The 129,286-nt window shown below is 37.3% G+C and overlaps 4 protein-coding genes across 5 annotated transcripts; 1 reads left to right on the forward strand and 3 right to left on the reverse strand.

Moving 5' to 3' along the window:
- Positions 1–18,931: 18,931 nt before the first annotated feature.
- macroh2a1 (macroH2A.1 histone) lies at positions 18,932–38,234 on the reverse strand. Of its 2 annotated transcripts, none has more exons than XM_065287673.1 (9): positions 38,101–38,234; positions 37,150–37,347; positions 34,648–34,754; positions 34,189–34,377; positions 24,157–24,255; positions 23,536–23,626; positions 19,811–19,900; positions 19,300–19,474; positions 18,932–19,113 (listed from the first exon to the last, which is right to left on the reverse strand). In XM_065287673.1, the coding sequence occupies exons 2-9, from the start codon at positions 37,319–37,321 to the stop codon at positions 18,948–18,950; spliced, it is 1,089 nt and encodes a 362-aa protein (XP_065143745.1). In that variant the 5' UTR covers positions 37,322–37,347; positions 38,101–38,234; the 3' UTR covers positions 18,932–18,947. The 2 variants fall into 2 exon arrangements, with proteins under 2 accessions (XP_065143745.1, XP_065143746.1); XM_065287674.1 differs by having other exon boundaries at positions 37,150–37,343; positions 38,101–38,229.
- A 3,154-nt stretch (positions 38,235–41,388) lies between these two features.
- On the forward strand, positions 41,389–52,263 carry faxdc2 (fatty acid hydroxylase domain containing 2). The gene is made up of 8 exons (XM_065287676.2): positions 41,389–41,544; positions 46,685–46,782; positions 47,433–47,536; positions 47,744–47,865; positions 48,205–48,410; positions 50,484–50,589; positions 50,688–50,854; positions 51,571–52,263. The coding sequence occupies exons 1-8, from the start codon at positions 41,536–41,538 to the stop codon at positions 51,728–51,730; spliced, it is 972 nt and encodes a 323-aa protein (XP_065143748.1). The 5' UTR covers positions 41,389–41,535; the 3' UTR covers positions 51,731–52,263.
- Positions 52,264–53,800: 1,537 nt separating this feature from the next.
- On the reverse strand, positions 53,801–99,652 carry larp1 (La ribonucleoprotein 1, translational regulator). The gene is made up of 19 exons (XM_065287675.1): positions 99,093–99,652; positions 78,620–78,681; positions 78,445–78,510; positions 75,298–75,451; positions 75,027–75,161; positions 74,625–74,777; positions 70,084–70,243; positions 69,670–69,814; positions 69,390–69,564; positions 69,142–69,299; positions 66,271–66,639; positions 62,160–62,283; positions 61,638–61,843; positions 61,293–61,399; positions 60,886–61,043; positions 60,642–60,786; positions 59,953–60,062; positions 58,841–58,968; positions 53,801–55,948 (listed from the first exon to the last, which is right to left on the reverse strand). Exons 1-19 carry the CDS (start codon positions 99,400–99,402, stop codon positions 55,748–55,750), a joined length of 3,066 nt encoding a protein of 1,021 aa, XP_065143747.1. The 5' UTR covers positions 99,403–99,652; the 3' UTR covers positions 53,801–55,747.
- A 3,747-nt stretch (positions 99,653–103,399) lies between these two features.
- On the reverse strand, positions 103,400–114,665 carry sap30l (sap30-like). Its single transcript, XM_065287677.1, has 4 exons — positions 114,107–114,665; positions 113,200–113,322; positions 112,680–112,778; positions 103,400–104,634 (listed from the first exon to the last, which is right to left on the reverse strand). The coding sequence occupies exons 1-4, from the start codon at positions 114,290–114,292 to the stop codon at positions 104,506–104,508; spliced, it is 537 nt and encodes a 178-aa protein (XP_065143749.1). The 5' UTR covers positions 114,293–114,665; the 3' UTR covers positions 103,400–104,505.
- Between the last annotated feature and the right edge of the window lie 14,621 nt (positions 114,666–129,286).

Raw genomic sequence — 129,286 nt, forward strand, 5'->3', positions numbered from 1 at the left:
AGAGGAGTGAGAGTTAGATGAGTAAAGAGTGAGAGTTAGATGAGTAAATGTTATAGAAGTGAGAGTTAGAGGAGTGAGAGATAGAGGAGTGAGAGTTAGATGAGTAAATGTTATAGAAGTGAAAGTTAGAGGAGTGAGAGTTAGAGGAGTGAGAGTTAGATGACTAAATGTTATAGAAGTGAGAGTTAGCGGAGTGAGAGTTAGATGAGTAAATGTTATAGAAGTGAGAGTTAGATGAGTAAATGTTATAGAAGTGAGAGTTAGAGGAGTGAGAGTTAGAGGAGTGAGAGTTAGATGAGTAAATGTTATAGAAGTGAGAGTTAGAGGAGTGAGAGTTAGATGAGTAAATGTTATAGAAGTGAGAGTTAGAGGAGTGAGAGTTAGATGAGTAAATGTTAGAGGAGTGAGAGTTAGAGGAGTGAGATTTAGATGAGTAAATGTTAGAGGAGTGAGAGTTAGAGGAGTAAATGTTAGAGGAGTGAGAGTTAGATGAGTAAATGTTATAGAAGTGAGAGTTAGAGGAGTGAGAGTTAGATGAGTAAATGTTATAGAAGTGAGAGTTAGATGAGTGAGAGTTAGATGAGTAAATGTTATAGAAGTGAGAGTTAGAGGAGTGAGAGTTAGAGGAGTAAGAGTTAGATGAGTAAATGTTAGAGGAGTGAGAGTTAGATGAGTGAGAGTTAGATGAGTAAATGTTATAGAAGTGAGAGTTAGCGGAGTGAGAGTTAGATGAGTAAATGTTAGAGGAGTGAGAGTTAGATGAGTAAATGTTATAGAAGTGAGACTAGAGGAGTGAGAGTTAGAGGAGTGAGAGTTAGATGAGTAAATGTTATAGAAGTGAGAGTTAGAGGAGTGAGAGTTAGAGGAGTGAGAGTTAGATGAGTAAATGTTATAGAAGTGAGAGTTAGAGGAGTGAGAGTTAGAGGAGTAAATGTTAGAGGAGTGAGAGTTAGATGAGTAAATGTTATAGAAGTGAGAGTTAGAGGAGTGAGAGTTAGAGGAGTGAGAGTTAGATGAGTAAATGTTATAGAAGTGAGAGTTAGAGGAGTGAGAGTTAGATGAGTAAATGTTAGAGGAGTGAGAGTTAGATGAGTAAATGTTAGAGGAGTGAGAGTTAGATGAGTAAAGAGTGAGAGTTAGATGAGTAAATGTTATAGAAGTGAGAGTTAGAGGAGTGAGAGATAGAGGAGTGAGAGTTAGATGAGTAAATGTTATAGAAGTGAAAGTTAGAGGAGTGAGAGTTAGAGGAGTGAGAGTTAGATGACTAAATGTTATAGAAGTTAGAGTTATAGAAGTGAGAGTTAGCGGAGTGAGAGTTAGATGAGTAAATGTTAGAGGAGTGAGAGTTAGAGGAGTGAGAGTTAGATGAGTAAATGTTATAGAAGTGAGAGTTAGAGGAGTGAGAGTTAGATGAGTAAATGTTAGAGGAGTGAGAGTTAGAGGAGTGAGAGTTAGATGAGTAAATGTTATAGAAGTGAGAGTTAGAGGAGTGAGAGTTAGATGAGTAAATGTTATAGAAGTGAGAGTTAGAGGAGTGAGAGTTATATGAGGAACAGTATGAGGGGTGAGAGTTAGAGGAGTGAGAGTTAGATGAGTAAATGTTAGAGGAGTGAGAGTTAGAGGAGTGAGAGTTAGATGAGTAAATGTTAGAGGAGTGAGAGTTAGAGGAGTGAGAGTTATATGAGGAACAGTATGAGGGGTGGGTGTTAGAAACACAAGAGTTAGGGGTGTTTCAAACCTTTCTTGAAACACAATCAAAAAATTTTTTACATTTTTGAGAATTTCTAGTAGAACGTCATTTTTTATGATATTTAAATTTTACTATCATGTTTAAATTACAACATGTATTGCACTCAGACATATCGGGACACGTAACGGTAACAGATTTTAGAGCAGAAAAAGCAACAAAATACACAAATAATTCATTCCTATGTTAAAATTGTTTTTTGTGCAAGGTAGAGAACACAATTATGTTTGCTATGATATTTGTTGTGTTACCAGTTTTAAAATGAAAATCTTTACTGCCATGATGTTTCGGTGCTTTTATAAGAATGACCTGAGTTAGATTTAGTGGAGTGACAGCTAGAGGAAGAGGGGAAAAAAGACAAAGGGGCAGAGGCAACATTGTACACTATTTATAAGCATATTTGATTACTTCAAATGTAAACAAAATGTATTTGTCTTATCTGTTATCCCAAAGTCAAATACAATGAAAATACTATGTTTGGAGAATTAAATATTCCCAAACACTTTAAGAATCAAGATAATTCTTACTCATATAACTCTTCAAGATAATCTATAATAGAAGGTTAGCTGTTGATGGACTTGGACTAATTTTCTGTGGGTAAAATATGTGCAGTTCTGTGGTATACAGCATATTTAAACAGTTAAATGCTGGGAGTACAGAAAGCATTGGAAAATTATCCAAAATATGTCATAAACTGTTCCGTTTTCCACCCTTTTCATGCTTATTTATGGTAGTGTTCAAGTTTTTCAAAAATTTGTAAAACTTTGTGTCACTAGTATATTAGAGAGGTTAAGTTTATCAGAGGTGGATCAAGAGTCATAATCCCTCTGTGTACCTTCAACCTGAACCTATTTGTCAGCCTCATACATGTGTTGTTAATATAAACTTAATAAAATCCAATCTCCAAAGAATCCATCTGCAAATGGATCAAATTCTGTTCTTGAGTTTGTAATGGCAGCAGTGTAATCAAACAGTAATGTTACCATATTTTTGCTTTAGAGCACTCTTCTCACTGGGTCTGGCTGAGCAGAAGTGCACAGATCTTTTAAATACTGTCATTGCAAAGGATCTACCTTAACAAGGTAACTCAAGACGCTACAATTCAGAGCAGCTGTTCTAACTAATCCATTAACTATTGTAAATTACAGCAGGACATACACTTCACTACACTTGTATCAAGTGAAAATGAGCATTAATCATACACAATGTCATTTCCAGCTATGCATGCTTCTCTGTAATTGCAGTCTGATTTGGTTGACTCTTAAGTTTTAGTTTTACTTCTTGATTAGTAAGCAAACATTTCTGTCTGATCGTTGTTATTACAGTTAAGCCATGAGATGAACATTTATACTGTGTAGTTTTTTACAGCCTTAAAGAGCTGTAAAACACTCGCTCTTCACAGAACCTCATTCTCAGTGGAATAAGTTTACCTCAAAATGTGTTTCTTCAGTGAAAACGACAAATTTTAACCCACTTGGAAATATTTTGCACAATCATTTCCAAATACATTCATGGCAAATGAAAACACAACCTTTTTGGATTCATGGTTTTCGTATCAGGCCGGACTACAAATATTATCTGGTCCATAACGGGTCTGATAATAAGGTAAACACAACCTTAAATGTATGATGTTATCAGTCTCTCACATTGTTGTTGAGGAGTTTTGTCCCACTTTTCTTAACTATGTTGCTTTAGTTTATTGAGGTTTGTGGCATTTGTTTAACCACAGATCTCTTAAGATTCCTGATTCCTTTCTTTTTTAGCAATTCTGTTGTAGATTTGCTGGATCACTGTTGTGTTGAATGTCCCAATTTCAGAAAACCTTGGTGTCGGACAGATGGACTAACATTTGACTCTAGAATACTCTGAATATACTCAATGTCTGTAAGGTGCTCAGGCTGCGAAACAAGCCCAAATCATTAGACCTTCACCATTTGACATATGAGGTGTTTGTGCTGTCTTTGTGAACAATCTTCCTCACTGGAGAATGATGGACTTCAGATAAGATCTGTTTAGAAATGGTCCTATAACTCTCCCAGAATTATAACAGTTTCTTTCTTTTATATCATTGCTGATGTCTCTGCAACTTAATTTCTTAAATCCTATAAAAGCAGTAAAGGTGTGTTTAGTTTTCATACAGTACATGGCTAGATTAAATAATGCCAATATGTAATATGTCGGACCCCCTGAGATGGGACAACAGCACAGCCATATTGTGGAAGGCAAGACAGCTCTAACGCATACAACTGCTAGGATTTTCCTTGATAGAAAGCACAATAACAAATTTCAATAGTTTATCATCTCAGTAGTTCAATTTAGTAATAAATTGTCATAAGGAATTGTGTAAACTCTTTTATTTGCAGTGTTATATTGAGCATTACAACCAATCACAGTTACTGTATGTCTGTTAAGGATATGTAATTTCAGTCAGAAGAAATTCATGCACCCTCGGCAGCTGTGTCCGAAATCACCTCACAAAAATTAACCATGGTTTTGTTATAAGTAAAGTGTAACAACCATGTTTTTAGTACTATTCTAGTGGGGGCTTTATTACCAGTTCACTTCTGCTTAGTCAGCATATATTGACAAGCAGCCCTTGATTTTCCAAAAAACATTTCTACTCCAGACTAAATTAATTACCAAAATCATTTAGGAATTCTGTTTGTTTGCATCTTCTCATATATATCCAGAGGTGCTAGTGTTGCACACTTCATGGTTTTGCTGGAGTGCATAAAATGTATGTGGTCATACAGGTGTAGACAGCTAGAAGAGGTAGGCAGAGTTTTAAAGATAATGATTGTAATGCTTTAAAGTCTGGCAAATATGTTAGTATATATTTGTATGTGTTTGACTTTATATGTACATTAAAGTACATCTAATTGATTTGAGTTGGTGCAAATTTATATTTGTTTTTACAAATAAAAACTTGACTGGAACTTATCTCCGATCTGCAGTGTAGTAGCTTCACTACAAGTAGCGAAGCTAGTAGTTTAACTACATTTTTCAGTAGCTTGGCGGTAGCTTAGCTGCTTTCTAAATCAAATAGCTTTTCATTTGTTAAGCTCTTTTTTTGACCAAGTAGGGAGGTAGATTCCACACAAGCTACAATTTTCCAAACATTTCTGAAGTCGTCTTGAATTTGAGAATAAGCACGTCATTTTGAATCGTCGTTGTTTGTCCCATATTTTCGAGTTGTGCAGCCTTCCTTCATTCATACAAAACACTCGCTATCTGTGAAGTGCTCTACCTCTGACTGGGTTATGTCATCAAGCCAAGCTAATATAAAAACATGTAATAAATATTACAATTGAAACTATTAATAGAATGTGCTTTGGCGGGCACCTCACAGACTCTGTGCAGGCTACCTGCTGCCCGCGGGCACCACGTTTGGAGACCCCTGTGTTAAGATATGTCAGGGCCAGGTGTTTTTAAATTAAGGCAACTCAAACATGCATTTTATTCTGGGAGTAGGATAAGACCTGTCCAGCAAACTGCCCCATAATGTGAAATACCTAGGCCTACATTATGCTTGTATGGTCTATAATTACCAAAATGCTAAATTGAAACATAAATAATTACATAATAAAAATGGTTAAAAATAAAAAAGTAGCTTGGATGTAGCAAGCTACTATTGATGTAACTGGAAGTAACTGGTAGCTTAGCTCACTACATTTTCCAAGTAGCTTGCCCAACACTGCCAATCTGTGATCTGTTCGATTGTTTAGCTTAAACATCGGACAGCTAGAGAGGTTCTGGCTGCTGCAGTTGCACTTGCACTCTTAATCATCAGCGCTCCCTGGCAGTGGCACAACGTGCAGTCGCTACCTGCGTTCTTTGCTGCCTATGACATCACTTACAGCCCACCAAAACCAGAAAGGTTTGTTCGCTTTACCAATTGCAGCAAGAATTGTTAAATTTACTTAAAGGCTCTCTAAGCGAATTCACGCGTTTTAGACCATAAAACATTTTTTGTTACATACAGCAAACATCTCCTCACTATCTGCTTGCTGCCTGTCCGCTGATCAAACTGTAAAAAAAACGCGATCTCTGTAGACAGCCCAGGCTCTACAAACTTCAATATAAACACAGTGGCCAAAACTGCACCACAAAACAAAACAAAGTGTTCCAGCCAATAAACGCCAAGAAGGATTTGGGGGTTGGGTTTGGGCGCGTTCATGAAAGCACGGAAGGGAGGGGGAGGGGGAGGAGTTAACTACACTCAGTTTGTTTGAAAACACATTTCAAAAATCAACACACCGATTCGCTTAGAACGCCTTTAACGTAGCAAAAATCAGTTTACCGAAAAAAGGTCCTTGTGTTCAGCGCAGGATTAAATACCTTTTATATTTTAGTATTTAAGTGAAATACCACGGTTTAAATATTTGTATCAATAATTATAAAACTCATAATTATCAAATATACAAAGAAGTTATTATATCTAAATACAATACAATATGTGGCGTACAGTACAATAAATGCAATACAAACAGTGGCGGCTGGTGACTTCTTGTCATGTGTGTTGCTTGTCATGTGAAAATATGTTGCATCAAGCTGCACAAGCCTAGAAGGGATTTATGAAAAAAGGGACGCTTACACTCACAAAATACTTGCAAGACACTCACTTAATACTAAACTCTGATTACACATGAGCTTAAGCAAGTATCTGGCAGAAGTGAACGTCTCTTTTATCAAAAACCCCTTCGACGCGTCTGCAGCAGGCTTGTATTTTGAAATGGTGAGCCACACATTTGACGGGCTGAAAACAGGTTGTGACGAGCTTCACATTGTAGTTTAACCTAATGCACATTTTTATTATGGTTTAATTTTATACATATTTCACAAAATGTTCAAGGCTTCAAAGCAGGGAATAAACTACAGTGTTGTACCACAAAGGTCTCAGAAAGTAATACAATTGATTTGTGCATCTGTAAGAACAGAACAGAAGAATGATGTGTATTTTGCTGATATGGACACTACATTTAATTATAGTTTCCCTTAGGTTAGAACATAATCACCAGCACCTCCACGGTTTTATTGCAAAAAAAACAAAAAAAGGACAAGCAACATAATCCATACGATTGATTTATATATGTCATCCTGTTAAATAGTTTAGTTAATGTATACAAGACAATACAAATTGTTTCATGTTGGCAAAGTTATAATACCACAATCATTATAAATAACCTAATGTTTCCTAGAATAGTATATTTAACATTTTTGAATATCAGTAATTAAAATTCTTAACAAGACATAAAGGCATAGATTGACAACAATGTATACACATTCTGCAGTAATTACTGAACTAGTTTTACGACACTCGACATTATGAGTCGACTGCATGTGTATTGGCGATGTCACAAGAATCGGATAAGGCAGGTCACGACTGCAAGTGACGTTACTGTCTGAAAGCACATGTGTCTGAGAATGCAAGCCAGCTAGACCTTCTTGGTCACATAGGAAAAAACAAAAACAAAAATGAAGAACAAAACTTGTGGATGGACAGTCCACAACCAATGTCACATGTGACCACAGAGCTACAGCATCATAAAAATGAATAATGCATTGAAAAGCATGAGTTGCTTGCAGGCAATACAGCTTTAAAATAAGTTGTTATTGACATTTGTTTAAAATGTATCAGTGTTTAAGAGGAGCTGCAGTATTTGCAGGGCTCAGAGGCCATTGTCACAATAATCCATTGAAGCTGAAGAAATGAGATCTGTAGAGTCCTCTCAGGTTTCAGATTGATTCAGCTCGATATTGTTGGGATTATAGGTGGTAGCCACTAAGTCTAGACATTGACACAAGCAATGATTAGACACAAAGACAGTTTGGGGGTTGGGAAAAACACATGACAGGTTTTTCAAATATATTTTTAAGGAAACTACTTAAATATTTTTTACAAAAATTATATACTTAGCATTCGACTGCTAGTGCATTTATAAAGTGGCACAAAATCAATTTGTCTCCTGAGCTGCAGATCATTTCATCTCTATATTGTGTGGCTGTTTTGACTCCCTCAAAGCTCAAATTCTCATATAAGCTTTAAATTACCCTCTATTCTTCCTGTGCACTTTGAACTCTGTCAGCGGATGACATCCAAGTCAAGGTTTGTTTATGCATACCCTATTGGTTATATTGCTTGAAGACAAGGTAAAATCCCCATGTCTTTGTCAGTTTCTGTCAGATCTCCTTCTGCAGTATATTTACTGTTGAAGTATTTGCAATTTTTTAATAATTCATCTTAACATGGCCAGTGCAGAACTGAAGATCAGATGCACCTGCTTATATTTCCCGATTAACTAGAGACACCAAAGAGAAATTAAACTCTTTGGATTGTGAGGTCATCGGGGTTAGAAATGGGGAATTTCTAATGAATTTCAAGGGGGGCAAAACATCATGCAAAATCTTTTATTTAATTATTGCGGGGATTTTGCATCTATGATTTTTAAATATTAAACACGTCCTTAAACTTGAAGTGAATCTCAGGCATTTCCATGGTTGGTGATCATCATTATAACGCCATATGTCCATTTCATGTTAATCAAATGCATAATTGGGGCGCAGACAGCACTGTTTTTTTTAAGAAAGACCAATATATTGATTCAAAATTTCAATGTATTTCTATGCCGAATAGAAAAAAAGTGGACTTTTATGTCACATTTCTTTATTGAGTTACAAACAATATTTGTCACGCGACACACACCATCATGCATGACGTTCACATTTTCATATCAGGTGAAGTCAGTGATTGGTTTGATTTCCAGCACCAAAAACATGCAGGGGTAGAGGAAGCAAACAGAAACATTACTGCCAAAGGCACAGACGGGCTTATAAACCCATGGGTGGAGTCTCAGAGATGGATGGATGAGTGTGTTGTTGGAGAGCTTTTGTGTGTTAAATCCAGAATAGCCCTTAGGCAAATGCACACACAGCTCTTTTGTTTAGCTAGCTGTGTGTATGTGTGTGTGGGTGTGTCTGTTTGTGTTGAATGCTTGTATATCTGACAGGAGTGACAGGATAATGATAACGGGGTTTCGTCCCATGAGGCTGATCTGGAGGTGTTAGGCTTTTTAATGAAGGACACCCACAGACAGACTGTTACAGACGACACAATGCTGTAGACTGTCAGGATTAACAGAGGTCATCTTGATCTGTGAAATCCCTCAGCAGACAGACTCATTTCTGTGTGGCAAACACACCTGAGCTACTGTTGCCCTGTCAAAGCACTGAGAAAAGTATTCATGATGTCACACTTGCCGCATGAGTATTTTGTTATCTGTTGCACTTGCAATGAGATTCAGGGTTTTTGTTTAAGTCTGAATTAAGTGTTCAAATACGTGTTCTGTGTTCAAAAAAGTGTTATTTACTAAGACTATGGGCCCTATCTTGCAGCCAGCGCAATTGACTTTGTCAGTGACGCATGTATCATTCGTATTTTGCACCGACGCACAGCGGGTTTTTCCCTCTACAGATGCACGTCGGCAAACTAGGGTTGCGCATGGTTCAATATTTAAAATTATGCTATTTTAAGGGCGCATGCTTGACCATAATGTATAGCGTGCACAACGCGCATACACTTTGCTTATCTAATCTATACAGATGCAACAGTTATTTTTGCAAATCATAAATTGTTACAATAAAAAATATTAATACACGAGATAAGGGAAATCATAGTGGTGAGCATTGTGGTGATAGTTTTTATTTATTGTGTGGCTGCGTTAACAAATTCTCATGCAAATAACGATTAAAATATTTTCATAATTTGTTGTGTGGCTGTATTACGTTTATTTTATGTAAATAATAATTAAAATGTTTTCATAAGAAACCTTAATGTATATGAACTTGATTTGTAAGAGTACTTTTGGGTTGGACCTTGGTTGCGTTTCTTGGGTCCAATTTCAAAGCCCCCAAACCCTTTCAGCGGTGAGGGTGGACGCAGCGATGTCCTCTGCTGGCGTCAGGTCCTGAGGCAGATCCACCTCCCGTTACACGGCGTGCCCGATTTATGCTGGCAAGGTTGGAATTTACAAGAACGTCGGTCTCCTCGGCTGTGAACCGCTCCTGGCGTACGCCTGGTAAATCCGTCATAATAATAGCAACCCGCCATGGAACTTGCGCCCTTGCGTTTAAAGGGAATGTTGGATAGCGTTCTGATTGGTTTATTTGACGTTACGCCCAAAACCACACCTATGAATAATGAACCTACTTCAGACCAACCCCTTATTGATTTGCGCCCGGCGCAAGAGTTATTTCTCACGCCGGGAAAATAGCAACTGCGCCCAAGATCCGCCCACAAACTCACTTGCGCGTTGCGCTTCGCACTTGCGTTTCAGATCGTTAAAATAGGGCCCTATATGTAAAACAATGTTGATTATTTTTGGGTTCTTGCATTACAATGTTGTGATACAGTGGAACTGCGAGTCCTCTAAATAAGTTTGCCAGATTTTAATGATCTGTCCAAGGTAAAAAAAAAACATGAAAATGGTGTTATGTTATATACATGCAAAACACATACGCACACACATGTTGGCATATGTTGTTTACAGGGACAGTTCCATAGACACAATGCATTTATATACTGGACTGTACATTCTGTTCCCCTAACCTACAGTGCCTAACCCAAACCGTTACAAAAACCTGTTGGCAGTCTTTAATCAATGAAAAAGGACTATTTTGTATGTTTTTAAGCCATTTAGTTTACGGGGACACTTCCTGTGTTAACAGAATAATAAACATGTCATTATACAGTATTCATGTTCCTGTAAACCACATATACCACAACACACACACACACACACACACACACATTCTGGTTTCCATGTTTTGTGGGGACATTCCATAGACGTAATGCATTTTATACTGTACAAACTGTATATTCTATTCCCCTTACCCACCCCTTTCCCTAACCCCAACCTTCACAGAAACCATTCTCCTACTTCACATTTTCAAGAAACATCATTCTGTTTGATTTATAAGCTTGTTTCCTCATGGGGACATCAAAATGTCCCCACAAGGTCACAAAAACACTGGTATTCCTAACTTGATAATTACCAGGGACACACACACACACACACTTCAAATTTGTATGGAGATATTCCATTGATGTATTATTTTTATACTCTACAAACTGTATATTTGACCATTTTCTCCTAATCTTAACCCCTACAGAATTCTTTTTAAACATTTACATATTAAAATAAACAAAATGTCCCTACAAGGTCAAAAAAATTACTGGTATTACTTTATTTGTTGGGACATCTTTCTATAGGGACATATTTTTGTGGTCAACACAGTGTAAGGATTACTAGGTAGACACAAACACACAAAAGAACCAACAAGACAATATGTGGCCTATGTCTTTTGCAAAGGTTTTCACTTAATAAGTTTTGTTTCAAAAGACTTTTTTTGATCCAGTCAATTACTTTTATAATGGTCTGACACTTTGAATATTTTCTCCTGCACTGATGAGATATTTTCCAAAAATCTTTCCTTGTCTTAAGTAGAAAAAGGAAGGAAGGATTACTTTAGTATTTACGCATACCAATCATTTATCATCAGTTTAAACTTGAAAAACATAGCATGTTGAGGAGATAACAAGAAGTCACATGGCGTAGATAGTGGCAGCAAGATAAAAAGACATTATTTATTGCAATCTGCCCCAATGACAGTGGGTTTCTTGCATTTTCAGTCCTGTGGTGTGTAAAAGAACCTATGCTAGGTTGTTTTAACACTGTTAAGTTGTTTTAACCCACATTTTCTGGATTAATTTTACCCAACAATTGGGTTTCTCCAACCTGATCTCATGGAAATTTGTATGTGTTGGCTAATTCAAATAAATTTATACAAAGTGAATTATACAAAAAAACCTATGATAAGTAGACAGCAAAAAAATTATGATACCACAAAAACCCAACAAATCTTTAAAAAGCTAATCTTACAAAAGTACAAATTTAGTAATGTGACTTTATAGAAATGAGCTACTTCATTAAATACAAACAAATTGCCATGAGATTGTGTTGGTTTGTCCCCTTTTTGACTCATCACTAAGAGGTTGAAAATGACCCCCAATCGTATAATATTATTATTTTGCTATCTATGTTTATTGTCTGTTTATTCCACAAAGTTGCAACAATGTCAAATTCGAATAAGACTGTAAAAAGTACTAAATACCTTGACCTCTTAAAAGCTTGTGGCTTAACAGATCTTACACCCAGCCAATACAAAATTGTTTGTGAGCTTCTGCGGATTTAAAGTCACACAGAGTTGCACTCACTCCCAAAACGGAGATTCACCATGTCCAGGTATGTCAGCGCAGGTAGTGCTTCGGGGTCTGTAATCCAAGCTGTCAGCAAATATGGATCTTTGTCATTAATAGTCTTTAATTTGTCTAAATGCTGTGCTTGGGTTGGCATTTGGTTTGTTCCAACAGGGCCGACTTTCTTTTTGTTTTCCATGTAATTCCTTTCCCATCAAGATTTCAACACATTATACAACCAAAACAATAAGGCAGTTTTAAACACTAAGATGGTGGCCTCACCCCAGCATGCATCGCAGCGTTACGTAGCTTCACGTTCTCCGTTATAGATTCTATTTCATCCACTGCTTCATTGAGTTTCATTATCAATGGTTCACACTGAATGCAGACACACAACTTTTGGCTTCATCAAATTTTTACTTGCCTAAATGCTCTGTATTTTTCCCACTATAAGAGAAGAACCCTTTACACACACAGACACTGGATGCAGTTAATCATGTAGCATTTAACCATTTGCAGATAGCAAGGAAAAGCTAAAGGCTTTGTCTGTGAAACAGACCCTTTGATCCGGCCTAGAGATTAACCCTGAATTTACAGACAGGTTGGAGGGGGGAGAGACTTCAGTCCAGTTCGACCTATTAAAACAGCACAAGATAAACTCTTAACTCCACAAATGAGTTTATGATGATTATATTATGATGATATAATTGATATGATGAATATTATGATATTGTTGTACAAATGTTTGAAAGAGTCCACATTTGCAGTTCATGGCCAAAAAAGTACAGTCAAAAAAACAACAACACAAAAATCCTGAGAAAAGTTTATATTTTTGAATATTCATTGAATCGCTTTTTAAGTGGAATAGTCGGTACAATCATTCAAGCATCAAGGGTGCAGGCGTTTCAATAATGAAGGCATACAAAAGTGGATGTGAACCAGTTGTTTCGAAAACATTTCTGGATTGCATGCAATGTGCAACCAAAAAAACCTGCAGCAAACATTGAAACAGCACCTGTAGTGCAACAAAATAAAACTCAATTCATTAGAATGAAGAGGGATACAGAAGGAGCACTGCATAGACCAACCGTCAGCGGGATAAACTCCGGAATATACAAAATATGTGGCAACAATCCCAGCTATAATTAGAAGACAACACAGAAAATCACATCCAGAACTCTGGCAACACAACAATTACTGAATCAAGGACAAATATGTCACTAAAAGACAAAACAGAAACAGAACACAAACTCCAGAATGTGACCGGCTCTCAATCAAGACAACAAAAGACCTGAAATGAGCTATAAACAAGTACAATCCTGATATAACCTGTGTAACATCAAAATCAACTCCTGGTTTTATGCTAACGTAAAGCTGCTTGCTGACCGGGCTATAGACATTTCCATTTAAACATTGAGCAGACACTTTTGTCCAAAGTGACATGAGATGAAATAAGATGAAAATGTAACTTTAATGTGGTTTAAAATCTTTTCTCTATTCAATTTAAATGTATTTATATAACGCTTTATACAATGCTGGATTGGTCCAAGGCAGCTTTACAAGAAAATATTATACAAATATTTTATATTTTATTCTCATATCCTCTAAATGGTTTATCCTAGTCTCAGACTAAAATGCACACACATTTGCCTTAATTTAAAATCAACATATGTCATATATCAGTGACATTGTTTTGTCTTAAGATGCACACCTGTATTGTTTTTTGTATCTTTTTAAAAACGACTTAAATGTCCTAACACAACTAAGGTCTAGTCCTGGATTCTTCTAAACCCTGTCTGGGAAATCACCCATAAGTCAAATAACATTTCAAATGAATATTTATGTAATAATGTTAATTTGATGTAATTATGTAATATGATAGATGACAAGTATCAACAAGTACCTTCCCAACATACATAATGGCCTTACAAGAAGAAAATATTAGAATGCAATTGACATACAACCAGTTCTCCTATGACAGATTACAGCACATACATACGCTCATACATCTTATACACAGGTTATTCTACAGGTATTCATTTAGCTTGAGATTCAACAACAGTTCATTGTCATACATACAGGAAACATCCTGTTGCACTATACAAAAACATTTTCATATTTTAGGCTTCACAAACCACAAAAGTGCACAGTACTAAAATGACTCAATTGCAAATGAGCAAGTGTGTGCATATGTAAGTTTAAATATAGAGTGAAGATGTGTAAGTGTACAGTATGCACAATGTTATATAGTGTATGTAATTTAAACATGGTTAGAGTGTGCTGGCAGTATATACATACATATACATATATAAGATACAAACATGTAAGATATATCCAATGTAATTTATTACACACTGTGATCCTTCAGTATAATCTTACAGAAATTGTACAGAATCTTACAGAACTGTACTTCTGTAAGTAAAAAATAGATAGGGAACCTAGTTCATACAGTAGAAAATGGCCAAAGAGTAGAAAGAAATAGAACAGATACATCCTGTAAATATAACAGAAATCATGCCACTTGCATTGCAGAGATTTCGTTTTATCTTCTCTATATTCATGCCATCGCACATTAATGAGAGGAAAATGTTATTATTCGCCATCATGTGCTGACATCATGTACAGTACAAAACCTTTTTATGATAAATAGATGCACATAGCAAAATGTTACAAATGAACCAGTGAGTAAATGACATCCACCACGACAGATGCTTTAATCTACAGCGATTTGCAGTGCAAGAAATTCATTTAAATTTTTCAGATATATAAAATGATCCAATATCATGACTACAGTTCTGCTACAACTTCATACCAGACCTACTGTATGTATGTATGTGTTAGATAGGGTCATGATCAGAAAGTGTACAGACAATGTTTGTATAAAATCTACATCTGTTTGACACTGGTATAATGGTTTTGTGATGGATGTGTCATGTGTTCTTTGCTTCCATGTGAGCTATATTTATGAACATTTACCATGCGCTGGTCAAACAAAGTTGTAAAACAGCTTGTGGGCTTTCATGAGTAGACTCAAATCTATGGTCAGTCTTAACAAAGATTTTACACTAAAAGTGCAGTACATCACTGTTAGGAGTGAAATCAAACCAGATTCATAACTAACATATTAGGTTTAATGTTTGATTGTAGTTGTTTACTTCTTCAGATTTGATGAACTCTGTGTAGAGTGTCAAGATTCTGAATAACTAAACAAATGAGCTAATAAGAATGAGGATAAAACTCAAGTAGCCAAGCTTTCATCTGCTCATAACATACAGTATTAATAATGATCCTTTTATGTACACAAGCATGATCTTTGATGACTGGCTATATAACCTCCCTGACCTAACCAATGTTTGTTTTAATTTCGTTGTAGCCCCCTTCCCCTATAAGGCGTACTTTTCATGTACAAAGAAGGAAAATTCATCTGCCAGAGCTCTGGGAAAGCAGGAAGGACGGCCCATACCTACAGATGCTTTGAATTTGCAGAGATTTTCCTGCTAGGAGAAGTGGCGAGAGCTGCCCGTATTTCCTGTGGATTAGCTGTCAGATGGATGCCCTTAGTGGAGGTCTGTAGAGCTACGCTGCATGGGAAACTGAACCGGCTCTGACTCCGGTGCAGGGAAAGCGGCTCTGCCAAAATAACCCCGGGATAAGAGCTTTGTCCGAGTCCACCAAATTAACACTAGCTGTCCAATCCTGACACAAAGAGAAAACCTTGCTCTCAGGATCAGATACTAAAGATTAAAGTGCATCAACTCTATACTACATAATGTACATTTACATGAGAGTCATTTCATTTTATTTATCCATTTGGCAGATGCTTTTATCCAAAGCGGTATACATTTGATCAGTGTGTCTTCCCTGGGTTCGAACCCATGACCTTTATGCGCAACTAATGCAATGATCTGAGCTATACAGGGGCAGAGATCAGATGTCCCAAGGAACATCTTGGAAAACAATAAGAATGAACATTGTTTTAAAAACCTATTTCTGGTCCAGAAATGGAAATAAATAGCAGGCTGTCACACACATTACTAGTTGACACTTCTCAGAACTTCACTATGGTATTATCAGTTGTTTCCAGGGATGGAAATGGCAGAAATTCACTGGCGGGACTCTAGTTTGGACTTAAAATAACTAAGAACATTACATTTATGTTTCCTCCTAAATATGTTTTCTTGAGTATTTAAGTCACACAAACTTTTAACAATAAATTTGTCCTGAGGTTAAAGAAAAAATGGTAGTGTGTGAAATTAGGATATTTAGTTAATGGATAATTTAAATAAGAGGAAAATCTGAAATAAAACCGATAAATTAGTCATACGTGTGACATGTGACCAAGCTTGATGATTCATTATAAAATAATAGTTGCAATAAAAACACTCATAATGGGGAGTAATTTTAAATGCTACTAAGTTGTTTAAATATAATTCCTTTTCAATTCCATCAGTTCACAAATGCTAACCAGTGTGAGGTGGAACTCCATCCCCTGTCTTAAAATTCACTCCCTGCACTTTCTCGCCCCACGACCCCATTTCCATACCCTGGTTGTATCACATACTTTATTAACACTATGGCCGCTTGGTAAAAATTCTCAAAGAATAAAAGTTAAAATAACTCAGACCAAATACTGGGTTACCAATATGACCATTCAATAGAAAAGAACCAACTCAAAAGAGTTTTTTGTTTTGTTGCGAAATTGTTTTCAAGATGAATTAATTTCTTTATTGTGGCATAGAGAGAACAGCCCAGTTAAACAACAGCAAGAGTTTAAACATATCACTGGTGTAGCTGGCAGCATTAAGAGTATGCATGCACCAAACAAGAGGTTTTATTTTGCAAAAGAGTAGAATGCTATGAATAGAAAAGATTATAGATAAATAAGTGAAATTAACATGACATTAAGTGTTATAAAAATCACTTGCACTGAATATAATAATCTTGCTACTATACTAGGAATGCAACATTTAAGTCACTTGTAAATTTCTGATCAACTTAATTAAGTCTGGTGGTGAAGAATTCTTTTTGCAAAACATATTTCCAAAATGCAAGTCCAAACTTTAGTGTCCACATACATTAGTGTGCATGAGTACATTGAAACACACCATATGTACAGAACTGAACGCTTCTAAATTAGACATAGAGGGCCATCTACTGGCAGAAGTGACAAGTAACATAACTAAACTAAACAGATATTTACCATTCATCTTCCAATAACTAAAAAAAAATAAAAAACAATATTTTTAAAAGAACATATTCCGAAAACAGTTCAGCAGGTACATCACATCATTCTTTCCCTTGTGTATCATTTTCACTCATAATTCATTACTAGTTTTCTGTGAAATATTTTGAATCAACTACATTGTTGTCCGTCCTAATCAGTATAGCCCCCAATAACATGATTTACTAACTCATTAATTTTTCCATTGATTTATGTATTTAAAGCCTTACAGCATGAGCTGCAGATATTGTGACTACGGTGAGAATCATAGCAGTGATGACACTAAACAACCAAACTCAACACTTCTGATTAAATAACAAATTTATAAACAATTGGAATGCCACAAGCCCTCATTTAGTGCATAATACAATCATATCAATATAAAGTACCAATATTTTATTTTACCCAAAACCCCAATCCTCACTGAAAGCCCTAATGCTGTTTGTACTCAAAAAGTCAAGTAAACATGACTTAACTTTTGCATAACTTAATTATCTTTGTTCATTTAACTTATTAACCCCAAAAATCCATAAACATAAAAATTTAAGTGCAATTAACTTAAAATTATCAGTTCAAAATGCTGGAATACCCATAAGCTCTTGCGCCAGAAAATTTCTTAGGGTCGGTTTTCCAGAAAGGGCTTTTCCTAGTCCCAGACAAAAATGCATGCTTGAGCTGCCTATATTAAAAAAAACTTGTACTAACACATCTTAACATATATCAGTGCCATTGTTTTTACCTCAAGATGCACACAGTATTGTTTTTTGTACGTTTGTAAAATGTACTTAAATGTCGGTCTAGTCGTGGATTAATCTAAACTCTGTCCAGGAAGAGTTTTACACTCTTTGTGCCATTATTGATGATTTTTGTAAATTATGTTTTTTGTGAAGTCACCATTCAGGTAATCAATGTTTTCTGCATGGACCATATTCAACTTATTGTATTTCTCTCCACTATAATAAATACATGTGAACAGTGAAGTTTGTTGTATGCTTCTGTGAAGAATTAAGTTCATTCATTGATTGAAATAGAGTCAGAAATACATTTTTTAATTTCAGTCTTTATGAAGACTGAGTGAACTGTGCACGGTACAAACAAAGTTTGGTGAACTTAATAATTGAAGTTCAGTCTATGTGGCCACCAAATTAAGTCAACCTAAGTTTTTCGGAGACCCATTACTTAATTGTATAAAAGGGACACTTTTTACTTTCAAAAACAGGGGACTATTTTCAGGCGCTGCATAATATCACTACGCCTTCTGCAGCCATGTTAAATCAGCAAAGTCCTTCATTATTACACCAGAATGAGAGTATAGTTCATAGACATATCTGCCTAGAAAATCACAACTTTTAATTTTCCGTCGGTCTTAGTATACGATGTAACTACAGAAGAGTCAAGTTTTAAATAGGAAAAATATTGAAACTCTTTGGTTATGTTTTAGTGCAGTGCTAATGGTCTAATCAGATTCAATGGATTGTGCTAAGCTATGCTAAAAGTGGAATAGCCAGACCCAGAGATCAGCTTATTGGATTCCAAAACGGTAAAAAACAAATGTTTAACTCTAGGAAGCTGGAAAATGAGCATATTAAAAAAAGGGAGTGTGCCTTTAAGGGAGCCAGTTTACTCAATTATATGAGTTCAGTCAACTTATTAGGGCTTTCAGTGCAAAACAAACAAATTTTCATCTCTTAAATCTACATTTAGTTTATATATATATAGTAACATTAATTGACATCAAGTTTTGCCATTTCCTGCACATAGATCCCTATGCTCTCACTGTCAAACAATACAAAATATACAATTTTGATTGAGGAGGACATTGTTGTCACAAAGTAGCTGGAGATAGCCTTCAGTATGAGCTGGGCGGCAGTCTGTTTAGGAAAACCATTTCTGTAGGACAGAAGTTCAAGAAAAAATATATTTAATGTCATAAAACTTTGGAAAACTTTTTCTTTAATGTAATATTTAAGGTATGTGTACTTCTAAATATTAAACAATACAGGACAAAATTAACCTTATCTAAAATAAGTGATTAAGAGAAATCTTGTCAGTGTTTGACAAAATTGTTAGGGATACCTGCCGCTGCCGATAGATGGAAAGGCCACAGATTTAAGTTTCTTCTCATCAGCTAAAGCAAGACAGTTCTTCACAGTTTTATCCAGCATCTCTTCACATTTATCTGATCCCCATCCTGGACTGTTACAGTGGATGACAAACTTTGCAGGAAGTCCATATCCTGAGGTCAGGGCAGCTGAGATAACAGACATTTAACATACAAAGGGTTCCAATAGAAAAAAACAAAATGACTGATTTAGACATTTGTTGCATTTTATAAAAATAAAATATGATTTTATTTAGCAGAGATCTGATCCCTTTGTCTTGGCACTTGTGTATGTCACTTTGTTGAAGTTGATCTCAAACTTGAACAGTATTTTTTTTTCATAGAAATACTATAGATAAAATATATAAACATGACACTTGCAGTAAAAGGTTTTACCTTCTCATTATCTTGGCCAGTCTTGCTTGTTATAAACAGAATTGTGTTTCTAATAGTGTTGCATTACTATGATGTGATTGAAGAGTTTACCTCCTGCCACCTCCAGAGGGCCGTTTTTCTTGCGTAGTTCAACTACTGCATCTCCAAACTCCTTTCCCCCTTTCTTTTCCAAAGCATTGCCTAAAGCAAAAACATGACTGATGAGCCACTGGTCTCTGAGTAACAAAGTTTTTAAAGCTGGCATTACATTAGCTAATTTTGACTTTACAACTTTTACAATGTTGGTGAATGTCAGAGTCAGTGCTCATGCTGGGTCCTGACAGGTTCTGTATTGGCGCCCAGTGTGTGGTATGACATGGCTGGGTAGCACGCAGCTCGCCTCGCTTTACTTTGGCTCGGTTTGCTTTTCCAATGCAGTTTAGTGGGACATCAGAGTGGGAAGTTCAAATAGATTTGATTGGCTTTCAATTGTTTATTGTTCATCACGTGGGAAAAACATCGCTCAGAAAGTGATCCCAAATGATATAGTTCATTCATTGTATATTTATCGTTATAGTTGTGGTGTGAACTCTGCTATTCTCTTTAATATAAAATTATTTTTAAAACTGTATTTTTATAGTTATATTTATAGGGCCCTATCTTGCACCCAGCGCAATTGACTTTGTCAGTGACGCATGTATCATTCGTATTTTGCACCGGCGCACAGCGGGTTTTTCCCTCCACAGACGCATGTCGGCAAACTAGGGAATGAACTTGCGCTCCCTGGGCGGTTCAGCGCAAAAAAGGAGGCGTGTTCTGGCGCAAACCATCCCTGATGCTATTTTGCAGTTTCAAAAAACAATTGCGCCACTGACCAGAAAATTTTTTTATAAAGTGAGTGGCGCGTTGTTCATTATGCTATTTTAATGGCGCATGCTTAGCCATAATGTATAGCGTGCACAACGCGCACACACTTTGCGGTGCACGCCAGGAGCGGTTCACAGCCGAGGAGACCGACGTTCTTGTAAGAGCAGTCAAAGGCAGAGAAGTTGTTTTGTATGGGGATGGGAGAAACCCACCCAAATCAGCGTAGGTTAAACGGGCGTGAGAGGAAATAGCCACAGTCTCATCAGCTGGCATCCCCAGGACATTGCGCTACAATGATGTCAGGAGACGGGGGAATTCCAAGCTTGCCAGCAAAATCGGGCACGCCGTGTAACGGGAGGTGGATCTGCCTACACACATGACCTGACGCCAGCAGAGGACATCGCTGCGTCCACCCTCACCGCTGAAAGCCAAGAAACGCAAGCAGTCCAACCCCAAAGTACACTTACACATCAAATTCATAAACAATAAGGTTTCTTATGAAAACATTTTAATTATTATTTACATAAAATAAACGTAATACAGCCACACAACAAACTTATGAAAATATTTTAATCGTTAATTGCATTAGAATTTTTTAACGCAGCCACACAAAATAAATAAAAACTATCACCACAATGCTCACCACAATGATTCCCCTTATCTCATGTGTTAATATTTTTTATTGTAACAATTTATGATTTGCAAAAATAACTGTTGCATCTGTGTAGATTAGAAAAGCAAAGTGTATGCGCGTTGTGCACGCTATACATTATGGTCAAGCATGCGCCCTTAAAATAGCATAATGAACAACGCGCCACTGACTTTAGACAAGTTTTTTTGGTCAGTGGTGCAATTGTTTTTTGAAACTGCAAAATAGCATCTAGTTTGCCGACGTGCGTCTGTGGAGGGAAAAACTCGCTGTGCGATGGTGCAAAATACGAATGATACATGCGTCACTGACAAAGTCAATTGCGCTGGGTGCAAGATAGGGCCCATTGTGCATTTATCATACACATACATGACTAATAAAACAAGAATGAAAGCTTAAAAACAAACACATGATCACAGACTGACGATCACACACATTAACATCAAGTCAGCCGGTGTGACAGAAGGATATCCTTATCACACAGAGCATGCAGGATTACTCTCATACATTAAAGTGTACACTTACTCAAAAACTAAAATTCTGTCATTTTGTTCGTACTTTTTGTTCGGGTGTTTTTTTCAGACAGGGTTTGGATTAATACAGGATTAGGACTTAGTTATATTAGTGCATTTAAGTAGTTTTTACAAACATACATTACACAAAAAATACTAATGTGCAACTTGAGACAAAACAATTGCACTGATATATTTTGAGATATGTTAGTGCAAGATTTTTTTAAATTATGGCATCTCAAACATGCATTTTAGTCTGGGACTAGGATAAGCCCTGTCCAGGAAAACATTGTTTTAAATTTGTATGACTTTCTTCCACGGAACTAATATGAAGTATTTGCAAAATGTTTTTATATAACTGATGATAGAATGATTTCATTTTGGATTGAACCATTTAGAGAAATTAAATATGCTTTATTTGATGCCACACACATTATCTTTTCAATCTGATCCAATCACTAATATTACATATTAAATAAACTGGATTGTGTTTCATTAAGTACTGGAATCAGTGAAGACTGATGTACTGTAGGTTTGGAAAAACATATTTGTGATGCAATCTGGAAAATTTTACCAATTTTAGGTTTTGATACGATATGAAAGCAGGGTTCAAGCCGTTCCCAAATCTGTTTCTTTCATAGCTTGTCAAAAACAAAAGTTATGGCTATGTTAAGGCGGCTGATCGCTGTGATTAACAGGAGTGCAATTTTGAGAAAAACTGGTTTCAAAAGGGGCAATGAATGAATGAAAATAAAAGCACAACAGTCAAGTATTACACGTAAAATTTCACTTCATTTATTTGACAACACGTCATTTGAACATTATTATATATTATCTGAACCGCATCTATTCACGGTTACTTTTAGCGAAGTTTTACGTTGTTTATCATGGGCATCGTTTCTGAACTTTTGATCACCCCATGAATATTTTAGTATGTAGCTTACATTTACAATAGCAAGCACAGCGCGGGTTGCCCCAATATCAGCGTGCTGCGTGATAATAGCATAATCCTCTTCAGTAACATCTCTATCATCTGATCCTTAATCTCTGGATGTGAAATAGTCCATTATAACATTGTTTAGTTCACTGACATCACCAGGATTGATCAGACTTAGGCGATCATGTTTATCAATTAAGTAAGCAGCTATTCTTACTGTCCTCTGCAATCTTATGATAATTAAAAAGATCTTTAAAAAAACAACTTTGCATGCCATAATCTATACAGGACTGGTGCCAGGTGTGCATTTATACACATGTTATGTGGTTTATTTTAATAGGTCTTTGTAGTGTTAAGAGAGAAAAAGCTATCTGGGCGACTGTGTTGCACCTCCGCCTGCCGGTCTTTTCAGCTTGCCACTATAGATCACTTTTTTCTGCACTAAACAAGTGAATTTTCCCTAAATATTTTCAGAGATGATAGACAAGAGATGTTATAGAAAAATTATTGAATGAAAATCCAATTTTGACCAAAAAAATTACATTTAACCATTTTTTATAAAAATGTTCTGATGGGTTTTCCCAGAAAGCATCACATTTATAAAAGATAAAAAAAATTGCCAGATAATATATATTCTAGTCCTTATAGAAAAGCAAAGCAGTTACCAATATTTTGAAAACCACATAAAGTGTGTGCAACCATGTGTGTGTTTTCAAAATAGTTAAAAAGTTATATATAAATAAATATATATATATATATATATGTTTTTTTTTTCGGTAGTCTGTGTTTGTGGTATTGCAATGTATTGTCAGACATGGTTGCTTGCAGATATTATTTTGGCACAGTATCAATTATAATTTAGGTCCTTTACCTACTTCACCACCCAAGTAGAAGGTGGAGTTGGTTGGGTGAACAATGGCTTCACTTTCAATGGTGGCAATATCAGCTTGCACAACTTGCAACTACAACAACAGGCAAATGAACATTGTGAGAAACAAACACTGTGAAGAATGCAATGAAACCATGATGAGGAGAAAAAAGCTAAATAAAGAGGGGAAATATCTTATCTTACCCCCAGAGATAGGGGAGGGAAGCACATGCACACGTGAAGGCAAACTGTCCGTTTTCCAAAGCAGTATTAGCCATTGGTTTAAAACCAATACAAAATATAAATAATCGCTATTATAAGCTTCCACTTTACCAAAAGTTACGGGGTGCAGCTGTAGTGTGCCATAGGAGAACTGCCCCTCACGGCTATGACTGGTTTCTCAGACCGCTGACATTAGCTTAGCTTTTTGTACATTTTGTTAAAGGGGACATTTCATAAGACTTTTTTAAGATGTAAAATAAATCTTTGGTGTCCCCAGAGTACATATGTTTTAGCTAATTTTTTTTTTAACCCTTTTGACATAAAAAAATTGCTTGTGAGGGTAAATGGTGAGAGGCTCAAGCTCCAGAGCCATCCCCCAGTGCAAAAATGAAAAGAGTATACCTTCTGGCCAAGAAACAGAGTTTTAGAGGAGAGCACAGTAAAGCCATCAGTCACTGTGGTGCTGTCTGCACTTGCTGCTTTAGCCGCCTCACCTCGTTTCTGTCACACGAAAACAAAACAGCAAAGCCATTAAAATCCTCATAAATCACTCATAACATACAAGTACTCTGTATTTTACATTTTAACTGAATAAATATGTTTTCACAGAAACCAATTCAATCTGATGCAACATTTGTTTACACTTGTAAGAGATCTCTTGTAAGGAGAAAAAAACTGAAATCGTTCCTAAGTTTCGGACTTAGAATGCTTAGAATGAAGCCTCAAAATGCGTCTTATTTCTCAGCGCTGTTAAGGATATAACTAATGGATCCTTAACAGCCGAGGCTATCCCAAGATTCATTGCATGCCTGCAACGGCTGCAAATAAAGGCTGAATATTCTAAAATAAACAATTAAAACCTTTATTAATAGTCAGCTGCAAATATGGTTTGACCCCAAAAAATTCTAACAAAAGGTTTCTCAGTGGTTTACAGTAGTATCAGATGTACTTAAAAACATACTAAAAGTTTACCAAAGTTTGACTCCAAGAAAGGCCCCATTTCAAAATGGCAGCCATCATGTCCTTAAAATGACCATTACTCCCTTGTATTCCTCCTAAACCAGGAATACTGGTGCTGGAAACATGTTTTGACCATGTCATATTCTAATAAGCATATTTGCATAATAGATGAGTGATTACAAGTACAATTATATATATATAAGAAATTGGTTCCAAGCATTTTTATGTGAAAAACAAGTAAAATTTCCCCTAGTTAATTGCATATTTCTCCTTTCTCATATTGTTTTGCCTAGTGTTGGTGGTTTCTGTAGTTTAATATCATTCTTTTGATTCCAATAAAAAAATCAATTCATTAGAACTGCGTGTGAAGGCTCCCCTTTTATAAGTTTTTTTAAAGAGGCCCTTCCACATAAAACCATTTTTACTTGTATTTTTTTATATGTGTTAGTTCCATATGTGTTTGTGTTGTGTCGTAAATTTGAAAATGTACTTCTGCCTCCTTTGTCAGCTCTAGCCACTGAAAAGAAATAAGCAGAGAAATCAGGGCTGGGTTTCCCGATAACGATTGAACTTAGCACTTAAGAGCGCTTTCTACAAGCTACTTAATGAACATTCGTTGTTCATTTACGTGCAGTTCCCAAAGATGCACGTGAAACGATTGCTCGCAGCTGGGTTTTAAGTGCTACTTACGAGTCGCTATCCGTTTGTCAAGTGCTGAAATGTCACCAATAGAATGACTCAAATTTGTAGCAGAAGCTTGTTTAGGCTAATGATCTTTAGCCGATGTGCACTAATATTTTTTATAATATTTTTATTATTGTTCAATTACTTTTTAAATGTTTTAAAATTGTGAATAATGAAATATTATTTTCCGTATTAAGTTAGGACTCGTCCCACTGCAAAATGCATTCTGCATTTTATATTATAGTTTAGATTATTATTTGTTGTTTTTTATTATCTATGTTTATTTATTATTATGGATTATTGCATTGTACCGTAAATATTTATTTGGTTTCTTTAATCAGATGCCATACCCTTCAAAACATTTTTTTACTGTAGCCTAGATGAATTATAGCAGCAATTGGTAGGAACCATTTATCAATTTGCTAGTACCAACTTTTACCAAAATTTTACCAAATACGTTTTCCTTCTTTATTAATTTATGTTCAGTCATTTAAATTTGATTTCTCATTTGAATTTTAAATATATTATATTAAAGTAATTTAAACAAATAAACAGAGAAAACCCCAATAAATAAATATACATTTAAAACATTACATTATCGTTATTGCAGGAGTGCAATTTGCTGGTTGTCCTACAGGTGACCTTGTAACACTGCTGTCTTACGATGCACTTATGAATTAACGATTACTCCAGAGCACTCGTAGATCTACGATGATTTTCAAGTGCTACTTAAGCTACGAAGCTTTTGGGAAACGGCCCGTAATTCTAAGATGATTCGTACGATCGTTTTTACAATCTACTTAGCCTTACGATGCTTTTGGGAAACCCGGCCCAGGTCAGTTAGAAAAGCTGATCAGTGTGATGTGGAACTGATCGAGGTCATTACTATTCATGAGCTCTCCAACTTGAGACCGCGGCCAAATAATACATGTAGTTCAGTGAGTTTTCATAACTTCAGCAAGGATGGCTAAACGTCAACCGTACCGTATTCGAGCCATTGTTTTTCGTCGAGAGACATCATTCCTATTAAACAAGGGAATCAAAACAGTTGCTACATGTTTGGATGCTCAGAAGAACGCTGGATTTGAAGAGAGACTAAAAAAAGCAATGCTCCTCCATCAATATTGGATCCGGACAGAATGGCGCAGCTTATGTGAGTAAAACACTTTAGTACCTTGTGTCACTATCATTGGCGGCCGGGACTTCTCTTCAGAGGGACGCGATTCACGTGAATTCATGCTACACGTGCGTCAAAAGGGTTTATGATAAAAGACACATGTGTGTGTTTGTGTGTGTGTGTGTGTGTGTGTGTGTGTGTGTGTGTGTGTGTGTGTGTGTGTGTGTGTGTGTGTACCTGGTAATTATCACGTTGTGGGGACCAATTGTCCCCACAAAGATAGGAATACCAGTGTTTTTGTGACCTTGTGGGGACATTTTGATGTCCCCATGAGGAAACAGGCTTATAAATCAAACAAGATGATGTTTATTGAAAATCTAAGGTACAAGAAAGGTTCTTGTGATGGTTGGGGTTAGGGAATGGGGCAGGTAAGGGGAATAGAATATACAGTTTGTATGGTATAAAATGCATTACGTCTATGGAATGTCCCCACAAAACATGGAAACCAGAATGTGTGTGTGTGTGTGTGTGTGTGTGTGTGTGTGTGTGTGTGTGTGTGTGTGTGTGTGTGTGTGTGTGTGTGTGTGTGTGTGATTAAAGACACACGTGTGTGTGGCAAAAGGGTTTATGATAAAATATGTGTGTGTAAGAAAGACACTGTGTCTTAAGACACTCACTTAACATTAAACTGATTACACATGAGATTAAATAAGAATTGAAAGTTAGTTTGACTACAAAAAACTGTTATCCAATCATAGCAGTGGGTGTTTACTTCCAAGTCATCAATGCGGCCCGCCCATTAAAACAAATAATTTCTCTAACCAGCCTTAAAACCAGGGTACAAAATGGCCTATTACTTATTGCTTTTGATGTTTTTGGATGTAAAAACCATGCAAACGTCATTTTAGACCTCAGACAACAGTATAAAACAATAAAAACTACAGAGGAAGGGCACCTTTAAGTTTTATAATTTTGCCTTTTTAATACTTTTCTTATTTATACATATCTTTTTAGGTGGGGAGGGGGGGCGGATAAAGGTTCAAGTTATATTTAAAAATATAACTTTTTAATGTTATATTTTTTGGCCTTTAGTAAAACAGTGATAGAGGAGAGGACAGGAAAGTGCAGGGAGGAGAGAGGGTATGGGACCGGCAAATGACCACAAGCCGGGAATCGAACTTGGGTCGCAGAAAGTGCGAAAGCACCACATGTCGAAGCACCGCCCACTACACCATCGGCTCCTACGATAAAACAAATCTTGCATTTAGCGATGATGCTGGTAATGATGATTCTCCCAGACCAGGTTTAGTATTAGGTTTAGTATAATGCCACTTTTATACTCAAAAACATCTATAGATGATGCATTACATATGTAATACCTTATTCAAATTGAAATAAATAACCATTTTAGAGGGCTCACACACAGGCCTCTGTTCGGGCTAATTCAGAGTTACACAACTCAAATTTAAGTTATTTTTTGGGGCAATACATTTTACATTGAATGTCAAGTCTGTGTTTTAGCAAGAAAAGGGGTTGTGTCTAAAAACTCATATTGAGTAGGAGTTACATGGCATAGGCTACATCGTTTACATCTCTGGTTCACCCCAAACTAAGATAAAACCTTACAGTAATTTAAATCATGTATTCCATAAGTATTACCAAGATTACACCAAGATTACTTGGCTAGGTCAAATAATGAAAGAGTTAGGACATTTTAAGGGCTTCCTGCCTGTCTTGGACACCATCTTGAAAATTACACCTTTCTAGTGGTCAAACTTTGGTAAACTTTTAGTATGTTATTAAAGACACCGAATACTACAAAAAACAGCTGAGAAACCTTTTGTTAGAATTTTTTTAGGGTTATGTGTATTTTTTTCATATATGCCGCCTATAAATAAAAGTGTATATTTGCAGAAAACATCTACATCAACGTGTCATATTTTAAAAAATAAATTAATATTTTTCTGATTCCATATTTATTTAAATAAGTCAGAAACATCTCCACTGTGTCCTGCTTGAAAGGGTTACACTATAAATGCATGAAATGGTTAGAAATACACGTAACTGTTTACAATGTATGTGAGATATAACCTGATAGTATCGAGAACAGAGAAAGAAAGTTTTGAAGAAAGAGAGGAATCAATGGGAACTGGAGTCTTTGCCTAATGGCCTGAAACTTCCTTAAAGAGCCATTAAGATGTCAATTATACGCATCCCATCACTGTTTATAAGTCCCGGACAACAGGTTTAAATGCATGCAAGGTCAAAAACACTGTAATTTTCTCAAAATATAAATTTAAAATGACCCCATTTCTCAGAGATCCCTCAAACGATTCGTGTGAAGCTGTTCAACAACTCAGTCTGCCTAAACCCCACCTTTCAGTAGCCTACTCTGCTCTGAGTCTCTGCACAGACCACAGATCAGTGGCACGGCACAGACCAACAATAGTGCAACATGTATTGACCTAGTGCTAACATGTTTACTGAGAAGACATTATAGACATCAATACACATCATTCATCATTAATCCAAGCAATAAAAACGACGACAGAAACTAACAATTGTACACTCATTTAAGCATTTATCTAAACTAACCGGTCATAGTAAAACCGTAAGTGAGCATGCGTTAACCGCTTGCTATCGTGACTCTGTCAGTATATAAAGTTTAAACAAGATTCAGTCCATATAACGACTTGTTTCAACGATTCAGGGTCGACTCCCTACTTAAGAAACCAATAACTTTATTAATCGTGCACTTTTTGGTTCAACTACTTTGCACATTGTTTACATTGATGGACAGCTACATGACACACTGCAATACAGGTCAGTTTCGATTTTGGATCTGTGTGGCTTTTTAAGTGAGGGTTTTTCTTAAATGTACAAAAAAACAAACATTGCGTGTGATGTTAAGGGACCTGTTATAGTGCCTTAAAGGAATAGTCTACCCTTTTGCCATATTAAACTATGTTATTACCTCAACTTAGACGAAAAAATACATATCTATTTTTTTTAATGCGTGCACTGTACAGCGCATTGTGAATGTGTTAGCATTTAGCCTAGCCCCATTCATTCCTATGGTACCAAACAGGGAAGCCACCAAACACTTCCGTGTTTTCCCTATTTAAAGACTGTTACATGAGGAGTTATACCAGTAAGTGTGGTGCCACAAAATAAAACTTTCATAGGAATGAATGGGGCTAGGCTAAATGCTAACACATTCACAACGCGCTGTACAGTGCACGTATTGAAAAAAGATAGGTATGTATTACTTCGTCTAGGTTGAGGTAATAACATAGTTTAATATGGCAAAAGGGTAGACTATTCCTTTAAGTTTTTAAGGGAAAATGGGACTTAAGGACTTTGTAGCAACGCATATCAGAACTTAAGGTAATACTTTAGCATTTAAGGGTAAATACTTATTGACAGCGTTATGGTTCCTTAAATGAACACTTAAGGGTTTTTCTTGCAACCCATTTTTTATTAAGGGTACCCTTATATTTAAGGTATTTCTTAGCTTAAAGACTTTCATGCAACTGGGCACTGAACCCCAGAGCTCAGGTAAACAAGGAAAGCAACGAGAATGAGCCGAGTCTAAGAGCAGAGCTCATGAAGACCAGCCCAAAGAAGAAGAAGAGGTAAAGAAAAGCAAAAGGCCAAAAGCAAAAGGTCCAGACTCCAAAGCTCATAAAAAGCTTTTTATTCCTATCCCTTGACCATGTGACTTAACCTAACATGATACATTCAAACTGACCAATCAGAAGACCACCTTTAACCCCCACTGTACAGGATAATCGACTCTGCCCATAGTCAATGAGTACAGGAACGCAGATGATACAGGATGAAAAGGGGGGTTATGACTGAGTAATAAATTCCTATATTTTCAATCTTACACACTGAATCCCATAGAGATACATTGGATATCATAACATCTTTAAAAGAGGACAAATTTAAAACTGAATTTTTTACACAGAATTGGGCCACATGTCACCATAAAGTAAAACTGCATCGTAAAACTATTGCTGAAAAAACATCTTAGGTTACATCTGTAACCCTGGTTACCTGAGAAGGAAACAAGACACTGCATTGTCATTGTGATACTTATAGGAGCGCCTCAATGTACCGATGGGAGAATTCGAAGCACTGCTTCATGAAGCTTCGAAACATTTACGAATCTTTTGTTTCGAATCAATGGTTCGGAGCGTGTTTCAAACTTGCCAAGTCACATGATTTTAGCAAACGAGGCTTCATTACGTCACAACTGTTCCGAAACGTTTTGAAAATCTGATGATTCAATACTAAGAGTTGATCACAAATGACCAGTGTCTAATATCGTTAGGTGAAGTTAGGTTAGTTTTATTATGCAGGTTCATAAAACATTAATCCTGATAACACTAACATTTTTCCTACTCTTTGTTTATAGACAGATTTAATTACATACATGTGCATAATTAAAAGTGTTAATGATCTGTTTGCCTTAAAGGAGCGGTGAATCAAAAACTCAATTTTAACTTGATAATTTGTTATATAAGAGGTCATCATACTTAAATGAACATCCTGCAAGTTTCAGAACTGAAAACGTCCGTGCTACTGAAATATAACCGTCTTTGGCACCAAGCCAGCTAAACACTCCAGTCTAAAATTCGGAAATCTATGACGTCAAAGTAGAATTGAAACACCTCCCCATAACCAAAAGGACAAGTCTACTTTTGTAGCCCCGCCCACAGCTTCGCGTGACACGTGTGTCTCAGAAAGTAAACATGTCTTTAAAGATTGACAAATTTAACCAAAATGACTTTTTAAATACATTTTTTCTGAGAGACTTTTATTTTGACGCGGTGATCTGTTATGATACCATGGAAACGCATTATCGGTTGTGAAAGAACCGCGTGGGAACAACCATGGGAACAACACAGAAGCTAAATACTTCAATTCGGAGGCTTGGAACTTAACATTAGCAATATGCTTGGATAAAGTTTGCTTTTGAAGAAGTTCCAGCTCGTGTGGGGAGCGTTTGTTAACGTTGTGGACATGGATTCATTTGTAAAGAAGTCGATGCTGGATTTGCAGAGAGACTCAGTCAGAAGCACCACTTATATTGGATCTGACAACAATGACACAGCAGTATAATTCACAGTAAGACATTTTACTTTATTTAAGTTACTGCGTTTCACTATTGCTTTGTTAAAAGAGATTGCTTGCTATGTCCTGTTGTAACATCCGTGTCTAAATACGTTTGTTGACTGTTTTAATTTACTAAAAACATTAAACGATTAATAAAAGGTACAACACTTAACAATACGACTGTAATTTAAAGGTAGAAATATACAAAGTTAGTTATAAGGAAGGATTTATCAGCCGCAGTTTAGATTCTGATGCCCGTTTACTGTGTTGTATACGGTAATTTAGGCAAGTTGCGTTTGAAAGGTCAAACACCCAACAAAGCTTATTTTTTATCATATAACTGTGGTATTTAACATTACGTGAATGTAAAAGCAACCTCACAAGCACAATAGAAATATACAAAGTTATTGATAAGGATTTATTAGACGCAGTTTAGATTCGGATGCACGCTTACTGTGTTGTATACGGTAATTTAGTCACGTCGAGTTTTGTTTCTACTTTAATATACGTATTGTCATTTATGTGTATCATGTTTAGCACCCAGAATCTTTTGTGTCTCAAACATATTTGTGTTCGGCTGCTATTTTTATCACATTAATGTTTTTAAAACATTTCCCTACATGTAATGATGGGGAACGAAGCTGTCCAATCATAGCAGTGGGTGTTTACGTTCAGGTCTTCAATGCGGCCCGCCCCTTCAAACGAACCATTTCTCAAGACAGCCACTAATCCATGTTACAAAATAGCGTATTACTTATTGCTTTTGATGTTTTTGAATGTAAAAACAACGCGAAATGCATAAGTAGACATCAATCAACGTCATAAAGCAATAAAATCGACCAATTCACGGCCCCTTTAAATAAAACAAAAAATACAGATTACACTTTTTATGTAATGGCTTTAAGTTAAGTCGAATAATAATTAATTTTTCTAGAAAAATCTTGGAATTATTGTGTAAAAAAGTGTCAAATGTTTGCACTGAGATCTTGTTGCTTTTACAACGTTTTCACCAGCATCTGTTTGAGCGCTTCGATCGAGCGAATCATTTATCTGATCAATTGCCAATTGCTTTGAAGCTTCGTAAAGCTTTGTTTCTCCCATCCCTACCTCAGCGTGACCATCAAAACAGTCCAATAGAATATGTGGGATGACGTATAGACCAGGAAGCATAAAAGCACACCTGGACTCAACATATTTGTCATAAGGGTGACAAAGCTGGATGCATGTGAAAGTGCGCCAGAAGCCTGATAAGCACCTTAGATCAACCATCCACCTACTTAGGGTCTGCTTGTTTGCTTGAAGATACCTTTTGGTTCACAGCTCGCACTGGACAAACCAAGTTAAGTTTCTTCTGGTCAGTATCCTAAACAGAGGACAGAAAGCCTAAAGAATAATGGTTCTCAACACATAATGGGCTTTGGTACCTTAGGCACATAACCTGGCCTAGGGTACAAGAAAGCTTTGACTATCCCCGGAGCAAACACCTATGCACGTATAGGGGATAGTTATCATTATCAGCTAACATTGGATTCTCAAAATATGCACGTTCACGGCATAGACTCTCTAAAACACAGAGTTTTGCTTGAGGTAATTAGTAGAGTCAAAACAATCGCAGCCGTGGTTCGGTTCTCCTGAATTGCTTGTAGGTGTTAAAAAGTAGAGATATGCTTCAAACAGATATTTACTGGGAGCGTCTCATTGATGTGGCTGTTGATGAAGTGCACACCGTTGTTCTATGGCGAGTAATGTTGTTTATTTAGACGCTGTTCGGTTTTGGCTGGTTATTTCAAAGACTTGTTACCTGCCAGTCTGTTGTTGTGGGGTCATTTCTACATTCTGAAACGTGATGCTAGACAAAACAAACTGTGATTGGTTGTTTGACATATCGGTCAAACAACCTTGTGAGCAGGCATTGGCCAAAAAAGCATGAATTCCAGACCATCATTCCTGAAATAGGTCTAGATCCCTAACTCCCTTAAACTAAGTTATAGTTAGAAGGAATACCTTCTTTATAGCCAACAGCTTACCCGGCACAATATCGAAAAGCTCAAATAAAGGCGGATGTGAATGGGAGAACCACAGTGGGCAGTGCGTCATTTTCTGAGACACAAACTTGACCTACTGGTGTATTTCTGCATGGCTTGGTAGGCAGTCTAGGAGCCACAGGACCGGTTAAATACATGAGACATGATAGCTGCTAAAACAAACGCGCACACACAGAGTGGCATCTGAAGCACAAAAAACTAAATATGGGTGTGTTTATATATGCTTCCTGGTCCATACATCATAAAACCTATTGACTTCCGTTAGACGCGGTCAATGTAGAGGCATTCCCCATCGATACAGTGCAAGCACAAAATGCACTGACAATTGTCGGACTGCCACAGAAAGTTCTGGCAGTGAAAAATGACACTTGGTTTTCTGTTATTTAGAAAATAAAAAATAGAACAAAACTCCTTTTATTGTGCGGTAAACACATTGCCAAGATGTACCATAATACAACACATACAATGAAGCAAGACTTAAAAAATAAGTTAGGAAATCAACACTACCTTAACTCTTGATGATGTTTTGGTTCCAAGTATCTTGACAACTGCTTTTTTGGTGGCCCTAGAACTTTTTGTTAGTGCAGGGATGACAAAAGCTTCAGGCTTTCCTTTTGACCCTGTCTTTTTGGAAAGCAGTTCTTTGTGAATATTGGGCAATACTCCACCAGCAGCAATAGTAACACCCTTCAGCAACTGTAGAGATAAAGTTTTTTATTACTTTTACATGACTTAAAGAAAACTACAATGATAAAAAAAATTATTCAACACACCAAGGTGGCCAGTGGGAGTGGCTGTCTTAAGTCCCATGCACACTTTGAGATTTTAGCCACAATTTAGCTGTCTGAGACAAATTATAAAATCCTAAAAGATTCCTGGAATCCTTCCTGGAGTTTTATGTATAATTTGAGCACTGTCCTAGGAAATGTCATTTCAGAAATCTGGTAACCTTTTTTTAAGCCTTACATGGTTGAGTTCCTCGTCATTGGCGATTGCTAGTAAAACGTGTCTGGGTGTAACACGGCCCTTCTTGTTGTCTCGGGCTGCATTTCCTGCCAGCTCCAGAATTTCAGCTGAAAGAATTTTGCATAAAGTTTGATTAGGAAACACTGCAGTGAACATAATGAATAATGGCTCTTGTTATCCTCAACACTTTGTATAGTAATACATTTCTAAACATTCTAGTCATGCAATATTTGCCCAATACATACATTTTAAAGGCTACATAGTATAAATTAACTGTGGGTTGTTTAAATTTACAAAAATAACCTGGTTTAATAATGCATACACTTGATTCTTCATATTGTACAATGTTGCCTGGATGAACAATGACTCTTTTATGAGGTTGTTATCATATTTTTCCTGAATCATTAAACTGCCCAATGGTCTTTAGGTGTATGTTTGGGTAGTCAGGTTGTGGCTTAGGCTAGGGCCACCCTAAAACATTTTTAAAGAGCACCTGTTGTCCGATTCACGTTTTACATTTCATTTGGTGTGTAAAGCACTATTCGGACGGGATTTTATGTACCGATTCGGACGGGATTAAAATGATGCAGGCTATTCCAGAGATTGGAGTGTCTGTTTCATGCATTTGGGTGTTTCAGAAGAGCACATGCTCTGGATACGCGTGTTTGTAATGTTTAATATTTTGCTTTAAATGTAAAATTATGACAGAACATGTAATTTATTTATTTAATTTTATCAAATCAAAATAAAATATACAAATCCTACTAAAGTAGCGTTAGCCTACGTGTTTTATATAACTGTCTGCTAATAATAAACCCAAAAAAATTAAGAAATAATGATTAATAACAATTTATTATCTTTATTAATTAACATTACCATTCCGGAGTTGAACAACTTTGAACGGAGTTTCTTATAACGTTACTGATATTACAGTGGCCAGTCTTAACAGTGTTTGATATTCAGCTCGTCTTGATTTAATTATTTTATTTTGCCGAATGCGATAAAACATCCATATCTGAATGAATAGGACTCAGGAAATACAATATACGTGCATTAGTAAGACCTTACGGCAGATCACGTTGGCCAAAACACGAAATGAACCGCGTTTTCAAAAGATATTGCGGGCAAACACAGACATTTGCATCCGAACGGGATTAAATTTCTCAGAGGACCTCTGAGTTTGGCGAAAAACAGTAGGTAAATTGCTCTGGAATTCTTACGGAGGTCGTCAGAGAAAAACACAGACATGACAGATTCGGACGGGATTAAAAACAGAGGATTCGTTTTACAGGGGGACCTCTGAGAAAATCGTGCTTCTCAGAGGTCCCCCTGTAAAACGAATCCCGTCCGAATAGGGCTTAAGTGTGTATTAGTACATGTTAACGATATGCAAGTTTACTTCCTGGGATTAGGGAGGAGTAGACAAGACCAACATTATCATAATTCCTACCACTTCGGACTTACAGCCTATAAGTTAATTCCTATTAGCAACCAAATCTTCCAATTATGCTATATGGGTAAGACAAATAGTTAAATTTTCGCTACTTGTTTATTGACTTATTAATATCATATAGCTGAAGAATATTTGCAGATCTGGTCCAATCGGGTCTGTATCTGCCTGGATGGGTTCGGGTCCAACTTTCAAAATGATAGACAGGTCCGGGTCGGTTCAGTGTAGAACATTTACGGGTCTCTTCAGGTTCAGGTACAAATTTTTTGACCCATCTAGTGTGTGGCAGCCTTTAGATCATGGGTTGGGAACACTGGTCCTGGAGGGCCACTGTCCAGCAGAGTTTAGTTCCAACCCTAATTAAACACACCTGAAAAATCTAATTCAAGTCTTCAGGATTACTTGAAAATGAAATTCAGGTGTGTTTGGTTAGGGTTGGAACTAAACTCTGCAGGACAGTGGCCCTCCAGGACCCAGGGTTCCCCACTCCTGCTTTAGATGCTACCAACTCGGACCTTGGAGATTTCTGTCATGTTTTTTTTTTATGTAGATTGTCAAATATCTTTTTCTACCCCATATTCAACTTTTTTATCACTGAATCCTCCTGCTGAACCCGTTTACCAACGTATTGTACTTTCCTTATGCTAATATTTATTCAACGTGTGTAAAACCCTGACTTTCTCATCTTCTTTGATATTGCTGACTATTAGAGCTCTGCTCAAAACAATCCTGTGTCTGTCTGTGTACAACTGGCAAATAAAACTTTAATCAATCAGCACAACTAAATTGTGTAGGGTTACAACTGTCACAAATTAGTAGGTGAATGACTGAATGCCTTTAACACATCTAAAGCCACAGGACATCACTGGATGTTTGCCGAAAGTGGTCATTGACATAGTCAAGGTTGCACAAAAATGTGTGGTATTTGTGATCATATGTAGTGGGCCGGTTTGGCCAAAATGCCAGGGCTGTTTTTTGGCCCAGTCTAGCACTGGACAGACCTTATCGCCTATGCAAGAGGGTCTACAAAAGGTAAGAATAAGATGTCTTACCAGTCAGGTATTCTAAAACCGCAGCCATGTATACTGGAGCCCCGACACCAATCCGATATTTGGGAAGTCCTTTTTTCAAGTAACGCTGCATCCTGCCAACAGGGAAAATAACTCCAGCCTTAGTAGACCGGGATGTCTTGGTAATCTTTTTCTTTCCAACACGGCTAGACATGTTGACATGTATGTTGCCACTCCTGCCTTGAGGAATTAAAAACAATTTGTGATTTGTTTATTTTACATTATGAATTCAGAGATTGAAGCTGCTACTATAGTTTGAAACAAAGTACAATTGTAAAAAAACCTATAGAAATAAAAAAAAATGATAGGTAACGTTAAGCAACTTGCGATTAAATCAACAACAGTAAAACAAAAGTGGGTTAACAAAATATTTGTTTTAAGGATAACGATGTGCGAACATTATTTTTTACGTTATTTATTTAAAAGGTTATAAATTATATTTGTAAACGAGTACTGTCAAGCTGACTCCCCGCACCTATCGAGTATAATGTGGACATATTTAAAATTCAATATCAGTACAGACGTTTAAATTTAGGCAATGACCAACGATAAAATTGACATTTTGACAGCGACAGTAACACAGCATTGTCATAGTTTGTCAAATTGGTTTGATGTGTAGATACCACTTTCTATAAGCGTCTTTTGTTTATGTTATAACAGTAAATTAGAAATAACACTTCAATTTGATTAAGTAACGTCTGTCTTATTCAACCAGACATAAATGTAGAAAAAGAAGAATTGGTGAGTGTTGTTTATTTCTACGGTCACGTCATCATAAGAGCAGCGCGATGACAGCAGGAACTTCCTAATGAGCCGAAAGTACATTCACGGCCCTTACACACGGACACTCTTCACTAATATCACCTGCCACTCAAAAATAATTACTCAAAAAGTGTCGAAAAGCAAACCCATTGATCTCGACTGGTATCTTACAGCAAAGAGCACGGCGATATGGTTGAGTTGAGTCCACTACTGCTCGTCAAGCTCAAACGAAACGACGTCCCTGCCACCCACAATCCACAGCGCGATACTGCAGAGCTCGACACCTGTCGCTAGAGGCCGCTGTAAAGTAAACATTCGTGCTAGTAGCGCCTTCTGCTCACTCCCCAACAGCAAGAGGGCGCCAAACCATTATCAATAGACAACCAATGGCGTGTTTAACTTGTTCTCTGAAACTATGGCTTCAAGCACATCTAAAGCTTTTAACTGAGATGTTTTCCCCTTTTCTGCTATTTGTGTTTGGACAACTCTTTTTTGTGTGTGTGTGTAGGAAAGCTCTCAATGTGGCTTTTTCGTTCAAGGCAACTCTTTCTGTATATCTCTAGAATCAGATAAATAAAATAAATAAATAAAAATACTCTGTCGTGCCAGGACCAAACTCCATCCAAAAGAAGACAAAGGGACAACTAGGCAGGGGTAGATGCAGTTATTTCACAATGCAACCAGGAGGTTGCAGACAAAGGGTTAATCAGGCAGGCAGAGGTTGACCTCAATAAGACCAACAGTGTTTGGTAAATTGCTTCAAAAAAGTAGTAATTACTAATTACATGAATTACAACCTATTAATTAATTACTCCTTATTTATTACTTTTAAAAATCTGCCTCAGCTACAAGCACATGGAAAATATATAAAACTCTATAAATGTATTTGAATGATCTTATTTGTGTTTCGCGCTTTGCCAAAGCTCATATCGCTGAAATAAAATTACGAGATTAATGTAGGCTAACTGGACAAACTTAAAATACATTTAAAAACAATGTTTTTGCACAACATATTAAAGAGCACGATTATTATTTGGTTTTACATTTCCTTTACATGTTAATCACATGTAAAAGGTACAAATCCCAAAGTAAACGATTACTTTTCCAAAGTAAATCTCTTTTCTTTGACTACAATAAACACACGGATTGTAGGCAAAAGTTTACTTCCTGGGCCTGTTGACGTGGACACTGGACACTGAGACACAAACAGACCATCCATAATTAAATCGCTGCTAAATGGACTGAAATGACTGGGATGTTGCATTTAAAATTAAGTCAAGTACTGTAACGTGATTTTATGGAATTAAGGTGGAGGGAGATGGATTAATTTTTTGAAGCAGGATCTGTGGAAAATAAATATGTTAAAATAAACGTAAGCTTGTTATAAAATGGCACAATTAAGGGCACGTCTAGAAAGTGAAGACAAAAAAAAGCTCATACATGAAAAATACTATAGTACTGTATTACTGTAGTATTTACCGTAGTAAACTGTAGTAAATGGACTACTATGGTGTTTTTAATGCATTACTATAGTAAACACTATAGAAAACTGTAGTAAATACTTTAGTGTACTTTAGTATACTATAGTAATTATAGTGATGTAAAGCATAATTACAATAATGTACTACTGCAGTGTACTAATATAGTATTTTTCATGTATTCTCTAACCTCATAGCACTTGTCACTGAATATCCATATGTCATACAGACATATACAATTTCTTTATACATATGTGTATATCCTTAATCTTTAGTTTATCATTGCAGTCTTTTTACAAATGTTTATTCATTTAAAGAGGACCCTATAATTTCAGACTCTGTTTACAATGCACTCCTTTAAGTGTGCACTGTTACTGGAGAATAACATGTTATTTATCTTGAAAACAGCTGGTAAATTAAAAAGCTGAAAAAGTTTTATGAGGTTGTATTATTAATTACAGTGGGGTGAAAGTGTTGGCCCCCTTCCTGAGTTTCTTCAAACATAGCTGTGGTTTATCACACCTAAGTACGGTTTCTTCAGCCACACCCAGGCCTGATTAATGCCACACCTGTTTGCAATCAAGAAATCACTTAAATAGGACCTGCCTGACAAAGTGAAGCAGACCAAAAGATCCTCAAAAGCTACACATCATGTTGAGGTTCAAAGAAATTCAGGAAAGAAATGAGTAATGAGAAAGAAATTAAGTAATTGAGATCTATCAGTCTGGAAAATATTATAAAACCATTTTTAAAGCTTTGGGACTCATCCAAGACGTTACAAAAGACCTCAAAACAACATCCAAAGAACTGCAGGCCTCACTTGCCTCAGTTATGGTCAATATTCATGACTCCACCATAAGAAAACCGCTGCTGAGCAAAAAGAACATAAAGGCTTGTCTCAGTTTTGCCAGAAAACATCCATAAGACTTTTGGGAAAATACTCTGTGGACTGATGAGAAAAAAGTTTAACTTTTTGGAAGGTGTGTGTCCAATTATGTCTGGCTTAAAAGTAACACAGCATTTTCAAAAAAAGAACATCATACCAACAGTAAAATATGGTGGTAGTGTGATGGTCTGGGGCTGTTTTGCTGCTCCTGGACCTGAAAGACTTGCAGCGATAAATGTAACCATGAATCCTGCTTTCTACAATGTCCGGTCATCTGTTCGTGACCTTTAGCTGAAGCGAATTTGGGTTCTACAGCAAGAGCATGATTGTTGCACAGATGTGTGCCTTAGGCTGGCTACAATAAAATGCCACTCTAAAATATGCAATTTTACTCTATAATGATGTATTAAGTCTTGGATCTTTGAGGTCAGCTAATGAAAAATGGGGGCAAAAATAAGCGTGTTGCGTTTATAATTTTGTTCAGTGTACAGTAGCCTATATATACTGTAAAGTTGCTTTTTAACAAAGACAAATTGTGCACTGCAGAAATAAACTTGCAGAATGTTTTACGCTCCAACAGCAACATTATAAACTAAAGCCATAACAGGACCTCTTAATATATATAACCATGTTAAAAAATGTATTGACGGTTTCAGTTTATTAAGCCATTGACATGAACTAGAGCCATAAAAAGTGCTTCCAGACAATATAAGATAAGATTATTACCTTCTAAGAAACCTATCAAAAACTTAAGGAAAATAGAGAAGGATCAAAACAGACATACTTGATACGAATAAAAACAACATATTATCCAGCTGACCTCTTTTTTATGTTCACATCCAAATATGAATTTTGTTCTGCATACCTGATGGGTCAATTTAGTAATAAGAAATGATGGTTATATTAAGTAACTTCATCAATAATTTACAGATCAGTCACTATAGTGCATTAGCAGTAGCCTAGTACCACATTTGTGTTCAGTTTTTCGTTTATTTATTTGTTTGTTTGTTTATTTAGTCCATTCACCGAACTGTATATGCAAGAATAGCACATTTTCAAATTTATTTAAAAATCGTTGGTTTATTTGTAAATATTTGTCTTTATTGTAGAGAGCTTGTCATCTGATTAGTTACTGACCAATCAGTGATCAGTTTATGGCGCAGATAATGTTGTTGTAAACCGTTTATATGCGGAGCTGCTGCCTTCCAGTCGCTTAAAAACATTACAAAGGGTTCCAGCAATATGGCCACGGTAAGTTATTGGCTTTATTCAATGCTTTTCTTTAGTGTTTGTGTTTGTTGTGTTGCAAGGATAAGAATACGTACGTTTAAGAGGGATAAAATAGGTAAGGTTTAGTGTAATGCTTTTATGTAACAGCATTTGCCTGCCGTAAGCCATTCAGTGTATTACAAAATGCCTAATAGAGGATGTATGCTGGGTGTTTTCTCTGAAGCAGAGTTTGGCTCTACATCTTTAGAATTTACATTAACGCGTTTGACAGACGCTTGTTTCTGAGGAGACTTAAAGTGCATTTACAAGCTTTACATTTGATAACTTACGTGTTTCCTGAGAAACAAGCCCACGCGACTGCGCTACAAGAACGCAAATATGTACATATTTACAACACAATATATAGAGCGATAATCGCAGTAGATGACATTTTTTGATTTAGCAGATTGTCAATTATTTAATGTTTACTAAGTTCAGGAGGCACAACTCCACGTGTCTTCGCATTGTTTCCGTTGGTCTTTATGTAGACACGCGTCTGACAGGTCTTTTGGCGGTGGGTCTAAAGCTAAATCAGGTATAAACTGTGAAACGTTCAAAACCAAGTCACGATCTCTTGATTTCGTTACGCTTCGTCTAGAGTAAAGAGCCTGTGAAGTATACATTTATTTATACTCTATCTGTATGTAATTCCTTTCCTTTTTTTGAGGTCTTATAATTCTATTTATTATTATTTATGAATAACACACTTAACCTATACCTCCCCCTGGTTGTTCTATATTGTTTTTTGTTTTTTGTTTTTTATACTCTTGTTGTTATTGTTATAATTTGTCATTTTTGTTATCTGTACATTGTTTTTGAATAGAATAAAAAAAGAATAAGACTAATAAGAATAAATAATTAGACATAATTGCAAAAAAAAAGTATACATTTATTTTCTACTGAGTGCAGGTTTATTTTTTTTAAATACCAGGCGGTAAGTTGTCACAGTGGAGTCTCCCATCAAAGGGCTTAGACTACTCGACTTAGTTAAAACAGTACATAATTCATTAAAAAGCAGAAATATGAAATGTAAATAATAATTATTAATGTAAATAAATTGAAAATGTGCTTTATCCTGACATAAATACTTCATGTAAGGAATTGACGACAGCCGTTGAATTATTAAAAAATAAATCACACCAAAGTCGTGCCATTACCGTCGCCGTGCATTATTTTCAAATAGGTTAATTCAAAAGACCGAAGTAAATTATTATGCTTATACAACAGTTACCACAAAAATTGCTCTCTCAACCAAACATAATAAAGCATTTAACAGACCCGTGGTATAAATTATAGTAATGTATGTGTCTTTGAAGTAAGTTCATTTATAGTATTGTCAAGTGGGAAAGTAAATAAACTTCAAATTCATGCATTTTAACAGCAAGGGCTGGCCCAAATGCGGCATTGTGAAAGAGTACCCTTTATTAAATCTGCCATGATTATTTAACCTTTTTCTACATTGAAGCAGTTTGGTTTTATTGTGTCCACAATATATAAGAACTTTAAATTACAGAAATAAAGCGGGATATAGCCTTTTTAGTGAAAGGTGCAAAACTCAGTTTGGCCACATTGGTCAGGGAAGTTTTACCTTACAAACCTAAAATTTGAATTAAACAAAACACATTATATACACAACGTATTGCGTAGTAGCCTTATTTTTCCGATGTTTAGTATACAGAATTTATGATATATTAATGTATTTCATATGGCACAATCTCATGGCCCACACAGTTTGAGAACCACTGCATAAAGGGATAGTTAGTTTTAGAACAACATGATGGTGAGTTAAATGAGTATGTATGTATGTATGTATGTATAAGCTGTGTCCCAAGTCATAGGCATTCCAACACAGTGGCAGAACAAAGGCCATCCTGTTTCAAAGGCTCCTTGAAATGTGTGCTTATTTCCGAAAGCCACAAAGGATAGACAGGAAGATCCTTCACATCCTTTCACAAAATGTATTGTGCACCATTAACAGCTGATTTGTTTTGAATAAACACTTTACTACATTAGCTAAAAGGATGTATTGTACAGAAAAGAGTCCTTGTAACTGTTTAATATTAAATATGATGTTCTGTGTATGACCCAGTATTCTGTTACAAATGAAATAAAATAAATAAAATGACAATTTCTATCAGAAATCTCTGTTCTGGCTGCTGTCATTAGGCCACGGGAGCAGTGTTTGGGAAAAGCATGTGACGCACATTAGGAAACCCTTTGTAGACTAGACTAGTTAAGAGATAACCCTGGGTATTTATAATGTAACGTTTCACACTGTGCATTCCTAAACCCTATGTCAGGTGTTTTCAACTCTGCTCCTACACACCTATCTGTGATTATCAAGCAACCCTGAACACCTTGATTAGCTGCTTCAGCTGTGTTTAATTGGGTCATAACATTCTTACCCCTGCTTTGTTTCACACTGCATGCGTTTGGCACCGCAATGCAGGGTTAAGCCCACAGTAGCAGGGCTAACCCTGATTCCAAGCAGGGTTTCATTACCCTGGGTTAATTTCAGGAATAACTCGCTTCTAAATTAAAAGTGTGAAACGATCCTTAACCTAGGGTTAAAAGCGGGTTGTAGAACGAAGTTACCTAGGGTTAAGCGCAGTGTGAAAAGCCCTTTTCTGTCTCTTCCAAAGGTTAGTGACTGTGTAGTGGATTTCTTAGCCATAACTTTGGCCTTACCAAGGATTTTCCAGGGATAAGATCAGCACATTTAATTATTTCAATATTTTCAGCTTCAAGGAGCTGTGTGACAGGGGGCACTGTCTTCCATTAAAATTGCTCTCTGATTTGGCAATGAATGCAGGGAAGGAACCGCATGTTACGGCAAGAGGTTCTGATAAACACTTGTAGTCACTCTTCCATATAGCTGTATAAGAAGCCCAACTCCTGTTGCAGAAAACATCCTCCAGACCATGGAACTTCCTCCTCCACCTTTTACTGACAACTTTACACACATTGGGTTCAGACTTCCCCAGTTAGACAAAAAACATATTGTTTCCCATCAGACCGATATAAATTATACTTCCTTTCATCCCTGAAGTGAACTTTGGACCAGTTCTCCTCTGTCCACACATCATGATCCCCAGCAATGTTTAGTTTAGCCCAGTGGTTCTTAAACTGGGGGGCGTGAGATGGTGCAGAGGGGGGCACATTAATATGACATTTTATAACATTAATTTTTCATAAATTCTGTGTAATTAAACCTCAGAAAAATAATGTTACTAACCAACAGCATTATGCTGTATGATTTAATGTTTTGTTTAATTAAAATTGTAAGTTTTAGAATCTTTTATGTAGAGATCGACTAATACTGATATTTTTTAAACCGATACCAAATATTTGGATGCTTACGTGCCTGATAACCTGATAACCAGATCCTTACCCTGTTCAGCATTGAACTGATGAGCATTTCCAGCTGCAGTGTTGATTCGACTGCCCATTGAGATTCTCTGTATTATCCTCTCCTCTCGTGCATTTGTCTTTTATGGGTGACCAGCCATTTTCGGGGACTTTAATAAGTTAGTGGCATTGTAAAAATGCAATATTCTAGAAATCACATATTTGGAATAACCAACTTTTGGTACATCTCTTGCTATGGCTGAAAGGTTCATCCGTTTGCCCTTTATCAGGACAACCTGCGGTCTGAGGATTTCTGAGACTTTAGACTGGCTCACCATCTGGCAAATTAGTAAAAAGTAGAAATTTAGGCTGCCAGTTAAGTAGTGTTTGTCTGATAATTAAGGAAATTAGCACTAGGTGCAAGATTAACATCAACAACTGGGAGGTATCTGAAAGTGTTCTCTAATTTCAATTAGCATTCTTTTTTTAATATCTCATTTAATAAAGTTTTTTTATACTGTGCCTCAGAATAAATTTAACTCATGAAATATGCTTAAAAACCCTGAAATGTAGTACATTTTGGATTGTTCTCTAATTTTATAAGGGTCTTATCTAGCGAAAGATTGTCATTTTTGGCAAGAAAAAAAATGCACTTTTAAACCACAACTTCTCGTCTTCTCCGGTCCTGTGACACGCCAGGGCGACCACATGTAATTGCGTAATGACGTCGAAAGGTCACGTGTTACGTATATGAAACGCACATTTGCGGACCATTTTAAACAATAAACTGACACAAAGACATTAATTAACGTCGGAACGGTCCTCTTTCTCCACACTTGTAAAGACTGGGGCGGAGTTTTGCATACGTCATCCGTGACCTCTTGACGTGATGACGTATTACGCGAGGTCGCACTGGTGCATCACAGGACCGGAGCAAGCGTGCCGCACAAGCCCTGAAAAGTGAAACCAAAAGTCTCGATCGCATCCCAGTGACTGGTCCCAGTATAGGTCATAAACCCCACCTCCCCATGTTAATCAATGGGACTTGAGACCAACTAAACAATTTAATTATACTTCAATTATCTTTTTTCTGAAGCTGGTTTCTGTCATTAACTGTAGTTTTTATCACGCTGATGTAAATTCAAATGTTTGTTTTTCAAATAAGTTTGTTTTTAATTAGTTATTTAATGCTATAAAAACGGCGGTGTCATGTAATGATTGACAGCTGTGATATGCGCATTTTGTGAGGGCGGGGTCTTGCTTCCACTGCTTTACTTCCTGCTCACTAAAGTCAAAAAAGTACTTCTTCTCTCTTGTCTCTTTAATGTTTGACAGTATCGCCACTTTCATAGTTGGAAGCAATTATATGAATGTTTCTTTTCAATACATAAATATTAAAATGAATAGAACTGACTTAGCTCACTATGTATACCAGTGTTTATGTGTTCGTGTTGATAAAATGTGTATTATCAGAAATAACTGCACACCTTACAACATATGACATTCAGAATCAAGCATTCATTAGTGTTAATAACCACATGGCCCATGGTAAAACCAGTAATAATATGCTGCTACAAAACTCTACTGAAATGTGATACATGAAATCTGAGACAACCGAGCATGTAAATAATGTTTCTAAATGTTGTTATTATTTTTATTAAATATACAACTATTAACATGATAGCACACTTGTCTAGGCCTTGACCAGGTTAGATCTTGAAATCATATCAACAGAAGTTTAGGAGAAATGCAATTGTCTTTGAATTCTATTAAGGTAAATACTGGCGGACTTTGGGACTCGGTGAAGAAAGCAGCTTTTGTCATTGGATCTGGGCTTTTCTTCCTGGTCGCGTTTAGGAACTCAGTAATGTGGTAAGCAAGCTTTGTTTTCATTTAACACAAAATGACCCCCAAGCCACTTTTCTTAGTTAAAAAATGCTTCCATTAATTCAGTGGAATAAGATTTTGTTGCTTTTCTACCTTATTTGTCAGTATTTATAAAAATGGGCTTGATTCGGTCATTCTGAAGATCTGTAATAATTTTTATTCCTTGGGAGTCAAAAGGAGCCCAATTATTTCATAAACTGTAATTCTTTTATTTATTTCTAACCAGCAGATGGCCAAATTCAACACATAAAATCTTGATCAATATCTAAAAACAATTTAAATCAAATTTAGATCATAATTTAGTTGAGGAATTTAGTGGTAAACGGGTACAAAAGAACTTTATATCTCCCAAAACACACCATTAATGTATAGATGGGAAGTAAACAAATAAAGATATATTATTTGTATCATTAAAAATGTATATATTTTTTGTAATCACTATCAATTTCTGAGGTCATTTTGACCTCCACGGACCCTTAGTGTAAACAGAAAAATTGGGCTTATGAGGATTAAAACAAAGTGTAAGGTTAACTAATGGATATTGTTTATGTGGTCCTTTTTTTTCTGATCAGATTGCTTAAAATATATTTGTTATACTTGCCTCGTAAATTCATAATTGTTTTATGTTTGTTTAGGCATTTGCAGAAGTTTTGGGGAGCATCTGGAGATTTCTGGCAGACACAATGGACTAAACTTTACATAGCCTTTGATGGAAATGAGACGGCATTGTTTTTTATTGGTTAGAATAAAAGTAGCTTTTTGTTTAGTTTAGTTCCCTTTATGCAGCTTTGCTTTACAGGTCATAAAAAGTCAAAGCTGGCACCTATATATAGATGAAGGAAGACTTTGCATTCAGATTTTGAAGTTTTATTTAATTACATTTTGATGAAGTTATTTGAATTGAAAGTTACTTAAAGCAAGTGATGTTTTTACATTGGTTTAACAGGGACCATGTTGGTACCCACTCTCTCTTTTTGGTTGTTTAATGCCTTCTTGATGGTGGTTGACACAACTGGGAAACCCAGCTTTATCACTCGCTATAGGATCCAGGCGGACAAAAACAATCCGGTATTTCTTTTCTACTTTGTCTAAACACCCTTCATGTAATAATTGACTGTATGTCAATATAACAGTAGCATTTAACAATATTACTGATGGACTACTATAAAAAAAGGATTCCAAATTGATCACATCATCTCTGGGACAGAGTTTAAGTGTGATATCAAGTCTGATAAAGTCAATCTAAACAGCTGTCATGTAATTCAGTCTGCTAGTTGTGTTACATTTTCCCTCACCATTGTAATACTTTTGTTTTGAGAGTTGTTATACATGCACAGAATTTAAATGTACCGCACTGCTTCAAATACAACATAATATTTCTGAATAACATGTAAATATTGTTAATAGGTGGATTCGACCCGGTTGCGACATGCAGTGAAGACGGTGCTTTTCAACCAGATCTTTTTGTCAGCGCCTCTGGTAGTACTGACTTACATGGTGATGAAATGGCGTGGTGACCCGTGTGGTCCTGAGCTGCCCACTTTTCACTGGGTTCTGATCGAGCTGGCACTCTGTGGGCTCATGGAAGAGATTCTGTTTTACTACACTCACAGGTCAGCATGTTTGTGTTGACTTTCAGCTTCTTCAGTGTTTGTGATTATTTCATTTATAATGTAAGAATACCTCACTTTCACTCTCTTATGTAAATCTTTCTTTTACATCATAATGTGTTGCTTTTGGTCATTTAAATGCTTCACAGGATTTTCTTTGTTTCAGTTCACTTGTATTTTTCCTGCTCTTTTTAAATTTGGAGTTAAATCTATAATTTGTAACATTTTATTGGGTTAAAGTTCGAGAACAGCAAAAATAATTTTGATTCTTTTCTTTTTCAATATTATTAAAACAATTGCAGTTTAACATTGCAAGAGCCAAATGTTAATAGGCAACTTTTTAATAATCAACACATGTATTTTTGTATAGCACTAATGCAGAGCTCTTAAACTTATTTTCTATAATACTGTTTAACAAGTATTCACAACATATAGGCAGTCTTCTACTAATGACTTAAACTGCACTTCATATTTTCTTTTTTTATTATTTTAAAGCAGTGTTTCTCAAACTTTTTCAGCCCAAGGACCACTTTATCTTCCAATTTTTTTCTGAGGACCACCTAACAGAATCCCACTCTAACACGCCCCCAACAAACAAAAAAAACTAAATTTAAGTTTAATATGCAACTGTTTCAAGTCAAAAACAAATTTTTTTAACACAAATGCTATGTTATGAAATTATTATATGAATTTAATTTCATTTGAACAAGTAAATGTGAAATGAGTTATAGCTTAATATGAACAACAAACTGCACATATGAAAAAAACTGCAATTAAACATACTGTAACAGCCTAGGTCCCACTTAATGTCATTCCAAAGAGCCATTAGTTTAAAACTGAGGTGGTGGGTATATGAAGTCTATGGTTGTAACTATGGTAACAATAAAATGCTGAAAAAATGTTCCCCTTAATGTCCAAAATCAGTGAAATTACAGGGATTTTACACATGTAACAAAATCTAGTACATTACAAAACTAATAGATCTGTGGATTTTGGCTGCTCTCAGTTGAGGCTTGATCCTTCTTTTGACTCCTCTTTGGTTTAGCCACCGATCCATTTTTACGTTATTAAAACAGAATGGCAAGAACTGATATCACAGTTTTGCAAGTGCATTAAAAATCTACTTAAATAAGTGACGACTGTATAAACACTTGCCTAGTTTAGGTCATCTTTTGGCGGACCACTGTAGACCACAGTTTGAGAATTACTGTTTTAAAGATGTATAGGCTAAACCGCCTTTCCGTTGTACACTACATTCGGATACGACTGTTGGAGTTCGCCCCCTAGTGGCAGTCGTAATGAAATTTCAGTTTAATCATAAATCTGTGCATTCCAGGGCAAGAGCCTTTAATCTACCACAATATATTTATATGTAATAATTTACTTTCCAGTAATAAATAATTTTAAAGGATTTAAGTTTTACTGATAAATTTAAACAAAAAAGGATTAATATTTTTTCACCTTGCACACAGATTTTTGATTAGATCACACTGAAATACATCACTTCTGTTCGGTGTGTCACACACGGTGTAGTCACACAAGGGTTTTTGTTGTATCAAAAGCTCAGATTAGATTGAGAATTACACACTCACAGATGGTTAACACCTACACAGCCCATTTCCGACTCTTCTTCCGGTTTATCGGCCGTCATTTGTCATGTACAGTGGAAAGGCGGCTTTAAAGTAACCACGCTAATTTTAAATCAGACAAAAATGACCAGCGGGCCAGATAAAGATGATTGGAGGGTCGCAATTGGCCCTAGGGCAGCTAGTTGACTAGCCCTAAAGTATGCAACCAACACTAAAGATATTGGCTGCTGCACTGGCCACTCTAAATTATCATCATTAAGAAACATTAACAGTAGAAAATATAATTGATTTGTCTTTCTGTGTTGTTACTGAATTCCCCGAAATAACCATTCTAGATATAAACTTTTTTTTTCATGTAGTTATGTCTCAACTGTGATATTTTCTCCTGCCATTTAAATACAGAAAGATTTTTGTCTTTAATTATATTTGCATAAAATTTGTCATCCACAAATGATTCATCCTCATTCTGATCTGCTCCTCTCATCAGACTCGTTCACCACCCTTCACTCTATAAGAGAATCCACAAGATACATCACGAGTGGACGGCACCTGTTGGAGTTGTGGCGCTCTATGCACACCCAGTGGAGCATGTGGTAAAATGAATCTGTGGTTTTCCACCTACAATGAAAATAAGACTTCACAATCAGTTTGGAAGTTATTACTGGTTAATATATTTCTTTTGTTTATATAGTTGTCTAACATGCTGCCTGCTCTGATTGGTCCAGTCCTGCTAGCCTCACATCTGGCCACCACAAGCCTCTGGTTCACCATCGCTCTACTGGTAACTACAGTCTCACACTGCGGTTACCATCTGCCCCTACTGCCCTCGCCAGAGTTTCATGACTTTCACCACCTCAAGTGAGTCCGCCAATGAAAGTTTGGTAGAGGTGCAGTGCACATTATCACATTCTCTCGAAGCATAAAAAACTGTAAAAATCACTGGAGCACTGAAAAAAGGAATATGCTGGTGTAGTTTTTAATTCATTTGCACCTTTTCACTGTGCAGTTTATAAAAGAAGATATTTTTGCTAGACATTTTTGAGCAAATTTTCAAACAGTCACCATCCTCACCAGTCAACCATAGATTTATATTAATGGCATGACACAGTAACAGTAGTGTTTTGAACATTATGCGGTTTGTCTAATCCATTTTGTCATCAGTTTGCACCTCCTGATGAATCCTCAATAAGAATCCTTGATAAAAAATGGGCGGGAGCAGAACCCATCCTGGGATTTTATTAGTACTTGGTTGAATGTGAACTTTGAATTGAAACCGTACTCAGACAGTGACCGATGACATTTCACAAGAACACAAGTATAGACAAGAAGGCATATTGAGAAACAGCTCTGGTTTATGGCCAGTGCAGCCAAAGATAACAAAGATATGTTTTGATATCCTTTCAACTTAAAATTAGTCTCATATGATAACCTTTATTCCAATGAGATAGCAGCCCAACAGCTTGTTGTTAAGTGCTGCAACCGATTTGAATAATGATTCAATACTAGCTTAATAATGTGTTATTCATTATGAGCACAGCATAGAAATATTGTTTTGCTTCTATCTTTATCTCCAGATTCAATCAATGCTACGGAGTGCTTGGTGTACTGGACAGACTTCACGGGACAGATGACAAGTTTCGTAATTCAAAGGCGTACGAGCGACACACTGTACTACTGAGTCTAACCCCACTGAACGAGAGCATCCCTGAGGATACCAAGAAATCGCAAGATTGACCTGTGAATTCAACAATCTTTAAAAGTGTGTTTGTGCTTTCACCTTTGGACGTGTATAGATGTAGTCTCAAACTCTTCTGCCAACATCAGCATGTATAATTGTAATAAATTTTAATTTTTAATGTCATTACGGGCACACAGTACAGAATTTTTATTGCTGTATTAAAGTTCAAATGTTGGTTTTCAATATTGTCAGGACTAAGTAAATTTTAGTCCAAAACAGCTCTGTTGATTTTGCACTGTCATTGTATGAGTTTAGAGTTCACTTTTTGCACTCGGATGACCTGTTGTCACGAATACCATCAGTTCCTTCTGTTTTTAACTTGTGCACAAAGGGTGAATCGGCTGTTTAATTCGTTGTCATTTACTGTAACTTTTCTTTCAGATTGAAACGGTTTGTGAAAATCGTTTTTTTAACACTAATACTAATGCTATATGTGTTCACCTAAAAATTTGCAATGAAACTTAACCTGTGTATGTAAATATAATAAATAAATTGCACCTGTCTAAATAAAATATAAATATCAAAATGATGCCCTTACTGACTTGCAACGACAATTTCTAAATGATGTGAAGGTATACTTTCTCACTTTATAGCAACCCAGCTGGACTTAAAACATGTTTGCATTGATCATTCTGATAAACAGAATCGTTTCTAAAAGCAGAGGACATGGTTCAGATTATTTTGACCTTTATACTACATGTAATGCTGTAATACACCCTGGTACATGGGCAATGTACAACATTATGCATTGTACACATTACATGACAAAATACTAAATGTATTGCATTAAAGTTTGATCCATTACCACTGCTACACTATTTATCAAAAACCTTTCACAGTGTCACATCAGCCAGTCTTTTAAATTAACCAATATTAAAGTGACTCGAGTAAATATTTTAGTGTAAGTGATACATCCTGCTATGACCCATAATAGCCATATGACCCTGCAAACATACAGCTCAGGTTTGATCAATCAGAAAATATCATTTGCCTCATCATGGCAATGCTTTTCTTAATATATAAAAAATCTGATCCCAGTTTAGCATCTTCAATGTCTTGGGAAGAGCTTGTATTAGAAGTGAAACTTGTATTAGATTGATAAGAACAACACATGTACTGAGTTACTGTAGATTAACTGAGAACAACAGTTCACTGAGCTACAATGTTTTATGTGGTGGATAAAACATGAATGATCACATGTGAGATAAAATATGTTAACAAAGCACATATCTCAGGTAAAAATTTTATTGAAATAACTTAATGTGAGCAAAATTCATGATACGGCTGAGATTCATGTCTATGTGCATCAGGAGTTGGATTTAGGGGGAAGATCATCAGATACGTTCACAGATGCCATTAGATTAATTCACAGTCACAGCTGAAGTCTGAAGGCAAACATTAACTAATAAATAATGAAAAACAACACTGCAAGTAACTTGAGGTATAACACCACCAGAGTTCTCTAGGGCAGTCAGTGGTTCTCAAACATTTTTGGCGTGCGGACCCCCTTGTGTACGGTGGCCACCACTTATGTCCTTCACAGCAAAGGCACCCAAAAAAATGACAAAACATTCTAAAACATGACATTTGAATTAAACAAAACTTACAAATACATAATACAATGTAGTCCTGTTGGATAGTAGCCTAAAATGCCTCCTGGCACAATCTCAGGCCCCCAGTTTGAGAACCAATGCACTCATGCAACTTTGATTGTAATCAACAAATTATTTTTAAGGTGACTTGGTGCAGTGTGTTTGTAGAATAAAACTTTAGTTCTGTAACCACATTTTGTAGGATGAAATCATGTCTTGCCTTCTCACTAGTAACAAGCAGTTATATCCAGTACATATTGAATCAATTTGTTATCAGAGATATAAGGGTGAAATGAGGTATCTTGGGCTCCACAACAAAAAGCTTATAGATTATACTTAAATTAGGTCTCAAGAGGTTTGGTGTTTGTCAACAAAAGCCTGAATAAACAATAGCACCAAAACATTTGTACTTTAATGCTGCTAATAAAAGAACTAGGGGTATCTTGACCGGTTACACAAAGATCAAAAGCAGAGTTAATTTTTTACTTGTTTTTTGTTTTTGTTTATTAGGAAAAAACCATTAACTACAAATTACAATTCACACTAAGAGCAAATCACATTAGTCTATAATTCAGATGAGTATTTATAATACAATTTCAAGTATTTTACATTTTCCCCCCAATATGCCATGGACTAGTCATAAAAATTTTTAATAAACCATGTACAGCTAATTATATCTCTTTATGGGTTTTTATCCATCTCCCAGTTATCCTAACCGGAGAACTCTTAAGATAAACTACAGGATGCACCAAGACACTCATCAGTGCACAATTACACATGACGCCAAACAGTTCATCCTCTCAGAGGACGCTCAAGCTTGCAAAATGAAGAATTTATTTTTTTTATAACTATTTTTAGTTGGATATAATATTTTTTTATATCACTGATGACAAGATTTTTCTCTTTAGGATTTAAGCACAGCTATTTTGAATGAAGCACAAAAAAGGAAAACACATTAAGGCATTTGCCAAGTTTCTAATAACAACAACAACAACAACAACGAGGTATTAAAAGAGCATGAGAGCACGTTTGAAAGCAAAGCAATAAATGCAGACATTTCAGCTAACAAAATGGTACAGGTTTTTATGCAAACTAAATTTAATGTGAAATTCCATAAATTAGATCAGTGATCAGAATATTGCTTATGATCCAAATCCTGTTGGCTACACAAAAGCATCACTTTTGTCATGTATGATCAACAAAGTTTGTCTTTCTTAATTCCAGTCGATACCCCGAGGGCATTTTTACTTTATTCAGACCATTATACTATTTTTGATGTCCATAGCGCTGTAAAGAAAAGATACTAAAAGATATTCATAACAACAACCAAGCTAGAACACAGTCAAAATGAAATGCATTAAAAGACTAAAAGATTTCATTGGTGAGCATCAAAAGGTGAACATGTAAGGCATATATCATCTGCACTATAAACAATAAATGACACATACAACAAAGCGGTGCCAATGTCTCTTAATTTCATGTATTCATATTTACACTAGGATTAAACACTTAACCTGCTTGTGAAAATGATATAAAGTTGACCGTGGACACAAAACTCGGACAAGCCACCGACTAAAAGCAGCTTTCCTTCGTTCATGAAGAGCAATGCTTTATTTCAGTTTTTCAGAAAGTTCACAGGATCTTCCAAAACAGCCTCTCCAACTTACATCAGCACAAGCACATGCTGACGTGAACTCTCAAAATCATGATATTGAGAGTGAAGAAAAGCTTTTTCCACAAGGTTGCTGGAAGCTGAACATCTTCTGTAACAGACGGTGAAATGTAAAATAATCTTTGTCCAAACAAGGCTATTGGGAGAGTCAGCATACGGTCAGATGTTGGTGTCATAGCGATGTCACAGTTACATCATGACCTCTGAGGGTGTATCTGTAATAAAATGTAGCGACGACCCCAAAAATCATCTTGCGCATACGACTTCAGATCAACTTAAGAAGTATTTGCATCACTTTGTTTTTTTATCATCTGTTTTTTTTTCATGTAGTACCTATTCTTGTCAAGAGAAACCACTTCAATATAACACAATCTTTATGATCCAGGGGAAAAAATAAAATGGAGTTCAGCGTGGAATCACGCATGGTTTTAACAAATAAAATGGTGATTCTACTGAATATATAAAGGACCACTACAGTGTAGTTGCCATAAATATGAAACAAAGGCCTTATTATACCCTAGTTTGACACAACTGGAATAAAACTATCCCAAGAAGTCTTTAATAAAAGAATGGTAGAATTTCTCATGCCCTCGGATGACTTTCTCTGATTCAGAAAATGTTTTCATGAGATGATGGTGGAAGAGCCTTGATTTGACAATCATCAGCCATTCATTGTTGCATGCTTACGCAGTCAAGTTTTAACTGCAAATAAGCTCAAGGACAAGCGGCCGATAAACTGGGCCTGGCAATTATTTTGGAGGCTTTGCGTCGTGCGCAGCTGCTCTGTGACCGGTGTTTTTGGCATCATCTCTGATAGAAGCAGCTCCGATAGGCTGGGCTGGACATAAAGCAGCCTGTGTTTGGGATCGACTGGATTGCTGGGAAGGATGACGGCGGCGTCCATCGCCACTGGAAGCGTGTCTCTTTCGCCCACCTTCCTCCATGGGGGGCTAAAAAGCACAATGAAATATTATTAAGCAATGTTTGGCAAATCAGATTAAACAAAGGATTATATTTTATGTTCAATAATCGACTTCATTGAAGAAAAGAAAAACTAAAAAGTGGTCATGCACAACCAAAGTAGATTTGTCACATCATAATAACGACAAGGAGTTTTTTCCAGAAACGTTATTGGACGGTTTTATCAGGTTATTAGATTGTTTGCAAATAAGCTGTTTTTATTACTAGGGATGCACGATCTTGATTTTTCATGGCCGATTTTTACACCGATTTTCTTAACAAGCAAATTGGCCGTTTCCGATCCGATTTTTTTTCTTATCAAGCAACAAACAAGAAAGAAAGAATGAAAGTATACATAAACAATATGTTTATTTGGTATTTAACAGGCTAAACTTGGTTTGGCTATTGAAAACAATAACTGTAACCATCTAAAATTAAGAGCAGTAACTGTGCAGTAGGCTACGTTCAATACAAACATAAGTGGTTAAATGAGACCATGACATGGATGGTTGAGTGAGGGTTGAAGGTCTTGCCTGTTTTGCATTATCAACAGACTTTTGATACTTATTGTGTTCTATCAGATGATGAACTTAAATGTCTGACCAAGTTTGTTGTGGCGAATGCAGGGCTCTCAGGTTTTATTTAAAACTTTGGATTGAGATAACATCTGTTAGGGGAGAGGCCCCTAGGCCCCACCAAATTCTCAAGTTTTTGCTAGCAGTTCAATGTTACCCATTACTCATAACTGACCAGCACAAATATAAATGATAACAACTGGTAAGTCTGATAAAAGACAGAAAAATTTATCCAAATGAAATAAATTGCTCTACATATTAAATAATACAAATGTATCAAAATTAAAATGAAATCTGTATTATATACAGTAGGATTGCAGCACTTGCCATCAGCGTGTATGTTAAGTAGGGGTGGCACGGTCCATGAAAAAAATCCGAACCGTTCGGTTCGCTTGTCTCGGTTCGGAGCGCGTGTGTACCGCACGGTTCAACGGTTCATGGCATGCGCAATGTAGTCTCATGCCCTGTATGTGACCTCAGATAGCGTGTTTCCCTTTCGCGCGAAAGAATAGGTGACTGGTTTGGAGTATAAGTACTGCAGGTTATGTTACGTGTAGAAATGGCAAGTGGGAGAGAAAAGGAAGTCTGCCCGCAGTTGGAGGATGCGCCAGCGTCGTATAAGTTTGGTGTGTGGAAACATATTTTTATTTCATGTTACTTATGATGACAGCGGAAATAAAACAATAGATAGAACTGCAGTCTATGGGTTGAATGTGCTCAAACAGCCACAGGAGATCGCCTTCTCTCCGACCATTTATATAATCTGAGGTACTGACAACAATGTTTTACGTCTTTTCGTATTCAGCGCTATTTTTAGTCTTTCATTGATAAAATTAAAGCGGCTGATTTCCGCGTAGTTTCATTTTGCTAGCGTGTGAAAGTTGCGCGATCTTATTTCAGAAATTGCCCCTCAAAGTAATCAGGACAGAAGTGGTCAAAAGTGGACAAAAGAGACTTAAAGAGATTTAAATATTACAGGTGTAAAGGTTATGTTTCTCTCTCGTCCACATAAATTCTCAGTATTAAAGCAGCCTCCGGGTGATAAATCTAAGAGCTACACTGAAGTTGGCATTTTAATAAATGCAAGTTATCTTTGTGTGCTAAAAATGCACATAAAGTTTATGTAGATGTCAATACACATTCTCTTGTTTGCCAAATAAATGAAAAGCATGTTGAAATCATCAATGTCTTCCCTCTTGCTCTATCAAAATCTCATCTGGCTTTCCTCAGAGATGGTCCAATGTGCTTAAAGTCAAATTCAGTTTGTGCATGATTACATGATATAACTTTTTTTAATACTGTATCCTACATTATGGATAATTAATACATTAATAAGATAATACATTTCTGGAGTGTTAAAAATTTAAAGAAAAAATAACAACAAGAACCGTACTGAACCGTGAACCGTGACCATAGAACCGTGATACGAACCGAACCGAGGGTTTTGTGAACCGTGCCACCCCTAATGTTAAGCTGTGTTTAAGAGAGAGATAAGCTTACAGTACTACATGGCAATAATAATGAAATACATCTCTGGTCCTTTCATTCATTTCAGGAAGCCTCTACGTTAGTTTCAGGTAAGCTAAAGCTTCTGATTGCAAAGCAGTTGGAGAGTTTGTAATCAATTTAACACGTATTTGGCTATATTCAAGCAACCTGCGTTATTTACCACATTTATCGGATCTCGCTCTTCTAACTTTCACTCTGTGCGTGCACGCGCCACGCATCCAAATGATTGACATCAGAGGAGTGCGAGAAAAACTCGAGACAGCTAAACTCGACAGAGAACTTCCCTGCGCCTCGTCCTTTAATTTTATATAGCAGGAAAAGTTATCAGTCTCTTAGAAATACAAGGTGTGAGTGTGTAAACTGACTGAAATGCGTGTTTCTCACAGTGAATGCGTTAGACTTGAGAGCCCTGCGAATATACTGTTGTTTCTTCGCGTTTAACTTGTCCTCCCTACAGACATTGCAGCTAGCAATCTTAATGTCCTACGCACAGATTTCGAAATGCTTTTACACAAAAGACATGTTTGCGATTGATAAAAATGTAGTCTGTGCACGCGGGTGCACTTCCAGAAAAATCGGCCGAAAAAATAAAAAAAACGGCCGTTTGCCGATCGTGCATCCCTATTAATTTTCTATTATTTGCGTTTTACTAGTAGTCGTGTTTTTATGTTTTCCTGCTCTTTTTTTTATTTCTTAATTTTTTACTCATTATTGTACAGCACTTTGGTCAATCTGTGCGCTGTTTTAAATATGTGTGCTTTAAAAATAAATAAACTTGAAACTTTTCAGTCTACTTACGTCCACTCTGAAGTCCTCCAAGCGTTTAAACTTGCGTAAATGCTCCTGAAGCTTGGGGTCAATTTCCATGTTCTTTATCTTTGAGTATTTAAGAAACGCCCAAAACTTTTCAAGTCCATACAGCTGGCCTGTCAGGATAGAGTAAAGAAAATCAAGTTACTTTTCAAACCTAAAATGGATAATCCAGGTTTTAACCCAGGGATGGTCCATCATATGTAATGCATCTTGGAAACCCATCAGATTTTGCATTCAGAACCTTAAAAAAAAAAAAATCCTTCTTCCCAAAAATAAGTAAGATGTCATTTTTGGTCAAAATTGGGTTTTTCAATAAATTATTATTTTAAAACATCTTGTCTATAATTTCTGAAAATATCAAGGCAAAATTAACTTGTTAAGTGCAGAAAAACAGCACTGATTTATAGTGTCAAGTGATTTATAGTGTCAAGCCTCAAAGCACTGCTCACAGTTACATTAAATAACATATTTGTCCCAAATCTTTAACGATTATCATGGGCTGTTAATGCATAATTTGCATTGGTCTGATTAAGATTGCGCCATTAAATCTGCTTAAGTTCAGAAACATGGAAGGATACAATGTGACACTGAGCTTGCTTTGCATCACACCCAATTCATTTTAGAAACAGAGAGCACACGAACACCAGCTTTTAAAAGGCCAAAACATTAATTTTACTGGTTTCATTTAAAATTATAAAAAAAACTAGTGATCAAAAGAATCTAAGACCTCACTAGCGCCCCTGTTTGTCTAAAATGTGGGGTTTCTTTTACCTACAGTCCCCAAATGGGTTAATAACAACATAAAATAATCCACTGATATTAACCCACTTGATGCATGTGCCCACCGTACATGGTCACCATATAGCGCTAAAAACCATGCAAGGGCCTGCTTGCAGCTATATTTTTCATTGCCTTTCTTTAAACCTGTTTTTCCTCAAAAACGGTTACTGAATATCACAGCATTCAGCCAACTTCCCTTAAACCCAGCTTTCGTTTGGTATTAAAATCCACATTTGGGTTTTCCCAGATCGCATTACATATCTATTAAATGTGTACCAAATACGAGTTTAAGTAAGTATCTGTTTTAAGAGACATACCTGCTTCATAGTCTTTAAGGGTCTCCTCTTGAAAGTCTTTGAATATGTCTGGTCTGAACTTCCTTTCAAGCCCATAGCTATAAAATCGGAAGAGGCACTCCAGACCATACCTGAAAATCACAAACGTTCTACTGTCAATCAATAGTATTATTATGAATCACTGATAAATAAATTACAACAATTGTTTTGTAAGTTAAATTAAAACTACATTTCAGAAAGAGAAATGTTGAAATTGAGATACATCATCTGAAAGCTAAATCAAAATATTGAGAAACAAAATCTAAACAGAAAATTGCCTTTAAAGTTGTCCAAATGAAGTCCTTAGCAGCACAGATTACTTACGATAAATACATTTTTGATTTAAAAACACACGGTAGGAAATTTCTCTTTAACTGATCTTTATCTAATTTATCTTTAATGATTTTTGGCATAAAAAAATCTTTATTTTGACCCACACAGAGTATTTTGGGCTATTCCTACAAATATTCCCGTGCTACTTATGACATATGACTTATGATTTAAATAATATGGTCAATTTTATTTGCATTAACTCATTCATCTGTCACCCAACCTCAATCACATTACAACAGACTAAACAAAATCTTCATTATGCCAGTGTCAAACAAAACCAACCATGAAGAGTTTCTCAAATAAAGCAAATACTGAACAAGGGATAAATTAACTCGTACCTGTATCCCTCCTTTCCATCCTCCACCACAAGCTGTCTGAATTCTTCATACATCTTTCTGTTGAAGTGATCTCTTAAGAAGAACGACCAGAAGCGAAACAGCGTGTTCATTTCCTGAGACTGGCCAATCCCCAGCCGTTTTCGTTCTGCAGGAAATAGCGCAAAAAGTTCTCAGTAGCAATCAAACCATCGTGGATTATGACGTCTAAGACATCAGACAGAATCAAAGTCTTTCTGGTACTAACCATTGAGGCAGCGTCTCCGGTACTTATGGTAAACGTGTTGCGTGAATCCATTCTCCTTGAGTAACTCGTGTGAGGGGTGCTGAAATTTGGGCAGAGACTGAGGAGTGCAGCCATAAGCACCCACTGCTGGGGTGCCTTCAGATGGACTAGCATTTGAACTAAAAGAAAAACAAAATGGCAAAAATCCCCCTCGAGTCAAATTAAAAAGTCAAATTGTAATAGGTAAGTAATGGATATGGAATTCATTCTACTTTGCATTTGCAAAGAGATTACTGCTATTGGCTGATACCAGAATAAGCTATACTATGATTGTAATGAGAACATTAAACAGTGGATGCATGACTTAAACCACAATTGAAACTGGATGGACTAATGATGATGTTTTTATATACTTTAATTCTTCACACCTGACAGAGGCCGTTCGCGACCGATGCTCTCTGGAGTCCATTACCCAGCCAACATGGCACTCCATAGGTGGATTGGAGCTGTGTCGTGTCTTTCGTTTGCGGGGTGTCTGAGAAAGGACAAAAAAAGTATCATTTAAACTTGCATGGTCCAAATCACAGCCCAGTTTACATCCCGTTTAATGAAATATTATGTAATCTAAATTTTCCTAAATAAACATAAAAATTCTGCAGAAAAGTGTGAAATAGGTCCAAAAAACCTTGTGTTGTTCTCGCAAACATTTTGATTAAACCATGATGGCATTTTTTATCAAAATGTCTGACTAGCAAATTCGTTTTCACACATACTTTGGCATCTAGTGGTCGCCCTTCTTTAACCACAGGGTAGAAACGGGGTGTCTGTGTGGGGTCCTTTAGCCGTGGGGTACGAGGCGTTCGAGGTGTGCGGGCACTGCGGTAGTTAGGAGAGTCAGGCACTGTAGTTGGAAGAGAGCGGGCAATTGTAGATGGTTCTGGAGCACCAAACAGTTTGTTGGCCAGGGCATCTGTGGGGACTATATGAGAAAAAGCATTTATTAAATTCGAAAGTTTTCTTAGGAGCCACCAACAGTCATAAAGATGAGTAGCAGAAGTTAAATTAGAAAAGATTTTTTGTTTTTAGAGATGAAGAAAGGAGCACACATTATCCCACTCAAAAAAATACCCACATGGTTTTTCACAAGTTAATAAGAAATTACATTTTGCATAAATGATACGTACTTTTAGGACCATTGTAATGATTAAAAGCTCTATAACCGAGAATGTTTTTGTTTAAAAAAAAAAAAACGACTATTCCTCAGAAAATTAACCGTTTAAAAAAAGAAATCTCACTCTGCTGAGGCCTTGGTGGTCCTGGAGGAACTTCCTGGTTGGGGTCAACAGGCGGTTCAGGGGTTAAGCAGTCAAACTGCTCTCTGCTGATCAAATGCACTTTCTTAAAGTTCTCCACTTCTTGCTGTTTTGACAAACCAGTTACAATAAACAAGTTGAAAGCATGTCAAGTATTGCACCTTATCATAGCAAGACAAAAATGTTAACCAACAAGTGTTCATATTCAGCAACAAGAGTCCAGGCAACAAACACACAATGATACAAAGTAAATGTAATAAACATCTTAGCTATATCTTGGATAACGTACCTCTGTGCCAAAAAGAGCCATGATGCCCAAACCAGTCTATCGATTGAACATGGTGAGCCTAAGGTAGTCAGGGTTTATTTAATGACATAGCACTAACACTGCTGGACTTACTGGCTGGGGCACGTGAACGCCACAAAAATGACAATACAAAAGCAACAATACCCACTGTGGTACAAGACCATTATGTCCTGCCATATCCAGAAGCACTACGCTAAAAACACTGGCTGTGCGAAGAAAAAGCAACACACAGAAATGGACACGAACCTAGAACCTGTCAGAAAAGCTCAGGTATTGCTTTCTCTGGCTCATTGACAGTGCCAACTAAGACTTGAATAATCCAGTATGATTTTTATGAAAAGTCAAATAGAAAGCCAAATCATGAGACTGTCTGAATGTAATAGTGTTTGTGATTAAATCGAGATAAATGGTAAATAGGGTTGCAAAGTGGAACATTTCCAGAAACTTTCCATGGGAAGTTAATCTTAATCATAAACGTCTACCCTGCAAGAATGTGTAGGGTAGAAAATAAACTGTCTAGTTGTTTTAAACAAAATTATGCTCAAGATTTTTTATAGGCTACTCTGCAATTTTTTTAATTTCCAGTTTATTCCCATTAATTACCATATAATACTGATTATTTTCATATATTCCAGTTAATTCCCAATTAAAAATTTCAGCCTTGAAAATTCACAGAATTTTGCAACCCTACTGGTAAACTCAAAATATATAAAGATAAAAATCTTATCTAATCACAAAGTGAACATATGGCTGACATTAGGGCCGTACGGTATGACCAAAAATGCATTTCACGGAATGAGTCACGGCCACGGTAGCAGTATATTTCACGATATACTTGTTTTTCAGTTTTAAATTGTTTTTTGATTAAAAATGTGCAGATATTTGGCACTCACTATAGCTTTTAAATGAATGCTCACCACAGTTTTAAAATATGGGAGAGTTAAAGCTAGCATTGAAGTAAAAATGCCAAGAAGATAACAACAGATTATGTCTTGATAGACAGAATCTTGTTTTTAATTGAGTTATTATTTTAATAGACCATTGACGCTTGGTATGCTTTCATTGTATTTTGTACTTATGTATACAGTGCATAAACAATAGGCAATATGTAAAATGAACCGGTATGAATGTATGTACAAACCTACAGGCAGGATAAATACCTGTATATGAGACACAGAGCTCTAGATATAGATATGATGTGATGACCATGAAGTCTGTTTTGAAATGACCTCCTAATAACATCCGATCGTGGTGAAATCTCAATCCTTATATTACTAGACCTTAGTGCAGCCTTTGACACAATAGATCACAGAATCCTACTCAATAGACTAGAAAACTATGTTGGCATCAGTGGTCAGGCGTTAGCCTGGTTTAGATCGTATCTAACCAATCGATATCACTTTGTTTATGTAAATGAGGAAGAGTCACATCACTCCCCCGTTAAATACGGCGTACCTCAGGGATCAGTTCTAGGCCCTATCCTATTCTCGTTATATATGTTACCTCTAGGAGACATTATCAGGAAACATAACATAAGTTTTCACTGCTATGCGGATGATACCCAGCTTTACATCTCGTCACATCCTAGCGAAACCCACCAGTTCTCTAAGCTAACAGACTGCATTAGTGATATTAGGGACTGGATGGCACATAACTTTCTTATGCTAAACTCCAATAAGACAGAGATACTTATTATTGAACCAAATCGCTCCAAACATAATATGTCAGATTACAAGCTGCCCATAGATGGCTGCACGGTGGTGCCATCTTCCACGGTTAAGAATTTAGGCGTAATGTTTGACAGCAATCTATCTTTCGATAGTCATATCTCCAACGTCTGCCGCACAGCATTTTTCCATCTTAGAAATATCTCAAAAATACGCCATATGCTGTCTGCATCAGATGCAGAAAAGCTTATCCATGCTTTTATGACCTCTAGAATAGACTATTGTAACTCGTTACTCGGGGGATGCCATGCAAATCAGGTAAACAAGCTACAGCTGGTTCAAAACGCCGCCGCAAGAGTGCTTACTCGATCTAAAAAGTATGACCACATTAGTCCAATTCTGGCATCTTTACACTGGCTACCAGTTAAATATCGCATACAATTTAAAATATTACTAATCACCTACAAAGCCTTAAATGGCCTAGCGCCCTCGTATATAAAAGAACTACTATCAGAATACAATCCACCACGTAAACTGCGATCACAAAATTCGGGTTACTTAATTATCCCTAGAATATCAAAAGTGTCTAAAGGTGGTAGATCCTTTTCCTATTTAGCCCCTAAGCTCTGGAATGATTTACCAAATAATGTTCGAGTATCAGACACAGTCGAACAATTTAAATCTAAACTTAAGGCATTCTTCTTTAACAAAGCATTCACATAGAATGTCCAGTAAATGTACTTTTCCCGCAGTAGTTATTTTGTCTAGAACAAAGCACTCACATACCTCATACGGGTAATTTACTCTTGCCGCAATAGTTAGCCTGTCTGGAACCGAGCTGAATTAAACCACTATAATGTATGACACTTGCATTACATGCGAACGGCCCCTACGCTAATAGAATTCTGTTTTTGTCTCCCTGTCTCGTCCTCGACTCTGAGGACAATGAGACAAACAGATCCAGTTCCTGTTGCTGTGAAGGTCATCGCACCACTAATCAACTGGCTGTCCTTCAACGTGACGCCCAACCGATGCGCGACCAACGGCCACCGGCTGAACCAGTTTAATCCGCTTACACGCTTCCTATCCCTACCGTGTCTATATATTATAAATATAAATATTAATCTCTCCCTAGGGTTTTTTGTCCTTCTAGGATTTTTTCCCATTGGGTTTTCTCCTAGGGGGTTTTTTAGTCCCAGGGAGAGTCAGCCAACTTTGGCTTAACTTAGCACTTTACTGTATACGTTACATTATTAATATGCTCGCTTACACGGTTTTTTATCCTTAGCCGCTATATTCTACTTCTTATACTATGTATTGATTTTCAATGTTCTCCTCTACATCTACTCATGTAAAGCTGCTTTGCAACAATTAACAATTGTGAAAAGCGCTATATAAATAAAATTGAATTGAATTGAATTGTTTTAAGGTCTTGACACGCTTTCCTTTCTATTACACCTTAATTGCTGCGTCTCTCGTCTTTCTGATCAAAGATGTTTGCACTATAAGCAAATGGCGCATCAAACTACATCGCTCCAGCAGCACATGTATCAATGATACAAATTCAAGATTTGTCTTTGCTTGCTTAAAGTAAAAAAAAAAAAAAAAAAAACTTACTAACAACTATTAGCAGTGTTTGCGAGAAGAGCTTTCTTAATTTGGCGATACAGCCGCTTGCGCAGACCTCACGCGAGAGATTGCTGCTGCATGAGCACAAAGAGACAGTGAGCGAGCTTAACGGTGTATTCACTGGTGCTTATTATGAAATTACACAAATAATAGGGGTGGGAGAAAAATATCGGGACTATCATCAAACTATCAAGATTCGTTATAAAACGATTTTGGAATCTATATATATTTAAATATTTTACTTTTCCAAAGAGGTACAACGAATTTGTTGTTGTCTGTAATAGATGATGTAAATAATGTCGTATCAGTTTCAAGATGGAGTCAGAAAGCAAAATCATGGCAAAGAAGCAAACCTCTATGAGAATTATTGCTTGAAAAACGTCAAGCATGATTCAAAGTTTACTTAAGGTTTCATGTGCCAGAAAACAATTAAAATGCATTAATAACATGTTGAAAAACCAGACAGCAGGATCAGAATAATATTACGCACCTTAATTGTGGCATATTCAGGTTCATATGTGTCATCCCACAGGTCTTGTTCGTAGTAGCAAAGTCCATCATTAATGATTTTGGCCAGTTCGTTGGTTAGTTTAGAGCGTGAGGTGTGCTGTCCTGTGCGGTCTCCTCCTGGATGTTTACGCAGGTAAGGTGGCGTCTGAGTAACTATTAAAATCTTGTTGACATCTCGATCATCGATTTCGCAGTCCGAATCCTCATCTGACCAGTCAGTAAAAGTGTTGCGTCGCCCGTCTATCTGCTCCATTTCTTCATCAAACATGAAGTCCAGCTCTTCTGGTTCATCCTGGTCTTCACCAACAACTGGACCAGACTGTACTGGTGTACGCACTTCCTCTGCTTTCTGCAACGGTTCATCAATTTATCGTCACTCTGATCATTGACACATTTCTCAAACAACAAAGCAGGACTTTAATAATCAATGATAATTAGATATTTTTTACTAGCATTATGTATTATTTAAAGCAAAACTGTGTAGTTTTTTTACCTTTAAATAATGTCTCTAAAATAATTTCAGTGATAGAACAACTTTTAACTGGACAAATTGTACTGTTGCTGCAACTTGAGCAGCCTCCTAGCTGCTACAAGAACACTCTGAAAGTGGCGGTGGAGGGTAGGAAACACAGCCCCGCACCTCCCCCTGCCTGCAGAAGAGTGTTTCTGATACCAGGCACTGTTGCGCTTTTCAACCACATGGGGGAGCTGTAAGTCATTTTTACATGGAAACTACATAGTGTTGCTTTAAAGTAGTGATAGACCAAATTATATGCTAAAATCTGTATAGTTATTAGGAATGCACCGATACCGATACTGGTATCGGTCTCGATACCACATTTTCTAAAGTACTCGTTAAAAGTCCCCCGATACCGGGGATCGATACCACGGTTTGAGAAATGTCTATGTTTGAGCGGCGTATACGGGGTTAATCCTCGTGTTGTCCAAAGAGACAGAGTTTACAACAAACTGGAAAACAGGTCCCTTGTTTTTTGTTAAATTATATGACTAAAGCTGTTACCTGTAAAAATCTGTTAAATCATGTATTTTTTTATTAAGTACTCCGTATCAGCAAGTACTGAAATGCAAGTACTCGTACTTATACTCGTATTCCAAAAAAGTGGTATCGGTGCATCCCTAATAGTTATTACTTTCCAAGAAAATAATAATATACTTTTTTATAAATATTAAAATATTTCAAGTGAAACACTTTATGTATGCATTATTTTAGTATGTTCTCATATGTACACAACACAATTTAATGAATATTACATTGACACGCACACACGCTTTTAAAAAAACATTACACTAGTGATGCACCGATGTATCGGCCCCCGTTATTTATCGACCAAATTTTGATGAATTTGAAACCATCGCCATATCGGCAATAGCACGAGAAAGGCCGATACTGATTGTTTATTAATTAAATGTATAGAGAAATCCATTATGTGTAAAAAAGGAGTTAATGTTGTTAATAAAATAAATGCTGAATAGCAAAAACCACTTTTGAAGGTTGTCATGCAGTCTTATTATATTTGTTTTAGCTTAATTTGTGCCTCTCTTATTATGTTGGTCAGTTGAATGTTAATTAGATCCAATCCATGTTCAGTAAAAATAATTTGATGCAGAAAAAAACTAGCTAATAGACCAACTGTATAGTGTTGTATACAAGTGTTTAATATCGGTATCGGCATCTGTATCGGCCAGAAGTTGTCTTTTTAAATCGGTATCAGCCCAAAAAATCCTATCGGTGCATCCCTACATTACACTGATCAATTCAAATTAACATTTTATCTAGCCTATAAAAATAATGAAGCCAATTTTTGTACCATTGGGATAGAGGTAGTTTGTCAAAATGAAACTTTGCTGTTAAAGTAACTTTACACTCTGGTCATCCGAGATGAAATTGAGATTGTTTCTTCACCAGAATGTTGTTAGGGTTAGGGTTAGGCGCTCTTGTGCAGAAACTCTATTTGTGCCAATAGAAATCATTACAAACACTATTCCAGGAAATATCTAAAGGCGTATTTATATGGCGGTTCTTCAGATTGTTTCAGGTATTTTCATGACAATAGAGAATATTTTGAATGATTGTGTTTGACGAGTGTTGCTTTTTTAAATGCGCGTTATAAACGAGTCAAACTCGTAGTGATTTTAGATTGATAAGGACTTCCTACTGATCATGGAGCCGTAGTACACGCACAAGCTGTGCATGAAACACTTTATTGGAGACTTACGATTCAGAATCTATTTTAGACAGGTCTTTTTAATGGGAACGCGATCCATCGATGCACATCCCTAGTGCAAAAGTACAGAGTAAAGATCTATCACACGTCTTAAAGGTACAGTAACCAGGGCCTAGATGTGTTTAGGCTGTTTTGCAGTGGATTATTGCTAAATAGTGTGAAGCAATGGTCTTATTTAATAAGACCTTAATATTTTGTCAGGAGGCGCTTCCTCAGGATTATATTCATGTTGCCTGTATCTGCTTTTTTGACTCTCAAAGTGATTGCGGCCATGGACTTGCATTTTATGAATCATCAAGGACCCGGTTTATAGCATTAAATCTTTTTTTACTGTTTTACTAAAGAAATAGCATCACCTACGTCTTGGATGGCCTGGTGATGAGCAAAATTAACAGCAAACTTTTATTACTCCATTATTTCACTTTAAGACACTTTTCCACCAAATTCTTCAGGACCATAAAAAACAAACCTTACTGCAAAAAAACATTTTACTTCAAATATGAAGACTATTTAAGTATTTTTTGGGGTAATATTAATTAAAGGATATTTTGAAAGAGTTTGCTTCTGTGAAGATATTGTACATGAAGTTAATCGGCCATTTTTACCTTGGGTCGAGCTGGTGAAGGTCGTGGCCTTTTCTTTACTTCAATCCATGACTCTGAGTCTAGATCGGGTAGACTAGCCGACAGGCCCTTAGGCATGGTCTTCAGATTGCTGACGTCCTCTGACTTGGAGTGCACGGGTGTGGATGCTCTCGGAGAACCTGTACAGTTCATGCATTTAATTAGATATGTTGCACATCATGACAAAACATTGACACATTTGTCCTGAATAATTTCATGCAAAATCAGACCTGTGTGGTCATCCACAACATTCCTGGGAATAAACTCTGGGCAGTTGATGAACTGAGAAAAATCTGTCTGAGAATAATCTGGCAAAGCAAGCCCAGGTAGGGGCCATTTTTCAGGGGTTTCTATGCGACGAATTTTCATATCTATGATCTCCACTTCCTTACTGTCCTTCAGGGCCTGAACAGAAGTCAAATATCAAGAAAGTTTCAATAACAAGTTATCATATAATACAACCGTAAAATGAAAAAGTTTTAAGAACAACAAAACTGGTGAGAAGCCGACCTCCAAAATAAGGCTGACATCTGTTGTAAGAGCTTGGACACGGTGAAAACTTGCGATCAGAGCAACAGGCAAGAAGCCCTCTTGATCCATCTTTCTGCGCAGGAAGAAATCCCTCTCCAGGTTGTCAATACTGAAGTAATATTCTCTGCAGAAATAAACTTTCATCTTAGCATTGTAGGTATTTCTGTTATACATTTTTTAATGCACTACATATAATAATGGCCTACTAAAGATTATAAAAATAACAGTACACCCAGAAAGAATAACACCAAGACCATATTTAACATGCATAACATCATATTTGGTTTAAAAATAAAAAAACTTTTGTATATTACATGTCAATATTTTGGTTTTGGAAATGTATCGACCTCACTTGAGTCATTTGGATTACTTTCAGGATGGATGTTTACTTACATCTGTCTCTTGATGTAGTCCTTTAGCAGGTCTTGGTCCACAGTATAAAGATCAGTACTGCTCATGTTGTCATAATAGTAAGTAACCGTGCTGTTGAACTTCTGACCATAGGCACTGTCTTTACCACCATATCCCTTATAGCCATAGTAGTCAAAATGACCTGATGAAATGTACATGACATTAACATTTGGTGTAACATACCTGGAGTCAATCAAAGACTCAAACACAGCGAATCAGATGTGAGGACTACATTATTCCAGTAGCAGCTGAGATTATAAACAGGGTTCAACAAAAAGGATGACGTGCTGGTGAGATGGACCAAATGCAAAGGTTGCCAGCATCCCACTGCATTTGTTTGATTTTAACCTCACTCTAACCCCCAGTGCATTTGTTGCCCATCTTATGTCATCATAACACACATGGTGAACACAGTGCAACCACATATTTTTGGTAAATGTACAGATACAGCATGCTCCTCTAATATGGGAAGGGTAACATAGATATTAACATAATTTACAGGCGATGGCACTGCCCCGTGTCACTGTTTAGGGCAGCAATTTTCTCATAATTTACAAGTAGTTGAAAACATTATAGATATTGTTAATGGTCAAGCTGGACAAAATATATAACACCGGACTAGTGGTTTTTGGATATTTTACTGCAAATATCTTACAAATTGTACCTTTAAAAAAAAAAAAAAATTGGGTGTCACACTTTGTGGTTGTACCAACGAAGGCCACTAGGTGTCAACGGTTAGCTGCATTATCTTGCCACAAATTAATAAATTATGGTCTCTGCGTTGTTTTTAATGCAAAATGGAAAACTACATTCCTAGAGCTTTCCAACAATATATAGTTTGTAAAGATTATTTCAAGTTTATAGGGTATTAGTGTTATAAATATATAATTATTCATATGTATTCCTATGGGGTGAGTGACATTTAACAAAATGACTGTCACTATACAATTTCAATCATCAAATAGCCTTGAAATATGAAATCTACATTCCCAGACCTTTCCAACAATATATAGTTTGTCAAGGTTATTTCAGGTTTATAGGATATTTACAAATAAATATGTTTTTACACCGTGGGCCCACCTGTTGGCCTGCAACATTTTAGGAAATGACTCTTACTACATACTTTTTGTCGCAAAATAGTGTTGAAATATAAAAACTACATTCCTAGAGCTTTCCAACGGTATATAGTTTGTCAAGATTGGCGTAGGTTTAGACTATGGAATTATTGTTTTAAATATGTAATGCCAAACGTGCCAGCTCTATTTTAAAGGTCCAGTTTTTCCTGTGTTTTGCAGTTTCACTGTCCTAAAAACTGATGGCTGAAGGCTGATGATTTCCTTGTTCTATGAAGTCCCTCCTTCAGAAATACATAAAGAGTTCTGATTGTGTGGCTTGTTTAGTGTGTTGTGATTCGACGGTAGCTTAGCTTAGCCAGAACTGTTTGAGCCAAGCTTGCGAGTGACGTATTGGGCGGTGTTAAGTCGGAAGCTCCTATTTTAACGTCATTCAACCAGGAAGTATAGGGCTATAGTCCAAACCGGCCGTTCGCTGTAGGATTTGAAAGGGGAATTCTATTAATACATTTCTGAGCTTTATAATTTTGCAGGTATTACTTATGCTCCTACAGCAACATTACACACCAAATAAAGTTTGAAAAATGAGATCAGGAAATGTGATGTATGGGGCGGTTTCTCCAACAGGGCTTATCCTAGTCCTAAACTAAAATGCATTTTTGAGCTGCCTTAATTTAAAAACATCTAGCACTGATATATCTTAACATATATAAGTGCCATTGTTTTGTCTTAAGATACACGCCAGTATCGGGGCTCGAGACTAACTTTTTTTACTGGTTGCACTGGTGCGCCTAACTTTCTTCTTAGGTGCACCAGAACAAAAGTTAAGTGCACCCAAATTTTTGACAACATCGCATTTAACGCCGCAGTTTTACAACCACCCAACCCTGTTAACCCGCACGAGGATGCTGGAAACACGGAGTTATTTATTTACATGAATTCAAAGTCACTGTTAGTATAAATGTACTTGCTTCAAAAAACTATAAGGAATTAAAAAGCGTTAAGAATTAAGATTCAGTTTTTGACCTTTATTTTAATCAGAAAATCATATAGGTGACAGTAATGTCTTCACTTTTGTCAAGAGTTGCAAATTTTTATTTAATTGTAAGTATGACCCTCAGTCGCTGTCATTAAGAAAAATCCTCCTGCATGGTTGTCATAAAAGCACTCAACAACTCAATGTTCATTTGGGGCTTTTTTTATTCAAAGTGTGCATATTTGGAGAAATATTTATTCCATTCCACTTTAAATTTCTGCAGGGATGGGTAAAATTTAATCCATATTTATTCCATACACGGCAATGGCTACAGCCATTTACACTCTGTTTGTCTGTTTTATTCATACGTGAAGCTAGAGGGCGCTCGTGACAGACAGTCTCATTATGACAACTTGTTGAAAAAGACGTAGTGTCACGTGGAGATCGCCATTTTATTCAGCAAATGAAGAAGCTGTTATTTTTTAAAGCATGGAGACAATAAACACGATTGAGATGAAATATGATTTATCTGTTCTTCATGCTATGGCGGGTATTTTATAACAATACTGTATATTTATACTGCTACGCTAATCAAGCATTAATAGCAAAAATTGTTCTGTAAAATAGTTTTCTATCTCATTTTGTGATCAGAAGACACATCAGGTCATGCACGGTTGTTTAAAGCACTCGACTTTTGATGTCTTAAAGCAAGTCATGTTTTAAAGGGACACAAGGCAGCATTCTAATGTTAATAAATCATCATCGTAAGTCGGTATATGGTTAAATGACTCATTACCGGACGAATGAAGACTCTCTCTCCCACCCCTACCGTCTGTAGAGAATACCCCACTTGCAAGTTCGCTGTATGGGTTAGGTTAGGGTTCATGTCTTACTCCAGACATGAAGGTATTTCACTAGTTTTTGGATGAGAGATCATGCCAGTGTTTCCCATACATAGGCTCTACTTGGGCGCTGCGCCCAGGTAAATTGCGACCTGCCCAAGTAAAAAAAATCACTTTACGAATTTCCGTATTTCTGAACTCGACTGGATGACCCGTGTTTTGGAGAGAGAGAGAGAGAGAGAGAGAGAGAGAGAGAGAGAGAGAGAGAGAGAGAGAGAGAGAGAGAGAGAGAGAGAGAGAGAGAGAGAGAGAGCGAGAGAGAGAGAGAGAGAGAGAGAGAGAGAGAGAGAGGTGGGGGTCGGGTGACCGTGAAGATGATGCACGTGTCATAAACTCATCATCCAGCGCGGCAAACTGGATCAACTGCAGCAGCACATACGGAGCAGCCAGGGAACACACTGCGACCAAAATGGTCGCATATGCTTATGTGCATATGTGTTTATAGCATCTAAGTTGGCTTCATTTTGCGTGCAAGCACGTTGTGTCTCTCCGGTTGAGTGTCCGTTCACGTGCTCTCTGTTTCTCAATGAATTGGGCGCGACGCGAAGCAACCTCAGTGTCACATTGTATCCTTTCATGTTTCTGAACTTGAGCAGAGTTTTACCATTAGAGGTCTTTCTTCACTGAGGACGCGGGACCCGTACGGTTCCGGGTTTATATTTTAAATGGTCAGATGGGTCCGGGTCGGTCCTAGTTCATTACTTCGGGTCCCAAGTCTGATTAATATTGTGTGTAAAACCCGAGTCGATCGGAGAACGGCCGTGAGCGCTACCGCGCTAAAGCTCGAGTGCTGTTTTAGCGTGCCTCCGGTTTCTATGGCGATAGCAACTGGCTCGATAAAGATCTTGTCACGACCACGCGCAGCTTCTTTTTCTTTATCCCATTTTTTAATAGTCTTACTAATAATAGACAATATCTTTACTAAAATCTAAACAGTTTGCACAGAGATTGTAGCAAAAAGCAGTGCTAATACTGAATGAGCAAAGCTAAAGCTGACTCAGGATATAAAAAACGCAAAGCTGTAATGTAAAGTCTGTCATCGGGACAGCACAGCAAGTAGACTTTTAAATCTGAAATAATTAGTGGATTAAGCTTTTTTTAATCGGCAAAAGAGAAATAGAAAGCAGTAAAAGTGCCTATCTTATAGAAGTTATTACCATTATAACATCAGTCACATTTATAATCTATAGACCTGCACTGTCTATATAGGCTATAGTATACATAGTATTGTATATAATTGAGTTTGATAAAAGGGGTCATCAAATTGCTTCATATATCAGTGCAAAAACATCAAGTTTTTTCGTGGTGCTTTGACAAACAGTGTCAGCTTTGTTTATGGCAAAAAAAGTTTGGGGTGGTTAGATTAATGAACTATAATGTGAAATTAATATGAATGTTTTATAAATCAAAGTATTGTGTTGTGTCACACATTATTAGTTCTTTGTTACATGTATAGTAGACCATTTTTGTCGGTGGATAATAATGATTGCCCTTTTCACCAGCTACCACCACAAGTAAATTTCAGATCTGTGGGAAACACTGGATCATGCGTTCCTGAACGTTGTTTTTTACCTCTGCTAGCACCTCTGCCTCGCCCTCTTCCTCGCCCTCTACCACGACCGCGACCTCTGACACCTGTTCTGTATGGTGCACCCTCACTCTTCACACTGGACACCTCGTCATGGTCATCCTTAAACTCCTGATCATACTTCCCGCTGTGCCAGTCTAAAAACACAAGCAAGAGGATGTTAGAGCAAAAAAAAAGTGTTAAAACGGGTATGAAGCTTCTAAGAAAAATTATCTTTACATTTTCATACATACAATCTTAATGTTTCGCAATATGACACAGATGAGGAGATAAACTACTTATTCTATTTCTGACAAAGTGAAGAACATAGTTGTTATTACTTTATTAAGCTTTTATTATCTCATTGACTGCATTAAAGAAAAGCAAACTTGAAAAGAGTGAGATACCTCTCAAGTCGTTCCTGCTGTTGGGGGAAATCCTATGGCCATCATATTGCCGTGTGTTATTTCTGGAGGCCGAGCGCTCACGCGGACCCTCAGACTTGACTTCAATCATTAGAGGCACCCACTTGTGTTTGTTTCCTAAGTAATAAAGTTACTGGTTGAGATATAACATTTCTAAAATATACAATCATTATGTCATTTATATTTCAAATCAAGTTCCTATAAAAGAAACCCAATAAACTAATGAATGTGTACTTGAGGAAAGTTATTACACCTCTCTTTTTTTGTCCATTTTTTGGAGAATCATCATCATCATCAGCATTTTTTTCCTCTCCAGAGTCGTCTGATTTAGCTTTCAGGTTTTCCTTACTTTCTTCATTTTCTCTTTTTCCTTTGGATTCTCTTTTGAACAATGACTTCTTCACAACCTGACAGGTGTTTAAAAATATACAAGTTTAAATCCCTCAAACCATATCCCTCATATACTTGGATGCTTTAGCTAACCACACTACTATATAGATGGTTTCATCGGCCGCACATGCGTTGTCACAGATACACGTTAGTAAAAACGTAACTTCCGGTCTTTGTTTGTTTAATGGTTTGACAAGTGCACTCTGGGACAAATACTAGTTGAAAATAACAGATGTTTTGGTTTCCTAAACACGAGGGGAGATATTGATCATGGATCACCGATATGTGAAGGGAGGTTCAGCAGCCGAACTGTAGCTATCATTGTTTACACTATATAGTACACATTTTACACAGTAACGTTAGCTTAGTGTAATTTTTGATAAAAAGAAAACTAATAAAGGTAGGATGAAACTTTTTTTAAAGCAAAGGGTCTGTTCTTTCATTTGATATATTGTATGTTTATATATATTTTAAGAACATCATTTTCTGGAAGGCATTAAATGTTTGTGAAATTCATGAAAAATGCTGCCGCTGGCTGGGCTTAAAAAATGCTGGGGGGGAAAGAGTTAAGGACTTTGTTGGTATTGATACTTAATGTAATTTTACAAGAAGTTACACTTGTTCCACAAAAGTTGTTTGTTTATGTTGTTACTCCTGAAACTGACTTTAAATATGGCTAGATATCTTAGAAAGGGCTGCACAAGTAGGGGTGTGCAGCGGAGTCAGTATTTGTATCTGTAACAATCTCAAAATTATTTGTACCTGTATTTGTATTTGGATGGTACCAGAAGTGGGAGGGTCTTAACCCGGAAGTTTGTCATATTACATGAAAATGGCATTTTAAATGCATTTTTCCCTTTATTATATTTTTAACTTAAATAACATTAAATATTAGTGTAAAAGTATGTGTATTCGTACCGGACCGTTTCGGTACAGGACTTTCGACACGGTGCACGTGTGCACCAAAAAACATGAAAGTTGAATGAATCTGAGCAGGCCTTTAGCCTGGAGCTGTTAATGCTGTACTTTAGACTGTGGAAAAGTTTTACAAAATCTGAGCAGGTCTAAAAACTGAAACTATTAATTCTGCAATTGACCCTTTAAAAGGTAATTTTTTTTTTAACATGAGCATTCCTACAAGCTGGGAGATGGCACTCATTCCCTTCACACACATATTATTTGTGCTTTAAGGGGTTTATAATTTAGCGCAAACACGTGATTGTGTCTGGCCTAATATTTTTCTGTTATTTAGATGAATTTGTTATTCGTTTTGAAGTCATCATCCAAGCCCTTCCGAATAACATATTCAGCTTTGGGCACACCCCTATGCACAAGTATGACGAAAAACACCATATTTATTAAATATCAATAAAATCATAGATAATTATTTTCCCTGATATTATTAGAGTTTTTTTGATAAATATTAATTTCCTTTATTTTATTATCTTTGTACACGTGATGGCTTAGATGTAAGACTAAAATTATCGAGAAAATGTTTTCCATATCAGTCGATATCGATAATTAGCATGATAAATAACAAATCTTTACTCCTGTCAAATTTAAAGGCAGATTTTTGCTCCTGAATGAAAATTGTAAAAACCAGACAGTTAATAATGGTTTTAAACTACTTTTTATTCAGAACATGACAAATACAAATACTAAAATCTTGTTTTAATGCATCTGTATTAAATGTAAATCTATTTGTTATGAAATCAACACATTTCTGACACAAAAGCAGCAGACTACTGTCACTTTAAGACCCAAGACAGACTGCTTTAAGTTTCAATATACTGAGTAACAGCTGTTTATGTTCACTTAAACTAGAAAGAAAACTTAGTTCAGTGATCACGCGTGTGTTATACATATACGAGCTATACACGCTGATAAATGGATGTCAAGAGTGTCACATTGCTGTGGGAGCGCACATACGCAAACACTATATTCACTGCAGTGGTGGATCTGCTGCTTTTCCTCAGTTTCCTGAATTTGTGAATGTCCTGTAAATATACTTTTAAAGCTGTGCAGACGTGTGCAAGGCGGACGCTGAATGAAAGTACAGTATACTGCACCTATTGTGTCTGCTGTGTTTGACGAACCCTGTTTGCGCGTCCAACATTACACACAAGAAAATGATTCCGTGATTCTTTCCGCGTTATCCGCGTCGCGAAAATCATAGGTCTCTACTAATAAATGAATAACTTGCCTCATCTTCCACTCCTTCAAGTCTAACTGTGATTGTAAATCAAGAGCGTGTGCCGCATCCGGAAGTGCTCGCGCAACATTACGCACAGTGCGTAAACATTATCGATCACTTACCGAACTGTCCTTATCGGTTTACCGAAAAAGTTTATATCGGTAAAATTATCGTTATCGAATTATCGCCCAGCACTACTTAGAACTAACATTTTTTATATTATGCCCTTTACAATGCCAAGATAAGGTAGTTATATTATTCTATTATTTAAAATAATTCTTTCAATTTAACCCATACCATCTCAAAATGCTTGTTAATGTAACAAGAAAATTAAAAGGAAAGATGAATGTAGCATCCGTTCCACTTTATTGTGGCCCACAGTCTTTTGGGCTTTCAAATTATTCCATTTAAAATCAGTCTAACCAACCCTCAAAAATGACAAAAAGTTACGAGTTAAGATGCATGTCAAACGCATTAAATAAAGTCACAACGTCGAATATATTTATAATAATTAACATGTGTGTTAAATTTAAAATGCAACACGAGACCATCAAAACCATTAAAATGAATAAAACTCTTACTGCAGTAATTTACTATAGTATGCTTAAAAGGCCAAATCACACTGATCACAGAAACGCCAGCAGACATATGTGTTGTGTCGGTGTGAAACTCTTGCTGGCAGTTGCTGGATCAAAGTAAATGATCTTTCAGAATGTTGGGGTTTAATGGAGTTGGTTGTTGTTGGACCAGTGTGAATTGGCCTTAAGAGTGATGACAGAAATTGTGTTTTTCACCTGAAATGATTTTCAAAAATACCTGAACTTCCTTCGTAGCAATCTCTCCAGGTGTTGGCCAATTATTTGCATCTCCAAAGTCCCCAACCTTCAAAATTATTTTAAATGTTACCATCACCAAAAAAGTAGTGCTCCTAATCCAGTAAATAGTAATAGTGCTATGGTAGAGAGTAGGTAAACTGAAGTGATTCACATACCTTTCCACCTCGCCTTGCTCTCGTATTTCCTGCCCTTACAACCTTGGTGGGGACAGATTGTTCTAAAAAAAACAAACAAAAAAAATGGATACATTAGATTTAATAAAAGCTAACACTATTTGACAATGTCCTAGTTATACATGTATTTACTGAAGGCATTAGTCTCAGGAAATAATGTTATACTAGGGATAGGCATGAAGCTCTGAGTACTAGTACAATAGCAAGTAAAACAGAATGCCTATTACAATTTGAAATCACAAAATTCGTACCAGGTGGCGCAAAGGAAAAGTTTGCGACTTTAAAGCAACAGTTTACCCAAAAAAGAAAATTATGTCATTATTTTCTCACTCACAAGTTGTTTAAAATCTGTATAATCTTAGCTCTGCTGAACACAAAAACAGTCTGTCGAACGCACAGCCTTGCAAAGTATAGTTTATTTGAATTGTGCGTGTACACAGATGTTTCAACGCAATGCATATCCTGTACGTACAATGTATGGGACTTTTTAAAATCCAGCAGTGTGTGTACAGTATGAAAATTGTTTCACTCACACTTTACGCGGACGCTCAGGTATACGTAAAAACTGGACTATACTTCAGCCTTTACAGTGTCAGCATTTTCATTTTGTAAATGTTCTGGAAACTCTCTAGATCAGAGGTCCCCAACCACCGGGTCGCGACCCAGTGTATAATGGCCACGTAACAGCTTAATCGGGTATTTTGTACTTTAAGGGGCGGTTTCCCGGACAGGGATTAGACTAGTCCGAGATTAAAACATTTTTAAGAGCTGTCCAAACTGAAAACAACTTGAACTGACATATCTTAAAATACATCAGTGCCATTTGTTTTGCCTCAAAATGCACACAGGCAATATTTTTAGTAAGGCATGTTTGTTAAAACTAGTTATATTTCCTAATTAAACTAAGGCCTAGTCCTGGATTAAGCTGATCCCTGTCCGGGAAACCGCCCCTAAGAGCCGACTTCAAATAACAAATCATTTCGACTTTTGAACAGGGCCGTGCTCTCTCTTTTTCTCTGCCTCTCTCTCTACAAGCGCATCAGCGATCACATTGCTGTCATTAAAGTTTGAGCATACGGTACTTTTAAAACCCAATCGATCAAAGAATTGCAGAGGTATGACTTTATGAATCATTTGCAAATGTACGTCGCATATCATGTAAATACACGGACGTTTAACTGTGTGACATCGCAAATGACTGAAAAGTAATTATTTTATTCTTCTTTAAAACAACAATTATCCAGCGATTGTGGAACCATGATCAAAATAAACTATTAATAATATTTTAACGGCTTAACTTTTAACGTAGGTTTGAAAGGAACCTAAACAGTCCTGTGTCAATCATCTTTAAAATCTTATGGAAAACGTGTGTCTCCGTGCCTCTGCACCCATCCACAATATTTCTGGCATCTCTTCTCCTTCACTGCATTTTTTTCTGTTCTGTTCCTTGGAATTGGGGCGCGAGCCCGACCAAGATTCAAGCTGCCTTCGAGAACAACAAACCAAGTTCGTTTAGGCTACCATTAATTATTAAGACTAAATGGGCAGGCAAACCAGTGAAACAATGAAAGTAAAAAAACAATCTTACAAAATTGGTTTTACACGTCTATAGAAAAAATGTAAGTTTCCATCTTTAAAACATCATCAGGCAATGGTTTGCGGCCCACAAAAGAATACTGATGGAGTTCCTCTCACCCTACTCTCCATTCCTTAACCACATTGAGGTATTTTTCTGAGCATGAAGATGGTCAAAATGTGAAGAATTGAAACATGTGACTGTTAACATTGCTTGGTGCAAATTCGGCCTGCTATATGACAATACATTATACACGAGTCCGGGAACGAGATTACACGTGAGCGCAGATAACACGGAAACCATTACATTCTGTATTGTATAATAATACTAGCAGACACACTAAATGTTTTTTTTTTTGCCAAACTTGTGCAGCCCTTCTGCTGTAGACTAGGGCTGTCACTTTTTATTCGATATTCGAATATGCATTCGAACATGACGTGAAATATCCGTATTCGAACTATAAATAAACCATCCGTTTTTTTAAACGCCATATGTAGCGCATTTTTTACAGTTACACCTCGTAATAGGAAAGATGCTGAGAGTGAGACCAACGATGACAACTGGACCAACATGAACCTAATGTGCATGTCAAGATAGAATTATAGTTTGTGTATAAAATGACATTGTTTATAGTGTTAAATATTATAGCAGAATAAAAAGCTTGTGTTAATACGTTCGCATTATGAAATTAGCATGCATGAAGATAATTTCATAATTTTTACAACGCGATGTAAACTTTATACTAAACAACAACAGCATTTGTCTTGTAAACGGATTTGAAATGATCATGCGCTGACTGTCGCGCATCACATAGACGACAGAGTCAAGTGAGATCTGCTTTACTCAGCAGTAAGTTTAATTTCATCTCAAGTATCAAATGGTTTGTGCTCTCTATCATTAAAAACGGTCAATCAAACAGCACGCGCAGGGTTAATGTACTTGTCAATGACGGCTCACAAACGCACAGGATAGGATATGTATGTGTGCTTGACTTGTTGTCAATGAGATTACTTCTCACAAACACACTCAAGCGCGGGACATGTGTGCTTGTCAATGACGGGCATTAAATCCGCGGAATTCCAGAGTTTTCTGCCGAAATCTGCGGGCGTGAATTCCGTTTGGGACGCCTATATGCCTTACTCCTGAAGCTGTGTAAGTTTTCACGTTATTGTTTGTAACGGTTCTGAATCGTTTTGTATATATACAAGTTTGTTTTTCATAAGTTGATAACCTGCTGTTTCAAACATTAAGTAAAAAAAGTAATCCAGACAGCCCTGTTTATGACTGTCACTGTTAATAAGTTTGTGATTGAATCTCCATTACGGTGTTTTTTTAATGCGCGCGGGGCACCTAGATATTCGAATATATTACATTGCATGATATTCGAAATCCGTTCGAATATGATTTTTCCCAAAAGTGACAGCCCTACTGCAGACGATGTGGTTTAAAACTCCTGAAACACTGCCCAGCACCTCTTCGTATATGTACTGTAGCAGCAGTTACACCAGAGATCTAATGAAACTTGCGTCAAAACTGGGAACAAAATGACAAACGCACAACAATAACCCACACTCCTAACTTAACATTTCAACTTCCATGTTAACTGGAAGTTACTTAATGTGACATCAGATCATTTTGGATAGTAAACACGCCTAAAACATAAACCAGTGTTTTAATCTGCTTTTTCTGGTGAAAAACTGAATTAAAAATGCACTTTGTTTTTGCTTGTGAAAGAATAAATCCTACACTTCTGATGGGAAAGCTCAGATGTTTTTTGGGGGGAAAGCTGTTCGGTTGGTTCTTGTCACATGACCCCCGCTGGGGGCATTCAGAAAAGTTGAGATGTTTTAATTTGATGCGGTGCGGTTGCTTCCATTATGAGCGAGCATATCACATGTCATTTGAAACAACAAACTTGAGCGTGCAAAAGACGCAATATGTGAACGCCCCTAAAAGATTCTTTCCACGCTGCATCGCAAGAGAAGATATTTAGGGTGATGTGGATGAGAATTTGTGGCCCAACAGACAGAAACGTCAGGAGGTGTAGAAAGCACTGCATGTACAGCTTTCCCTAAGGAGATTGTCCTATGTTCACATTTCTGCTTTTGTGTTTTTTTCTTTGAGCTATGCAGTGCTTTTTTCCTTTCTGTATTGCAATGACATGGTCTGAGCAACAAATTACAGTACAAACAGTAAAAGCTTAAATGTGAATCTTGTCCAGTCTCTTGCAATCAAACGCCCACATACACAAAGGTGTAACCTTAACTAAACTTTAGCCATAATTTACATCAGAAAATCTCTTCAGAGTAAACTGTTATCTTAATAACATGACTAAGCAATTTGACTGTTTTATCTAGAGCTGCAACTATCGACTATTTTTTCAACCGATTAATCTATCGATTATTTTTTCGATTAATCGAATAGTCTAATGATTTTTTTATACATATAATTCCCCAACAAATAATAAATGTAACATCTGCCATTAACGCTAACATTTTATTTAAGCATTTTCTTAATTAAACAAACACACAAACCAAAATTTTCAACATGAAAAATAAAGTGGCAGTGCCACTTTAATAGAGGCATTATTCACCTTAAACAATAAAATAGGCATATATTAATATTTTAAACATTAGTTTATGATTAGTACATGCATTAACTCAGCATTAGTTCAGACTGAAGTAAAAATAAGTTCATTGTGATTCATGAACCCTTATATAAGATGTAATGGTTATATTATTACTGTTAATATTATTACTATTAGTAGTACTGCATTCTCATTTAACTTTAACATTTAACTTTTCTTAAGTTCCGGGTAAAAAACAAGTTCAGTTAGTATGATCTTCTAATATTTTATAAACAGCGTTTACGCCGCTGTTACTTTAAATAAACGCATGTCAGGAATACCTTACAAGACGAGCTTCTGTAATATCTGCGCACATATTCGCAAAAAAGACGTTCATTGGGAACTCCGCACTGCCAGCTGGCTTTCAGTGCACGCGGGCACATGCCTATCAGTTCTCAATGTGACAGTAACTTATTATTTCATAACTTCTTAATATAAAAACATGTCCTGCTCTTTATTTACTGTTTCAACATACTGCCCAGAAGCGATGCAATGTCACGTCTGTCAGGCGTCTCGCAGCTCGTATTAAACGAAGATGTAAACGCAGCTGTATTAAGCACAATATGTATTGATTCTATTGTTTATAGAGTAAGTGTATAAAAACTTACTGTAATAGTTCAAATTCTTACGCTGACGTCTCGTCATTTTGAGGTCGGAGAGCTCCAGGTTTTCTTCTTTTAAGATGATCATACGCTGACGTCTCGTCATTTTTAGGTCGGAGAGCTCCAGGTTTTCTTCTTTTAAGATGATCATACACAGGTGTTGCGATGCCATTTCAGTTTTACACAGTATGTGTTTTATTTGGTCTCTGCTTAAAGTATTCCCACACTTTTGATCGCGTTCTGTCTGTTTGGTATAACACTTGTATCACCCGGTCGGAGCTGAAGCCGCCTTCATTTCAAAATGTAAACAGTGCGACGCATCGACGCATTTCCGGCAAATCGACGTAATTACGTAATCGACTACGTCGACGCGTCGTTCCAGCCCTAGTTTTATCCATACATAATAATAATAAGTTACATTTATATAGTGCTTTTCTGCGGACCTCAAATAAATGAGGGAATCTACTCAACCACCACCAATGTGCAGCATCCAACGCAAATCTTGGGTACACCTTTACAGCGGGCGGTAGTGGGCGGTCAGAAAATTTAGCAGGAAACCTGCGGGGCCCGGTGGGAGTTTTTCATGTAATAGAAATGGGGTCACCACATTAAGATGAGAAGAACATTAAGCCAAACATTATGTGGCACATACCGTCCTTTCAAGTTCCTAGGGCTGGGCGGTATGAGCAAAAATTTATATCCCAGTATTTTTTTTAGGAATGCCGGTATCCGATATATATCCGGTATTTCTTACAAAAAGGATAAAATGTTACTTTAAAGTCAAAGCCTTTATAATGTTTGTGGCAGAAGTTGTTGTACTATAAAGTTGTAAACACTCCATAATAAACTATCTATTCCACTTCAAATCAAAACAAAAATTATATAACATGCAGTACCATATAAAAAATCATCTTTGTTAGAGCCTTTATATTACACGAAATGACTGTATCCTCATGTCCTTGATGGGTGGTAAATGTTTCTCATACCAAAGTTGTTTAGCTGGGTTTAGTTAACTTTATATACAAACCAGTGAAGTTCTTAATCATCTTTTTTTTTTACTTTGTTTTGTGCACATGGGCATTATCATGTAATATGATCTTTAATCTATAATTATAGAAAAGTGTCCTGCCCATACTATTGAAATTATTATCCATAAAATTAGAAACACACAATTCTCATTAATATACTGAACTGTCTGTAGCATTAAGATTTGTGTTCACAGAATTTACTAAAGTAGTCAAACCTCTTCATTAGAAGGGGGTGTCACAGTCCTTCTGTCCTTACAGTGTATTCCAGTCATAAAAACGGACAAACTTAAAAACATATGATCCAAAATAATTAAGTTTATAGAACAGATGTGGTTCTGGAATCTTAACTGAAGCAGCATAATCATTCGTTACTAATTCTAAAGTGACGTTTTAAAATTAAATAACGGAGACTTGTTTGTGGCTGTTATGCTTTAAATCTGAGGAAAAAGTTCACCACAAAATAAAACTCCTTCGGAGTTTCTGTTTCATCTACGCACTTGTCCCGTCGAACTAAAGTATAAACGCAGTATCACTCACCTGATATTGCTATAATAGTGATGAAAAAATAACTGCAATAGCGTATTAGATAAATAGGTGTTGTGATGGAGCGTCAGACATGTTGTTGGGATGAAAGCACACATATGCAGCAGTAACTTAATACCAATGATCTCTCTGTAAAAGCAGGTTGAGGAGACATTTTATTTTAGTCTTGAACTCAATTATTTCAATCCTCCGAGTGCATGCAGCCGCAGTTTTTGAATGTCCACATTCGAGGCGCATCCAAGCGTCACAGAGTTTCTGCGTGCTTCTCCATGTCGCGTACTTGCTGTGACGGGCGGGCTCGCGCAGAGCGCGTGTATGCACGCTTGAGTTGCATTAAACCATATCGATATGAACGGTATTGGCTAATTCCGCATCGCGTCGGGAACCCATATCGATATATCCGCTAAATCCGGTATACCGCCCAGCCCTACAAGTTCCTCAACTGTATTGTCTACGGTTTTATCAATGAAGTGGTATGTTTTGAAAGGAAATGCCCATGTAGTGAGATCCATCTGCTTTCTTCTTCTCATGCTAAGAAAATGTGTTTAAATGGGACATTTCACAAGACTTTTTAAAGATGAAAAATAGATCTTTGGTGTCTTCAGAGTACATATGTGAGGTCTTAGCTCAAAATATTATACAGATAATTTTTTATAGCATGTTAAGATTGTGTCACTCAGAAATTCCTCAAACCTTTCATTTCTTACCGGTTTGTCCATCATTCCCTTCATTGCACAAACACAGGAATAAATAGCTGCTATTCATGAATATCAGTCATGTGACCTTTTACGTCATTCCAGTTGCCCTCTTGAGTACCAGTAGGCTACTGACAAGCATTGGCTAGCTTGAAACGATTTACGGATTTCTTATCATTTACTAGGGGCACGAACGTGGCATCAATGATGGATCATGAAAACGATGATCATGTGGGTTTATTTATTTATTGTGGATATGGCGGCATTTGGATGTCTGGTTAGCGTTATAAGCGCATGTGGTAGTAAAAACTGGGTCTGGGGATGGGTGTTTGACGTCGTGTGTATGACATCAGTAACTTTACCATGCGTGATTCAAAAACAGATAATTCCGCGCAACCGCGCCGCAGCAACCCTCCGATCCGCGCAAAGCGGCAGCCCGCCAGCCCTCGAAGCCGGCCACACCTCACATCACTGAGGCACTATGGTTTAAAAGGATGCCGGGATTTTCGGAAATACAGTCAGTCAGGTGCAAAATGTACAGCGCCGTCAAAAGTTCAATGGGTTATCATCTCATATTTAAACATCAAATGTCAAGAGATACCAGAGAGCCATACGAGCATTAACATTACATCTTGACTGAGGTAAGAGGATGACACGACACAGCTAAACGCTAAAAATAAAGCAAAATACTTAAAGCTGCTTAATGTTATGAAGCTTGAGCTTTGACTGGACGCGTTTAAAATAGGTCAGTGTTGAAAAAATCGATTCACCGATTCTGAATCGATTTTCATATTATTTTCTAAAGATCGATCCGTAACTCAGAGGATCGATTTAATAATTAATAACTTAAACTTGCCGCGTCATTAAAATTAGGCTTGCGGCGATTAGATCACTTGCCCACCGCGACACCGTCTTTCATCGTCGTTTTGATATTCTCTTGTAATTAAATCATTTAGTTTTGTTAGAGAGAGCAAACACTAAGAACTGAATGTGTCTGCTGCCTGAATTCAGCAGAGCTGAACGCGCGTCACATCACAGAGCAGCAGGTGTCAGATTTCATTTATTTCTGTCAGTGTGCGAGGCAGGCTGACTTACCAGACGATGTCAGAACTAGGCATGGGCCGGTTACCGGTTTCAAGGTATACCGAGGTTTAAAACAGTCAAGGTTTCAAAACCACTAAAATGTTCTGTTATACCGTCTCCAAGGTATGAGCTGTGCTTATACAAAATTCATTAAATCATGAAGTCATGTGATTGATTTGATGTTTACATTTAATATACATTACGAAAATATTATATATGTGTTGAAAGCATATTATAATTTAAAGGCTTTATTGTACCTGGCATTTGAAAATAACACATTTTAGTGTTGCAATGGCAATACCGCAACACCGTGAAACCGTGGTATTTTTGCTAAAGGTTATCATACCGCCAGAATCTTATACCGGCCCATGCCTAGTCAGAACCCGCATGCTACTCGTTTTTGTTATAATATACATATATGATTTTTAATACAAGCGAGATGGTTTTGTTGTTGTGTTTATAATCAAGAAAAACAATAAACCCATTATTCACGCAGCGCTTTATGGAGAAGTATCCGGTTGCTCTGCTTAAGGACTGGCGGGTTCTGTGAGAATTACCTGCGCACATTGACTCAAGCACTTAATTAAACCAACTGTTGCACTCGCATTACACGCAAATTCATACATGATATAATGCAGCTTACGCAAGCGTTGCATTTAAACAGTTGTGTAATTCAAAATTGAAAGTTAAATGCGCACGTCTGCATGCGCATTTATAAGCCCACCGGTGGGAAAATTCCGTCACCGCAGCAACCCTAGATTGAATTCACGCATGCATGCAGTGTGGAGGGACATTAAAACAATGAACATGGCGGTCAGTAACGTTAAGCAAGCGGTTGTTTTGAAAACTCCAGAAATGCAAATAGTATCAATGTTGCATAACTACAGTCCTGTAATTCAGGCATAGATATATACACTAGATGTCGCCTTGGGGCTCTGAGCATGCGTCAAAACCGCCGCCATCTTAGAACAGGGGTCTTGTCATTGGAAGTATCTAGGTAAAGCAGCTATCTCCGCCTGTACTTCGAATTCATGAACGATGCCGGACTTTTGTGCTGCGCATGGATGAAAGGGCTACTAGCACTATGCATTACAGTTAGAAAAAGTAAATTTTCATAAAATTAAAACTTTTATTTTTTCCTGGACTAAACGCTAAATACATGTCTGACTGTTGAAACGAACCAAAAGAAAACAAAGAAATCACGTTCATGATGATTTATGGTGATTTTATTTCTGTTACACCATTGCCTACAATGATGCAGGATTCCCCTGTTTCAAGATGGCAGCTCTGTTTGACGCATTCGGTCCAATGAACTGCTGTAGCCAAGGCGACATCTAGTGTACATATTAGGCTTGTTGCGATAGTCGGTGAAACGGTGATTACCGGTGCTTCAGCCTCTCACCGGTTGGATCACTTGCCCACCGCGACACCGTCTTTCACCGTCGTTTTGATATTTTCTTGTAATTAAATAATTTAGTTTCATTAGAGAGAGCAAACACTAAGAACTGAATGTGTCTGCTGCCCAAATTCAGCGCGTCATCACAGAGCAGCGGCTGCGGGTGTCAGATTTCATTTTTTCCTGTCAGACTGCGGCGAGCTGACTGACCAAAGATCATGGCAGAAGCCGCGTGCTTACTCGTTTTTGTTATAATATACATATATGATGTTAAATATAAGCGAAATCGTTTTGTTGTTGTGTTTTTCATTAAGAATAATAATAAACCCATCATTCAAGCAGCACTTTATGGAGGAATAGCCGGTTGCTCTGCTTGGGACTGGCGGGTTTCTGTCAGAAGTACCTGCGCACATTGACTCAGGCACTTAAACCAGCAGTTGCACTCGCAATTGCACGCAAATTCATACGCGATTTAACGCAGCGTACGCAAGCGCTGGATTTAAACAACAGTTGCATCTAATTCAAAAGTGAAAGTAAAATGCGCACGTCTGTTTGTGCATTTATAAGCCCCTCCCACCCGGTGAAACCGGTATCACCGGGTTTGTCACGTGCTGATTAACCGGTGGGAAAATTCTGTAAACGCAACAACCCTAGTACATATCTATGTAATTCAGGTAACAGCTGGAAAAAATGCTTTTTTTCAAAAACACTAATCTAAATCTCTCAGATCGGATCAGATCGAATCATGATAATCGGAATCGAATCGATCCTTAAAATTTGAATCGAAACCCAGCCCTAGTTTAAAAGTTTTATGTTTATGATGCACATCCTCAAAGGGAGTCAAACTTTCTATTTTTTTAGATAACTTAGTTGAAAACTTAGTTAGTCTTGCATTTTATGCAGATAGATGCACGTTGTACATTTATGTTGTGTAAAGGCTTAATATTATGCAGAGTGCGTCATATAGAAAATGCTTCGGTTTGTGTTTATTAACCCTTTAGTTTCACTTCATCACGCAGCTTTTCCTGTTAGAGGTTTCTGTTAAAAACATTTAATTAATTAATAATCTAGTATATGTTCATTGTTCTGTCATAGTTTCTTCAAAATTAAGTTTTATTTGAGTGTTTTTAATAAAAATATTTTCATTTTCACCATGATGTGTACGCCCCGCCCCATTGATTGCCCTGCACCCAGTTAATCGAGTACTCGTTCTTCAAACCTATGGATTAATCGAAATGAAAAAATGACAAATGCATATCCCTATCATTTACTGTCTATGATTCTTACGGATATGGGAAATGGCTACGAAAGACAACATTTCACACCTCGACTGTCATGAAAAGAAACGCTACTTTAAAAAAAATATCTTGGTTAGGGTGTGATGCCCACTTGATCCCTGATGCGTTCTTCCAGCCATTGTCCGCTGCTACTGAACTACCACTATTTTTACAACACTAAGGCACGACACAACATGAAACTTTGCTCTAAGTATCACCTGGATCTCTACACATGAACGCAAGCATTGAGAACAGTGTTTGTGTACACAGAGTTTACTAAAAAGAAAGGTTTTGAACAACTGACTTTGGATGTTATGGTGTCCGCTCACCATCTTTGCCGGACATAAAGAATCGATCTCTGAATGCGAAGAATCTCATATGAGGCTCCTTTTTCAACTAGAAGGTCAATAGTTTTTCACTTGCGACAAAACAACGAATTATCTGTGCATTTATATGGAACTATGCTTTAGGAGCTATCCTTCGTTACTCTCCTCCCTCCTTACGTCGCATTCGTAGATTGACTGGCAAGATGGTGGCGAGTGGACACCGTAACAGCCAAAGTCAGTTGTTCAAAACCTTCTTTTTAGTAAACTCTGTGTACACAAACAATGATCTCAATGTTCGAGTTCATGTGTAGAGACATAGGATGTTGTGTCGAGCCTTCTTATTGTTGTAAATAGCGATTTTGATGCTCACAACATAAAAACATAGCTTCTAGTTCTTTTGCGACCACTTCAGCTACTCAAAATGGCAGAAGACAAGTTTGAGATGTGAGTGACGTCAGCTGATATTCATGAATAGCCTGAAGAATAATAAGTGAACTCTTCTGAAGCATTCTGAAGATTCCTCAAATGAAAGCTTAGAGTCTCTACTTTCTGCAGATATGCATCACTTTGACATATCTTTTATTGTAAGAAAGTTATTTACACTTAATTTACACTATCACCCCCCCATATTTTTTATATGATTTAATATTCACATATTTCATATTTGTCAAATATGACAAACATGGGCAAGTCTTATATCAAATGAAAGCTCTCATTCTCAGGAATAAGGGTACAGCATTATTTTTTTTCTATTATCAACACATATCCAACAATCATCGAATGAATAATAAGGTAAAAAATGGTCTTTTGTAAACATATGTGAAACTTGAGTGTGAACTGCCTCAGATAGCACATATAGCCACAAATGATACATCATCTTTTATTTTAGGTCCTACTCTAAAAAATGAGTCCATTCACAGCATTTTCTTTGGTTGTGTGCATATATAATCCCTTGCTATTTATTATATGTGCAAAACAAAAAATTAATATTTATATGAAAAATGTATTTTCACACCCTTCAGTAAAATAAGAATATCTTTTGAATGCGACATGCTAAAGAGTTCATTCTTTTTTTGGGTGTTTACTGTCTGCTGCTGCTAACAACCAAAACTGTCTGCAGTCTGCTAGAGCACAGAGAACCAGAGTTATAAACTATCAAAACAGTATTTACAACATAAAAAAGAAAATTTGGTGTTTCATCATATGAAAAACAACATAAATAACAAAATTTGTCACAAACAGCAGCTTTTTATGTAACTTCAAAGGGTTTTCTTTAAAATGATATAAAGAAATTGCATTTATTCCACTGTATGTGGTTATGGGGACACTTCAAATGTTTTTAGGCAGAAATTGTATACAAAAAGGGTATTATTCCTCCATTCAGTTGGAGTAAAATAACTTTTGCATAGATTATGAAAGAGAAAAAAATATTTTTTCATCTATAAGCTGGCAATTGCTGGAATCAAACTAAACTGTCTGCAGGGACCTGAGATACCCAGGGCCAGAGTTATATACTTTCAAATAAAAACTTTAGAAAAAAAACATAAAGCGCCTATTTATTTTTGTGTTTATTAGAGGACTGATATCACATACAACCATGTTTACCACTTTCAACAGTGTTTTATGTAATTTCAAAGGGTTACCTGTAAAAGATACCAAACTTTTGTATGTAAACCTCTGCATGTGGGTATGGGAAGCTTTTGAAATTGGGTAGGCCAAATCCAGGCGAAAATCCCCAAAATAGCTTCAGGGTGGAAGTTAAATGACAGACAGACAAGCTAATTAGTTTCTCCAACAGGGCTCAAAATTAACTTTTTTATTTGGTAGCACTGGTGCTCCCAACTTTAAAGAGTTAGGAGCCCCAGCAAAAATTTAGGCGCATCCATCCAAAAATTTAAAGGCACCAAAACTACAATGTATATGTTAATAGATTTATTTTATTAAAAATAAAACCCCACCATGGCCAGCATTTAAAATTTGGTCTTCTATTTATTTTATTTTTTTGCTGCATAGATTCCAAAATTAATACCCAAATGCTGTTGAAATAGTATAGCAATAATAATTTAACAATTACAGGTAAAATGATTAAGATTACCATAGGAAATCTAGCAAACACGTAAAACACTGATTAACTGGGACATTACAAAAGTGACGTTAATATAGAAGGCTAATATATATATATATATTGGTATTTTAACTGCATTACCAGGATGCTATTACTACTAAATAGGCAATGTTTTAAAAAATACTATAAACACATACCATCATTGTCGTGTTCCACATCAACATGGACCACAAGGATGTTTGTCGGATGTCCATTTACCAGCGCATGCGCACATACATCAAACACTCTTTGACAGACAGGTCGGTGTCTCCATCAATAATGAACACATTTATCTTGACACTACTTGTGTTTTTGGCACTTTCGCCATGTTTAAGCAAGGTCTGGCGCTTAAAATGTTTTGATTCCGCCACCAACGCCGTTGTACAGGATTTACAGTAAACACAGTAAGTTACATCAAGCCATTCTCATAGCGGACACACTCGTAATCTTTAAACCACTCTCTCCGAAAGGTTTAACGTCAAGTCTTATTTTCCAGTGGTGGAGTCGCATTTGAATCCGGATCGTCGTCATTAATTAGAGTAGTAACATTGGCTGTAATCGGCTCGTTCTCGTCACGCTCGTGGTTCGTCTATCACATTTTCGCGCTTCACGTACCAACGTAGCACGGCAACAAGGAATGACTGACGCTCATATTAGCCAATCTGCGGTCTTCATTAAAACGTAAGAACTTAATGGTGAAATTTGATTGGTTATGTAACGTTGGAGAGAACACTGAACCTGGGACAGCAGCACGCAGCATCACAATCTAAATCAAGTCGCACCACACAACAAAAAGGGCAGTCGCACAAATGCTCCCAAATATATTTTAAGGTCGCACAGATTAAATTTCGGTCGCATATGCGACCAAAATAGTCGCAATTTCGAGCCCTGCTCCAACTATGCATCGTACTATGGTTGTTCAAAGCGAGTCATGTTTTTGTTCGGGAAACGCACCCATCCGCAGAGTCCTTCACAAAAACAATCCGGTTGAATGAGTTTTCAGCTACCTCTGAATATGATCGAAAGTAGACGACCTCAAAAAGTTAAACAACCCTGTTTACACCTGTATTTAGCATAATCCATTTGTGATCCATTTGACCAAAACTCATCTTAATACCAGATGTAAACAGTCTCAGTGACCACGTTTACATACCCCCTCATAATTCGAGATTGACCGATACTCATTTTTTTAAACCAATAACAAATATTTGGATGCTTATGTGCCCGATAACCGATATGCTGAACCGATTTTTATTTACCGTTATACTTCTGGTTTTGACATAATTACTACAACACGACTGAACTGAACAAACCCTTATAATAATAATCATCATCATCATCATCATCATCATAATCACTCTCTTTGCATACAAAGTCATTAATAGAGGGGTCTGAAAGAGTGAAGAATAATATTAATTTAATGAATAATGTAGAAACTATATTCCCAATACATGGACCATTCCAAACACCCCTATCATTTCGTCAGAAATGGACTGATTTAAAGTCGATGCTGCAATTGCCAGGTAATGGAGCGGAAGAGAGAACAGTACAGCGGAGTTGGCTGCATATTGTACATAGTTTAGAGAGTAAAACAGGTGGATTAAGTGCCTTTTTTGAGATATAATATCATTGTCTTGACCAGCAACCTGTAGCCTTCAGCAATCCAACCAGTAGTTAGCAAAGAGATTTTACAAATAATATCACTGACTGGAATAATACATTCAGGAAAGTAACAAACAAAACGGCTTATGTATCATTGAATTTCTTAACTGGTAATGTTATTTGATGTCAAAATAATTAATATTGTGTTGTTATAGCTTATGAAATGGCTGTTGACAGTGCTGTTTATCTATGCATTTACTCACGCATTAACTGTATCAAACTGTGACCACTTGCGGAGGTAATAAATAAATAAATAATTAATATCCACACTCCACAGACATTTATTTAGATATTTTAGCAAAATAATGTTTATCTGGTAAATGTTAATATAACTTTGGGTAAATCTTGTTAAAAGTTAGTTACATGTGGTGGCTGTGCTTCAGCCTTCAACCCCGGTAAGTGAGCAGTAATATGAACATGATTTTAAAATGCTAATGATAAGCATAAATAACAGAAAAACGAATTTCATTTAGCGTTTTTAATTCCACAAAGCATTAATTCATGGCTGTTTTATTCATGCAAAACTAACGCAAGTAAACCCCCCCTCCCCCGGCACGCATCAAAAACCCACCGTAATGGAGATTCAATCACAAAATTATTAAAAGTGACAGTCATAAACAGGGCTGTATGGATTACCTTTTTACTTTATGTTTGAAACAGCAGGTTATCAACTTATGAATACAAAACTTATATATGAAAAAACAATTCAGAACAGTTAAAAACAATAACGTGACAACTTAAACAGCAGCAGGAGTACAGGAGCCCAAACAGAATTCGCGCCCGCAGATTTCAGCAGAAAACTCAGCGGAATTCTGCGGATTTAATGCCCGTCATTGACAAGCACACATATCCCGTGCTTGAGCGTGTTTGTAAGAAGTAATCTCATTACTGAGTTAAACAGATCTCACTTGACTCTGTCGTCTATGTGACGCGCGACAGTCAGCACATGATCGTTTCAAATCCGAACGTATTAACGCAAGTTTTTTATTCTGCTATAATGTTTAACACTTATAGCAGTGTTAAATATGCATTTTACATTCAAACTATAATTCTATCTTGACATGCACATTAGGTTCATGTTGGTCCAATTTGATTCGCTCTCTTGAGCACAGTTGCCGTCGTCGGTCTCACTCTGATCCCGGATTTCCACCGACTGCGGAACGGCTGCGGATCCACTGCGGAACGGCGGCGGAGTCAATCGGTTTCCATTCAAGTCAATGTGTGTATTTCCACTGACTGCGCTCCGAATCCATCACAGCTCTGGCCATCCGCAGCCCTCCGGGCACAAATACGCAGAGCTTCTATTTTTGACGGATGCCGGACAACTCCGCAGGGCGGAGCCATGACTTTATCGCGTGATCATACCTGAATAGGCCTGTCACAATAACAAATTTTGCTAGGCGATAAATTGCCTCAGAATTTATCGCGATAGACGATAACATTGATGCTCCGGGACCATTATAATAATGCAGATACACCTTTTCAAAGATCTAGAAACTTTTATTTCTAAACAATAAGTAATACTGGAACTGGAAGACATTTTAAATAACCACAAGAAATGAACAAAATAACAGGATGATTGCGTTTTAGGTGCATGCATGTTTGTCGTGTTGCCACTTTTAAGTGCTACGTTTTTAACACAAATGCGACATAACGGCTCGTTCAGGTTTAGTGGTTCACCTCGGTCATTAGGTTTAAATCCAAAGTACTCCCACACTGGAGCTGTAGCGTTTGGTTTTGAAACTTGGCTGTTTACACTTGGTATTAAGATGTGTTTTTGATCAGATCACAAGTGGACGAGAGAGACATATCACATTTACACCTGGTATTTAAATCCATCTCTTTTGTCCACTTTCGACCGCATCTGTCCTGAATACTGTGAGGGGTGGTCTGTCGAGACGGTGGGCGAGTCTCTCCGCTGTCATTTGAACGCCAGCGGGAGTAATTATGAGTTTATATGGACGCAAACTAATATTATATCCACTGCTTGTTTAGCAAGTAAACATGCTGCACAGTATTTTCTACATGTATATGTTAGAGCTTTCTCTGAATTTTCAGCGCAATTGATGAAATAAGATCGCGCAACTTTCACACGCTTGCAAAATGAAACTGCGGAGATCACCCGCTTTAGTTTATCAATGAAAGGCTAAAAATAGCACTGTTCACCTTGTGTCAGAAAAGTCAGAAAAGACGTAAAACATTGTGATCCGATCGATAAAAACTAGTGTTTTTCTCCTGCTACACTTCTCACGCGGCGCTCATCCTCCTCAGTACTCCTACTGTGATAGGCTACGTCAGGAGTCCCCCCTCCCCACACAGATCATGCGACTGACAAATGACTGACGAGGGTTCACTCCTTGTCACTCGTTGCACGGAGCGGTCATCCAGTCTCTTTGGTAGAGAGAGAGAGACAAGGAAAACAAACAAGCATGCAAATGTGAATTATCGCGGCCTAAAAAAATGATCGAGCTCATTTTATTTACCGTGCGATTAATCGATTTATCGTTTATCGCGACAGGCCTATACCTGAATACGCGAGAACTCGTGGTTTTTTTTATTAAATATTTGCAATACAAACATTACAAACACACACAAATAAAGTAACAACAAATAATAGACAAGAACAGAGCCAGTGGGAGTTTCAAATAAATACATTAAAGATAGAGCATAAATAAATGTTTTAGCAGCCTTCTTATTTTTTTTAATTTTGGATGGATATGATGTACTGCTCTGTCTACACGAGATCTCGTGTTGTGATCTGGGCTGGTTTGTAAAAATGTCATAATTCAACGGAATAATGGGCAGAGACAGAACTACGTATCGAGCGATCATCACGTGAATTTGCGAGACCTCATGGGTCCTCGTCACTTCAGCATGCAGCCGCTCTGCAACAAATACGGATCTGGTGGGTATTGGCGGATGGTGGAGTGCGGAGCCGTAAGGCAGTGGAGCTGATCTGCAGCCGCTCCGCAGTCGGTGGAAATCCGGGGTGAGCCTCCTTCCTATTACGAGGTGTTACTGTAAAAAATGCGCTACATATGGCATTTAAAAAACCGGATGGTTTATTTATAGTTCGAATACGGATATTTCACGTCACGTTCGAATGCATATTCGAATATCGAATAAAAAGTGACAGCCCTAGAGCGTGATTCATTTTTAATTTAGTTAGCGCAATGGCTGAGAGTTAAGATGTCCATAAACAAAGAATGTAATGATCCCAAACTTTAGACATTCTTATTACATTACATTCAGCATCTGAACCGAAAACATCAACTGCTGTTTTACCAAAGTGTCGCTGAAACAAGGTAACGTAGCCTAAGCCTATTGATGTTCACTGATTTTAATCCCATACTGTATTTGTAGCGATGTTGTGATGTGGTTTGACTAGATATGATGTTTAGCTTTGATGTTTTTTAGTAAACATATTCACGTCCAACTGCAAGAGAGTATAGCCTAGGGATGGGCGATATGGCCTAAAATCCATATTGCGTTATACATTGCAGCCTCTTGCGATAGCGATATGTATTGCGATATAATAATTTCAATAGACTCGTTTCAGAACAGGTTATATAGACCCTTACAAAAGCCAGATTAGTCTTGTTACCTCTCTTAGCTGGAACTTTTGCCTGATACACAGTATATAATATACTGCATGTTTCACAATTACTAGACCATAATGCCAATTTTGCGTGTGGAGCAGCAGTTAACTTATGTAACTTATGGCTTAAATCCAAATAATAGATGTTGCATAGGTCTTTTTCACGAGTTCCGATGTTTCGCTGACGCTTTCATCCATGTTTATTCGGCTGCAGCTCGTGGCTCTAAAGTTCGCGGGTAGATTGTGTCATCAACACGCATTATCGCGATAGTGCAATAGATTTAAAATCTCTATCGTATGCCAATTTTCTATCGTTTATATTGCATATCGTTTATATTGCCCATCCCTAGTATAGCCTAAAAAAAACACATACGCGTCAAAAAAAAGGCTGCCCTGCCAACGACTCTAAAAAAAATACTGCAACAGGAAAAACTTTTACATGTGCTATTATGATGCTCAAAGAAAAGTATAACAAATATTTAGGAATAATATGTGGCAATACTTTAGCTCATCTTGGTGCTGTTGCTTTTTTCTTCTCAAATGTGACTGAATATGAGTGGATCATGCTAGCATGTCTTCATGCTCAGTTTAATATGTTTTAGGCTCATTTATTGATAATAAAAAACCATTAGAGTGGGCCTGTTTTTAAAGCTGCGGTTGTGTATTTGTCTCGCGAGAGTTGGCAACACCGTGTGTCACTCGAGACACTTCATCACTAGTTTGTCTATTTTCTTCTCTTTCTTGGAAATTTGCATGGAGAAATAATAAGACATTAAACAGTTTTCAACAGCGCACTTTAAACACGCTATAATCATTAAAACGATAAAGAAGGATGCAGTAAACCAACAGACATTGCTTTGCTGTGAACAAAGTGTAGAATCACATGGCACAGACCACGTTGTTTTAGTAGCCTACAGAGGAATTATGGGATAACTCCAAATTGGCATCCCAATGACAATCAATCATCTTGTGTTACTATAAAAGTGAATGTATTCTATAGTAATTCGAAACTTTAAACACAAGTATCAATATTAGTCATTTATTTTAAGAAGCGGTAGGTGGCTAATGGCTAAGCATGGCTGACATGTTTAGCACGTTTATGTGCATTAAACATCGGGAGACAGAAATGGCACTGAGCAGTATTTATAAGTATGTATTTTGAGCAGGTTTTCAGTTTAAGTCGCTTTCATTTCAATTCGAGAGAGTTTAAGACAAACACGTGCCTCTCACACGTGAAATTCCATAACAAACGCCAGATATTTACGAAGTAACGTTATATGTAAATAATATCATCGTGTATGAATATTTCATGTAAACAAATAACTACAACAATAATAATAGGCATTTTATTGCAGCTCTTGAATGAAAATAAAACGGTAGTTTAGGCCTATCACACGAACTCACACGGTAGGCCGCTAATGCTAACGGAGCTAACCCGATAGCCATTTGTCTAGAAAAGCACTAAAGCTGAAGAAAAACAAGGGTTTTCAATACATTTTTACCTTTATTCTTTAACTGCTATATACATATAGTTTGCATTGCATTAGTATGCTCTAATTATTGAACAATCAATGTTTAAGTCACGCTGCAAATGCATGAGTCAAGGCCGCAGACAGACTAACGGTCCAGTTTACATTTACTATACGTGTGCTGTACAACAACAGATTTCCTATTAAAACAGTTTGTATTAGAACAGACCTGGAGCAACAATGACATCAACCCTGCCCAAAAATATGTTTGTAAACAGGCCACCTTCAGAATACCCTTATTTTATAAATGCTGTTAAAGGACTTTCACGAACTTGTTCAATTCGTTTGACATTCTCGCGTAGATTTACGTGCATGATGTGGTGTTCTAGCTAACAGTTCACTGAAGAACGTGACAAATAAGCTACCGAGCGCAACATTTATAGTGTAGTGATTTGTTATACACAACTTACCATGTTGTGTTTGACCGTTGACATTGGTCACTGTATTCATCTTTTTAGTCCATGGGTTCACCTTAGGCGGCGGTGCTACTACAAACTCCTTTTTATCAGCTTTCTCTTGTTCTCCACCTTCAGCAGGGCACTCTTCATTTAAACTCACGTTCGCTTCAGGGTTGTTCTCATTTGCTCGTTTTAGGCTTTGCTCCTCCGTGACAAATTCAGAAGTTTCCTTGATATCGTCCTGGCACATCTTCTCGTGCTCCTGCTCCTCCTGTTTTAGCAGAGGATTGCTTGGCAGGAGAGTCTCCACCTCAGTGGCCATTTCTCCTTTAACACACCTCAAATTTACCGCAATGTGCTGCCAAGAATATCCGTTTTCTTCCACCGACGAGCCTCTTCACTCTCGCCACTCCACCCCTAGACCAAAAAGGCTTCAGTCTAAGACGCAGAGTGGTTAATTTCAATTAAAACATATAAAAGAACGCTGTGAACCTTTAAAAATTACAGTCTTATCTTCGCTACTTACAGCAGTGTGAGTGAACCACGCGTTGGACGTGAGCGCGCACGTATACGTAATGGGCGTGGCCAGCGTCGGGTCGTTCATGAACGATTCGTTCATTTTGAATGACTCTTTATGATGACTCGAGACTAACGAGTTTTCTCAAAAAATGATTCGTTTATTTTGCGTTAGCCACGCATGATGACTATCCTTGTGTACACTGTACAGGACACATTTTCTTTCTTGAGCAATATGAATTTACAAACTCAAGTATGGAACAAGACATGCATACGAAAATGTAACAAATGGACAAAGATGTAATTGCATTTTTAGTCTCTAATATTTTGTTTAGGCTACATAAAGTAATAATGAAATGCAGTAGAATAGTTGTATGATGAAAGTATCTTAAAAAGAAAGAAACTTATAGACAGATTTATATAATTAACAAAAGCAATTGATTATCTTTGGATGAAAATAATAATTTATACATTAATTTGTGAAATAATAATATTAATTATACATAGATATACAAAAGTATATGTAAACATTTCTTAAATATATACATGCATGTGTGTGTATTTATTTATACAAAGTTATTATACACAGCACACACACCTGTAAACAAAAACCTTTATTCTGCAATAGATTCATTGTGATTAATTCTGCAACCCTAGTACCAGTGCTTGGCCTGCTGTCAAAGATCATGTCACATCTACAGTCTAACAGCCAGAAAAAAGATTCACAATAGTTTCAGGGTCCTATTTCTTTTTAAGTACAAATCTAAGACATAATCCTTTCCGTTAAATCTAAGCAGCTGGATAAACATTGTTAAATTTTTAAAACTAAATGTCCTTTGTTTTAGGTAAAACTGGCTTTTTTTCTTAAAATTGTACACAAATTGCAGACACATTTGAATATACCAAAGTATTTTGTGTTAGCCTAGTTGACTTAAATAAAGCGGGATGGCATAACACATACTGGTAAATTCTGTAAAAAAAAAAAACTTTTACTGAAAGTAAATTAATAATTTATCCTTTAAAAATTAACCACTTTATCTGATGAGTAGTATCTTAGGACAAATCAATGGCACTGGCATATTTTAAGATCTGAATGTGCAAATTATTTTCAATTGAGACAGCTCATAGGACCAGCCTTAAATCACGTCTCTGAAACCAGGGTAAAATGTTGAATTTTGAGGTAGACTTGGGCTAGGTACATACCAAGCTGACGGTCAGGCAGGTTTGGAGAGTACTTAGTAGGGATGCTCCGATCGATCGGCCACCGATCGGTATCGGCCGATAATGGCATTAAATGACTCGATCGGTGCTCGCTAAATCTGCCGATCTCATAAACCGATCTTTCTGTTTACTTTTGTCATCAAAAGGATCCTGAATGCGGTTGCAATTAAAGACATTTTTTACGTAGGCGGTGGCTGAACGCAGTCAAGCAGCTGTGAGGAAAATAAAAGTTTAAACGCTCAAAACGTTAAGACGCATGCAAATAAGAAACTTTTGGCATGAGGATGCAATTGTCCGTGATAGAGATGTGTTGTATACGCTGTTTGATGGGGATGTGAAGACGCCTCGCGCTGTTTACCGAAGCGCGTCCTCATACGCATATCTCTGTAAAGGCAAAGAGAGACATACAAATCTGCACGCTGCACATGAGCAAAAGGTTGTAAAAATGCTTATGATGCTTTACAACCTGTTGCTCATGTGCAGCGTGCAGATTTGTATGTCTCTCTTTGCCTTTAGATATGCGTATGAGGACGCGCTCCGGTAAACAGCGCGAGGCGTCTTCACATCCCCATCAAACAGCGTATACAACACATATCTATCACGGACAATTGCATCCTCATGCCAAAAGTTTTTTATTTGCATGCGTCTTAAAGTTTTGAGCGTTTAAACTTTTATTTTCCTCACAGCTGCTTGTCTGCGTTCAGCCGCCGCCCACACACACAGAAGTCTGTCATCAGTGCACGTGAACAGAGCGATCTCTCTCTCACGTCTTAAAGCTGCAGTAACCTAATTAATCTCTCAATAAAATCACTCTCTGCTCTTGACTAAAGAATTTTTATACTGCATACGAATGCGTGTATATTTAATTAATACAGTATAGTCTGTGAAGTGTTTTATTTTCAGTACTTTTAGGAGACATAAGCCTTTTTAAAGCCATATTAAATTTCTCTTTGAAGAATAAATATTTGTTGTGCTTATTTATTTGAGTCTCTATTAAAACAATAATATACCTAATTACTGCAAGTAATGTAACAAAGGCAACATCCGTGGTATTATTTTATTTAGAAAGATTGTAACAGTTAGTCATCAAAGAGCTTGCATATCAGCTTTTTAAAAAAAATCGGTATCGGAATCGGTATCGGCCGATCACAAAGATTACAAATCGGTGATCGGTATCGGCTGCAAAAATCCTGATCGGAGCATCCCTAGTAGGGAATATAGTGTATTCCCGTGGATAGTGTAAAGTGACATCATTCATTGGGAAACTCGAAAACAACAACAAAGTAAAAAGTTATTTGGCCCTAAATAGAGATTACAGAATGGCAGACTATCTGTTTACAGTGACAGATAAAAACTGAGATTCATCTTGACCAGATACAGACTCAGTGGACACAAGCTCACTATAGAGATAGGCAGACACAGAAAAACATGGCTACCACAGGAGGAGAGGTTCTGTCCACGCTGGAACTAAAACTTTAGTGAGACAGAAAGTACACAGATATTTAGACAGTTTTCTACCAAAAAATACACTGCAACAAGACATTTGAAAGTCTATCAAAAATGAAAAACAGAATCTTTCTTCTCTGTTAGGAGAATGTAGGAGAAGTCCTGCTGTGTCATAGCAGCATAATGGGTGTCTGAAAAAAAAACAATCTGACCTGACTAGATACTTAATATATATTACTTCCTTTATTCAACTTTGTGTTTAGCTTTTTTGTTGTTACATTCATTTCTGTACCTTACTAGTTAACTTTTAATTTTGGACTATATACGTTTAGTACACTATATAGTATATACTTTTATTTTATTTCACTATTTGTACGCAGCCCAGCTGCATATGCTTTGGCAATACAAAAGTATAGTTTTTGCCATGCCAGTAAAGCACACTTAAATAGAAATTGTATTTTGTGTGTTCCAGTCTGTCCGAGTTCCCGTCGCCTTTATTCAGCTGATTCAGCATGTTGAATCAAAGCCAAACAGTGCACAAACAGAAAAACAAAAGTGATGAAGCAAGCAAAGAGCTAACATACAGAATGCTCTTCTAATTCTTTACTCATTCCAATATGTGAATATTTAAAAAAGATATGGCTGTCTTGAACGGGACAACCAATCTGAGCAGACCCCAAAGTCTGCTTTTGATGACTCTACTTTGCCAGCATGGTGTGTACCTAGCTTTAGTGTCTACACAAAATAAATCAATTTAATTTAATCACTCTAATATAGTCAGAATCCCAATAAGGAGATCATACCAGAGTGATTAATAAAGATTCACTGTTGCAAAACAAAGTATTCTCATGCATTTTACTATCATCCCAATTCATTCTCAAATGAATGTCATTTAGGACTAGATATATGCTTATTCAATTAACTGCTGTAATAATTTATTTATACGCTCACGCTTGCTTGGGCTACAGTTTAAATCAGGAGGTTGTAGCATGAGATTTAGATAAAACATAAATGTGCAGAAGAGGAGGGAGCACACATGCAATGAAGGTAAGATGTGCCACTTCCTTATTATACCATAGATTAACCACCACATATTTAGAAAGGGTCTTTCATAGACAACTGGTTGTATTTGCAGGTAAAATTAAGCCAAAGCAAACATTTAATTCACATCTAAAAATATTTATCATACATGCTAGTACATCAGTCAACATATAAAACCATGTAAATCTTTTGGCTGAAGACTAGCCATAAATTATTACGCAATTTCAGAATTGTAGCGGTAAGGTTAAGTGTGTCAGATAATTCAGGGTAAGTTGTGCCAGTGGCTTTACTAATAGTGATAAAAGCTTTGTCTACATATACATTAGAATTACATAACATCTACATTATAGACACTTATATTTCAGTATGTCTGATCTCAACTGAAATTAATTACAACTATTATTCTAGTCAACATTTGAAGTGGATCAAAAAAGTTGTCCTATGACAAGAATGGGTACACATTTTGGTTTTAGGACAACGTTACTTGCTGACTAGTGTGCTTTGACCTGAAACCAAAACTTGCACAGCTTACCCCACTTTTCACACATGAAAAGGCCAATTACAATGTTATTTTTTTAATAATTCATGAAACTATTAGTCAAAACAATGTTTTAGGCTTATTATTTGAAATAAAGAAAACTTTACAAAAAGAAATATATTTTAGATTAAAGCAAGAGAGCTATATGTATATAGCCGTATAAAGCACTCTATAAAAGCAGAGACATGAATGCTGTACACAAAGCAAAAAAGGTTTGAAACAAACTCTCATAAAATATTTCAGTACAAAGTAAATGTTCAGGCTGTCCTGGGAGGGTTGTATTAGTATTAGTAGAGCACAGAGTGATCAAATCAGCAGTTATTCAGTGTTATCTCGCTTTCATACAAGGCCTCACTGGCCAAATATGATAATTAAACACTAAAAACACACAAGAAAAAAAATATGTTTTGTGCCCTTATCGCTCACCTCTAGGAGGATTATTTTTGTTTCTTTAAGGTTTGGCACAAAAGTTGAAGTAGCTATTCACTACAAAGAAAAATAATGAAAAGCACTTCACGGCAAGTAACACCAAATCAGACATATTGTGCAGACCTTTTTTATACATACAGCATGTATTCCAACAAGAATCTGATAATCTGCACGTCATAAATAGTTACTTTTTCCCTCTTTGAGACACATGTCCACAGTAAAGGTCTGTGAACTTTATTCCACCTGTTTGCTTCCATCCGTTTTCTGATCCATTCGGCTTTTACTGCTCTTCACCATATAAATAAAGTATGTGAGCGTTTCTTTTTCATTTACTGGAATATTCCGGAAGTGACGGCTCACTGTCTGAAAAAGAAAACAAATTATTTTAATTGACTCAAGACTCAACTCTCAAATGACTCAACCAATAGGTGTACAACAGATTCATTTTGAGTAAATTAATTCTAAAGCAAAGTAATTTTTCCACTTATCATGCAGTCGCACAGAACATCTTAGCAAACACTAAAAAGCATGAGACAAACAATTTAGACCAATTTAGCATTTTGGATGCTTCCAAGATAGCTTTGAGTGCATTCCAAGATACATTTTGTCAGCATGTGTGTTCCCTAGGAATTGAACCCATGATCGTTACAAAGCTCTATTTATTAAAGAAGCAGTAAATCAAAGAATCGACTTGATATTTTGTTATATGAGAGGTCATCATACTTAAATGAACATTGTGCATGTTTCAGAACTGAAAACATCCTCTTTACTAAAATACAACAGTTTTCGGCACCAAGCCAAGAAAGCAGTGGGTCCAGAAATGTGCCAGTGTATAAAGTTGTAGAGATTTTAATCACCACCTCCAAATTCAAATGGCAACAATTACAGTCACTGTATAACCTCCCCTTGGAACTTAAAATTAGGAATGCGTGGTTGAAGTTTGTTTTTAAAGACATTCCAGAACGCATGTGGAGTGTTTGTTTACTTCATTGTGTACTGCGGATTCATTTGTAAAGAGGTCACAAGTTGATGCTGGATTTGCAGAAAGACTGTGATTAAAAAGCAATGTTGTACCATCAATATTGGATCGGACAGGAATGGCACAGCAGTCTTGTGTGAGTAAAAATTTTTATTGTTATGTGTCACTATTGCTTTTTTAGAGATCGCTTGATATGTCCTGAATGATTGTAACATCCATGTCTAAACACATATGGTTGAATGTTTTAATTTACTAAAACATTAAACGATTAATTAAGGTTTGATACTCAACAATCCAACTGTAATATAGAAATATACAAAGTTAGTGATAAGGACTTACCAGCAGCGGTTTAGATTCCAACGTGCGCTTACTGTGTTGTATACGGTAACTTAGTAACGTCAGGTTTGAAGTTTTGTTTCTACTTCACCATACACATTGTCATTTATGTGTATCATCTCTAGCACCCAGAATCTTTTGTGGCTCGAACATAAATGTGTTCGGCTGCTATTTGTTTACACATTAAGGTCTTAAAACAATTCCCCACATGTAATGACGGGGAATGAAGCTATACAATCATAGCAGTGGGCGTTTACGTTCAGGTCTTCAATGCGGTCGCCCATCAAAACTAAAACAAAATAGTCTATTTCTTATTGCTTCTGATTTTTTTGAATGTAAAAACCACACAAAAAAATCTAAAGTAGACAATAAAAACAACAGATTGAATGCCCCTTTAAGCGAGCTACAGAAACAACCATAACACCTTGCATCGTGATGATGACTTTGGGTTGTTTCACACTGACCGCGATGACAAAAAGCGAAGCAAATAGTCGACAAAAATTTACCTTTATGCCAAATATGAATCGATTGTGCACACAAGGCAGCTGACTAAGCCTCCAATCTTACCATAGAGAGCTTAAAGCTCACAGCTTAACAAACCACAGGCAGAAAACTGATCAAAAACAAAGAGTGCAATAAATAATCCAAAACAAAATTTATTATAAATCTGACATTATGTTGTAGTGTCCGATGTACCTGTGTCCGAAAACGCTCCCTTGTTCACTCATTCACTTTTCCCTATATACCAAATGACAATTGAGTCCACTATTTGGAGAAAAAAGTAAATCTAAATGAGTCAGCAATTTCGAACACTGGTGTGAATACCATGCGTCAGAGAGCTGTCGCAGAGATTTTTCATAAACCCTTACATCTGTGTGGCTTAATTGATTGTACTGTGAAACGGTAAAGTGTACTTTCTTACTGTTTGTCACATATGTCATGTTTATTGTATTTGTAAAGAGAACAAAACAACTGCTTGTCATATTTATTTACTATTGTTTATTTATTGTTTAATAAAAAAAAAAGTCTATTATAATTTAATAAAAGATATCGCAATTATTTTTAATTTGTTTATTTTTAAAAAGTAGAAAATAACTAACAACAAGAACTAACAAAAGTGTATAAACGTACATTTTTGGTGTTTACTGTCAGTATCCTTTAGTTGACTCCAGTTACGCTTTAGGCTCTCGCTGTATCATGGGAAAAAGTGAGTGAGCGAGTGTACATTGAATGTACCCTCAAAATCAGAGTGCATTGTGGGTAAAAGTAGTGAACAAATGTAGGGAATGAAGTTGTTCACTTGGGTTAAAATGGCCGACACCCGATATAGTGCACTATATTGTTGATAGGGAGCAGTTTTTGACACAGCTATTGTGTTGAAGTGTTTTAAAAAACCTGTAAGATTTTGCATTTGTGCCATTTAAAAACGTAGCTTGGTGAGTTACATGTAGTCGGATAACGGTAGGAAGCTTGCATTGCTTTGATGGATTCCTTACTACAAATTTACTTGAGGACAAAGACTATACACACACCAGTTAAAAATGGGATCTATCGAGACTATCTTTTTGAAGGAAACTGAAAACAACTTGCACTGACATATCCTAAAATACATTAGTGCCCTTTGTTTTGCCTCAAAATGCACGCCAGTAATGTTTTTAGTAAGGCATGTTGGTTAAAACTAGTTATATTTCCTAATTAAACTAAGGCCTAGTCCTGGTTTAAGATAATCCCCGTCTTAAAACGACCAAAGAGTTGCGATATTTTTCCTATTTAAAACTTGACTCTTCTGTAGTTACATTGTGTACTAAGACTGACTGAAAATTAAAAGTTGTGATTTTCTAGGCAGATATGGGTAGGAACTATACTCTGAGTCCGGCGTAATAATCAAGGACTTTGTTGGCATAACATGGCTGTAGCAGGCGCAGTGATAGATATTACACAGCGCCCAAAAATAGTCGCCTGCTATTGAAATATACTAAGGGGACTATTTTCAGGCACTGCGTAATATCAATGTGCCTGCTGCAGCCATGTTAAAATGAGAGTATATAGTTCCTAGCCATATCCCCCTAGAAAATCGCAACTTTTAATTCGTCTAATTTTCCGAGTCAAGTTTTAAATAGGAAAAATGTCCAAACTCTTTGGTCGTTTTTGAGTGCAATGCTAATGGTCTAATCAGATTCAATGGATTATAGAAGTGCTTCTCATATAGTGGGGCGCGACCCCCAGGGGGGAGTCCCCCGGGAAAATACTTTTTCAGGAAGTGTTTTTCACCGAACAAGAGCACACATCACAGAGCAGGAGATATGAACTGTAGATAACAAACACCATGGAAAAATATTTAAAAGGGATGAAAAGAAAGTCGGAGAGAGATGGATATAATGAGGCAAACACGTTAAGCCTCCCGAAAGCTAAGACGAATAAATATGACGAAGCGTATGTTGCGCTTGGCTTCACTGCGACTACGGTGGGGGACAAAGAAAGCCCGGTATTTTTACTGTGTCTAAAAATGTTGGCAGTGGACAGTATGAAGCCAAATAAATTAAGGCGTCACTTACAGACATTACACCCCAATCACGCTGATAAGCCGCTTGAGTTTTTTCATCGAAAACGTGCCGAATAATGCCGACAATCGTCCCGCTTTGTGAATGCAACTTCAGTAAACCAGCGAGCAATTTTGGCATCATATAAGGTGGCGTACCAATTTGCTCAGTGCAAAAAACCCCACTCCATGATCCTGCCTGCAGCATTAGACCTGGTCTCTGTCATGCTGGATGACGCAAGTGCTGTAAAATGAAAAACTATCCCTCTGTCCAATGACACTGTCGCCAGATGTATAGATGACATTGCTAATGATCTTAAAGAACAGCGGGTAGATAAACTCAAAGACAAACGTTTTGAAGCAACTGACAGCAACAAAGACTGTTTGTTTAATGCTTATGTGCGTTTTGACATGACAAACTCCCTGTGTGAGGATCTACTTTTTTGTAAATATGTCAGAGACAGAGCCACAGCTGAAGAGCTATACAAAATACTGGACTGCTTCCTGACTGAGAATGGGTTTAAGTGGGAGAACTGCATTGGTGTTTGCAGTGATGGTGCACAGACCATGGCAGGGATGAGAAAAGGACTTTGGGCACTCATCAAGGCGGCATCACCTAATGCTGAGTGGACACACTGCGTAATACACGGAGAAGCACTGGCATCAAGGCACCTTTCCTCTGAATTAAGTGAGATTATGACCAACATTGTTGGTGTAGGCAATTTTATAAAGACCAGACCACTAAAAACAAAAGTCTTCTCTGCTATCTGTGAGGAGATGAGAGCTGAACATCAAGCTGTGCAGTTTCGCAGTGAAGCAAGGTGGCTGTCACGAGGAAAAGTCTTGTCCCGAGTTTTTGAACTCAGAGAGCAGATAAGAATGTTTTTGGAGCAGGAGAACAAGTATGACCAGAAAAAATTAGTGATGAGAACTTCCTGGCAAAACTGGCCTACATGAGTGTAGGGCTGGAACGACGCGTCGACGTAGTCGATTACGTCGATTACGTAATTACGTCGATTTGCCGGAAATGCGTCGATGCGTCGCACTGTTTACATTTTGAAATGAAGGCGGGCTTCAGCTCCGACCGGGTGATACAAGTGTTATACCAAACAGACAGAACGCGATCAAAAGTGTGGGAATACTTTAAGCAGAGACCAAATAAAACACATACTGTGTAAAACTGAAATGGCATACCACAGCAGCGCAACACCTGTGTATGATCATCTTAAAAGAAGAAAACCTGGTGCTCTCCGACCTCAAAATGACGAGATGTCAGCGTAAGAATTTGAACTATTACAGTAAGTTTTTATACTTACTCTATAAACAATAGAATCAATACATATTGTGCTTAATACAGCTGCGTTTACATCTTCGTTTAATACGAGCTGCGAGACGCCTGACAGACGCGACATTGCATCGCTTCTGGGCAGTATGTTGAAACAGTAAATAAAGAGCAGGACATGTTTTTATATTAAGAAGTTATGAAATAATAAGTTACTGTCACATTGAGAACTGATAGGCATGTGCCCGCGTGCACTGAAAGCCAGCTGGCAGTGCGGAGTTCCCAATGAACGTCTTTTTTGCGAATATGTGCGCAGATATTACAGAAGCTCGTCTTGTAAGGTATTCCTGACATGCGTTTATTTAAAGTAACAGCGGCGTAAACGCTGTTTATAAAATATTAGAAGATCATACTAACTGAACTTGTTTTTTACCCGGAACTTAAGAAAAGTTAAATGTTAAAGTTAAATGAGAATGCAGTACTACTAATAGTAATAATATTAACAGTAATAATATAACCATTACATCTTATATAAGGGTTCATGAATCACAATGAACTTATTTTTACTTCAGTCTGAACTAATGCTGAGTTAATGCATGTACTAATCAAAAACTAATGTTTAAAATATTAATATATGCCTATTTTATTGTTTAAGGTGAATAATGCCTCTTTTAAAGTGGCACTGCCACTTTATTTTTCATGTTGAAAATTTTGGTTTGTGTGTTTGTTTAATTAAGAAAATGCTTAAATAAAATGTTAGCGTTAATGGCAGATGTTACATTTATTATTTGTTGGGGAATTATATGTATAAAAAAATCATTAGACTATTCGATTAATCGAAAAAATAATCGATAGATTAATCGGTTGAAAAAATAGTCGATAGTTGCAGCTCTACATGAGTGACATATTTGGAAAGCTAAATGAACTAAATCTACAGCTTCATGGGAAAGATAAACACCTGCCTCAGGTCACAGACAAGATCAGCTATTTCACTCGAAAGCTTACAATGTGGGGCAGGCGACTTGATGAAGGAAATACTGATTCATTCGAGAACCTGCATGAATTTGTTGACACGACTATGATGCCACCTCAGTGATTTCATATATTAAGGAGCATATTTCATCACTGATCAGATTCTTTAGAAAGTACTTCCCTGAAAACAGTTCCCAATATGACTGGGTGAGAGATCCTTTCAATTCACCAGCTCCACCTGGTTTCAGCTCTGCAGAGGAGGAACAGTTAATTGACGTCGTCTGCCTCCACATTGAGACTGAGCTTCACATCACAGACACTGAGTGAATTCTGGCTGAGTGTAGAGAGGCAGTATCCACTCTTAGGGCAGAGGGCCATGGGCATTTGTGAGACTGGCTTCTCTGCTGTTGCTGCACTGAAGACCAAGTACAGGTCCCAGCTAAACATTGAGCAGAAGCTGAGAGTTGCAGTGCCATGCTTCAAATCCTGCTTCGAAAAGCTGTGCACTGCAAAACGTGCTCATTGTAGCCATTAATCTTGACTTCCTCATTTTGATCAGTTTTAATGTTTTAAAAACAAAATGTTTTATACATGTTTTATTCATTTTTAAGTGTTTTATATATTGTGCTGCTGCGTTAATGTTCCTTATCAATAAGAATTTATTGTTATTTATTGAGTATATTTTATTTTCCAGTATCAAATGGTCAAAAAATGTTTGCACTTTAAATAAGGATTGATTTTTTTTATGCACTTTAAGTTAGGGATGCACCGATCCAATATTCTGGATCGGTATCGGGGCCGATCCGGCCTTTTTTGCTGGATTGGATATCGGACTAACAGGACCGATCCAATTCCGATACTGCGCATTACTCATGGTTATCACTGACAAGCGATTAAAACGACAAAGCAAGCACCATAAACGTTTTTATGCACTATAATCAAAGTCATCTTACACTCAATAGCTTCATGTGAAGGAACAAACGCACATTTAAAGATATTAATGTTCACAGAAACACTGTAACTTACTTCCAAACTGAGTTAATCCACTGGTGAAGTGGACGAATGAAACGCGTCATTCAACACACGCACACAACACGTTAGGTTTTATTAAAGATCTGATTTTATAAAGTCCCCGTTAGCTGTTGGATGGATGCAATTCAGTATGTGCTGAGCACACGATGCATCTAATCTCTTTGTGTTTTAATAGTTATGAACTTAACTTTCCATTGCGGAGCGAGGATTCCCATGCGAGGATGCTTTTAGTGCATCAATGCTGCGCCCAGGAAGCACAGTATGATTTAGACGCACTCACTATGATTTAGGCGCATCAATTTTGCACCCGGAATATGCATAAAAGGTCCGTTTAAGTGCATATTTCCCAAAATAACCATCTGCACACTAAAGCTTTTTTTACTGTGACTTTTTGAGCAATTAAGGAAAATATATTTAGCAAACTTATTTGATCAAACGTGCTCATTTCATTTTCTCCTAAACACTGCCATAGTTAATAATTACTAATGTTCTTGTAAATCATTTTAAATTATTGGTTTTTACATTTAAAATTATACTAGATTTAGCAGAAAGCACTATACACAATTAACATTGTGTGTGTGTGTGTGTGTGTGTGTGTGTGTGTGCGTGCGTCCGTATAATAGAAATTGTTGAATAAAAAACAGAAGTATCGGATCGGCAGGTATCGTTATCGGCCGATACTCAGAATTCAAGTATCGAAATCGAATCAGAGATGGAAAAAGTGGTATCGGTGCATCCCTACTTTAAGTATTTTCTGTTACAGACTTTATAGATTGTGCTCCTGAGTTAATGTTTCTGATCAATTTGAATTTATTTTTATTTATTGATTATATTTAATTTGATTTCATTTTTAAATTTCAAGCAAATTGATGCATTTTAAGTATTTTCTGCTACAGACTAAAAAACAATGTTAATAAAGTTATTCTTTGTTGTAAGTTGATCTATATTTCTTTTTTCTTTAATATTAATAAGGATAAAATGTTTTGCAGAGGTGTAATTTTATAGACAAATTATACTATTACAGTCGTGGTGGAGAGTTGGGGGGCGCGAAATGTTTTCTTCTTCCTAGAAACAGAAAATAATTGAGAAGCACTGGATTATGCTAAACTATGCTAAAAGTGGTAAACCAGACCCGGAGATCGGCTAAATTTAATGATTAATTCTGTTTGAGGCAAAAGGTCATAGCATAGCTACTGACCCTATAGAAGCAGGACTGGACACCCCTGGACTAGTATAATAAGTTAGCAAATGAGCAGGTTTGAACATACCTCTGCAAGTTGGGCTTTGTTTAATCCAGGTCTTGTAGGAATTTTGTAGTGCCTCTTGTAACGCCTCAGTGTGTTCACCTGCAACTGGAACAAATCCACCTGACGAACAAAACACATTCATGTATAAAACACAGCCATGCAAATACAGCCTCTAAAATTATTATGAAATCAAAGCCGTTTCTTTAAACCAATAGAGGCAGAACAAGCACTACATCAGGGGTGTCCACTCCTGTTCCTGGAGGGCCGGTGTCTCTGCAGAGTTTTATTCCAACCCTAATCAAACACACCTGATCCAGCTAATCAAGGTCTTACTAGGCAGACAAGATACTTTGAGGCAGGTATGTTGAGGGAAGTTTTAGCTAAACTCTGCAGGACACAGGCCCTCCAGGACCAACTTTGGACACCCATTCACTACATGCTCCTTGACACAAGCACCTTGATCTAATGTTGCTATACAATCAATGTGACAAAAACCTATCAAACATCAAAGTATGAGAATAAATCTGAGCATTTAATTTACCTCAGGGACTTCAACATCATGATCGGGTGATTCGCCACCATCATCACTGGTCTTCCTCTTGCGTTTGTTGCGAACACTCTGGATGAAGTTCTTGTGAAAGTCACAGATGTACAAGTGTCGGACCTAGATTAAAAACAAAGGTTTTTTACAATCCTTTCTTCTGTCTTATATATTTTTGGTTTAGGATAAATAATTATATTGTTTGCTATTGTCTGTTAATAAAATGCATTTTGGATAAAAAAAGTGACCTTAAACACATTTCTATTATTGTGACTCCCTCAGCTTACAGATTCAATGAACAGTTAACACGCAAAAAAAATTAGCATAAAAGATGAGAAAGCTATGGGGTACTTAACTTTAAAACAATTCAATCAAATAAGCTACATATGACTCAAAGAAAAAGTACAGATTAGATTTTGTTGCCAAACAGAACAGAAAGGTATTATTATTGATAAATAAGTTTGAGGTGTTAAGCTGTGGAATACTTGCTTAACTTGATTTTACAGTTTGGTTAATGTTTACATTTTCTATCAAATACATCTTATAAAATAATATATGACTGACTAGCTGGTTTACTAGAGGAATTAGTAAACCAGATTGAAACATCAGATTGAAAACTTCATCAAGTGCATAATCTTTTGTTAAAAAACATCACTGTGTATTTTTAAAATACAAAATATATTATGCTGGGTTGTTGTATATGGAATCGTGACGTTGACACCTTGTCGACCAATCAAATAACTTGTTTATAAGACCAACTAAACAGTTCGCAGTTTGCTGAGCGAGTATAACGTCGCATCGATTGAAGGTGCAGCGTTTAACTTACCAGGCTTAACTGCACTTAAATTAACCCACACTGACTCAAAGCTTTATGAAATCTACTTATCGGATTAACAATGACGCTTACACTCTTGTCGATATCAAGCTTGAGTTTCTTCTGTGAAATGCTCTTCTGGATTCGCTTGCTGAAGGAGGCATTTCCAGCAGAGCGGCCACAGCGCTCCCCGTCTTCGATCAGACAGCAACTCTGGCCGAAGAACGGCGGGGCAGGCGGGCCGTCATGACTATCCTCTTCCGTGCTAAACCCATTCATGACGGACAGATCCAGGGGTAACTGGGCAGGCAGGACAGATTAGTTGAATGCGTCTTAAAGCCGAACTCAATCGGTTCCAATGAGTTTAACGCGCCGCCGTAAATGAACGGCTCGCCGAATGAAGCGTCCAGAATTGGGGCTTGGGGATCTTCCTCAGAATCTCGGCGACACTTTAGATCTTATTCTCTGAAAACCACGCGGATTCACTAGAGCTCCAGTGCTCTGTCCCACAACAAATACGACACGAGCGCACCTAAACCAAAACAGCGTTACAGAGTTAACGCGCTTTACACTAACCAGAAACAGTCGAGCTCATTTTCAACAAAACGTACATACAATGAAACATGTCCTGCAACAAACCGGAAGTTGTAGTTTCGAAACACTATTGGTTCGTTAACGACAAAGGCGGGCCATTGAGTCTGCGTCGCCCATTTCGGTTGCCTAATTCAACTGTCGATCAATTTTCACTTCCTGCTCGTCTGCCACTCCAGGCGATTTCACATAACGCCCCATGATTCATGTGGAAACTCTGTTAACATTATCCAATACATACATGCAATAATAATGATCAACACTTCTACAGCATGTTCCGGCATTTACCATTACCTTTATATCAAAAGTTGTAACTTTCAGCATGAACAGTTGTAACATCATTACAGTAAGGCAGTGGTTCTCAAACTTTTTTGAGTGTGCCCCCCTTTGGTTAGGGAGAATTACTTTGAGGCTGAACAGGACACATACGCGCAATTGTTTTTTAAATAAAATAAGTATTAGTATTCTTAGTATTAGTATTATAAATAATCTTATAAAAACAGTCATTTATGTTTTAAAGTGAACGCAAACAGTTCAGAAAGAAATGTGTTTCAGTATATTTATCCATGCTTATTCGGTCTTAAAGGGATAATTTGTCCAAAAATGAAAATTCTGTCATCATTTACGCACTCTCATGTTGTTACAAACCTGTAGAAAATGAAGAAAGATATTTTGAGGAATGTTTGTAACCAAACTGATCAGAGGCCAACACGGGTTGGTTGTCACATTGATTATTCCGTACACACTACATGGGGCTGTGGTACAATTTTGATATCAATTTGTTAGCCTTTGATAGCATTATCATTTGCACTTGTAATTTTAATGAGCAGACACAAAACATTGAGGTGAGGAGACGATTTTTTATTTTCATGGGTCAGAGTAAATTTTCATGTTGGTGTTGTTTTTGTGTTGAGATCTTGTAGGATATTAGTCATTCAAAAACAAAACACTCATTAAAAAGCCAAAAGTAGTAGCTTTATTTGAGTCATCTTTTAGATATCAAGTTAAAGCCATGTGGCAGCTAGCTTAGCATGTTTGTCAAGAAGTCAGTTGGGGATGGTTGTCTCATAGCTTGCATAGTATTAAAACTTATTTGCAGTTTCTAGCTTAAAAAACTAAAAAGTTACACATAATTTTTTCAGATCCCAATTTATCACAGAAATCCTATTGAACCACTCTTGGGACAACCAACCCCATACCCCGTGACAACCAACCCCGTGATGGGGTTGGTTGTCACATTGTGTCAGAGTGTCTTTGATGGTTAATTACTTCCTGTTACAATACATTCTAAAAGTTAAAAGCATACACATTTAAAGCCAAGACGCCAAGTTTTCATTTCATGAAAGAATTACTGCTGAAAGATTTTTTGAAGATGAGCAATTCATGCAAGAGTAAAAATTGTGACAACCCGGTCTCCCCTATTCTTTTTTCCAACAACAGAAAACAAAAGAAAATCACTTCTGTATCTTTACATAGATTAATTATATTTAATTGATAGAATTGAGAAGACAGTGTTATTCATTTGATCCTATACCTGTTCCTAAATACTACTGGTATACTTTATTTGTAACTTGGTCCTTTTCTATTTTCATATAATTTCTAAATTTCCTCCTAATTTATTTTTCTTATTTTCGTTTTTTGCTGATTCGAAAAATATTAAAATCATGACTCAAAAAACATTATGTAATCCTTAAACCACTACTGTATTTTAAAATGATGTAATTTGAAAGTAGGCATTGAGGTCTACACTATTTCACAGAGGTCCACTCAGTTTAAAATTTCTGTCCTCGCCACTGTGATTAAGTAATGTATTTGGCACCATCTCTCGCACCCCTGCTGAAAAAAAACAGCTTTAACCAGGCTAAGCTGGTTAATAGCTGGTTTTAGCTGGTTTCCCAGCCTGGCAGGCTGGTATTATGGCTGGTCAAGCTGGTCTCCCAGGCTGGTCAGGCTGGTCTCCTTGCCTGGCCAGCTTAAACTAGCCAAGACAAGCCAGCCTGACCAAGCAGGCATAACCGACCTTCAACGTTGAAATTTGGTTGAAATAACGTCAGTTGTTTGTTCAACATTGATACAATGTTGAAAACGATGAATAGTAAACGGTTGCAAAAGTTTAATACAATGCTTAAAAATCAAAGTTGAAATAATGTCAGTATGGTGAATAGTAAACGGTTGCAAAGGATCAATAAAATAAATGTTTTATGACATTGTAATTTGTGAATCCTTTAGATAAAATGTAAAAACTCATTTTATGAAAATACTAATATTTTTTTAAAATTTAAAAAAGTAATTGATCAAGTTAAAAATATATTAGACACATCCAAATAAATCATATTTATAACTTTATTTTCCCCTTTCAAAACAAGTGCCTTTTCTAGGTTGCTTTAGGTTGAAATAATTTTCTAGGTTGCTCATATTATATAATGTTTAAGAAGCTAAAAAAAATGTATGTTTACTATTTTATTGATTTTAACACCGGTGGGTAAGCATTATTATGGTTGTTTTATTTTTATTATATTTTCATCACAATGTCTAAAATATAACATTTCAAATATACATTTTAAGAATACCTTTTAATAATATAATAACATCCAGCCTTTTATCGGTTTCATTCATACAAAAAATTAGTCTGTATTCCGGAATGTTACTTAGTTAAGTTGATAACACTTACTAACACCAACTTTTTTATTTCAGAAAAGCACCTAGTTATAAATGTAAGGTCTTTCTAGACAACTTCGGTAGAAAAGTGTTGATATCGTAGTTCAGTCAGTGTATCTGAGGGGTCTTTCTTTGCGGTGCCACAGACAGCTCTTTCAGCCTTTTGTAAGCAAAACATGCCCATGCGGGCCCACTGTGGGGTATACTGTGGGACAGTGTGGGCAGGGCAAACCCACACCAAACCTCAAATGGGCCCCATGCGGGTTAGCCCATGTGGATGCAAAAATGTAAATAGGCCCCATATTTTTAGCTAGCCCCCATTATTTTGCCATTAATCATAATTATATATTTTTTTTACATTTTTTAATTATTAAAATCTATAATTATTATTAAATTATTAAAATAATTATCATTGGAAGGTCAAAAGCTATGTTTTAAAAGCACAATATTTCTGTTTATTTTAATACAAGAAATATTTATTAAACATGTTCTAATATTCAGTCCCGTCTGGACGTGGGAGGTCTTTTTTACCATCTTAATTGTTTTTTTTACATGTTGTCTTTTGTTATGTGTTATTAGTCATGTTCGACTTCATGCAGCGCTGCGAGAACCAACATCATACGTTGATGACGTCAATGTAGCGCGAGAGCGAGTCAAGAAATTACATGTAGAGGTCTAATTTCGCAGTACATTGACGTGAATACACGCAAGAAGTCGAACACATGTTTTTGCGGGCGCACGCCTCCATCCTCGTGAGTTCAAAAAAGGAACCAAGGCAAAGATTCATGTATCCAGTGAGGCAAAATATCGCTTTCTCAACCCAAGGTTGTTGCCTTTTGCAAAGAAAGAAAAGGTTGAAGTCGAGGTGGATAGACTGATAAATGGAAACATAATAGGGCTTGTGATTTTTCAGACTGGAAAGCTCCAGTAGTGCCAGTGTTAAAACCAGATGGTTCAGTGAGATTGTGTGGAGATTATAAAGTGACCATAAAAAGAGAGTCTTCATTGGAACAGTATCCCATTCCAAGAATGGAGGATATGTTTGCAGGGTAGTCCGGAGGAAACAAATTCAGCAAATTAGATGAGTCGTGCATATCAGCAGATTGTTTTGGATGAAAAGTTAAAACAGTATGTGACAGTTAATACTCACAAAGGTCTGTTTACCTACACCAGATTACCTTTTTGTGCAGCAATCTTTCAGAGGACCATGGAAGCAACACTAAAAGACATTCCTAAAGTCGTGGTATACTTGGACAATATTTTGCTGTCTGGGAAGGACAATGTGGAGCATTTGAGGACGTTAGGCTGGAGGTGGCCGGTCTGAGGTTAAAACGGAGAAAGTGCAACTTCATGGATAAGGAAGTCACATTTCTTGGACATAGAGTGAATGCCACAGGGATTCATCCTGTCCCTGAAAAAGTCCAGGCAGTTAAACATGCACCAACACCAACTTCAGTAACGTAGCTTAAAGCTTACCTGGGACTGTTGAATTATTATAACCGTTTCCTTCCAAATCTCTCAACACTTCTAGCACCTCTGCACAAACTGCTAAAAAAAGATGTCACCTGGTGTTGCAAAGAGGAACAAGAGACAGCTTTTCAGCAATCTTAAGAGTTATTGCAGTCAAATCAACTGTTGGTGCACTTTGATGCACAAAAAGAACTGATACGTGCCTGTGACGCTTCACCGTTTGGAGTAGGAGCTGTTTTAGCACATGCCAGATGGAACAGAACGACCCAAAGGATTTGTTTCATGAGCACTTTCAAGGGCTGAAAAAACTACTCGCAGCTAGATAAAGAGGGACTGGCTGTAGTGTTTGGATTCAAAAGGTCTCATAAGTACTTGTATGGACACACATTTTATATTTGTACAGATCATAAGCCACTAATCAGTCGTTTAAATCAGCTCAGAACGGTGCCACAAATGGCCTTACGACGAATAATGAGATGGCCCGTGCTGTTAGGTGCTTATGAATATGTGCTTTCATACAGAGCTGGAAAGACAGTAGGAATGAGGATGCTCTCAGACGATTTGCCCTTCCAGAAAACCATGAGGAAATAAAGCAGGAGCAGGTCTTCATGCTGGAAAAAGAGGTGAGCTCAATTACAACGTAATTGCTGCACAAGATCCTGTCCTCTCTAGAGTTCGTATGTATTGAAAGTGTGGCCTGATCATAGTGATGTAGCTGATTTTGCACCTTATAAAATAAGACAGCAGGAGCTTGGTGTGCAAGATGGTTGTTTACTGTGGGGAGCACATCTTATCATTCCTGGGAAAGGACGTTCAGTGTTGTTAGACCAACTTCATCAGTGTCATCCAGGGATGTCGAGGATGAAAGGCCTGGCGAGGAGCTACCTGTGGTCATGGTGTCAGACAGTGCTCAGTGTTTCATGAGTGAGGCATGAAAAGAATTCATGTAAACATGCTAAGTCCAGATATTTTGAAGTGGGAGACACCGTGTAGACCAGGAATTTTGGTTATGGACCAAAATGGGTGCAGGGAGAAATTACAGAGATCACAGGACCTATATCATACAGAGTGAGTCTGGAAAATGCTCAAGTGGCACGTCGTCATGTCAACCAGTTGTTCAGTCAGCAACAGAAAGAGGTTTTGAATTCTGAAATTGTTTCCCAAGCTGATATTATGGTTCAACCACAAGATCTGGTAGAAACTGTTGATTCTGATGCCACAGACCCAGAACCAATAGTTACAAAACCAGAGTTGGTTGATACTGAAGAGACAAAGCAGCCTGAGAGTTCACAAACAGGATGTGTGAGATGTTCAGTAAGAGAAAGAAAAGCAGCAGAATATCTCAAAGACTTTGTGAAATCATAACACTGATAAATAAAAAAATTAAAACATTTCAAAACAAGGTGGTGAGATGTGTCATAAAGTTATGTTGATGTTGTTAATAATGCATTTCTATGAAAATATATGTTGGGAATTATTTAAGTGGATGTTTTCAAGTTAAGGGGGGAAGAATATGTTATTTGTTATAACTAATAGTGACCAGTAGATGTCAGTGGCGGTATATGTATGAGTATGTCATGCACTGACAAAGAAGTACACAGTGTGTATGAGTGGCACTGTCCCTAATGGCACAGTCCGGACTTGTGGACCTCCTCAGAGTCCACAATTTGATGATGTCATGTAGTTGCAAACCCTAGGGACCCTTGACACGAGTCCAAGAGGGTGCACTGAAGTTGTATTTTGGGGCAGACTCGATTTTCACGCCGGAAATAGGAAGAGAAGTTGCCCATCAGTGTGAACTCCTCCCTTCTGTCGTCTGATTGGTCTGATTTCTCTTTCACAGGGACTTCTGGATTGGTAGAGTGCGCAAAGCCTGCTGCAGTGACATGGTAGGTCTCTGACTAAACATAGATAGCTGAGTTGGCTTGTATTTTTGGTACGGAATGGGAGTGGTAGGGGGCCCAACCTCCTATTTTTCATAGGGCCCAGAATTGCTAGTGGTGCCCCTGCCGGTGACGTCTACTCGATGGAGCAATGCTAATGCACGTTTCTCGCTTTCACTTGAAGTGCAGGGCAGGCATGTTTTTTTTTTTGAACATTCTGAACACTGTACTGCAGAGTTTAGTTCCAACCCTATTTAAACACACATGCATTTCATTTACAAGAAATCCTATAGAATTTGGTTAGATTTATCAGGTGTGTTTGATTAGAGTTGGAACTAAACTCTGCAGGAAAGTGGCCCTCCATGACCCAGGGTTCCCCACCACTGGTCTAAAGTATGGGAGCACTTCAGATTAGCTGGTAAGAATGAGTGGTTTGTAAACTTTGAGGTTTTGTTGATTTTGTGTAGGTTGCTGTATCTCCGCCTACACCTGTTACATCCGGCTCTCTCTCTTGCCGGTATCGAACGCCTGGTGTGAAGAACAGATGTTCAGCTGTCTATCTCCGGAGACATGCATCATCATAATCCGCCTATGATACTGTTTAAGGCTAAACCTGCAGTTTCCAAATGGAGCCTCCCCTTGTTTACAGTATAAATAAATTAATGACTATATATGTATGTATGTGTATATCTGCCTGTCGTCGTCAGACCTGCATGACCTGTGCATCATTGTTTGATGAGTCAGACAATGATCTCCATTCGAGACCCTCATACCCTGAGGCGGTGAGCGCCTAAAAAGTGCCATCGCAGGCTTGCTTGAAGGGTTGCAGGATATTCTGGGTCTGTGCATTCTATGGGATGGTGGCGATCCTTGTCTAAGTGCACATATCTGCCTCATCACCCCATCATCACCTCACAGTTATGCTCTTCTTAATGGGGAAATGGTTGATCCAGATGATGAGGAAGACCATCATCAAGGAACTGCACAGAAGTCAGGAATCAGAAATGTGCTGTAATAACTCTAGCTGTAATAATTGCAATAGTTGTTATAGGTCAGGGGTTGATATCGGCTCTTCTCTGTTATTTGTTTTGGCCCTGTCAGTTCTTGTCTGCATAATAATTTTTTGTTACATTTATACAGGATTCTTTTCAACCACCACCAATGTGCAGCATCTACCTGGATGATGCGACCGCAGCCATATTGCACCCGAGCGCCCACAACACACCAGCTTATTAGTGGAGAGGAGACAGAGTAATATAGTCAATTAGTATGAGGGGGTGATTAGTATGTCAATTGGCAAGCTTGGCAAGGATTCTGGGTAGGGTGTGATGGATCACAAAACTTATGATTCGGATCACATACCGATTTTTGAGGCACAGATTGGATCATTTTTCAGATCATCAAAAATTGGAAGATTGGAAATAGGACATCAGACACAATTATTACAAATATTGGCACCCCACAAGGTTGCGTTCTCAGTCCTATCATCTACACACTGTTCACACATGACTGTGTTGCCACACACAAGAGCAACACCATTCTGAAGTTTGCTGATAACAATGCAGTGTTAGGATGTATCACAGGCGAGGATGAAGCAGCCTACAGGAGGAGGTGGCCAGTCTTGTAGCATGGTGTGAAGACAACAATCTCACGCTCAACACAGACAAGACAAAGGAGAGGATAGTGGACCTGGGGAAAAAGAAAGGAACTCACCAGCCACTGTTTATCCGACAGCTTAAAGTGGAGAGGGTGAGCAGTTTTAAATACCTGGGAGTCCACATCAGCGAGGACCTCACCTGGACAATGAACACCACCCAGCTGGTTAAGAAAACGCAACAGCGGCTGTACTTCCTGAGGAGGCTGAAGCCCTTTTCACACAGAAATTCTGGAAATACACGGAAAATGCATCCTGGATTTTTCCAGGATCGTTTAATTTTTTGTTCATTCAAACTGCCAATGATTTGCCGGCATCTGCAAGGTCCCAGAAAGACAAGTGACCTGTTTAAAGTCCTGCACTATCTTCCACCCACCCCCAACACAGACTTTTTACTCTTCTATTAGATCCTACTCCATACTTATTACTGCACTACTGTTTTCTTGCACATAAGTTAATACTTTCAAGACTGTTAAACCGTTAATACTATACATTTGCATATAAAGACATCTTGGATATAGCCTATATTTCTAACTCTACATTACCTATTTCTTCTATTATGTTTCATAAATTTTTATGTATGTATGTATCCGTGTACAGTTTGTGTATGCATGTACAGTCCTGGCATTCTTTGTGGATGGCAAAGTAAGAATTTCCATGCTCAGGGAAATGTTACCAGCCAGAGTGGGCTACTAAATGCCCCTCCGGCACGTTCCACCTCGAGGAGGTCCCCAAAAGCACCCCAATGACCAACAAGACGAACACAGGAAAGTAAAGTTAACACAAATTTTATTTAAATTATCGGAAATGCTGTTAAGCAGGGGGAAAGGGAAAAAGGGGATTTAAAAGTCTCTTTATCTGCCCCCCACAGGCTCGTCGGGGGAGAGGAGCCAATGGAGAAGGGGAGGGGGCCAGGGGGGGCTCTTCTTCCACACAGGGACAATCTGAGTCGTCGGTCCAGTGGCATACAGTGCTGTAACGACAAGACAGTTTCACACACAGATAGCTCTTAGCTCGATTCTTCACTGACATACAGCTCTTGTACAACCCCAAAACAGAAAAAGTTGGGACACTGTAGAAATTGTGAGTAAAAAAGGAATGGAATAATTTACAAATCTCATAAACTTATATTTTATTCACAGTAGAATATAGATAACATATCAAATGTTGAAAGTAAGATATTTTGAAATGTCATGCCAAATATTGGCTCATTTTGGATTTCATGAGAGCTACACATTTCAAAAAAAGTTGGGACAGGTAGCACTAAGAGGCCAGAAAAGTTAAATGTGCATATAAAGGAACAGCTGGAGGAGGACCAATGTTTAGGAATGGGAATGTTGTCCTATTCTTGTCTAATACAGACTTCTAGTTGCTCAACTGTCTTAGGTCTTCTTTGTCGCATCTTTCGCTTTATGATGCACCAAATCTTTTCTTTGGGTGAAAGATCTGGACTGCAGGCTGGCCATTTCAGTACTCAGATCCTTCTTCTATGCAGTCTTGATGTTGTAATTGATGCACTATGTGGTCTGGCATTGTCATGTTGGAAAATGCAAGGTCTTCCCTGAAAGAGACGACATCTGAATGGGATCATATGTATCTAGAACTTGGATAAACCTTTCAGCATTGATGGTGCCTTTCCAGATGTGTAAGCTGCCCATGCCACACGCACTCATGCCACCCCAAACCATCAGAGATGCAGGTTTCTAAAATGAGCGCTAATAACAACTTGGGTTGTCATTGTCCTCTTTAGTCCGGATGAAATGGCATCCCAGTTTTTCAAAAAGAACTTCAAATTTTGATTCGTTGGACCACAGAACAGTTTTCCACTTTGCCAAAGTCCATTTTAAATGAGCCTTGCCCAGGGAAAACGCCTGTGCTTCTGGATCATGTTTAGATATGGCTTCTTTTTTGACCTACAGAGTTTTAGCTGGCAACAGCGAATGACACGGTGGATTGTGTTCACTGACAATGTGTTCTGGAAGTATTCCAGAGCCCATGTTGTGATTTCCATTACAGTAGCATTCCTGTATGTGATGCAGTGCCATCTAAGAGCCCGAAGATCACAGGCATCCGGTATGGTTTTCCGGTCTTGACCCTTACGCACAGAGATTGTTCCAGATTCTCTGAATCTTTGGATGATATTTTGCACCGTAGATGATGATAACTTCAATCTCATTGCAATTTTTCTCTGAGAAACTCAGAAAACTATTTTTCGCCGCAGCATTGGGAGAATTGGTGATTCTCTGCCCATCTTGACCTCTGAGAGACACTGCCAATCTGAGAGGCTTTTTTATACCCAATCATGTTGCCAATTGACCTAATAAGTTGCAAATTGGTCTTTCAACTGTTCCTTATTTGTACATTTAAATTTTCTGGCCTCTTATTGCTACCTGTCCCAACTTTTTTTGGAATGTGTAGCTCTCATGAAATCCAAAATGAGCCAATATTTGGCATGACATTTCAAAATATCTCACTTTCAACATTTGATATGTTATCTATATTCTACTGTGAATAAAATATAAGTTTATGAGATTTGTAAATTATTCCATTCCTTTTTTACTCGAACTAAAAAAGTATTTTTACTTTTTTACAATTTCTACAGTGTCCCAACTTTTTCTGTTTTGGGGTTGTAATTTCAGGACCCTCTGGATGCGTGTGGCTCTTGGCTGGACTCTAAGGTGGCTCTGCGGCTCGATGGCGTGCAGCTCTGCAATGACAAGATGGTTCAGGGAAATATTGCTCTTAGCTCAGACTCAGTCGCTCAATGGCGTGTTGATCGGTGTCAGCGGGACCATACAGGTACGTATACTTTTACTTTAAGTTCTCATTCCACAGGTTCTTCAGGTAAGTATGACTCTTAGCTTTGTAGATAGGAGTTTTTCTTGCTCAAACATGTTCTCAGGGCAGTTTTTGTGAACCAATCAAAATGCTCGTTACTGGTTTAAGCCCTCAGCGGAGCCTTCAAGGCAGCTTCTGCAGTGAAGCAGTTCGAGCTCACCATTGGTCAGATGAGTAGCGCAGATATGGTAAGATAGGAATGAGACAGTTTTTGAATTCAGCTCGAAACGTTTCGAGCATTTAAGTGACACGTTTTCACGTGTCTGTGGCACGACTTTCTTTTTCGTGCCAGTTTCACGTATTGGTTATTCAATTTTTTTTCCTTTTTTCAAACCATTGTCGATTGGGATTAGATTTGTGGTTTTTGTCACATTTTCAAACTGTTTTCGCGTGAGGATAAAGTTGGGTTTGGGTTAGAATGGCACTGTTTATACGTTTATTTGTCAGAAATTCAAATTGTTCTTGCTTGGGGTTGGGGTTAGAGTTGGGTTAGGGTGAGGATGTCATTTTATGTAACAGAAAGTTGTTCTAACCCCAATCCCAAGCGACAATGGTAAGAAAATAGGAAAAACAATTGAATAACCAATACGTGAAACTGGCACGAAAAAGAAAGTCGTGCCACGGACACGTGAAAACGCGTCACTTAAATGCTCGAAACGTTTCGAGCTGAAGTCAAAAACCGTCTCATTCCTATCTTACCATATCTACGCTACTCATCTGACCAACGGTGAGCTCGAACTGCTTCACTGCAGAAGCTGCCTTGAAGGCTCCGCTGAGGGCTTAAACCAGTAACGAGCATTTTGATTGGTCGTTTTTGTGAACCAATCATATTCTTTCTGCCCTCAGAACATGTTTGAGTAAGAAAAACTCCTACGTGCCTTAGCTTTACTCTTTCCTCCCTCACTCTAGACACAACACAGCAGTATTACAGCATAGGTGCATGAAAGAATGTACATCACCTGGCCTTGGTCCACGTCGAGAAACAGGTACGGGAAAGTGATGTCTGTAACGGACCTGGCGCTCTTGCTCTCCCTCGGGGTCAACACCCAAGGCCTACACTGGTGAGACAGGTGGCTGGACTTCCTCTCTCCGCACACGACTGCACACCACAGACAGTAGGTATCTCCACAATGCTTCTACTTCCTGTATTTTCCACTATGACCCTTCCCACAGCATACAGGCTCAAGACACGCAGGCGGGGGAGAATAACAAGTACGTCCACGATGAAAGTCACGTCCCAGCGGCTCCACAGTGTGTCTCACAGCAAAACTGGCATTCCCTAGGGGCGGTATGAGCAACAGGGACATGGCACAGCACTGCAAATGCTTCAGGTGCACACACATCAATAATGCACTCTCACACACGGCACTTCACACTTCTAATAGTGAAAATTAAGGCTCATACCTCCACACTGGGTCATTACACTTCACTGGGGAACTGATGTTTACACTTGCGGCTGCGGGCGCTCTGGACGGATTACACGGGTCCCCGCACCATGCTCTGGGTATCCTCCAATCCACTGGCTCACCCACTGGCTTCGGTGTCCACGGTAGGGCCACTACGTAACAACACACTCTTCACACGGCAATGACTGTCCGTAGCTTCAAGTTTTCAGCGTAATACATGTGGCAATTCTACTCACAATTCTGTCATGGTGATCTCTCCCCTTTAGGGTTGTCCTCTCTACTCCAGCGATCTCCCAAGAAGTCGCCAAACTGTGCGCACTCTCCTTCAAAGATCGTCCTGTGTATCGGCCTTCAATGCAGATAAGCGCATTCACGTGATCACATATCCTCTAATCAAATGTATGGTATTACAAACCTGTTTCCATAACAAATTCCTCCGTCTTTGTTTCCTCCAACAGGTCCGCTCTCTCTCTAACTCCTCTTCGTCCACTTCAATGGCACTTGCCACAACGCCCGCTGCAACCTCTGCCAACAATGGGACAAAACAATGCACAACGAACGGGATAACTTCCTTACTTCTCAAACAACACGACCCCTTCCTTTCGTCCTTCTACGGCCCCGCACTCTTTCCGCTTGCTCTAGCGTCTGCCGGATCAGCGGGGCTCGCGGACTCTTCAGCGGGGTCATGTAGTTGTAGTGCCCATGGCGGAAGTGAACTCGCCCGAAGTCTTTTTCCTCCTGTGTTACACACGCTTCTTTTATCCTCCACAGCACATGTGAACTGTCCAATCGGCATTCGCCACCTCATCATGCACACCTGATGCGCATTCAGCCTCGTTTGGGTTGTCCGGGGAACCAGGAAGTGACAGTGTTTTAAAATTTAGGTCCAGGCGGAACCTCTCCTCTCACTTTTTGGTTCCGCCCTAAAAGTCACTCTGTGACAGAAACCTGCTTTCCTCATTGGGTATATGACAATAAACGCTTTGAATCTTGTATTAATGATTAAGCAGGTTAATTGAGGTTACTGTCTCTTTAAGATAAGCACAGACCTGGTTTCTGCCTCTAACTTATAGACCGTATCTTTCACCTGTTGCTCATTCCCCTTTCCTTGTATATGCTCTGCTGTGTCTCATCCTGGCTGTCAGTAGATCATTCTTTGCTATGGTGCTTATGTGTGTTCTTTGCTGGCTAGTCATTGTGTTCTGTGAATTACCTGTTTGCTCTCACAGTGGCTCAGTACCCAGTAACGAGGAGTTAGCAGTAAGACAGTCTCACTTGCTGTGCTTGGACATATTATTTGGCTGTAAGCCTTCATTCATTCCAGCATTCTCCCCAGCCAGTGGGATCAGCTGAGACGTGTTCAGTAAACAGGAGACTTTCATTTCTGAGTCCTGCACCCATCTTTGTTTTACCTGTCCACCTGGCTGCTCCTCTGAAGGTTTCCAGTAAACTTTGTTCACTGTCATTACTTCATTTAACCTCTTGTTTTTGGAGCCCTAACACGCCTCTACAATTGCAGAGCTCGGACCATGGTTATGAATATGCAAATTAGTCTCCGCCTCCACCCTTTTGCACCACAATAGATATAAATGTAAATAGATGCTACATTTGGCAGTTTCAGACACATTACATAGTTCATGTATGCGTAAACTGCAAGTTTGCAGCTGTGACACATTAGAGCATTCACACTGCACATGTGAGCAGCGCGTGTAAGCATTGTAATGTTCTGCTTCGGTGTGAACGTAGACGTGAGAGCGCACCTGCACTTTACGGAAGTAAACAAACATACTGTGTGTGTTCCAGTGTCTGATGGCGTGTTTGTCATAAAACAGCATACAAAGATACAACATTACAAGCATTACAGTAGTAGAGCTTTAGCAGCAGTGTGCCGAGTCTATGCGACACCCATAAATAATATCTGTGGTTTGAACTACTGATTCACTCGTTCAGCTGTGTTGATATGTTTGGTTACATCTGTTTGTTATATAAGAAACCAAGATGATTTCAAACCTTGGGAATTTTATAGACTCGCCAATAAACACCACATAGACATAAAACAACAATAAAAGACAACTTTAAAATTATGTTTTATTGGACAATTATGATTATTAGGCAACATTGTTAACCCCCATTTTTTATAAACAATCTTACTAATTTCGTGCTTATTAAGCACTCCTTAATTTTGAGTGAATTTACCCTGGAAAGCCATTTAGATTTTTTTTAAACCAGCAATTGTTTAGATAAAAACTTGATTATATTCTACTCAAATGTACAATGTATTTATATTTTATGTGATATGAATCTCTATAAAGACAATTATGTTTCTAGATAACAAACAAGCTAAAGACATTATTCACCAAGAGGTAAATAAAAAAATGTGATGTCTTTAGCACTCCCAGAAATGTTTTAGTCATTCTTATGCCCTAGGTATGGTTGCTTTAATTTTTTCAGGGTTATTTATTTAGTTATTCAATAAGCATAATATTTTTCAAAGTTTTAAAAATCAGTATGAACAGTTTGTTTCCAAAACAAACCAGATAACTTTTTTCGTTTTAATCAAAGATTTATTATGATGATTTTGTTGTGTTTTATTGTGCTACTCAGCTGTATATACACACACACACACACACACACACACACACACACACACACACACACACACACACACACACACACACACACACACACACACACACACACACACACACACACACACACACACACACACACACACACACTGTAAGTAAAACATATGTTTTGTTGTCATTGCACA

The sequence above is a fragment of the Paramisgurnus dabryanus genome, chromosome 18, assembly GCF_030506205.2.
Source record: "Paramisgurnus dabryanus chromosome 18, PD_genome_1.1, whole genome shotgun sequence".
In the NCBI taxonomy this organism is placed as follows: domain Eukaryota; kingdom Metazoa; phylum Chordata; class Actinopteri; order Cypriniformes; family Cobitidae; genus Paramisgurnus; species Paramisgurnus dabryanus.

Bases quoted from the DNA above. Each gene is read 5' to 3' on its own strand.
- sap30l (XM_065287677.1), bottom strand. From the start codon at position 114,292: ATGAATGGGTTTAGCACGGAAGAGGATAGTCATGACGGCCCGCCTGCC. The intron at 113,323-114,106 runs GTAAGCGTCATT...TTTTTAATCTAG, and splicing joins AGCTTGATATCGACAAGAGT to GTCCGACACTTGTACATCTG. The intron at 112,779-113,199 runs GTAAATTAAATG...TTTGTTCGTCAG, and splicing joins ATGATGTTGAAGTCCCTGAG to GTGGATTTGTTCCAGTTGCA.
- faxdc2 (XM_065287676.2), top strand. The intron at 46,783-47,432 runs GTAAGCAAGCTT...ATGTTTGTTTAG, and splicing joins TTTAGGAACTCAGTAATGTG to GCATTTGCAGAAGTTTTGGG. The intron at 47,537-47,743 runs GTTAGAATAAAA...TTGGTTTAACAG, and splicing joins GACGGCATTGTTTTTTATTG to GGACCATGTTGGTACCCACT.
- larp1 (XM_065287675.1), bottom strand. From the start codon at position 99,402: ATGGCCACTGAGGTGGAGACTCTCCTGCCAAGCAATCCTCTGCTAAAA. The intron at 78,682-99,092 runs GTAAGTTGTGTA...TGTTTTTTTTAG, and splicing joins CAACGGTCAAACACAACATG to AACAATCTGTCCCCACCAAG. The intron at 61,844-62,159 runs GTGAGATTTCTT...TTTCTCATATAG, and splicing joins ACCACCAAGGCCTCAGCAGA to TCCCCACAGATGCCCTGGCC.
- macroh2a1 (XM_065287673.1), bottom strand. From the start codon at position 37,321: ATGTCTAGCCGTGTTGGAAAGAAAAAGATTACCAAGACATCCCGGTCT. The intron at 34,378-34,647 runs GTAAGGCTTAAA...TTATCTCTACAG, and splicing joins ATGACGAGGAACTCAACCAT to TTGCTGAAGGGTGTTACTAT. The intron at 23,627-24,156 runs GTATACTCTTTT...CTGTTGTTGTAG, and splicing joins CTCTGTTTCTTGGCCAGAAG to TTGCAAGTTGTGCAAGCTGA.